At 39.0% G+C, this 107,972-nt stretch overlaps 2 protein-coding genes across 3 annotated transcripts; both read right to left on the bottom strand.

Annotated features, from left to right (window-relative positions):
- Nucleotides 1-1,899: 1,899 nt before the first annotated feature.
- PHKA2 (phosphorylase kinase regulatory subunit alpha 2) lies at nt 1,900-47,395 on the bottom strand. Of its 2 annotated transcripts, XM_053971533.1 has the most exons (32): nt 47,210-47,395; nt 41,912-42,070; nt 40,529-40,576; nt 39,882-40,050; nt 38,983-39,065; nt 38,290-38,370; nt 37,159-37,257; nt 36,631-36,777; nt 36,352-36,405; nt 35,667-35,789; nt 32,264-32,359; nt 30,788-30,895; nt 30,021-30,099; nt 28,466-28,600; nt 26,554-26,663; nt 23,968-24,112; nt 23,426-23,504; nt 21,809-21,972; nt 20,967-21,140; nt 19,739-19,827; nt 18,514-18,647; nt 16,872-17,028; nt 15,318-15,397; nt 15,008-15,086; nt 14,758-14,887; nt 14,073-14,174; nt 13,185-13,303; nt 10,844-10,891; nt 9,171-9,338; nt 7,606-7,659; nt 6,018-6,218; nt 1,900-5,491 (listed from the first exon to the last, which is right to left on the bottom strand). In XM_053971533.1, exons 1-32 carry the CDS (start codon nt 47,285-47,287, stop codon nt 5,318-5,320), a joined length of 3,666 nt encoding a protein of 1,221 aa, XP_053827508.1. In that variant the 5' UTR covers nt 47,288-47,395; the 3' UTR covers nt 1,900-5,317. The 2 variants fall into 2 exon arrangements, with proteins under 2 accessions (XP_053827508.1, XP_053827509.1); XM_053971534.1 differs by lacking the exon at nt 10,844-10,891.
- Nucleotides 47,396-50,157: 2,762 nt separating this feature from the next.
- ADGRG2 (adhesion G protein-coupled receptor G2) lies at nt 50,158-107,660 on the bottom strand. The gene is made up of 28 exons (XM_053971528.1): nt 107,573-107,660; nt 96,531-96,649; nt 89,448-90,065; nt 78,314-78,352; nt 76,922-76,951; nt 75,328-75,360; nt 74,366-74,407; nt 72,377-72,424; nt 71,737-71,804; nt 69,991-70,064; nt 69,127-69,166; nt 68,972-69,006; nt 67,564-67,646; nt 66,853-66,913; nt 65,772-66,460; nt 63,988-64,186; nt 63,514-63,670; nt 61,280-61,429; nt 60,936-61,058; nt 59,763-59,808; nt 59,554-59,657; nt 58,850-58,974; nt 57,822-58,090; nt 57,035-57,134; nt 56,445-56,719; nt 54,821-54,922; nt 53,893-54,045; nt 50,158-50,903 (listed from the first exon to the last, which is right to left on the bottom strand). The coding sequence occupies exons 2-28, from the start codon at nt 96,646-96,648 to the stop codon at nt 50,719-50,721; spliced, it is 3,966 nt and encodes a 1,321-aa protein (XP_053827503.1). The 5' UTR covers nt 96,649; nt 107,573-107,660; the 3' UTR covers nt 50,158-50,718.
- Nucleotides 107,661-107,972: the final 312 nt, after the last annotated feature.

Genomic DNA, 107,972 nt, shown 5'->3' with positions numbered 1-107,972 from the left:
GATGCACAGGAAGTTCCACCTGAACATGAGCAAGAGCTTCTTTCCTGTGCAGTGACTGAGCACTGGAACGGAATGCCCAGAGTGGGCGTGGAGTCTCCCTCACTGGAGATATTCAAGAACCATCTGGATGTAGTCCTGTGCTATATTGTTATATGTTATGGGATGACCCTGTCTGAGCAGGGAGGTTGGACCAGATGATTCATTGTGGTCTCTTCCAACATGACCCATTCTGGGATTTGGTGATTCCGAGATAACTCATGACCTTAATGAAGGCTAAATCCACAGCATGTTAATGCAACACGTGACAGATCACAGAATAAAGCTTTAGCTTTCTGAGCAATGCCTAAGGGGGATGTCTCTTTGCCTGTGTTTTGCACCCTGCCTCAATCACCACAGAACACTCTTCCTGAAGATGAACTGGGTTTCTTAAAAACAGAAATGAGTAAGTAAGAATACAAGAGTAAACATATTTTGATACTACAAAATCTAATAGTTAAATATAAATTCTTTACCAAGGAAAGGAAACAGAGAAATTCTGAAATTGAGTTTTTGGAAGGCAGCAAGGTTGAAGACTCTTGCACTCACATTCTTGTCTCCTTTCCCTGACTGGAAGTCAATATTCCCATTCCTGCCAGTACCACCTGTCAATTCCCAAGGGGGAGGAGTCAGGAGATCTGGACATAATGCTCTTGCATCTTACACTCTGAAAGCAACATCAGGTCAGGAGCTTTTTGGTAACTGTATTACCTCATTCAGCCTCAGTAAATCAAATGCACATAAAGTGCTTTTTGGGTAGGAAAAAGTTCCAACCTAGTCCCTCTTTAAATTTTAATAGCTAAAGATAAGCTAAGTAAAGCAGCTCGGTTTCATTTAACAGAAGTGCTGAAAGTACAAAAAAAGTATCCTTCCAAGTTTATCATCCCAGAATGTAAGAGCAGCCCAAGCTTAAGGCACTGCTGTCTCTCTTAAATCTTGTTTTCTACTATTAAATACAGAACACTTTTCCAGAAGTATTTTCTAATCTGACAGATGAATGAACAAACATGCACATGCTTATTTCTACTGCCTTGGGGGAGGGGAAAGAAAAATCTTTAACAGTACAAACAAAATTTACAGTGAAACTTTAATGGCATTGGTAATACATAATGTATATTTTTAGCATGCAGTTATTCTGATCTATGCACTGTGATGATCAGTCCCACCGTATTCCAGTGGATTTACAAAAAGGCTCCACTTACAATGACCAAACATCTCTGTGTGTGGTGGGATCTTGCTTCCCGCTGTTGGCTTCCATGTGGTGGGTGTGAAGTGCAAGGTGGAACTGGACACTGCAGCTCTGGAGTCCCCCTTTTGCACCTGCCCCAGTAAAGAGGACAAAGCTAGGCTGTACAATGAGACACAGGAGCTCTGAAGGATGGCTGGCAGCTTCCAGTGTAGATGTCCCCCACTAAGGACACACTCCTGAACCTGGCATGAAGGGGACTGGCCTCGAGAGATCACTTCCTGAGAGGGGATGCCAAGGTACAGTCATAGCACAGCTTCACTCAGCAGGCAGGGAGAGCCTTTTGGGGATGCAGGACTGAGGTATGAGAGGAGCTCAATCATTGAGCCAAAAAAGAAAGCCTGTCCTGTCAGCTGCTGATGGCACAAAGAGCCCTCTGGCCCCTGACAGAAGGGGGGTGGCAGGGGGAATAACTGTGAAACATCTAATGCTGGGAATAAATGCCACATGAGACTGAAACTGGGAGTGGGGAAAAGCCCTGCTGCTTGTACTTAAATCCAAACTGTTTGATTCTATAACCCACATCCTCAATCCCTTTTTTTTCAGTCATGATTCTATGCAGCAGCTACTTAATATTCCAGATGTGAGTGGTCCTTTAAGCAGCACTTGAATCAGCCTGCAGCTACAGCTGCCACCACTGGTAACCTCTCTCTCCTGCTTTCTGGGCAACTCTGCTCCTGCCTGCTGACCACTCCAAAAAGTGCCCAAGGTTGGACTTGGACTGACTCAAGCTCCCCTTCACTCAAGGCCTTGGCTACTGCCAGAGGGGTGACATATTCCTGCAGTGTCCCATGCCCACATGTGGCAGGCCAGCTGTTTCACTACCCCACAGAAAGTGGCTGCCCCTTTGCAGGGCAGCCAAGGACTGTGTGGCTCACCTGCACCTTCCAGGAACAAGCGGGACTCTTTCCCTGAGAAAGGAGACTACAATTAGCAGGAGAGAAGCCAGACAAACTTTGTACTCCACCCATTCAGTTTTCACAGTTACCTGTGGGACCAGCAGCTGAGGGAGATCAGTGGCACTTTTGATCTGTCTAGTCTGACAAACCCACGTCCCTGTCATAGCAGAGGGAAGGCAACAGTGTGAGCAGGGGGGACACTGGGCTGGGGAGCTGGGCTGGGGCCAGCATGTGGCATGAGCTCTTAGCTGGACACAGGTCCTTATCCTGCCAGCTCCTCCCCCCAGCCCCGTGCCTGTCTCCAGGCACACCCAGCTGCCCCCAGCACTGTGTGGGTGCTCCTGATGCCACAGCTGCAAACTGCTTGGGGCAGCAGGGCCCATCAGGCTGGCATGAGCAGCTCTCAGGTGAATCTGTTTTAATTCACTAATGCCCTTTTTTTCTGAGGCACAGGACAGGTCTGTTCACCTCTGCCTTCTTTCCATAAATGAGTTTCCAGGGATTGGGAGCTGGCAGTGCCATCCTCTGCTGGCTCCCGAGGGAAGCTGCACAACCAAGGAGAGTCTCTGGCAATTAGCTCAGCCCTGCACAAACTGCAAAGTCTTCCTGCATTTTATGTGGGAGCACACCCTGGCCACTGCCAGTGCCAGCTCTGCTTTGCAGCAGCCTCACACACACAGGGGCTCCTCAGCAAAGCGGGGGGTCTGTGTAAAACCTTATTTACATAAATGGGTTTGCACTGCAAGGCACTCTCCAGTTGCAATGGTTCTTTGCTCTGAGCAGTAACACAGCAGCAAGGTGCAGCTGTGCCTGACCCTGCAAGTAACACAAGTTTGCTTTCCACTGGCCTTGTCTTTGAGTACCACCCTTCACCACCAGATAGATACCTAAACTCTTCAAATTACCATATAAACACTTTCCAATTGCCTGCATTCCACATGGTAATTCATCGTGATCGTCATGAATATACCATAACCTAGGTCATACTGTGAATTTGATAGTAAAGACACCAATGACACTCCCATTTAAAAACAAAGAAGTCTTAAAGGGTGTCCAGGTATGTTAGGCCATACATTTCATTGCTTTAGACTTCAATGCAGCTGCATGGAAAACCAACGTCAGCCTTCTTGTTTCTGAAAAGAAACTCACACAGTAGGTAAAAAAAAAAAAAAAAAATTAGAAGTCTAAGCAAAAAGTCATCTTGCATCTCTCTCAATCTAGGATTCAAGAAGAAAAGCAAAAATAACTGCTACTACTTTTTGTATGATACTGAGTAGAATAAAAAAACCATCACCATGCTCTTGTTGTGCTTATGCTCTGCACTGTCACATCTGCTTAAACTAGACAAAGGATTTTACTTCCTTTCACTGGGAAACAAGCCAAGTGAGCTCTCATAATACACATGAAAAGTTTAAAAAACCCACACCAAACAATAACAAAGGCAAACCCTTACAAAACAGGCACCACGCCAATAAAATAACTTCCACACCCAAGTGCTAATTGTACCTGAACTGTCACTTTATACTGGCCCCTGCACAGGCCCATGGTTCCCATGGTGGGTAACAGGGCTCCTGGTCCTCTGGACTACCAAACTCCTCTGGTCTCTGAAAAAAAACATTAAATCACCTCACACTAAGGCCTCCTACACGTACACTCTCTTGAGTCAGATCCCAGATACTGCTATAGAGCAGTGACTGTGTAGAGGGACAGCAGGCAGGCTGTCAGGCTTATATAGCTCAGGAAGTACTTATTTTTACAGGCCTATCTGCTCTTTTCACCTCTACCTGGCAAGACAGAATTACTCTGATCCTTTCTGCTCACATAGCAGCAGTGCTACTGAGGGAGCCTGTTTGTGGCCATGGGATGCTGAAGTTACTACCACTTTCCTAAGCTGTTAGTCAGATGCTGACATGTGGCTGGTGGCAAAGCCAGCAGCACAGGCACAAGGAAAACCACAGCCAGTGCCTGGGGTAAGACATAGTTTTCCTCTCCAGAGGCTGCCAAACTGTTTTCAGTTTAAATGGCCATGGAGTCATTTCCATGCAGGATGCATCTACTCCCTGCAGCACATCAGAGCCTCCAACTGACAGCATTAACCTGGGAACTGTCTGCAGGAAGACTTCCAGGCAGCCCAACCCCTAATTACATGAGACCAGTGTGACTTCAAACTAAAAAGAAGAAAAAGAAAAAATTGAAAAGGAAATAAAAAGAAAAAAAAAAAAAAAAAAAAAAAAAAACAAAAAACTAAAGAGAAACATCAAAGCCTTCCATAAACTCATGCTACACTGGAAAAGGCACAATTATGCCATTCTTAACTCTGAGGCTGTTTGCAAGGGAAATGATCAGGAGACTTGGAAATGGTGCTCAAGTGGATGAGGTTTATCTTGCTCCATTCAGAGGAAAGGATTACAGGCATAAAACTGTCTGTCACACTGGAGAAGCTGGAGTCTTGAGATTTTGCCTCCAAAGTCTTGGGGATGCAGGGAAGGAAGCTATTCAGATTAAAGACAGATGCAGCTTCCTGACAGAGGCCATCCTCACAAATTAGTGGATACTGTAAGATGTTTGTCCCTACTGGCATTAGCCCTGCACTGACTAGGTGCAAATGAGTAGAGAATCAGGATAAAAGTGTATTAGAAATATCACCACATCATTTCAAGTAATTCTTACACCTCTAATTTCAATTTCCCTGGATGTTTCATACTGTGCATTAGTGATTCACAACGATGTACATTTACACACAACAGGAGAAAAATTAATGAATTCCATCACTTCCCTTATTTGTGAGTCTCTGTGCCCAAGATGCAGCTCCCTTGTTTTATTATGCCTTTTGATCTCCACAGAGTAATCTGTTTCCCCCTTGGCAGAACTGTATAATTCTTGCTAATTTAATATGAATTACATTTATGCACTTTGGGCAGAATAACCCTCATTATTTGTTATTTCTCACACACTCTTCTAAAACCAGGCCAAATTCCGGCTCCCTGTCCCCAGCAGTAGATGTGCACAGAGCATCTCCAGCAGTGCCAAATGCTGAGTGAGTGCATGGCACACACAGAGGCAGCAACCAAGGTGTTCATGACAGGGAACTGGGGAGGAAGAGCCTCGGAGCCTTTCCTACCATGTGAGGCATCACTTACTGCATTGCACAGCCTGTGCTGGGCAGGAAATCATGTAAATAAATAATTATGGCTTTTGTTAGGTAAGTCATGGTGCCATAGGCTCCGCTGGGAGCACTATCATAAAAAAAGTGGCAAATTCCTGTGGCTGTGTCTTTCTCCAAGATACTACCAGTAGCTCCAAATGATTTCTGTAAAGACACAATCAAAGAAGTAGAGCAAGTTAGGCATGAATGCTTATACATTGGGAAAAAACCCCACCACATTATGATTTTTTATTTGTGCTGATTACTGAAAGCAATTCTCTTTCCCCTCATGAAAACCTTAATCAGGATTACAATAGGGCCCACATGACTTAGTTGGATCAGTGCAAGTAAATGAAGAACACATAACTTCATGGATTTTTGTCCTTTGGGGGGAATGGGTGGGATTAGTCAAATATTTGTAATAGTAATGCCTTGATAAAGCAGAACTTCACTTCAATCTACCCTTGTACTTCAGAGCTTGTTAGCCACTACAGTTTTATTCCCTTATTAAATCTCCCACGATTCTTACATTAGTTTTCCCAAATATATTTCCAGAAGATACTTAAGTGATTTGGTCTGCCTTTATAAGAGAAAAAGCCAGAACAAAATCAAGTTCATCGCACACATTAAAAAAAGAGCAGGAGATAATTTTGAAAGGAGGAGGCTTCCCCCCACTGCCCTTTGAGCTCACCAGCTCCTGCAGAAACAGGTCATTGGCCATGTGCACGATTCTGTCCACGTGGATGATGCCCCCGATGCTGTTCACCTCGATGTCAGAGAGGAACGTCAGGACGAGAATAGCTTCCACCAGGAGCTGCCTGTACTCGGGCTGGGGGACGTGGTTCAGCACTGACTCCACGTGCACTGCAAACTTGATTTCGCACGGGGTCATCTGGCAAGTTTGAGTGGAAATGGAAAGACAAACTGACAAATCCAAAAGACTAGCTCCTCACATCCTGCAAGCACTGAAACATATGCTCCTCTCCGCACATGGGGGCAGACTGACTGAAGCGAACAAAATGTTTGTGCAGCTTTAGCACTTACAGAAAGTTTTCGTGTTGCTAGACCTGATTCTGCAAACAGTTACACAACGTCCAGAAGCCTGCTCCAGCCCTGCAACCCATCACACACACATCTCACTTACATTCAGTGCTGCTGATGCTTAGCTGGCACATTAACTCTTTGCTTCTCAGGCTGTGGTCTCGCACATTCTGCCTTGTACATATCTTTCTAGCATTGCAGGTGAGTTGCAAAGCCAAACTTAGTGCTGAGTTTTAAAAACAACTACCTGCTTAGAGGGGTGATTTTTAAATAACCTCTGAGCTTTGCTATGCAGGAATACCACTATTCTGTTTGCAGTGCGGTTTAATTTGCACTGGCATAGCTCTGTGGATGTTATGCTACCTTAGGAAATTTGTTATTTTATTTTATTCAATTGCTTTAAACAGCAAAATTAGATACTATCCAGATACTATTAGATACTGACAGGTTAAAAATAGAAGTCTCTTTATCTACACAATAGGGATAAACAAAGCTCTCCTTACTGAGAAAAAAAAAGCCACAAACCCCACCACCATTTAAATTTGGCAGAAAATTCCAGCTGCTCTCTTCAGCTGTTACCACAGTTCCTCAGAAAAGAAGGAAGCCAGAGACAAATCTGAGAGAAACATTCAGGAAAAAAGTCTTGGGCATACAAGCACCACTCTTGCACTGATGGATTTCTATTCACAAGAGTTTGTTTTATAGATGTGAATTCAAAATTTGCCAGTGCACCTGAAGACAGAATCAGCTAAGAAAAAGTGCAAGAAAATATTATGGATTTAAAGAGCCAAAGCTTTGGTTAGAAACAATCATCCTTAACTGGTATTTACTTCTGACACTGTGAAGCCCAAATACACTGCCTGCTGTTGCAGCATATAAAAAAACAAGTGGCAAGTAATGTGTCCTCTTTATTCCAGCAAGTCTGTGCTGCCTCACCTTCCCCCCAAAAGGCTGCTGTCAGCCACCATCTCTGCAGCCTCCCAGTGGGCACAGGGGGACAGTGAGGGTGTGCAGAAGGCAGGCTCAGCAAAGGGAAAACCTGTCACAAGCCTCCTCCCAGGGCTGCCTGGCAGGAATTCACCTGCACAGATCCAGGGAAGCTGTCAAAGGTGCTGGGGGAAGGTCCAGATGTTCTAAAAGTAAAACCAAGGATCTGTAACAGAGGCCCTGCTGCATCTTACACTGTCAAACCCTGTATCCAGACATGTGGCTAGAAAATCATGGGCATTTTACTGTACCTCTCTGGTGGTTGAAGAAGGAAGGACATACCCATCAATGGACAGACCATGGCACTGAAACATTTCAAGAGTGAACAGAAATTAAAGTTCTTGCAAATCAATTTGAGGGTTCTCTGTTCTAAGCCAATATGTAACAACTTTCAGTTAGGAAAAAAGAAAGCAAAGCAAAAACCCCCAAATGACATAAAAAGCCCTGTTCAAAAATATTATTTTATCCTTCCTGAAGAAGTTATTATGTAACTGGCAAAGATTAGAAATTGCTTGACATGACACACCAGAGCATGCTGTGCTCCAGCCCAGCTAACGAAGCAGAGCACTTCAGGAGCCACTACAGCAAAGGCACACAAAGGAGGGAACAAATCGATGGGAGCATTCTGCTGGAAGAGATTTGGAAATAAAAGGTAACACAAAAGCAAGACAACAGACCACAAAAGCAAGAATCTTTTTTTCATTTTCGCTAGAACAACATTTAGTTATGCGTTTCAGATCCAGGACACCACACCTCAGGATGTCAACCACTGGGGGAGAGAAATAACAAGTGGTATAAAGAAAACAATGACAAAACCTTAATGGTGAAAAGGCAGGTTAAGGAGGGACACATCTGGGTACATGAGGTGTAGAATAGAAACATACCAAGAAGAGGAGGCAGATTTTATGAATAATCCAAAAAGATTTTACGAATGAAATATTGAAGACAAATACAATTCATTTTAACAGCCAGAAAAAACATACAATTACTCCCAGCTATTACATTAGGTCAGAAGTGATGCTTACTCTACTGGAATATCCTATTAGTAAATAGCCAAGAGGTCATATATGATTTGTCTTGGCTGACATAAACACTAACAGCTTCAGTGTAAGGGATTTTAGAAGGACAAACCAGCCTAAACTGGTGATGCACTCTTTTCTCAACTAAGCAAGCATGAACAGCTCAGTGCTGCAAGTTGCCAAATGCTGGTCTGTATTCAGCAAAGCAGAAAAACAGGTGCATAATCACTTTGAAATAAGTTAAAATTTGTAATTCCCCTCTCCTTCTTCCTGGAGAGTTGCATTTTGTTTTTTTTACATTTCTGTACCCCTGATATCCAAGGTGCTAGCAAGGACTTACTTTTCACTTAAAACCAAACTAACAAACAAAAAAGGTTAAGAATGCCATACAGCTCAGAAGAGCCAGCAAGAGGTCTCAATGCATTCTGGAAGAGTTAGAGCAGTTTCCTACTTCATTTCTCATAGCCTTTCTGAACTGGAGCACAGAACTGCATTGCACTGCAGTGCCCTTTAGGTGCACTGACAATGTGCATTAGGCCAGGGGATGCACAACAGGCAGCGGTGGAACAGAATCATTCAGCCAAAATTCAGCATTGGTGGTTTCAGAGAAAAACACACTTTCAAAGAAAGACATGAACTTTTGCTAATGGAGCCCTTTCATGTTCAAGAGACACCCTTCCACCAGTCACTCTGGTTTCCACCTGTTGACCAACTTCCACTCCTGGCAAGATGCCACCCCTGGACCACCACCTCCCCAGGTTGCAGCTTGCTTGCTTCCTCCACAGCATTCAGCTTACCTTCTGAAGGATTTTCCACACTTTCTCATAAAAGCCAACAGGAACTCTGTTAATAGCACCATCAAGCCTCCTTCTGCGCAGCCATTGCCCTTTTCTGTCGCCCCAGCTCATGTCTGCACTGGAGCCAGTCGGAGAAGTACTGGTGGGAGAGGATGGAGTACTGCCCCTCTGTAAGGACATTAAAGCTTTGGTTAGTTGCTTTCTACCATCCCAAGTGCCATTCCTGGCCAGTACATTTCTGTTATAATGCTACCTTGGAACCAGGGAAAAAATACAGGCCTTGGTGTCATACAGGATGATGGGGTGGGACTGATCCTTCATCCTCATCTCTCCCCTTTGCAACAAGCTTCATTTCTCAAGTACTTCCATCATTTCTCAACAAAACAGGCAAGCACTTCAACATGGCATAACCCAGTCATCTTCACTGCTTGGTTTAATGCAACATCTGACTATTTTACCAGGCACGAGCTGCTTCCAGGGCAGTATCACTGGTGTGCAAGGTGGGGGGATCTGCACGTAGGTCCAAATCATTGGACATGGGGCTCGGTGTTGTAAAAGTATCAAAGGGTTCATTAGTCCAGCAAGAGAGGCCCTCATGCAAAAGCTCCATTAAAGTAAGTAGATTAAAAATTGACTTAATGAGGCCACAAAATCATCATGCCTGCCTCTCTGTAAGTATCAGTCTTGTTTCCTTTAGTACCCTTGTTGCTCTATTATTTTACTTTACCAGGTCTAAACACTAAATTAGGCAGCAGATCATTTTCAAAGTTGGGGCAATACCACCAAATTGCTGTTGTGATTTTCACACATACATTCTGCCCATTCCTTGCACTCCCAGAGACTGTACTCTTCTGTGTTCTCCTTCCTTTTTGATACCTGTTACTTTCAGCCCAGAAAGGACTTCAAAGTGCCATCTTAAATCTCCTTATCTCCAAATAAGAAGCTACTTGAGCAATGTAATGGGGAAGGAGGAAAATGACTGCAAACTGCATGTTTGGAAAGCCCAGGCTCGTAGACTCTAGATAGCCCTGCAAAATGTCCCCAGCAAACAGTCCATTTCCACTGCTACTAGTGTCCATGAGGCACACGTGGTGTTCCTTTGATGTTCCAATGTTTGCTGTTCCTTTCCCCTGCAAACTGACCATGACAGACAGAACATCCTGCCCTGTAGCTGTGTTTCTAGGGCATTTGGGAGGTGTGCCACTGACATCTGAAGATGCAGACAGTGAGAGCTTAAGAAGAGCTACAGTTCTCTGCCTTGAAAGAAGATGACTTCTTGAAGATATACTCATGCAACCCCTATCTCAGCAACTCGAAGCTATTCTGAGTCCCTCACTGTCCAGAGGCTGTCAGCATTTATCAACACTACATTACTTTTATATGCTGAAGATACCTGTAACAAGCCACTACCAAGTAGCTATATCTACTATACTACTTTATCTGCTACAACTGCTTAAGCTTCAGAAGAACTAAGTGGATCTAAATGTGAGACTCAACTTCTACTAGAACATTACTATAAGAATTGGTTCCCAGTGGAGACAAGACAAAAAGGTAGGGCTTGAAAACAAGGTTTTAGGCAGGAGAAGACAGAGGAGGTGTCTAGAACCAAGACCCTTACACACAAACACACACAGAGTGAATAGCAGGTGCAAGAGCTACAGACAGTGTTTTACCGTAGAAGCAAACATGCTGCTGGACATGGAGTGACCCTCATGAAAGAACTACAAAACAAAACCAGACACCAGCGTCAGACAGCCAGGAGAACAGAACACAGACAAGGTTAGGTAACACACAGGTGCAAAAACAATAAATATGGAATAACCTCAGGTACTCAGGGAAAAACTGCAGCAACCCCTGGCCTCTTGCAGTGTTGCACTTCAGCTGATACCAGGGCAGCTGCTGCTGATTCCCAGGGTCACCATGAGGCAGAGCCCACCATGCCAGGAGCCTGTTTGGCAGCCCACGCCATCCATGGAGCTCCCAGCGTGGCCAGCACAAACCACCAGTTTAAGATGCAAGCAAAACCTTCCCTGTGACTCGAGGCCAAGGTAAAAACTGAGCTCCCTACTTCCACTCCCCATTTGCTGTCATGCCACCAGCTTCTCTTTGCATGAGAAGGTCATCTTGCTGGAGAAACAGCAGGCTGCCAACTGGATGGGCAGCAGTAAACAAAAAGCTGCAAGGCAAATTTTTTGCTGAAATGTGGATGCAGCACCTCAGACTTGAAGCACTTTTCTCTAACTGCCCACCCCAAGCCATGCCTTCACATTCAGTGGTAATGGTTCTGACTGAAGAAAGAACAGCCACAAAAGAGGGAGCTGCAGTTGCTCAACACATCCAGAGATGTTAGTACAAGTACTTGAAATATTCCTTGTAACAACGAAGTGTATTCTGCCCCACCCCACCCAACCCCCTGCCAGAGTGACACTACATTAGCTGCTAGTCAGTTATTCAGAGAATGCAGTGAGATGTGGCAGGAAGCAGCAGGAAAGGCCAAGTGGGGAGGGGCGGGGGGGTACAAAAATAAACCCAGCCAAGTCCTCTTCTGTGCAAAATACCAAGTTTCTGTGGAATGTGAAAGCAACAAAGGAACTATGTTTCTAATGTCAGGAGAGGTCCAAGTATTCCAGCTCAGGCCCACCTCTGTATTTCAAACAAAATAATGCTGCCATCTAGTGCCTTGTCCCTCCTCCTTCCTGGAAAAGCCCTGAATCCAGACACCCCGGTTTGACTGGGAGGCCTGCTCGGACTGATCTCCAAGGCCACCTCAGGGCCAGAGCAGCACACTCGGCAGCACCTTCACAGCCTCCCCCACACCCACGATGATGCTCCGGCAGTGGCACAGCTCAAACACAGCAACCAGGTCTGGGGTCTCTGCTTCCCTGCCTGACCATGTCCCATGAAGAATCATTAACTGATCTTTACTGCCACCAGCAAATGCTTCATGTTAAGACCATGTAAAAATGCCACTCCTTTCTGATGGCTTATTCAATCTGTTTCATCAATCAAAGGAAAACATCAAATATTTCCTTCGATGAGGCTGCTCAAAGCCCCATCCAATCTGACCATACACATTTCTAGGGACAGGGCATCCACAACTTCATTAGGCAACCTGTTCCACTGCCTCTACCCCTTCATCATAAAAAAGTGTCCTTGCATCTAATCTAAACCCACCCTTTCAGTTTAAAACTGTTGCCCCTTATCCTGTCACTACAGGCCTTGGCAAAAAGCATCTCTTCATCTTTCCTTTAAGCCTCCTTTATATATTGCAAGGCTGCAATAAGGTCTTTTGGAGCCTTCTCTCTGTAGTTTGAATAACCCATGAGGAAAAATAGACTCTTTCTTACAAATATATTTTATTTGACCACTACCTTTCTATTTATTTAAAGCAAAATAAAAATTACTAATAGAGACACAAAATAGAGAAACCAAATCACTCCTAATAAAACCATTAGTCACATTCATTCAGAGTATTTTGGTTGTGTTTTCTGTGATCTCTCCATATACTCATATAAAGTATAATTTAAAGTACTGAACTTGAATATATATGTATAAATTCTAGCAGTAATCATCCTCCATTCCTGAAGAAACAGAACTGGAAGAAAACAAAAAACAAAACAAGATTCCTTTTCCACCTGTATCTTTTCCAAAAGGCATGTGGTCCAGTTTTGCAACTTGGGCCAAGTACAAGATCGAACACTGCATAAAAGCTTCTCTTTGAAGAGAAGCATCTGACATTTCCTTAGCTAAACATGATAGAAGAGCTGTTTTTACACTGGACACCACAAATGCATTACAGTTTGTTCAAGTTATTCTACATTCAGCATGTGAAACAAGAACAAAAGAGGAAGAATATTTTTGGAGGAAACATTCCTTAACTGCCTTGTATTTAGTGATCAGTTTTAAAATCAAAGCAACTTTGGAAATTTCTGTTATTTAGCAAGAATAAAACCTAACATAACACAGTTCCAGAAAAGCTGTACTTTCTGATGAGCATTGACAGAAAAACCTCACCTGCTTCATCTCACTCTTCAATTTAGTAATACCACTTCTTTCTGTTTTGGTTGCTCCAGAATGCCCCATCTCATGAATAGAAATTGCAGGGCTGGATGAAGAAGAATCTACAGGTCGCACTAAAGAAGCAAATGGACATTTTTAACATTCTAGGGGTAGAAAAATAGATTAAATTCTATCTAAAGTTGAACACAAATAATTTCAGAAATGTGCAATGCTTTTGGTGACAGCATCCTTTCACAGAACCACATCAAGATTTCACATCTGATTGTATCAAGTAAGGGGCCTAAATCCATTCTTGGATATCAGAAACTGATTTTCCAAGACAGTGAGCAATTGTAAATTTAGTCAGAATTGCAACGAGTCTCTAAGGTTCTACAGAGGAGCCCAGGAGACAGCTGATGTGCCAGTCAGGAATATGTGGGCATCAAAGACATGCTTCTTGAAGCCAGGTTAGATATGACTTTTTAATGGCTTCTGTTCTGGTTCAGTAAAATGTCTTCATTTTAAAAGTTTGCCTTCATATTACTGGAAACTTGATACAATCTTATTTCAGTGCAGGATAGCTTCCACCATATGTTTTGTTAATTTCACAGCAGACCTACACATGTACTGGTCACCCATGACTAATATATTACCTATACCTTTATTTTACATGCAGAAAGAATAGAAATTAATTTTTTAAATGTAAATCTATTTTTTAAAATCTAAAAAATTTTTTAAAATCTAAAAAAAATCTAAAAAATTTAGATTTTAGATTTTTAAAATCTAAATTTATTTATTTATTATATTTTTTAGATTTTTAAAATCTAAAAAATAGATTTTGTATGTTAAGTTAGATTGTCTTGTAAGACAATCTAACTTAACATATAAAAGTGAACAACTTACAGCTTCTTTCCACTCCAAACTCTTTCCCACTGAGAATATGATGCAGGAGACTTTTCATATCAAAGGGGCTTAGATTCATCAAGCTCTCTGAAGCTTCTTCACCTAGTTAAACAAAATAAAACAAAACAGAATGACAAATGTCACTGGGAAGACAACGAGCTATAAAGCCAGGAAACTGTGAATGAAGTCCAATCACATTTAACTCTTTTGCTAGCCCTTCCTTTAAAAAAATGAATAGGCAGTCACATTTCATGGAAAATATATTTCAGGACTAAACAACAAACACTCCATGGAAATAACACTTCTTGCCTTAATCTTTATTATGTCCTAGCTTCTGCAAAACTTCACTGAAGCTCATGATGAGAAAGCAGTAGCTCCCTCATAGAACAAGATCACTTGGAAAGGTATGACAGCCATCTCCCAACAGCAGATGACATGTGGATCTAAATTCCAGAGACAGAGTTATTCCATAAATAATATTCTCTGATATTCTTTGAATAACTGGGTGCTGAGGGGAAAGAAACCTTTCATTAAATAAAAAAAAAGTGATCTTCAACGTTTGTAACTGCACATATGAACTAAGAGGTTAATAAAAGGATTTAACACACATCAATGAAAAGATCAACCATGAAGGGTGAAGCAAAAATGATACTGTAAGTACCCTTACAATGAAACTGCTTCCTACCTGAGCATTTCAGACTTCGTGCCAGCTCAGTGGCCATCACCTGGATTATCAGACCAATGCGGAGCCTGAGCATCTCCACAAAAAGACTGGGCTGTGACCGGACGTACATCGCCAAGTACATAATTATCTCCTGTAAAGAAACCCGTAAAGGTACCTGTCAGAGTGGGTCTTCATGGCTTTCCCTGTCTCAGAGCAAACATTGGCACAACACTGGGCACAGTCCAAGAAACTTTTTGCACAGGCTGCATACCTGTGTCAGGACTGCAATACTGATGTCTTGGCCACTGGCTTCGTAAATGAGATCTGTGAGCTCCTCAGGGGGCAGTGGGCTGCAAGAAGTCAAACCACAGATAGCAGTGACTCAGCACAACCAGCGATTAAATTCTTGAACAAGCACTGGGATCAAATCACCCGGAACAAAGGCGCCTACAATTCTACCCTGGGTGGCTGCAAATCCCTCTGAGGGCAAGGAGTAAGGTTTAAAAGAAGATAAAAGCAGCAGACTGGTACCAGCAGGAAGATGAAGGGCAGCCTGTGCCCGAGGCAGAGCTCCAACTTACGTGGTAATGATTTTCTCACGGGGTTCTGGTGGTAGGCCCACTGTAAGTTGCTTGTGGTGTGACAGAAGGTCTGTGCATGCCTATCATTAGGGGACAAAAAGCAAGAGACCTTTCTCTGTGTCATGTGGAAGTGATATGGCTTTTAATTCACCAAATTAAATTCATTCTGTTTCTTTAGCAATTTTTAAATGCATTTCTATTAATTACCAGACATTACGCAAATCCAGCAGAATACTGTTAAATAGTTTCCAAAGATCTCCTGAGGTCAACAGGGCTATGAGAGTTTGAAAGTAGCCTGTTTCCCTGCTCAGTGAAATCAGCAGCATAATGATTAGATTAGGAACTCTACTGGGGCTGGCAGATCAATAAAGGCTTTCATCCTTTATCATATGATAAAGTTTTGTTCTTTATTTAAGACAATCATATTTTTAATCAATGAAAAGTTTGGCAGCATTAGTTAAAAAATCCTGTGTACTAACATATCTCCTAAAATAAACACTCAGCATACTGCATCACATTCCTGATACAGTCTGAAATAGGTACTTTCCCCAGTACCAGAGTGTTTACTCTTTTATATTGACCTCCTTTAAAAGTAGGTGTTCAGTTTACCTGTTTTAGTATCCTAAATCAAAAAACATCACAGAGCAGTGTTCCTCTGATTTTGAAGAGTCTATTTTCACTCCCTTAACATGGAAGAAAACAGATCATCTCTATTCTACTCCCCAGTTCTTTGTCAATACCTTCTCAACTTAACATATATGGCTTTTTGTGAGCATGTCTGTACTGCTCGTCCATTGTGTCTTGAAAAGGCAAAAAGTTCTGTGCTTAATGAAGTACCATGCACAGTGATTATCACATCCTGCTCTCCACTGATAGGACTGTCACTAAAATAAGGCATCCCAGATGTGACAGAGAGCCTAGAAAATAGCCATGAATTACAGAAAGAGCTCCTCAGAAATATGCAGGGGATTACTAGAAAATTAAATACTCTTAGAATACTTGAGAGGAAACCTTTTTGTAATGATCAAAATCATGTCTGTACTCTTAACAGTGGATTTTTCTTGTTATCACTTAATAGTCATGGATATTTAAATGGTTCCAAACATCCATTCACAAGGCAGCCTGTCGACCCAAGGGGATGTAAATGGGCAGGATATGTTTTTGTGTCATCACTAGCACCCTGACATAGCAGTGCTCCAAAAGTGTTCATACCATCACAACAGCAAATGACAATTACCAGTGACAACTGCAGCTTTCAAAGCACACAATTAAGCTTGTCCAATTAACAGAGATGAAATGAAGCCTTCACAACTATTTACAGTGTAACATTCTCAGTCCATGCCAACATTAGCAGAGTTTGCAGTACAGATGAAAGATAAAGATGTAGTAAGACTCTAGATCAGAAAAACAACCGATATTTAATTAAAAATGCTGCACTATGTATGTTGTAAAGTAAAACTAGAAGAAGGGCAAGCACAAACTCCAACAGCAAACTGGTAGTTTTATCTATGTTCCCAGTCAGGAAGCTGAACCAGGATTATTTGTATTTCATACCTCAGCCAGGACTTCAAGTCTCTTTTTGAGTATGCCAGAAATGTAACGGATTAAGCCCCATTCCTGATTGAGGCCTGCCTTTCTGTAGAGCTCATTGAGGAGGCAGTGAACAGTGACACCATACTGTCCATCCAGCTCTGTGTCCCAGTCAGCACCTCTGCCACAAAACAAACAGGAGGTAATTGTCATCAGGCACAATGCTAAACTTTACCACACAGCTGGATTTTGACTGCCTTGCTCACATTGGTGACAGAATTAAATACCAAATGGGACATCTGTGCCTTCACCACAGATTGACTATATGTGGACAAAATCCTCTTGATACCAGGAACTTTCACACTAGAGCACTCACTCAGCTGAGAGCCAGCAACTTGAAAAGGAACCACCTGAAGGATTTCCTGCTAGACTTTGAATTGAGCATTCACATGGACAGTTTGCTGGAGGAACACTCCATGTAATGCTTTTTCAGAGCAGAATTCAACTATATCTCAGTGCTGCTGAAGACTACACCTATTTTGCAGATCCTTCAGGGGGATTTTTTAACTATTTCTCTTTCTTAGCTATTAACTAAACTTCTGTGTTGCTTATGTCATTACTGAAAAAAACAAAGGAGATTTCTGTTCCTCTCCTGCTTTTGAAATTCATTGCACTATGGCTTCTCTTTGGCAATGTTTTGAACTGTCACAGAATGACTTTTCAACTCCTGCTGACAGAATCCACCAGAGGTCCATCTGCCTGCCCAACAGATTCTCCCTTGGTGAAATTACTGGTGTTACATGCAGTTAAACAACAAAACATATTTTTTACAGGATTTCCTTTACTCTTTAAGAGAGGATGCTAAACATTTTGCTTGGGAAATCAAGAAGATCAAAGAAGATGTCCACACAGGAGACAGACTAAAATAAACAAAAATGCAGTCCTTGTAGCAGTAGGGAAGACCATCTGTGATTAACACATACTTGTCTTTGCACCAAAAGCTAACTACCTGACAGGTTCCAGCAGTATTCTCCTTCCTGCACAGGAAAAAAAAAACAAGCTCAATAAACACACTTCAGAAGATGATTCTGTTGTTTCTATTTGCATTTTGTTCCCATCAAATCAATTTAAATAACAGGTGTTTACTAACTCCAGCAGATGGGTCCAGACTGCTTCCAAGAATTAAAAACTACCAAATTTTAGCCAGTTGTATACTTAAAGATGCAAAGGGATTAGAGGAAAAATAGTGAACACTCATCAAAATTGCATTTTGCCTTTGGTTAGAAAATGACAAGATGAATTTTCCCTCCACTTTCATTCTTGTGTATGAAAATCACACCAAATCTTTGTGAACTTCAAATGGAGTGTCACAAATATAGTAGGGTGTGCTCTCATTCATTGAAAGGATTTGTGCATCTAATTTGTGAGCCCTGGAGACTTTATGTATTTGTAACTGTGTGCCAATCAACTACAGAATTTGCACAAGTCTTCTTTTGTATCCAAATAATTCCTGTAATCAAACTAACTGAAAATATGATTGTTAAAGCACAAAGTATTTCCACTGTCCCCTCAAAACACAACCTGAACAGTGGACCTTTTGCACAAGAATAATCAGATAGCTGTGACCAAACTTAAAGATGCTGAAGTTCATACTAAGGCAACTTACTTGAGTATATGCAAGATATACAAGATATCTGCTTGATCATGGAGTGTTGGACATTCCTTCAGCTGGTCAACAAGCTTCCTGCAATCCAAATCACCATGAGCATCTTTAGGTAAGTGCAAAACATTTTCATGGTCCTGATAACAAAGATGGATGAAAAATCACAAGACATGACCTTGAAAAAAGTAGATCTGCAACTTCCTGCAACTTCAAACTCTCCATTAAAAAAAAAATCACAACAGACTTGCAACAAAGCTCTGCACTTGAAATACAGACACATCACTTGTTCTTGCCAGGGTACTGCAGGCACAGAAAGGAGACTAACCCCAAGAAGCACAACCCCTAGAATGGAACCTCGTATCTATTTTTTTTTTTTTTTTTTGACAAAAGAAAGAAATCTGGATACTGCATAATTTTATCCGCATACTTTTCCTGTCATCTTATGTTAGTTGTAAAGAGAAAAGCAGAGAGATACTATCCTTTTTTTATTGAAATAATTTAGAGCTTTTTGAGTTCCATCTCTTAACCTGTATATAAGTGGCACTTTGTGAATGCAAATATTGCCATTATAAGTTTTGCAAGTAAAATGATAACTAATCAGATGATGCAATCTTATGGTGAATTCTTGGACGAAAAGTTGTTTTGTTTAACAAGCTATTCAGCAGTTTATATAATCCTAAAATACCATTTCCACAAACAGAGCCTTGTGCAGAGCAGAATCCTTCAGGAGGCTGGTACAAACTCTTTTAGCCATTCTCAGCAGCTGGTCACATATACCAAGACAAAACAAGTGCCCAGCACAACCCCATCTTCATGCCTTGAGGTGGGATTTGGCTGGTGCCTTAAGGACATTCACACATTCCCTCTTGCCCAGATGTTACTATAAGTAGCATTTCTTGGAAAACATCTCTAAAGCCTGTGAACATCCTGTCCTTCCCCTTGTGTTCAGCTAGAATAAAGACAATGACAACTTTTGGCTTTTAAAAATAAAGCAATCATTATGTTCTTTTCTGTTTTGCACATTCAGTTAAAACCTTTCCACTTGATAGTGTCTATTTGACTAAAAAATTACATCCAGCCAAAAAAAAAAATTCCAAAACAAGGGAGTGCCTTGGACAGAATGGCTTGTCAGTGAAGAAAAATGAGATGTGGCAGAGGGTTTGGAAGGAAAACACACGGAAAGGCTACAGCATTGCATCCCAAAACCACAAAAATTCCCACACCGTACCTTTGTCCCAAAGAAATGAGGATTATCAACAAGATTCAGAGACTTTCGGTGTGTGTTCAGAACTTTAGTGGGAAGAGACATAGACATGGCTGAAAAGCAAAGTCACCAGAACAGAAAGAAAAAAAAAGGCTTTTTCAGTAACATGAAAATCAAAAACACCCACATGAAGCAGCTTGACTAGGTAAAAATAACAGAAATACCTCCAAGAATCAAAATACAGAGGCAGTGCTTCTGACATGCTGTGCATGTACATGAGACAAGCTCATGTTCTGAACCTTATCTCCTTGCAGGTTTGCTCTGAGAGTTTCTGAGATCAGTATGTCAGAGGCTCAGGGGCTTACATGCTCAACTGAGACCTCTTATTTGACCCGTGACTCTGAAATCCTGCAGCCCAATGACTTGACCCTGTCAAGTGTTTTAAACATTTCAACCAGAAATGAGTGGAGAAAATGGCCTAACTGGTAAGATTTCATAATTAAAATTATAATGCTAAACACAGGTTAATGCTTTGTTAACTTCATATGCTGAATTCAATGAAAGAACAGATGATGTGGCACATGAAAGATGTTAGAAAAAACTAACAGAAAAGCTTGGATGTTATTAATTTACACTGAAGTTAAGAGAAGTCTTCCATTGACCAGGACGTTGAATACTACATATCTACATATAAAACAATGCATATGGTTGGAATCTATTTACAAATTCAGCCAAAGTCTTATTTTGGTCTATATATCCTCTAAACAGGCTATCAGAAATGTAGCATAATTAGAAAGACTGCTCTCCCTCTCTATTCCATTTGTTCTTACAAATTTAGAAAGTACATGTGAATATTTATGTTTTTCTTGTATTGAAACATTTCATTTCACAGCAACTTTATTAAAATTAAAAAGTACATTTTGTTTGCCTTCATACAAGCAAAGACAAAAAAATTAATTAACTGATTTGGGTTCTAAGAAGCTGTAGCAGCTTCCATAAAATTAACTTTGATTAAATGTTACATTTCATTGCAGGTGTACACCATGACACGGGATACTGTGGGAACATAACAGCAACAGCTTTTAGTCATTCTTACTTGTTAAGGAATTTCTTATTTCTTCTCTATACAGAAAGAACTAGTGGCACAAGTATGTCAAAAGGTGTCATTTTTAAATACTTGAACTTACCCCTTGTAGCAGCCAAACCAGGTTTTTTTAATTATTATCACTAAATAAACAATAGGGAGAAATACCTGGAACTTCCAAGCCCTTTGTCTTGGCCATTATTGACAGTATCTCTTCTGTGGAATTGTTTGCACTGAACACAGGTGGTTCACTCGTTGTCTTTGAAGTTGGAGGCAGGTATGACTTCAGGGCTGTGCTCTGCAGGACATCATTTATATACTGATCCAGCTCATCCTGGCTATCTAGTGTAACATACATTAAAAAAAAATGGTTTCTTAAAGGTAAAAATCACTATTTATCATCATCACTTTCTTATTCAAATACACCACTATATTATTGCTTATTTATAAGGGCACTCAAATATGCAAAAATAGTGTAAGGAAGAGATTTTTTTAAGCCAAAAAATGGAAACAAAAGAAAAAAAACATTTTTGACACAGTTTTGAAAACAGATTTAGAAGCTAGAAGCTAGCTTTGCCTTTGAAAGGAATCAAAAGGGGTTTTATTTTGCTGGTAGATCATAGAACACAGCTGGACTTGATGATTGCAAAAATCTCTTCCAATTTGTATGATTCTAAGATTCTATCATCTCTTCCACACAAGCTCTTGTCCACGACTCTTCACAGTCCTTTTCCCTCTAACCTCTTCCACACCTCCTCCCCACCTGCTGACTTTCCAGACTCAGCTTTGCTGTAGCAGTTGCCAGTCAATGCCATACTACAAATGCAAGAAGAACACAAATTAATTAATTCTCCAAACTAAGTCATGCAGGTCGTGCCCTCAGGTGGTTGCACAAGAAAACCAAATGACCATCAGCTGTGCACAGAACAGACTCTGCACTGTGGGCAAACCCAGGCTCTGCTGATAGAACTTGACAGAGAAAAAAATACCAGGTGAAAAAACACTACTACCTTTTTCACAGAAATCTGCTGGGTAGTCTCCATATTCACTGTCAGGGCTATTACAGTTGTCATTACGGTCATCAAACAGTTTTAGGTCACAATCTGGATCCAGGAAGCTCAGATAGGTATGAAAAGAAGTAGTAAGAAATTCTGATAGCTTGCCTATCTTCACCCTAAAAAAGGGGACATATGCCAAAGAGCATTTACATTCACCATTCTGATACTGATTAATGCTCACTTAGCTTTCAATAACTCCTCCAAAATTTCTGAAACCTACTGTTCAATCCACCTTTGGCAACTTTAAAGCCACAGAAACTGACACTGAAAAATAAAGAAGGAAAAAAACAGTTGCAGATCCAGCTGGGTACTTACTGCTCTAGGTACTAATTGATTTTAACTGCACTATGGTAACAGGCCTAACTCAAAGCCTAATTATGCAGGGTGTTGTGTGTTCATATGAAGAGAGACCCTGAACAAAAACCTGAGCTCCAAAGATAATGCATAAGAAACTGGGGCTGAAAAGGCCCCATGAATGTGTCTTTTCACAGAACTGGAGGGTGCTAAACCATCTGTGCTGATTTTAGGATAAGAGTTAATGATGGGGCTATGCTTTGGATTTGTGCTGGAAACAGTGCTGATAACACAGGGATGTATTAGTTACTGCTAAGCAGGGATTACACAGCATCCCAGCCTTTTCTGCGTCTCACCTCACCCCACCAGCACAGGCTGGGGGTGCACAAGGAGCTGGGAAGGGACACAGCTGGACAGCTGACCCCTGCTGACCACAGGGACATTCCATATCACAGGGTGTCATGCTCAGCATATAAAGCTGGGGGAAGAAGGATGAAGGGGAGGATCCTCAGGGATACAGAAATCTGTCTTCCCAAGCCACAGCAACATTGATGGAGTACAGCTTTCCTGAAGATGGCTGAACAAATGCCTGCCCATGGAAAGTGGTGAATGAATTTCACATTTTGCTTTGCCTGCATATGTGTTTTTTGCTCCATTTACTAAACTGTCCTTATTACAACTCACAAGTTTTCTCACTTGTATTCTTCCAATTCTCTCCCTAGTCCCACTAAGGGGAGCGAGGGTGAGTGGCCATGTGGGGCTGAGTTGTTAACTGGAGTTAAGCCATGACAATGTTTGATTGTCAAAGGAAGATACTGATTGAGAGGGAAAGTAGAAAAAGAATAGGGAGGTACTGTGGATATTTTACACATAGATGAAAGGAACACTCCAGCTTACGAGTACTACATGCAATCAATTTTTAAAACATATCCAGTAACTGTGAAATTAATTTACTTTTTAATAACAGAAGCCCAGCCAGATTCATATTTCAAAGATTTCATATTTCAAGATTTTATATTTCCAAAGAATTGATGTTTGTTTTCTTTATCCATTAATGACAGTCAGAGATGGTGCACTTTTTGGGAGACAGATCTTCTCCATTGCACCTGAGGCCCAGCTACCATTTGATTGCCACACACTAATTAAAGCTGAAACTTCCTTCTCTGCAGAATTTTAGTACAAAGTGTGTGCACTATCACAAGTTCAAAACTGAGACTTTTAAAGGATTTCATTTTAAAAACCATGGAGAAAATAATTTGGCAATTCTGACATTACCTTGCACCTCCAAAATAACCATCTTCTAATTTTCTTATTGTGGCAAGAACTGCTGGATGAATGTCAGTACCATCATCAACTAAAAAAAATAATGGAAGAATTGAAGCTTATCAACACATTCTCAAATTATCACATCCAAATACAGTGAATTACTGGGTGTTGTCTACTATGTAAATTAGGGAAATTTAAAGTAGAACCCACAACTGCTATCAATACTAGCTTATTCAAAAATCCCAGACAAACAAGCAAACAAAACACAACGCACAAGACAAAGACCAACCCACTCAAGACAAGTTCCAAAGGGATTTCTATGAAATTTCTTTAGACAGAAATAGCATGGAGATGGTCAATGATGGAAGCATATGAAGAGGGAGTAAAACCAAAATTAAATATTACCATATAATCCAAATTCAGCATACACATGAGAAAATTAAACTGCACTTCTGATGTTAGAAGTCCTGCTACCTGTCTCCTCTCAAACCAACCTCCATCCTATTCTCCTGCAATAATCTACTCTGCTTGAAACAGAAAATTAAGTTTACCAAGCATTGTGTGGGTGATGGGAAATGTCAAGGTTGGTCTCCCTGTCATCCTCCAGCAAGAAGTGAGGTAAGCCAGCTCTGTCTTGAGCATCTCTACAATCATCTGATTGTCTAGAGCCAGGTAGAAGTGATGCTGGTCAGTAAACTAGAGAAGAGAAAAAACATAACATAGGGGTAGTTGTTAGTGCCTTTTTTTTTTTTTTTTTTTGTTTCTTCCCTTAAATCATTCACAAAAGCCATATGAGCTGCTCCTGACCACAGCACAAATGACCTGAATTAACCTAACAAGGCCTCAGACTGTGACAAAGAAATCCATGCTTCTGCAAGAGTCCATTTCCATATGCCTGTAGACTGACCATCAAAGTAAGCTGTACAAACAAAACCTAGGCAATCATAGCCATGAAGCAGAAGGTTCCCAATGACCAATTACACTGACCTATGGTCTAGAAGATGGAAGTACTCTAAATGTGGAAAAAAGTTAAGAATAGTAACAAAACCAATAAACAGGCTTAAGTGCACACTGGGGACTGGGAGCCAGTAACTGTATGTCTCTTGGGAGCCATCCAGAAGTCAGGCAGAATATGGAAAAGCTGGCAGTTACTGAGGAAAAAAGGTACATGAAATGTGCAATGGTGAAGTGCTGCTCCCACCGCAGCAGGAAGCCAAGAACCACAGTAAGAGACTATTGTGGCTTCTTCAAGAGCTGGAACCAAAGAAGCTGGACAAATAATGGAAAGTATGTCAAAGCAGCCACAGCGAAAGTTAAGGAAGCCCATAAGCCCTGTGGAGGGGTAAGTGCATAAAGAACATGGAAGTTCAAGCTGACAAAGTCCAGAGAAATTTTTTCACAGAAAGAATCAGGAACTAGCCAAAACAATCCTTGAGCCACTCACAGTTAGCTTTGGTAATTCAGGAAGAACAAGCCCCAGCAATCCAGAGACAAGGAAACACACTGCCCATCTTTAAAAAGGTACGGCCATTTGAAAAGTCAGGCCAATTCCAGTGCGTGGAAGCAAAAGAAAACAAAGCCAATTTGAGATAGACAAGATAATTACAAAATGATAAAGTAAGATGGTCAAAAACCAATCTCAACAGATTAGTCCAGTTTCCTTCTTTGGAGCAATCAGATGGTAAGTATAAGAAAATGGCTGACACCTGCCAGCTTCTGCAAATTTTCACACTAGTAAGCTGATCTGACTTCCTTTTAAAATTGTTCTCAAAAGGTAGTTATTAACCATTTTTCCAGAATTACTATATCTGAATGAAGTTAGCCTTTGCCCCACACCTAATCAATGTTTTCACTAGAAAAGAGAATGAAATACAAATGACAAAATGACAAAATTTGTGGACACTAGTCAAGATCAACAAGATTATTTAATTGCTAACCTTAGGAAGGTGACATTAAATATTAACTCCATCCACCTCAAAAAAAAAAAAAAGTCAGGAAAGTGTCTGGCTTCAAAGTACAATGGAAAATGTTATGGAGGTTTCAGTAAAACATGGAATAAGCAGGAACTGTCACTGTGTTGATAATGTAAAGATAAATGCCGTTTTGGAATGTGCTTATTTGATACATGACAAGATTTTAGCAGGAATATTGGGACCTACTTACATAGTAAGATGTGAACTAAGAAGTATTTTGGAAAAAAATCACATCTCTGAGGAATTTTCCCCTTATTTGCAAAAGTGAAAAGTGGTACAGGGAAGTAACACAACAACTAACATTTTATAAAGCTGCTTGTGATCAATTGACATTGGAAAGAATGAGAAAGGATCTGTATTTTTTGCAGTAAATCTCATTTGTTTGGACAATATGAAGCAGTACAGAAATCTTCTACAGAGTCCATTGAATGCCTTCATCTGGAGTTTAAAGACTTCATTAGTCAAACATCTGTTTAGAAAGGTGGATGCATTTTTTATCTTGCATCAGTTGTACATGCTTGGAGCAGGGGACTCCCTGGCCATCTTGTACCAACTGCTGGAATAATTCTCTTGAAATAAGAGTGTTGCATTTCATTAAATGCATTAAATGTTGCATTTCATTCAGTAGGAGCCATTAATTCTATGAGGATCCAAACTTTCAGCAACATTGAAAAAACACACTAAAGAGAAAAAAAAAGACAGAACATCCATTTCTCAGCATTACTACCCTTTCAACAACCTAATGAAAAGATCACACCTTCACCTCCTAGGGGTTACAGTATTTGGCACACTTATGTGGTACTACATTTTTCATCAAAGCAATTGATAAAAAGATCTATTAAGTGATCTATTTCTGAAGAAACTATTTCATTGATTAGAATGTTGATGTGGGCAGAGATCAGTAACAACTTTGTACTATTGATTCGCTGTGTTCTCCTAAGCCAGAAGCCAAAGAAACCAGACTCTGTATGATGGAAAAGAGATTTATCAGCAGTTCTACCATGCTGATCATCCCATACTCTTAAAAATCTTACAAAATAAAGCACGACTGCCGTTTCAGCTCCGTTCTACCTAAGGTACAATGACACCAGGGAAAAGCAAAGTGCTTCACTAATGATTCACCATTAAAAAGGAGTGATTTTCCTGCCAGCTTTACATGCTTACCTGAGGGGTAAAAGCAAATATTTGATTTCTTATCACATAGAGCTTGGAGGTGCCCAACACTCCTATGTGTCGGTGTGGTCGGCCACTTAATTTCATGTTCTTGTTCCGGCCTGGAAAGGAAAGAGAAAGAAAAGAATCTCAGCTAATATTTTCTGTGTTGTTTTCCAAAATAACTACTTTAGACAGGAAAATTTACTCCACTAATACCAGTAAGGCAGAAAACCAGTAATAGAGTGTAAGGCTACAAACTGGTTTCGTAGCAAGCAGCAATATGATAATCAGTCCTTCAAAGGCCTGATTAAAAATTAAAATTTTGGCTTCACTAGCCATGGATTTGGTCTTATAATTACAGTAATTGCTCAGCACCCAAAGCTTCCCCACCAAGAAAGGCATGAGATGTGATATTACAGAAAACAAGGCCATCAACATAACCCAGAAATTCCAGTGTTTTCAAATACAGGACCTTAAAAACTCATGGCTGCAGGCTAAATCAAAGTACATCAAATACAAACAAAAGATTTTCATCAGGCTTTAATAAGCTTCACTTTTCTCAGTAGAGCTTATTAGCAAATGATCCACACTACAACCTTTGCACCAGCAGCTGACTTGAATCTTTCTGACAAGGCATAAAAACCAAACAATCACCTGCCGGAAAAAATACTACTTTGAACATTCCCAAAGAAGTCACTGTTAAAAACTATGTATCAAATCATCCTACTTACACTCCCCCACTAGTGAAAGAAAGCTATTATGAATTATAATAAAATAAATGTAAGCCTCAGCAAAGCCCTGCAAATAGTTCATTTTTTTTAAAGAACTTTGAGATGAAGAGCCAGATTCTTTTGCAGAAGCAACATATACACTTTCTCTGTGTAAAGGGCATAGTTCCTAAAATTTATCTGGAGGCCCCATTACTTTGAATTATTCAAAAAAAAGCTTCCTGTTAAACTGTTAAAACAAAAAAACTTAGGAAAAAAAAAAAAAACGCCACAACAAAAAAATGTTCACCCCATGAGAAGCCTCAGCATTATCTGTAACCCAATTGCCATGGGAATGTGCTCCAGACTGACAGAGAAGCAGGATACAGCTCCCCTTGTCCAGACAGCAGAGGAATCTACCGATGCTGAGTCACCCTACCTCAATTTTATTTTATAGCAGTATCCACAATTTTGAGTCATGAGTTGTTGGCATGCCTGAAGAAGTAAAACTAAATTAAATTGGGAATACATGTAACAAACTTTCCACCAAGACCCAAATAATTCCAGCAAGGATTATCAAGAACCAGTTATAAAAAACTTAACAACTAGAACCAGTCAGAGCTTTGGAGCATTTATTTAAGTCAATTCAGGCTCTGAAGAAAACAGGACTTGAGAGCCACTGCTGAGGAACTGGAATGTATTTAAAGTCCTGTGTTTAGAAAAGCCCTAAAGGCTTCTGGGTTTGCAACAGAGACAGAGAGCCTCTGTTGCAGCTTATCTCAGCTCTGGGTTGGAAGGAACTTTAGCAAGAACCTGACAGCCCAAAGATGCCCTGATAGCAGCAAAGCTTCCCTGATTTGGAGCAGAAAACTTCCCAGACTGCCTGCTCAGAAGATAAAAATCATACTGCCCAGTTTCCAGGCTCAAATGACTTCTTGAAGGAAAAATACTTGATTTTTTTCTTCTGTGTTTTACCAGGCATTTTTTCAAAAACCAGTTTCTCTGTGGAAGTAGTATCTGGAGGACAAATGAAGACTCAGTTTTTGTCTAACTCCAATGGCACAAGGAAACTTGTATTTTCTCCACCATTTCTAACGAGGTAATTTTTCCACCTCTTTGAGTTCCTTATTAAAGACAGAAGTTCTAAGTTGGTTAAGCTTCTTAAAAAAATACCTTGCCTGGCAGTAGAGAGGCTTCCATGTTGAAATACTTACCCAGCATGGTGTAGAGGTTGCTGAGGATGCGAGCTGGCTGCACCCTGAGTGGATGGATATCAGCGATGCTCTGAACATTGATTCCACGGTCTTGCAACAGATTCTTAATTTGATTAGATTCTGCCAAAACAGTCACTGTGTAACAGAAAACAAAAACACAAGTAAAAACCAATGCTCTACACTTTTTAACTGTCTCTACTGTCACCTCTCAACAAATGCGTTTAGCTAACTGAAAAGGCACGAAGACGTCACTTTTTTCTTAATTTATGGATTCATCAAATCAAAAGGGATTGCAATAGGGCACCTGACAGATTTTAATTTTATGTTTCTCAGTATTTCTTGCCATTCCTGTCCGCTTTGGATGACAGTGGTGGTCAGAAGAGTCCTCTGAGGTCTCTACTCAAACCTCCTACTCAAAGCAGGGTCAGAACTGCTGAGGTTAAAGCAGGTTCCTGGGGATTTAATCAGTTACTTCTGATTTATTTGAGTACCACTAGTTTGGATCACACAGTCTTTTTTAGAAAAGAGTCTCTTTTAGGGCTTTCCCCCATAGAACAAAAGGAAACATGACTTGAAAATCTTTGTTCTTTTAACACAGCACACTACAACAATGCAGCCAAGTCACTGGGGAGCAGGTGCTGTATAGCAATACATATTTCGGAGGACACAAAATGGCAGAGGTCAGGAGAAAAAAAAATTCCCTAATGAGAGGAATTTACAATCCAGGCCCAGAACCCATCTCTTGTCCCACTTGAGGTTTTGCCCATGGTAAGTGGCTGATTGATTTGGGACTAGTAATGCAGTATTCTTCATTGTATTGTGAATACTTGCCAAAGAATGCTAAAAATAAGCAAGCACTTCTATTTCTATTGGAAATTAAGCACTTCAGAATAATGAAATGCTACCCCCATGAGGCACCAACAGGGGGTAAACAAGCACCAGCCCAGGTCACAGGATCCTTGACAACGGCTGCTCCTGATAAAGAGCTGGTTGCTCTTTCAGTGTGGTCCAGGCACTGGAAAAGTCTTTAAGACCTGATCTGCTGGTGTTTGCTCTCTACTTAATTTCTGGTTTTGGCTGCTCTTGCACAAACTAAAGAGGCCACTCCCTGCAGCAGCCAAAAGCTGGTAACTCTGGCTGCCTCACCTCTGTGTACAGGGATCCTCCACACTCAGTGCTCTCTGGTTCCTCTGAAAAGGGGCTACATGAAACCTGATTACCCTGATCCATCTCCTGTCAGTCCTGCTTCTTCTTTCTAGAAGCTGCCAAGATTCTCATTTTCGCTATAAGATTAAGTTTGCTACTCTCCAATTCCAGACAAGTCTTAAAATGTTAACAATTTTTTTTAAAAGTGTCTTAAACCCAATCTTCCCTCCTGGAAAAAGGCAGCTAGGCAAACAAACTCTTTCTCCTTCTCACAGTGTCATCAAAGCATCTATGCCCCATGCAAAAAAATTCCACATTATTTTTAAACACAGCTTTCATCTCTCCTGTACACAGGGAATTTGCCACCACATGATTCAATTCTCACAGAATGTACACAGAATTCCCTCACCTTGTACCACAACATCAGGTTTAAATCCTGTGGAAAATCTCCTGTTTAATGGATCAATTTCACCTGCAGCAAGAAATCCCTAGAACAAATGGAAAAGAAAGAAAGAAGAAGGAAACCAACAGAATTTAAGCAAAAGGCTTCTGACACATAGAATAAATCCTAACTAATTTTTGTATTTTTTCAGGACAGCAGGACTTAAAGCGTGGTTTGTCTACCCTGTCCACTAAGTAGTACATTCAATAAAAACAATGGCTGCAATAATTTTTGGAACAAGAAAATGGTTCTGACTGATACAATCTGCATTCAGAATTCCTATTTCAGAGTTACAGCAACTGACATAATTTCACCAGGAAAGTGATTTTTTTTGTAGCTTCACTGAAATATTTGTGGTTCTTTTAACTAGGCTGACTTTAATGCATCTGACTAGTAAGTACCTCATGCCATAGAGCAAGAAATAGCCTAGTAAAGTTGAAATGGCCCAAAATCCTGGCTCTGGAACGGCCAAGTCAGCCTGGGCATACTCCTCTATTCTAACCATATTCCAGACCATGTGACAACTTACTCAGCTTGATTAGAAACAGACAATTGCTTAGCTATATATAAAAAAAAAAAGAGTCCTGAAAGCTTAGTCATCCTTTGATGGTTCATGTGCATGTTTCTACTGGAAAACACACTGTCCTCTACCTGTTAACCAAACTGTACTTAAAGCCCAAGCCATCTCAAGCAAAATGAAATACAAGTTTATCTACTATGCAAGGAGTAATTACCTCTGCTAACAGGCAGCTCAGGACATACAATGATTGGCCCCAAAGATGGGGCAACTTTCCCATTGGAACACGATCCACCGAGTGAGGATTTTCATACTCCTCGTCCACCTGAAAACAAATACATAAGCAAGAAAAATTACCCTAAAGTTGTGAAGAACAATCAATAACATGTAAGTATTTGCAGACATCATAGTCTAACATCAACCCTTTCAAGCCTGCCCTTACTACTGATAGAGAGATGTTGTGGATTCACTTCTAAGGCTACACATTTTCTGGGACAAGAACTATACTTCCTTTTTCTACTTCTTCCCACCCTTCAAAGCTGGAGCATGAATGGGGACTCTGCATGCAATTATAGCTTTGGTATTAGCTCTTCCACTTTCTTCTCACCATGCCTTTGCTGCCTTCCCTCTGGGTTGAGCATAGGTAACTGGGTGTCTGCTTTCCAACACCTTCCAAGATGATGCTTTAACTTCACTGATGTCTACCCAGCTTTCTGAGGCAAAGGTGCTTTCCAATATTAAGATTATTCTACCTTTCCTGTGTTAGCAAGGATGGTCAATAGAAAAATTAAGAGTAGACTTACTAATTTAGAAAAACTGCCTTAATTTTGCAGTATACAGATCTATTGAGGGCAGGGCAAAAACCCTCCCAGTTTACATCTTCAGGCAGCCATTTCATATTTCTTTTATAGACAGACAAAATCTACCCTGTTGATGCAGCATGTTTTTTGGATCATTATCATCATATCAAAATTCACAAGAAGGCTCTGGACTCTTACACGCTTGTTCCCACTAGGAAGGCAATTCAGTTTCCACCTCAGATCTGCGAGCAAGGCATCAGCTGTCGGCTGAGCAACTCAGACCAACCCAGGAGGCTCCACACCCTTAGTGAGTGAGGGCTGAGAAGTCTGGAGTGGGAGAAGAAGTTGGCAGGGAGGGATACAAAGGCAAATAGCATGGAAGAGCACATAAGCTCGTCTGAATTTCTCTGTCACAACGGGAGAATGAGATAAACAGTAACAACAAAGGTGGGGGAAAATACCCAACCCAAAATCCCAGCCCAAATCCTAATCCATTTGAAACCTGTCTCCCGTACATGGTCTGGAAAAGGGCAGCACAATCAATCAACAGACTAGACAGGCAGGACAGTCTATGCTTTATTTCTTCTTTGAGCTTCAGCTTCTAAGCCAGTATCAGCACTTCTTAAATATATGTCTTGCTCTAAGGATGTAAAATTTTAGACCTGCTGTGATATTTCCACAGACAATTTACAAGTGAAAAATGTGACCACTGGAAGCCTAAAGTTTACCATTTCTCAACAGGAGCTGTGAGAGCTCTCTTACTTTTTAAAATAATGTGCAATAGTCTTTTTTATTGCTGGTTTAGATTCATCAGACGCAGAAAAACTAAGACTGACATTCCTCTCACTCTCTCTACTTTGCATACTGAAGTGGACACTGCCTTTGCGCAATACCTTTTCTGGAGGGACTGCATATAGTTCAGGCATTAGCACTAATCCATTCTTCTCTCTTATAAGTATTCCTTCCAGAGCCTCTCTGTACTCTTGTACCTGGAATTATTTTTAAAAGAGAGTGAGAATTCACATTACAGTCAGCAAAACACAAATAATAAAGTACTTTTGAGCAGTACTTTTTTACTGAAAGTTAATATATTTAAAAAAGAAAAAAGAAGTGGAGGAATCATGACTTGCTGATGGAAGAACAGGGTTCAAATTATCAGAGACTGTTCCAGCATCTCAGTGTTATCAGAAACACGAACACTCGTCTTCAAACTGTAACACATTGCTACAAAACTTCCAATATATTCCTACTGAGAAGTGTGGTGGGTCTAGCACTGGCCAAGCACCAGTGTACCCATTAGAATATACTTAATCATTTCCTGCTGTAAGATAGGATTAGAAGGAAGGCAAAGCAGGCTCAAAACTTTAAAAAGGGTATAAAGAAAACTTTATTAACAGTAACTAAAATAAAGAATAATAAGGATCAGAATAAAACCTTTAGAACACTTCTCCCCCCTACATCGTTTCTTTTCCCCACTAACAATGTACAGAAACAATTCAATCAGTTTATCACTTCTAGAATAGTCTTTCTTCAGTTCACTTAGGGAGAGGAGTCCCTATTGTCAATTTATGGAGGCTTATCCACAAGAAAACAGTTCTCTTGTGGCTTTTAACTTCCACGAACAGCAGTTGCCTGGAAATCTGCAATTGTGAAGTCCCTCCCATTTTTTACAGCTTTTCCAACAGCTGTGTTTATGGGCCATGTCAACTTATGGTGTACTAGTATAAGGATGAGCTGTTCAAGAGCAAAGGTTCTCTTTATCTATCTCTGAGATCATCTTCATATCTGAGAAGTCCTCTTTGACCCCAGGGCAAAGGGTCTTCATCACTCTTCTCTCTCTCTGTTCAAACACCTCATGGGATCACAGCTACTTCAACATTTGCTTACTTTAGCATAGAGGCATTTGCTCATATCTACAGTTTGAACACTCAATCTCCCCATACTTTCAAGGAGTTACAGGGAAAAAGAGTCCGATGTATCAATTACATTCTTCTCCATAGCTTTACAAGAGGATTTCAGCCCCTGAAAGAGCGGAGATCAAGGCATCTCCTCATCCCTCCCATCTGGGACTTGGCTCTTTCTTCACTGACTTTGGTGTCTTCATGTTGTTCCTCTACATGTTCTCACTCTGTCCTTTTCTCTCACCCAAGCGAGGATTGAAGGTCTGCAAGTTGCATCTGTGCACTGAAAGAGTTAACATCTTGCCTGGGACCTGCAGATGGATAGCTTGCGACTGGAGTAGGGAGCAGCTAGGATCTCAGCAGCCAGGCCAGGGCTCAGCTGCAGCATGCTGAGGGCCAATGGCCTCCCCTCCCCCTTACAGGCAGCCGATGGGGCCCAGCCCTGTGGCAGAGCCCACCCAGCCCAGCCCGGCCCAGCTGAGATGGGGGGCCAGGCCAGCCTTGCTACCTGCTCTCAGGCCGGAAGGAAAAAGGGGCTTCCCGGGATTTTTTAGTCTTCACCATGTGTATTCACAGAGGTGTGTCCAGCTTTCTCAGTGGTTTAACAGACTGTCAATTCTCAAAGCTAAGGTTTTTTGTCAGACACAGAGGAAACTGCTAGCAGCTTTTCTTAGAAAGTCACTTCTGTGAATGGCTCCAATGCAAAACCAGCACAAGAAGTCACTGAAACAGATCCTACAAGTAATTTTCAATGGATGACAGTGCAGTGACACAGACATCAGACTGCCAGTATCTGTCAGAGTATAAGGTGTATGAACTGTTAGCTGTATGCCATAAACATTTGTCTGTGGCTTACTGAATTCCATTTAGCAGGACTGGGAAGTCAGTTTCTCTTAACTTATTTGATTAAAATTTTGTCACAAGGAAAGGTTAAACAGATTTAAATGTTTAAAAATATCTATAGCAAATCCTCTTGTTCTTGTGATATTAGACAACATATCAAGAATAGGAATAACAGACTGATAAAAATGTGCAATGAATTTTCTTTTTACCAGATTCCTTACTTTGTTCCCTTTATTAACTATCCAATCCAAGTTTTTACTTAGACGGAAATTTTTCAAGCACTACCAGCATCTGCCTCAGAAATCCTTTTTCTGCTATTCTTGAGTACAGTGGATTACTCAAAGTAAAGTACCCACAGGTTCACATACACTGATATTTTCCCACATCCTGTCCCACTCCACTTTTTTTGAATCCTCAGGGTGCTTATTTTTCTAGCAAAACCATTTGTTTGCAGTGGGGACTAGACACTCACCTGAGTGTGTCAGTGACTCATTCAACTATGTTTAAACAGTGGAAACTAGGAGCAATTGCCCTGACCATGCCCTAGAACAGTCCATCTGCACACCAAAAAAAAAAAAAACACAACCAGGTACATACTGTCCCAGATAATCCAACTAAGGTCTAGAGACTGCTTCAGGAAGTGGTATTTTATTGGCTGGACTGAAGTTTCAGTAAACTTTCTGACTTTTCCCCTCACAAAATAATGCCATTTCTCTCTTTGCCAGATTACTTTTACTGTGTTCAGGAAAACATTCTATGTGTCTAGCACCAGAAGAAATTTCACTTGATTTGCAACATCTGATACAGAAAGAGGGCTTTTTGGTCTGAAATTCTCTGAATTGTTTCTGATGACATTTCAATTTCTAAAGGAGCTCAGCAATCTCCTATCCCTCTGCAAACTAGGCAATTTTAAATCACATATATTTTAAATTTCTTTCAAGCTACCAAACTGCAAAAGTTCTGATATGAATGAATTTAGTCCTGGCTACTTGCTGCTGTTTAACTTACCAATACCCCCCAGGTGCCACCATAACCTTTGGAGGGCTACAGTCAATTTAGTTCCACTGACCACTGGATGTCTGGCACAGTAATAGCATGAAGTTACTTGGGAATCTACTGCAAATGAAATTGCCCCACATAAGCCAGTCTCAAATCTCTCTGGATGTACAAAAAGACTGAAAGTACTACAAATCTTGTTCTCAGCAGCTAAGCCAGAGAGGTTGGGGAAAAGGAAGCTTGTCTCATCCTGAAGTAATTGTGAAAGGGGCATCAAGGTTGGTGATAAGACAAAACCAGCAAAATAAACCCTGTTTAGCCCAGGTATACCACCCTAGCTAATAGAACCACTCAACCTGGTAGGGAGAGGGCAACCAGGCACAACCCTGCTGCCTCTACCATGTCATGAACTCCCCAGGAAGGTGAAATTGGCTGAAGACTATTCCACTCTGCTAATGGGGTATCTAAATAATACCCAAAACAAACATGGAACCAAGTTACAAAATACCGTGGGTAAATGGTTTTGCAATTTGAAAGCAATTTCTTCTTTCCTCACCTGGATCTTGTCCTCATTAAATATTCCATCAATTAGGAAGTATGTCCAGAATACTGGCCACTCACATTCAATATTCTCAAAGAGCTTGAGCTCAGCAGGATCATAGTGCAGCCTGCTTGGATCCTAAAAAATTCAACCACACTCATTTAGTCACAGTGCTAAATTAGTCACTTATATTCCAATCATAATGGTAGCCTATTTTATACAAATTATAACATAGAAACCAATAAACTCACCAGAAATAATTTCCATGCAGTCTCTTGACTTCTTTGTCACATTCACTCTCAAACTCATTTAACGGTTCTCTAGACAAATTGATCTTTCCTAGTCTTGGGATCTAAGTGTCTCCCAAACGATTGTGGCTCTGCCTCAGTTCAAAGATATTCTGGGATATTTCAGAGATACCACTTCATTTTAGACACCATAAGTATATCTAATGGTTAATTTCTTACAGAATTATGAATTAAGTTCTGTCCTTAATAACTGTTTTTTAAACCCTTAGCCTCCCTCAAATATGTGTCCTTTCCAGGGTGGATACCTGGATTACCCCCAAATCCACTAAGATGTCTTAGCAGTGATGGAGAATTTCACCCCTTCATGTAAATAAAACAAAATATGTTTTAAGAGAAAAAATATTCCCATATGCTTACTGAAAATATACATCATAAATATACATCAGAAGTACCTCTCTGGGAGTCTTGTAACCATCTCGGAGAAAGCGACAGCAGCCATAGCGGCCCTGTAAAAACAGACAACATTGTAGAAAATTTCCCATACACTTCTTCCTCATAGACTAATATCAGCATAAAGGTGTGTGCTGAGTTTTATGGGTCACTTAGGGATCTTCCTCCCTCTCTTCATGCACAGATGAACCAGCCTGGCAACCCTTGTTTAATTAGGATTTTTGGTTTAGAAAGAGGTTCTGCTTCTCTTTTTGGAAAAGAAAAATAAAGTAAATCCTTACCTGCAATTTGGATATGATTTCACTCTTGGTCACATTAACAAGGTTTACATCCTCCACTGCAAAAGCTGGGTAAGAAATAATAGACAGAAGGCCAGCATCTATCTCCTTCGACGTAGATGCCCTTGGCAACATGGAATACAGAATAGACTGAGCAAAACAAGAACAGGAGAGAGGGATGTAAAACAATTTGCCAACTTCAAAAGGTATGTCAAGTGCAAATGAGACTACACTATTTGCAAACTGACGGAGAAGTGTGTGCAGTTATTTTTAACTGAGTTAGAATGAGAATGCCTCACCCTATTCAGTTGCACATGATCTACTAGAAACAGGGTGAGCAGCATAGCCTGAAGCCATATAGAAGTATATCTTCCTTATTATCTTACATACATATAAGTATATAATCTTACATATATATATCTTCCTTATTATATTAAATTCTTGGCTTAATTAATCAACATTTCATTTAAAAAAAAGAGGAGAGGGTGCTAGGTTTTCCCCTAGTAAAGCAAAGAGCAGACTAATTTTTACCTGACAGTGTTCCACTTCATCAGGAAGAACATGAATCACTGATTTGTGTCCTCCATGAGCTCCAAAAAGATCTAGTTCATCAATTGCTTCCAAAGCAGCCTTCAAAGAAAACCAAACCACAACTCAAAATCAATAAATACCTTTTAAAACAAGTATACACCCTAGCACCTGTACTTAACCTCTGAAAAAAATTACATAAGACAGCAGTTTACCCCACTGACATTTTTTTCATCTTTAAAGGGAAGCTTGGCAATATTTTAGAAAAAGTAACTATTTCTGATTTTCAACTAGTAGGATAGAGGACTGATGTACTGGTGATCCTTCCCACAATTTAAAGGCAATGCAAAAAATTTGGGAGCTGAGTTTCCAGAGAGATATCATCTAAATATTGACATACTTGGTAAAAAATGCTTGTCCTGCCCTATATTCCAAAATAGCCTCCTTTATCAGTGTGGGGCCAAGACCAGCAGTGTCTCCCTCTTGCAGTGCACACAAGATCTAACAAATCTTGCTGAAAGGCAAATACACCTTTAACCTTAATGATTTTTGTCTTCTGTCTGTCCCTCAGACACCATGTAACAAGGTTGTTGTCAATGACACATTTACATTTATGGCCTTCTGAGCTTCATTTAGTACCTCTGTGACGTTGAGCAATGAGGGAACCAGAAATATCCACTTTCTTTTAGGTATATCTTCATTTATTTTTCTCTCTAAACTACTACTTGTAGAAAATTTCTTAAACTGATATTCTGCTGTTTTTTAGAATTTACATCTGACTTAATCTTACTGTGACAACACATATGACATTGAGGCTGAAGAATTAAGGAGGAGGGAAAGAAGACCAGAGGCCACTTTATAAGACTGCATCTCATGAATCTGTAAGATTCATGGTTCAATTAATCTGGTACCCTTCTTGCAATCCCTGGAACAACAGTGCTGAGGCCCTTTAATGACAGCCATTATCACAAAGATTTCACACTAAAAAATATTCACACCTAAACAGAAATTCTTATACAATCAGCTAACTATTGCAGTGGCCAAGAAGACCATACAAAGGAAGTGATCAGGTTTGTCAGAGCCCTTAAGCATAACACAGCAGCCATGAAGGAGGTGTCAAGAAGACATTCTCACTTTGGCCATCCCTACGGAGCTCGCGTTCAGTTCAGGAATTCCTTGGTTTGTCTTATCACCACGTTCCCAAATTCCATAATCCTGCAACAACATCATCAAGAAAAAAATGGTACAATTATATACAAAAGCAACATTTTGGCCCCTGTCCCACAACAAATCCCCGTCCCTACATGAAATTAGTTTATTATTTACCTTCAAAAAAAAAAAAAAAAAAAAAAGTAAAAAGGGGCTCCAAGTCTCAAAAGAGACCCTCCTCATGTTTGAAAAGAAGCACATAAAAGTACAACCCCAGCAGGATCACATGTACAGTCACAAATCACTGCCTTCACAGAACACACAAAGCCCTTTATCCCTCCTCCTGTGCATGTCCCTTCAACTTGGTTTGGTAACAACCTGCCCTTTCTAGAAAGGCCTACAAGGCTTATAATTAGACATCAGGAAATATTATTAATTATCAATAAAACCCCCTATTATTATGATAGAACAAGTATACCTCACCCACGCAGCAGTAAATCCTCCACAGCCCTCCCAACATCTCCAAAGATGCTGCTTGCACTGTAAATTACTGACAGGTTCTGATATCTTCTTGTGGAAAAAACAAGTCCCTATTTTACTTCTCCAGCAATAAGTAATTTTCCACCCACACCTGATCTGAGCAGTGTTTAGATCATTTACATATAAATAACTACTTACAGCAACTTTGTAGGCAGCTTCTATGTAAAAAACAAGATTCTGGATAAAGGTAACTTCATCAAGGGTGAAGATAATACGTAGCCCTGATCAAAAGATGGAAAGAGAATAATTACATTATATCAGAACCGCAATAGCTAATCTACAGTGAGTTTCATGCTTTTATTTGCTACCAACCCCTGCCCACTGAAATCAAAGAAAACTCATTTCCAAAGGTCAGGCAGGAAGCCTCAATACTTCCTACTGACAAAATATTCAAACCCCACCAACACAGACTGTTTCAAAGACCAACCAAAAACCACCTCACACTCAGACCACGGGTAAAAAGCAGAGGCACCTGAGCCAGCTCTGGCTCTCCAGAACAGTGAATACCAATTCCTGCAGCTCCCCAGCCCTCTGCCTGCTCAGTGCTCTACCTAGGAACCTTCAAGATGACCAGGTGCCTGCTCTGCAGGGATCAATTGCAAGGGGCTTCAAGGACAGAAAAACACGTAAGGAAACGAATCCTTATCCTCACAGGAGGAGTACGATTAAGAAGAACACAAGATAAAGCAGCACCAGTAAGAGAAGAAACACTGATGGCACCAGTGCACCTGACTCAATGTTGCCACTCTCTGAAGAAACATGGTTGTCCCCTATGAAGTCTTTAAACAAGAGACTTCTCTGACATGATTCTAAATATCTCATGTATTTGGTGCCTTGATTAAGGGCACAGACATTGCCAATTACTATAAACAAGAAATTCCAAGTAAGGCATATTTTTTTTCCCGAGGAACATGACTTGCTTCTGAGTAATAATTATGTAAAGATCTTTGAAGCTGGTTACTATTTTTATTTTCCTTTTAAAATAAGTGCTGGAATAGAAAAGGCTGCAACAAAAGGCAAAAATATCTTCTGCTTACCTGATGCAGTCATCTGTGCCAAGAAGAGCAGGTAGAGGGAAGTTGCATCCACTTGTAGATGCCCCCACTGGTCATCCCCAACCACCGTGGCACAAGTTGCAGAGTTATACTTGGCATGGAGGCAGTCTTTGGTACTCTGAGTGCGTTTGAACTTCTCTACCTTATCTACCTAAAAAACATCACAAATCTCAAATCTGAAATATTTTGGAAGAAATTCTCCAAATGATTTTGACGTTAATAACTTTCCTTAGGTGAGGAGAATCTTGAGGTCTTAACCCTGTTACCTCACTCAGTTTTGGTCGATCAGAGGGCTTAAACACAACTCTGACATTAGACTCCAGTTAAATCCACATCTCTACAGGAAAGAATATGATTAAATTACCTTGTTGAGTTCAGATGTAAACTAGGGGCATCCATCTTGGTGAAAATCAGTTTGCAAAGGCAAAACTCTGATTTGCTACCAGCACATTCTCAAAATGTTACTTGGACAAGAAGTGGAAGCAAGGTCTGTTTTGCTCAAGAGTTTTAAGAAGACTCCCCACACCATCATCTGCACATAATAAGTCACTCCACAGAAGACACAAGAACTACACGCTTCCATGAAACACTATGTAAATACATCTACTAACTCAATCCTATGGCATTACCTGTCTCATCATGCACTGCAAGAGTCCCCGCATCAGCTTCACAACGTTCTGCAGGAACAAAACATACCAGTGCCATTTTCAGCCTCATCAGCTCTTACAAACAACATTCAAAAGTGGCAAAGTTCACACCCTCTAGTAATGTTCTGCCAAAGGTAAAAAAGAATGTGTATTTGCCCAAAATGTTTTGCATGCTTTTTTTTTTTTTAATACACTGATCAGATTTTATTCCTTCATCCCTACCTAGGAGAAGTCTTTTCCTAAAGGTCCTCTCTAAACAGTGGAACAACTCTCCACGGTCCTTTTATCCAAGCTAAAGGAAGTAAGAAGAATGCTATGTCTTGTAAGAATATTAAGACTATATTTTTTGAATGACAGATCTAGGGAACATAGGTAGGTGACTTCAGGACATTGACATGACCGCGAAACTTGTAGAGCTTCTTCCACTCTTTATACAGTACAACAAAAATCAAGTGACTCGTAGAGAAAGGGCCGTAAGTGTGAATGCAGAGAAGTGCAAGATTGTGCACTAAATAATCAACCCCACCTTTTCACCCCAAAAATATAGCCTCAAAATATAAATATGATCATGAAAACTGAGTTAAGGTTATTCTGTCACCATGGACCTCCCTGGTTCGAGTAGGACACACCAGCAAAAAATTTACCCAGTGACTCCAAAACAACAGCAGGACACCAACAGTCCCTCACTTCACATTTAACCCACCTCTGTTGACATTCTCATTTCTGATACTCACATTCCCAGCTGCAGATTTTAGTATTTAACTGTGTGAGTTATGTCCCCTTCCAATTCTCCAGCACAGAACTTATCAATCTGGAGATCGTTACCTTCTCCACTGTGATGAAACACACCTACACCCCATGTACAACCTCCGTGCACATTTCAAGGACTTCTACTTTAAATGGCATGCTTCTCTTTATAGGGAAGAATGGTCTAGCAGATAAATTGCTGCAAGATCCAAGCAGCCTAAGCCTGATTTTCTGCACCACAACACACGTCATGCGGAACCTCAAGGTTTAATCAGAGAGAGTAATTGTAAATTGGGACACAAAACCTCTCAGAAGCCTAATTTTCAACAATCAGCCAACTGATAAAGTTTGATTTCTACATATTTTTGTTTCATTTGCAGTGAAATTCAGATGTTAGCCTCTCTGCCATCCAGTTCTTCAAATCCTCCTTGCCATAAAGTTGCCAGGGATACTGCACACCACACACTGCATGGATGTTGCTGTCTTTGGAACGTGTACTCCAAGCTGGGAAAACCCTGCCAAATTCCAGACACAGCAGCAGTGCAAATGCACTCTTCAAAAAGACTACAGTAAGAAATCCCAAACAGTGGAACTGGTTTATGCCGAGCCTTGACGCACCTGCTCGAGCTCGTAGGCTTTGGCTTTATCCTCATCCCGGTCTGCATTCTTCCGATACGCCATTCCCAGCCCCCACACGGCCAGGATGCTGTAGATGTTGTCCCGCACCCAGGCATCCTTATGGTCCGCCCCAGCTGAAAGCAGCCCCGTCACTGGGTTCTAACCATGGCAGAAAGAATAAAGAACAAACATTACCACCTCAAATCCCATCTGCTATGAAGCATCACTTCTTTCTGTATTAAAGGGTAACAAACTAAAGATGATTTCATGCTAAGTGCACACTGCGGCTGCTCATGATTTCACAACAGAAGTGAGATCCCATCCTTCCTTCCCAAACTCACACAAGTGAAATGCAAAATTTATTTGAACACTTCAGCTTGTAAAGCTTACAGCATCCAGCTGGACATCTTCATCCACTAAGGATTAGTAGCTGAGTCACTGAGTGAAATTCAGAATACATCAGGGAAATGGAAATTTAAATTTTACATATTTATGAGGATAAGAAGGTACTGATTTAACACTAGAAATTGAGTGTGGGATATATGCTCCTCTATATAACTGGTCTGTGGCACAATCTTTAAAAAGTAAAAAACCACTAGTGATCTTCTAGGAGATTAAAGAAGTATTTCTGTATATCTGCCCACTCTGTTTATGACAGCTAAATGAATGTAAAACCTTTTTTATATCCTCGTTTGGAAAACATACAGGAAAAAAAAAGTGAAGGTATTGAAAAGCAGCAATGTCTGAAAAGCAGAGCATCCCAAATACTCCATTAAATTTTTCATTGCATCATTAATTCCCATCACTTCACTATCCTTAATTTTTTTTAGACCATCTTTCTTGGCTGTACATTCTTGAGACAAAGAGGCAAAAGGTCAATAGAACTTTCGATCAAATCAAGCCTTTACAGAAAATTTCAGTGAATGAAGACCAGTTGGTGGGGCTGGTGTGACAAGGGGCAAAGACTACTAAAGACTACTTTTACAAAAGTAACATTTAAAAGGATACATCCATCAATTTTTCATTTCTCCCACACACTGATTCACTCAACTCATTATTTTTAAAAAAGCTGGTTTGAGGGAGAGGGGCATTAGTTACAATTTCCAGGTCTCTACATGTGAGCAGCACAGGGGTGACAGCCTGACAGACATGACCTGGCAGTCAGCCCTATTGTTATAGTTTAATACAGCAATGCTTAGTGGCTCACTCAGAGTAGAAAGGAAGTTCCACTGCAACAGCCCTGCCTCAGCAATTGTTGAAGGACCCCTACTCACCTCTTTGATGGGCAAAGTACCATATATGAATGCAAACAGCTTAAAAAACTTCTCTTTGGTCTTGAAAATTCAAACAAGGAGTAACAGAAGTCCCAGATCAGCACTGTGCCCACATGACAAAACTCAGGGTCTCAAAAGGCAGACCACATACATAGAGGACACTTTGTTTCTCTCCCTCCAATGCAGGACAACAGATGTCTACTAACCTGCAGCCCTGGCTTGACAGAGTTCACTCTGCTGTCTGAGAAATTATAATTTTGGTTTATTTTTCCCTACTCTCCATGCTGGCTAGCTGCCAGTTGAAAAATAAAAATGTCTCTGTGTATCAAAATGGAATCCCAGAGTAATGGCCCATCTGAGACTTTAAAAGACTACTCAGCTCCCAGGGAGGGACTTGTCTACGTCAAGAGGTTGTATTAAACATATCCATGCGGAGCTATCACCATTTCACTGCCTTTGATTCCTCTACAAGTTGGTCCCAGCTTTTGGGGTGCACTGGGGCTGGCTCTCATGAACTGACAACACATTAATATCTTTCCTTATGCACATTCAGAATGTTAGCAGAACAATGTAATATGCTGATTAATATTTTAAGTGTCTTTGTTTCAGCTTTTTTAGAAGTGTTTTCTCTTAAAAACTACAATTACTTTCTTCTGTTACCTGCTGGCACCATATGAAAACTACAATGTTTACAAGGTGCTAAAGAACCCACAGAAACACTGAGTGCACTTAATCCCCCTGATGTCAAAGGGATTTTAGCTTAGCTGGTACTTCAAGCATTCCATCTATGCAGTGATAGCTAATTAGACTAGCAGGTCTTATCCTGCAAATCACCCCGCTCATAAGATCCACAGAGCAAAGAATTTTATCAGCACCATGGGCTGCCAACTGAGAGCACCAAGAGCACTGGGGGTGGGACATGCTGGACTAAGACTTTAAACTGATGTATTGTGCCCAAACCTATTTTTAAATCTATCCATCAATCTGGAGACAAAAAGGCCCCCCAACAACTCAAATAAAAAAACACATCAGTTCCTACATGGCAGGAGGTGTCAATAAGAACTTCAGCAGGACAGGCACAAAACCAGTAGGGTTCTAACAAAAGCAGCAAAGCAAGTAATTTAGCATCTTGCTGAAAGGTCAAATTAAAGAGATTGTCTCATTGGTCTGTGAGGTGAAAACTGAGGTAGCTCTAGCAAAGCCTGTAGATTTGTTTGTGAAACCAGCTGTAACATGATGTGAGTGAGTCTTGGGGATGGTCCTGTGCAGGACCAGAAGCTGGATTTGATGATTCTTGTGAGTCCCTTCCAATATGATTCCATAATACAGCTGGGGTTACCCATAAAGGTATGAGCTTTCCTTATCAGGTCCATATGCTTTTCACTTACGGTACCATAGCAATACCTAAAATGTACATAGATGTTAAGTTTTACTATTTCCTAATATTAAGATTCACATTTTTTTCTTATGTCATTCAATTTAAAAGGTGTAATAACCTGCTGAGAAAATCCTTCTGGTGGTACTTTTCAATGTCTGCTCTGCTTCAGCACCAAAGCATCCCTCTGACCCCTGTCCCTTGGGGTACATGCAACAGATGGCAGGCCCCCCACAGACAACAGCCAGTAGTCTGGTCTCATCCTCCTTTTATAACCTTTAACAGGATGGTAACTATCACTGTGCACGCTACAGGGACTGACAAGGACAATGTAAGGTCTGCAAAACAGAAAAGGTTTGCTATTGACCTGATCCTGACAAGATCAGGTCAAGATGCCACACAGAGAAAACTGTCAGCCCTGGTGCAGTTGAACCTGTTATTTGAACACATCTACCTGGTAGCAGAGATATCCTGCATTAAAAATTGCCTCTAAAATCACATTGATCTAGAGCAATTCGAATGAGCACAAGATCAATTTCTGCTACTGAAAAACTTAGCTCCTGGTGTATTAAACACCTGATCAAAGCCCAATGCTCTGTGCACAGTCCGTGTTGCCCTTGCTGCACCTCACAGAGGTGAGCGTGACACTGCCCTCTGTCAGAGCACAGCAGCTGATGTGCCAAGGCTGCACTCCACAGCTTGGATGTGGAGGGCAGGGTCACAGTCACACATCACCCCCTGCTGAGCAGTGGCACCTCAGAAGCATTTTAAACACCTTCTGGTTCTTCTGCCATGCTGCTCCTGGGCAAACCCATGGCTAAAACTCACTTCCCTGAGAGGCACTAAGAAGGCACCAACAGCAGTGAAGCAGTAGCATCCAAGCCCATCTAGCCACAGACTTTCTGCTCCCAAGAAAGACACAGTTGCATGTGGCCCAAAGATGACCTCCAAAGATGACCTTCCTAACTTGCCCAAAACTGCATGTCTGCACCTGGCTGAACACAACATTTTCAAACTATTGCAGTGAAAAAAATAGGAAGACTATAAATAAATATATTTTTAAAATCTAGAAATGTGCCTTGAGCATTTCTCTGGGTCTTCTTGGGATACCACTGATCCTCTGCCTTGCTGCTAGCCTGTGAATTGGTTTCCACACAAAGAAGAAAACTTACCTCCTTTCCCCACCTCTGAATTCTCCCAGACATTGAGCCCTTAGTGGAAAAGGCAATACACAGTCACGAATATTCATCCTATTGCTTTAAATAGCAATCACAAAATTCTTGGTCAGCAGTATGAAGCCCTGTATTACCATTTACTTACCCTTTTTACTATTGTTAAATATTAATATCATCAAGGCTTTCATGGGGCATGTTTGAGCTCTGAATCTCAGAGGCTCCATGTTTCTCCTAATGGAAGCTGTTCTAAGCATCCTCATCTTATTATCAAGGAAATCAAGGCAGGCACTGGAAGCCAAAGTGACTTGCCCAAGGTCATCTTGCGGACAAAAGCCAGAGATGGGAACACAACTAAAAGCTTCTCCTGCACCCCAGCACAGGAAGAGCCAAAAATTATCTTTGTATGCCACATATACCGGTTCTTGCATTTGTTTCTACTGAGTCTACAATAATTAGTACACAAACACCAATTCACAGGTGTTTGGACCCTGTGCTCAAAACAATGGCCAGTGACAAAAATCTTACTGACCAAAGTGCATTTGGGGCCCAGCCTCTTCTTTCACTGCTTATCAGTTTCTTGCAACTTTCATCAACAAAGCATATTTGGTAACTGATCTGTGCAAAAAAAAACCTGCTGGTCATCTTTATATACTGGATTGTTTTAACCAAAGCATGACACTGCTGAACACCTTCTGAGTCCTCAGTGCCCACCTGGGTAAAGCAAGCACACTAAGAAGAGAGCACTGTACTGACCAAAAAACACAAGGTGCACAACAACCTCCCGGAACCACCCCGGCTATTTTTGTTCTTTCGCTGCTCGCCTGTGCAGCTCCAGAGCCTCAGCAGTGCGGACAGCAGGAGAAGAGACTGGAAGCTCTGGGATGTGCCACGCCTGTGTGCTGCGGGGAGCACGCAGGGATCCACACCGCGCTGTGCTGACAGGCACGGCACAAAGTCCTGCTCGGAGCTTATGTCACCGGGGCGGAATGCTGCTGTTACCGTGTGTGCATGTGTATAGATAGACAGATAGATAGATAGATAGATAGATAGATAGATAGATAGATAGATAGATATAGATATATATACACTACTACTTAGTATGTAGTGTGTATCTATAGATAGATGGATAGATAGATATAGTGTGCACAACGGGTGGGTGTGCATCATATGGCCATGAAGACATTGTATACACAATACTATTATTATTTATAAGCTCAGACTCGCTGTGTTTTCCACACGATTTCCAAGGTACACTTACACAAGCGCCCCCAGGATCCGCTCCGCCTCAGCATTCCCCGCGCTGCTCCGCAGGCGGGGACGGGACATGCGGACAGGAGGCCGTGCGCCTGCCGGAGGAGGGATGTTCGTGTCCCTCCTGCAGCCCCCGGCCCCGGCAGCCGCCCCACGCCCCCGCCACGGCCCCACCGCGCCCCCAGCCCCGAGCAGACGTCCCGGGGCGGCGGCTGCTCCTCACCTGGTGGCAGAGGATGGTCCGCTGGACCAGGCGGGCATAGCCATCCAGGCGCACCCCCGAGTTGCTGCGGCTCCTCATGGCCCCACGGCGTGCCCGGCTGCCCGGCCCAGCCGGCTGCCAGGGCGGCGGTACCCGGAGATGGCGGCGGCCTTTCCCCGCCCTCACGGCGGAGCGGGGCGGGGCGGGCAGCGGCCTCCGCCCTCAGGCGCCGCGGGGACGCGGGGACACCCCTACACAAGGACCGAGCCGAGGAGGGGCCTCCTGGCGCGACAAAAGCCCGGCTGCGTTTGTAAAAAATAGTGTCGATTTTACAGAACCTCTTCGTAAGTTTGTAAAATAAACCTGAGAATGCCAGAATACTTGTTGGAAGCTTTTCTTTCCCCCAGCCTTGAAAAAACCCCACGGTTTTGAGATCTGATCGAATGAAAACACGGAACAGATGTTGCAGAGTAGCTGAAGGTGTGGTATTCACTCAAAATTCGGAAAGAATTTTTTTCCCGTTGTCTTTTTTTTTTTTTTTAATGTGAAATTGTAGCATTAACAGAGTTACTATTGTAACTTTTCCTTGCTGTTCTTCCTTCGTTGACTATAGCTGACAGTCGTGGCTGCAAGCAGTGTTCACAGCCGTGTTCGCTCCTTCGGTGATGGTCGGACACCAGCTCTGTAGGTCCTGCACAGCAGAGCAGAGGACAGAGCTCGGAGGTTCATCATCTCCCTCTGCCAGAGCCGTGCAGTGAAACCTGCGCCGTGCCAAAACATGGACCAGCTCACTGCTCCCCCGAGCTCCGCACCAGCCTCCCCCTTCAGGGCACCGCTTTTTAGAGAGGCTGCACTTAGGGACCAAATTTGCTGAGCAGCTGTACACGGCAGGTGGCTATTTATCTTTGACTAAGTTTAAAACCTCCTTACAGATCCCCCGAGTTAGCCTTGCAACCACAAAGTAATGCATATAATTTTACTTGTTGCTCTGGGCGGATGTTGCAGCTTTCCCTGAGCTCTGTGTGTCCTGGCTAAACAAAGTCCGAGAGACTAAGAACCAAAAGGATACTGTAACACCCAATGCAAAAACATGTTTTCAGCTAGCTTGAGGATGACCTAAAATATTATGCTAAAATATTATGCTGGTTTAAGTGCAAACTTTTACTACAATATGAGCATGCTATTAAGTGGCAAAGTTGGAAAGGACTCCTCTCCCCTAGGAATATATAAAATAAAAATTATTTCAAGAATCCTAACATATTTTAGTGTGTAAAAAAAAAAAGACTCTGAACAGGTCAGTGGAATATGTGTATTCATAGGGAATTTAATTACTGAAGCTAAACTCAGCTATGTACTTTTGCTTACATCATTCCTTTGGGAGAGCTTCAGCAGACTTGAGGGCAGGCATTGACTGGACTAACTTACATCAGGGTTTTCTCTGCTAAAATCCAGATCTGTCAGAACCATGAAAGGTAAAATATGTAGGAGAGAATAAATGTAAAAGCTGGGTCCGCTTTTTCTCCAAGAGGTAACGTACTGTTGATCCTGTAATCTGAAGAATTGAAATGCAGCCCAGTATTAATGACACATTTATCTAAAAGACAAAGTTTATATATTTTGTGTTGTGGTTCTGCAAATTTATTACTTTTTTTACACTTGAAAATATAAATATAAGAACATTAAATAAATTTACAAGAAACACTACAAAGGCAATTAGCCAAATAGTTAAAGCATTCACAGAAATGTATTCCAGCTACTAGCATTCCACGATGGGCTTTTATCAACATGCAGCTAAAACCCTGTGGACAAACACAACAAGTACTTTAAATTCTCACCTTAAAAGCATAGTCAGAGTAATTTTGGATCTAAGTAACTGAAAGAACTGAAAGAACCAATGTGTTGCCCACAGAACCACAATGGGGTTTTAGCACTGAAGAGGTTCAATTGCTAACTCCAACAGAGCCCCAGATAAGAGGCATGTAACTCATGCTTTTTGTTGAGGAGAGTGTTTTCAGGGCACCCAACTGAGCCCTCCCCACCGGGAAAGCAAAGCCCTTGCTCCCCATCAGCATGCACCTGCTTCATGCAGCCCTCTTAACAGGGCCTAGTACTCTGTAGTCTGGCACCAGTTTGTCCTAGTTTGCTTTGGGAGCATCCAACTTTTGCCCAAGATTGCAAATTTAAAAAGCAGAGGCCATAGCTGCACATGTGTGTGAGGAAGAAGAGGTAAGACCAGGGCTTAGGACAATTTCTGTTCAAGAGGAATCTTCACAACGTTGTATGAACTTTCAGCTGTTTTACATGAAGAGCCAAAATCCATTTTTTTCCCAGTAAATATCACAAGAAGAATGAAATTTTGCTTCAGCAATTACAGAGCTAGTGCCTCAGTATTTGGTTTGCCAACCACGAGCCAAAGCACAAGCAGAAATACTCATTAGAATAGCTCAAGAGCTGCCCCTTAAAAAACAGCCATGCAATGAAACAAACTATTTCTCAGCTACTAAATATAGCAGCTATCATTTATTATTTCTATTTTTTCTTCAGCTTGCCTCTCCCCCTACTCCAAATTTCCCGACTTCCATCATTGCAAATGAAAAATGGCAGTGTCTCACCATGCAATATAATTACTGACCCTGGTGAAATCAATGGCAAAAACTGGTGACTTCACTCAAGCCACCAACACAACTTAGTTGTACTTAATAACCTACTGACTACTTTATTTAATACTCCATTCATGGTTATCTACTTGAATTATACCCAATTTCTATGCCTCTATGGTGTACTAAAAGGTAGCTAAAGGTTCAAGATGATTGTGTTTGTTATTTACAGTTCTGCATCTAGTGAATATATTCAAACCACTGTAAGTGATCCACTTACTGGACAAATTAAGTTTTGTAGCATTCCATGTTAAAGATAATTAACTAAAGAAAAATGCAAACTCACAATAAAAGTTACAAACAAAATACCAATTATTTTTCTATACATAGGTATATTTAAATTTATATTACAAGAAATAAATATAAAAGTATCATGGAGATGCTTAAACGTTGATATTTTCTGCTTATGTACATCACTGCAGTTTGCTACTAAAACATACAAAAAGTGGAAGACAGTGTAGCTAACATTTTTAAAGTTAACATCGTTTGTATGCACAACTTGTAACTTTCTACATTTATACAATACTACTAAGCATTATATCCAGATAAACTTAATTGTAATGAAAAAAGTCTAAATAAAACTTTTGTTTAAATGTTAGAAAACCCCTCAAAAAACCCCACTCTGATGAAGAAACAAAATGGAAGTGTGCCAGCTGTAATCTGACATCCAAGACCTTGTCAAAATAGTAGGTTCCTTTTCTTTTCTTTTTTTTTTTTTTAAATAATTGTCCTTGTCAATCCATTGCGTGGCTGCCTTGAAGTTCCAGTACCATATATTAAATAAAACCAGTTCTTGGTCTGCTCACATTATGTAAAACTGCTAAAGTAAAACTCTACTTCACACTGTAAAACAGTGTGCTGTTTAAAAGGAAATCACATTTTCTCCATAGAACTTAGGCTTCCTCTCTTTGAAGTCCTTCTGAGCGAGATTTGGCTTTTTTGGCTTCCAGTATCATCCTTGTCTTGGAATACAAGTTGTTTGCCTGAAAAGTCATGGAGACACACATCACCATTCTGTACACTGAAACAAACACCATTCTTCTCACTGGAAAGATGACCTGTTGAAACAAAAAAGTGAATTCCCTATCAGAAAGATTCAGAATCAAGCCTCCCATGCTTTTTTAGTCACTATAGGGAGTTCATATGCTCTCATTTTATCCCTGCAACAATTTTAAAATGTATATTTTTGGTACATGTTTTGTATACATTTCTTTTCCTGTGTGAAATACTGATATTTGAGAGATGTTAATATATTTATGCACAAGGATTCCATATTTTAAGCAATGAAGGTCACAATTCTCAAAATGTAGACTTGACTTGGAATAAGTATCACTAGATAAGATGCAAAATACTCCTAATTTTAATGATTTGCTTTATTGAATTAAGTTTTAAAGGTATCTCAGGTGTGCCATGCATCTGAAAGAAGTACAAGGAATTCAACTTACAGCATTACTTATGAAGGACAATCAGAACAAGGCCTAGGTCTGATCATGGGTCAAAACCATACTTAGAACTGCAGAGAATCTTACACATTTAGGTGAATCCACAATGAACATCTAATACCATTGCTGACTGAAGCCTTTTAATGAAATGCTCCACAAATGCTTAGTTCACTGGATAAATCTCCTGCCTCTATGTATCAAGTTCTAAATATTTTTAATAAGAATTTGGGTTTTTTTATTCTAAGTATTTGCGCAAACACTTCAGTTTGGACTTCTAAAGAAATTACTTATTCATTTAAGCAGCCATCAAGCACTTAAACAGGCACAAGTGCAGACAGGGTAAGACAAGCAGAAGAGCTTTGTTCATTAATTCAAGTAAGAAAGAGGTTGAAATTATAGAAAATAACCATACTTGCTAATACTGTCATTGTTGTTTAACCCCCTGCCTGCCTAACAGTGTTTTATCTTAGGATTGTTCATAATAGCTGTGCCCTAATGTTAGGGCAAAAGCTGAGAAGAAAATAAAGCTTTTCTGTGAACGAATTCAGAAAAGTGGTTTTTGTTCCTCAGTGAGGAAATCTGCAGGTTCAGCCATGTGATACCTAATTGTAGTTTCTGAAACATGCAAATCTGCAAGAGACAAACTGAAAATAAGGAAATATTAGAATGCCATGAAAAGATGAAGTCCAGTAGGAAAGCAAAGTTACAGGCTATACAGACATCTCAAACTTACCACAGTAAGTCATTCAGTCCTGAAACTGGAATAGCATTTCAGTAGAAGCAGGGAGGCTAAAACCATAAAGTGTTTACAGCTCAGTGTATTTATGACATAGGTCTTAATTTCTAGAGTGGTTTTGGTTTTGGAGGTAATTTTTTAAAATTAAGTGCTGCAATGTTATTTTCAAGTTCCAGCTTTGAGAGGAGAGCAATCAGGTGCAGCAAATTAGAAGGTCCCATGTTCCTGTCTAAAAGCAGTCTAATACCTTTTGGAGGCATTAGCCCAGCTCTTCTGAGTTACAATTGCCCCATGTTTGGAAGATTAGGTGTAAGGAATTGTCTCCAAGTTTTGCTGGGAGCTATCCAAGCATCGGTTCAGCCTCTTCTTACGGAAGTCCCACGGACCCAGAAGAATTATTTAGTCAAACTATGAGAGGTATCATACCACCCTCTTGATTTGAATTGAGGATGTGGTACGAGATTCACAGCATTCAAAATAGACAAGAAAATAGGTAATTAGGTGGGTCACCAGAGACATCCATGTTTGTAAGTGCACAGGAACAAGGTTTTATCAAAGTTCTTTCAGCTGTTTTTGTCTAAGAAGCTTTTGGCACAGGACACACAGACACACTGGAAAGGTCTGATTATATGAATATAGTAGGACAGAATTGGAGCACAGCCAACAGAATTGGCATCACTCAATGGCTTAGATCATCAGTTTAGCATCTCATTCCAAAATACCCAAAAGAACAAAACTTTTTCCAGAAAGCTGCAACAGGCTCATTCATTCAGTTGCTACAACAGACAAGTTCAATAGAACATTTCTGCTCTTTCTTTCTGTTGAGAAAAGCAGTCAAAATGCTTTTTGTAGCTTGGTATAAGCATGTCAGATGTTGCAGGGAGAGATGACTTCTTTCATCAGAGCAATTAACATAGCAGGGGAAAAAGAACCCTACAAGACATGCAGGCTTTTGCACCTGAAAATTTCTCTCTTTGAAAGGAAATACTTCTACCTAAAAATATTGCCTTACTTTGTGTTTAATGATAGTGAGTGTCACTGGATTCTGGTTCTCAACTGATCAGTTAGTTAAAAAGTATGTTAATTATTGCATTATGTGGTATCCAAACAGGGAGATTTTACAAAGGAATGTGGAAAAAAATAACCAACCTCAATTTGGAAAGCTGTACAGGGCATGTCCAAATGCCATCTCCTGAAGTGTTGTGATTTCTCTGCAATATGCAGTTAGTACACTTAAAGGAACAGTAACCTCTAACCCACAAATAAATTCCAAAGCTTTTACTCTGTACATCTGAGAGGTTATCTGCTGATATAATCCTGTTGATTATGTGCTGACTTCTGACAGCATAGGCCAAGAAATGAAAACAACACAGCCTCTCCAAGCAAGTTCAACAACTTCATAATAAATATTCTACTTGATGACATGACTTCTTAGCCTCAACTCTTGATCAATTGGGAAAAATACCTCAGGCACACAGGAGTAATGTCTTCTGGGTTTTGCTTGACTTAAGAGTTTTATACATTACAGATTTGTAAGTTATTTTTCTGATTGAAAAATTGATTGTCTTTATTGAGAGCTCAAATCAGCAGCATGACATGTGCCCTGCAGGAGTGTGAAGAACTAGATTATGTTCACTGAAAAAAGGTCAGTTTTCAGTAAGTACTTTCAATGGTGATTCATATCTAGCTTTCTCAATAGATAAATAAGCCACAGCAAACTGCAAGTGAAATTGAGCACAGTGCTACTTACACCTGCATTTCAACTCCTCAGGAAGAGCAGAGGGCAGCAGTGCAGAGGACAGTACTATGTTAGAACAGGAAGGATGGAGAATTTTTCTTCTGAAGATGTACTATTTTGCATTAACTTACCATTTCCATTTGCATGGACTGAATAATCATTATTCATTAGCAGTGTTGTAGAGTTAGTGGAGTTACTGTTTGATTGTAAGGAGTTGGAAGAACTGGATACTCCTTGATTTACAGTCTGCTTCTTTAAACCATTTGTAGCAGTTCTACTCCAGTCTAAAACAAAAAATAATACCACTAACACAAGCACTATATAAAAATACAGTTAATAATGCAACTGAAACGATATAAAACCAAGGCTTTTACACACTTCTTGCAGTATTCTAGACAGAATTATATTGTAAGAATTTAATGAGTCTTGATGTTTAAAATTATTTAAATCTAGTTCCTTTTCTCTTGTCCCTTTTTAAAATACAAACAGCCAACTGTTTGTATTTTACAACTGCAGGCCACATCAGAAAAATAACTGAAGTGCAGTTGATTCTCTAAGTTAAAGTGTATAAAAATACATGTCTTTACAAGAGGGCAAATACTTAAAATAGCATAAAGTAATTAATGTCTTTTTTGGTTTAAACCATGCTTCACTTCATTTTTGTGAAAATAACTGGTAAAACTACGGCTGACCCACAAGCTGGAACAAATCTTACCGTTTCTAACTGACCAAAAGTCTTCTGCAAAGACATGCCTTTACCCTGCAGTGGAAGAGGTCATCTCTTAGCAGTTAGCAGCTTAAGGCAACAGCATGTAAACATGCAAGCACTGCAACAGCTACCACCTTTAAAGAGTATAATTTTGGAGGTTTACTGTATCTTGGACAATAAATTAGAACTGCAACTGTAGCAACATGATCAATTGGTATTTTTTGTTGTTGTTGTTTTCTATGTTTTATTTTGGGTTTGTTTTTTTTTTTTTTGGTAATTATTAAAAAAACCCAGGAACTTAATACTAAATAGAAGTATTCAGAAGTTAAAAAAAAAAAATTAATATTTACCAGAGTTTTCAGCCAGCCTGAATTTCCCACAACAAAGATATCTTCTCCACTGTTTACGGACATTCTCCTTTGTTACACAATAGAAGATGAAAATGAAGAACCCTGCAAAGCAATAACATAAAAGAATGCTGCAAAATTCACTTTTACTACTTCCTAATGAATAATGTTTTGGTTTTCTTTAATTTCTTTTAAACTTCTAATAAAAAGTAATGACACCTTTCTTTGCTGAGTAAGTTTACAACTCTGAATGCTGCAGAGCACTTTTTCCTTACAGAGATTAGAGGAATCATATACACAAAAGAAAAAATAACAAATACAACTAAATACATGAAGTACATAAAGTTTCCTTTTATCAAATAAAAAGGGAAAAATTTTGTTGATCTTGAAATTTACTTAGTTTTTGGAAAAGAATTCAAAGCAATGTCAAAGAGAGGGTATGATACCACAGTATCAGACTATCAAGCTTTTTTAGCACATGGTGTGACACTTATATCTTTTATTAGCAGCTAACCTATTATCACCAATGCTACAAAATTTTGCGTACTCATCCAAAGAAAATAACTCATATCTAAAATAATAATAAACAGTACTCCCTTTACCACAACTTCAAATATTTACTGGAAGGGATGGTGCCCATCCCATCTCCTACCACTGCCACATTACAGTCTCTTTGTCTACTTCTCATTCGCTACTAACTGACACAGGGTGGCATCTAACTTTCCCTGCTTAAAAGTTCATCACAATTGTCCCCCTTTAAGGGAAAGTGGCACTCAATCTTTGCACAGTTTCCAATCTGCAATGGGAAACAGCTGTATTAGGTTTAAAATGAATAGTAAATAATAGTAAGTCAACACAGCAAATAGGGGAGAGGTATATACATTGAACTGCAATTTTCACTGCTTTAGTCTCCCTGGGAAACCATCCAGCCAGTCATCTAAGTGCCATTTAAGCAGAAGTTTGGATCCAAACTTCAGAAGGGCAATTCAGGTATATTTAGGACACTGGGGACAACTACAATACCTCCTGTTTATATAAAATTCTATGCAGCAACTCTGCTTTTGGGTATGTCCAATAGCACCCTGGCTTTTGCAAAACTTTATGTTTTCATATCTACTTCCCATATATTCTTTAGTACTATATAGGCCACACTTAAGAGTTGGGTCACTAACTTTTAGATGTTTCAGCCTTGCCTGTCTCAATGATCCTTTGCTGAATGTCAAATCTCCCCCAGAAGGCTTAGAGGAACTCAAGAAATTATGTTTTCACTACATTAATTGCATTATAACATGAACACTTAAAGTAACTGAGTATTCAAAATTCATCTGTTTGTTAGTGGAAACACAGTAACTTCCAGGGATATCTGGTTTGCATACACTTTTAAAATGACAATATTTATAAATATACCATACATATATAAATAGTACCTAGTTTTTCTGTACCTTATCATAACAAAACTGCAATTTAAGGTTACTGTAAAGCAGTATCATCTTGTCTCTAATATAATTAACATGCTACTGCACATATCAAATTTAAATTTTTACTGCTGAATCAAGAAAATTATGTTTCAAAATGTTTGGTTTGTTATATTATAGACAGGGAGATATTACATGGAGGATAAACTTACCTTGCAAAGTGTTGAAAATGGTAAAGAGGTAAGTAAATACCTCATTTACTGTGAAGAAAGCAAACCCCCAAGTAATTCCCAACAAGAATGTGAGGCCAGCAACACTCCGAAGGTCTTGGATACTGGTTTTCCTTTGAGCACCGAGTTGTTTCTTCTTTTTGATACGACAGAGCTGGATCAGCACAACAATGAACATGCTGATATTGATCAGGAATATCAGGCAGAAGTATCCCACAGCAGTAATATAGAAGACAATTCTATTTTTGATCCAGCAGCTAGAACAGAAGAACAGTCTGTCAACCATTATCAGAAACAAAAATTAAGTAAAATAAACATGAGACAAACTTGTCATTTGTTGCATGCAAACCATTCTTGCCTTTTACAAAAAAAGGGTTTTTTTTGGCCAAAGGATATGAGCCTTCATAAAGGTGATAAACCTAAAACACATGAGATACTGTAGAGTTATACTATTTCAATGCACTACTATTGGTTTCTTGCCTTCCCCCCCTTTACTTTAAAGAAAAGCAATTTGTAGGACCTCCCTCCACACCCCACTCTCACCTCCCACAAAGCACTTCCCTTTAACTCACAATTCATCAGGTCCATTTATAGAAACCTTTCCAGTGGTTATAAGTCCATAATTATCTGGTGATACTGCCAACACAATGGACACAACTACTGCTGGTAACCCTAAAAGATTATGAGAAAACACATACATAAAAATCCTAAGAGACAGTATTATGAGGACTTGAAATTATTATATTTTGCTACAAAATCTACATATTGTTTCTGAAATTTGGTTGTTGAATTCTGCTGACTACTAGCTGTCTAAAAACTTGCAGCATTCAAACTGCTCAGGAGCACAACTTCCAAAGAAACAAGTGTCCTTCACAGCTAGCTCCAAAACTTTCTGAATAAACCAGCAAATACCATCAGCCTTCAAACTGCTTCAAAATATCTCTCACAGGATAACTAATTTTCTTTCTTACATATGTTTTAAGAAATAAATAGGAGATAAAAATGAGGCCCAGAATCTCTTCATCCTCTATCCAGTTAGATCTGTTTTTGCTGCTTTTTGTTAGCAAGAGTGCTATTCCAGAAATGGAATATATACTCACTGGCATTTATTCTCAAAATAATGGAAGCACGCATATTCAAAATTGGTTCTATTGTACTAGCACAAGGAAAATTCATTATCACTTTGAATTGCAGAAACTTCAGTTCTGCAGCTGGGGGGACATCATGCCTCAGAAAGAAGCATGGAACTATAACATTTAATGACTGCCTAATTTTCATTTGTGACCTGTATCACATTCACTGAAATACTTGATAAGAGGAATTATCTATTTAGCATAAAAAAGGAAAAAAAATACATACCCCAACCAACAACACAAAATTTAAGAATGTATTTCCGTACATAGGTGTTAAAGACTTTCACAAGGGCCAGATACATGTGGAAAGCTTCCAGGCCCATCCAGGTAAACGAAACCAAGAGGAAATAGTGAAGAAATACTGCAACTGCAATGCATAGGCCTCGTGTATCATACAGTGCAATCCATGAGTCAAGGAGAAAAACTAAGTTGAGTAGAAGCAATGCAGCACACAGCTGAATCAGAATTTTGGAGGGGTAGTCTCTCCGGATTTTCCTAAAAAAAAAAGAAAATTCATGAGATGACATCTGCTGTCCATAGATCCCTGGCTTACTTCCTCTTTGCAGTCCTTGACATTCACAAAGGCCAAGAAAAAAAAAATTACACTTTCATTCATATACAATGCTGCATATGTGGCATTTATATACGGAGAGAATAATTTCAACATACTTACAAATTAATGATTTGTATATAAAATGTTTTTTAGAAAAGGTTACATAAATACAAACAATCTTGGAGTCTAACTGTTTAGTACCATGGTTATTTTTTTTTCCATTGTACGTTGGACTTCTTGTTACATTGCTACCCAAATCCAAAAGGTGTCTCTTCTTTATTGCTAAACTAGATCAAGCTTTTGACTAGGCATCTAAAGCCTTGATAGAGGCAAGTCCCAGTCTTAGAATAATGAGAGAATAAAGAAAGAATACAAATGCTTTTAAAAATGCTAAAATTCTGTACTGGTTTTTCTATGTTGTATCTTAAATACATTCCTTCACACTTCTATTATGATAATCCATTATAAAATATTTCAGAGTGCCACTTCTTCACTTCTTACTGCCTAGAACCTCATGATAATTCACTTGTTCATAAGGTGAACTTTTCTGAAGACCGAATAAACATCTTCCTGGTGAACTGGTCAAATCTGTGCATTATTTGTGGAGACAGAATCCGTAACTATTAACAAGGATTTCTCAGTGAAGACTACAATCAATCACAATTGAAGAATAATGGCAGCTCAACTGAATGGGTACTTACTCAAAGGCTATGTAGGTCACAAGAGTAACAGAAAGAAAAATTGCAGAGAGGCCACAGCCTATATATGATATAAAAGTCAGTACCAATTCTTGTCTGGGAGTCAAAGGAGTATTTCCATACAAGTCCTAAAACAGAAACAGAAGTTATTTTCAGCCAACAGGTTTATTTAATGGGAAAAAAAAATTAAAAAAAAAAATCAAACACACCTTTCCCTCTACACTTGTAAATAAAAAAAACCCCACTCCATTCTTTTCATCATGGTTTCTATAAAAGGTTAGATGAAAAAATACCAGTCCAGTCTTGTAAAGAGCAGGGAGCTGGGACTCCATGATCCTTATGGGTCCCTTCCAATTAGAGATATTATTTTATAATTCTATGACCCTAATTGTGAAACCCCATTTGATTAAAAACCTGTTTTAAATTTGATTTCCTAAATTTGATTTCGAGTATAAACAGCTGCCTAAATTAAAAATCTGCAGCACTTAAAGAATTTTTTTCCTCCAGTGGAACCCATGGACTCCAATTCAACAAGGAGTTTAAGCATGTGCCTAATTGTATGGCTATCCATACTAATACTAAAGTGAACAGAACCTGAGTATTATTTATTAGGTTGTATGGGCTTATTGGGTCTTCACTTGTTTAAGACAACTCAAGGTTAAATATGTTCTTGAAGGGTAAGATTGCATAATTTTAAAAACAATTACCATCAAAACTGCAAAACTTGTGAGATGGTTGCATGAACAGACTGTTTCATTTACTCTACTTTCTTTGACTATGCAACCTTCGTATGACCATCCTCCATGTCCACCTGTTAAAAAAAGCAGCTTTGTTATTCATAAAAGGCTTAATTTATATTAACATGAATTAACATAACTAAAACAGCATCGCATCTTGGGTGATCTCAAGTACTTACCATTTTTATTGAAGTCCCAAAAAACACATCTAACTGTTGAATTATCCTGTTCAGGAGGAAAAAAAAAAAACAAACAAAAAAACCTGAGTTACTAAACTGTGAGTTTAGGATCAAATGATTTATGAATGATTTACAAAATTCAGGGAAGAATAAACACTGTATATAGCAAATATGCCTGTTCTATGTGAACACAAAATAAATGTAGGTGCATAAAAGGATTAATATTGCAAACTACATGCAAAAATATGCTGAACAGATTTGAAGTCACCAGACAGGAGCTAGCTCTTGTGCTTACGCAAAGATTCTACTCCTGGTAGAACCTTTTGAATACTCTTTCAATGTCTTCCCACACCATATGAATTCTTGGGATTTCTCCTCCTTCAAGACTTTAATTTTTAAAGTCACGATCACACAGAAAAGGAAAAACTCTTTAATTTGCAAATATTTGATCACAACAACACTTAGACATAGATTTCCTCACACACATGCAAATTCTATAAATACCAGCAGCAATAAACTATATTGCTATAAATATTAATACTTCTACAGTTATATCTCAAACTTATTATTATGTCAAAACAAGTAAAGACACCACTAAGCCAGCTCCTGAAAAAAGCTCCAGTTGCATTAGTGGAATCCCCACATTGTTCAGTTTATAATAATTAAGTATTTTAAACTCTCTTAAGATATGAGATAGAAGACTAATCCCTGATGCTCCTTTCAGAAAGAGATGGTGTGTAAGAATCCTAATACTTCCAGCTGACACAATCCTGTGTTTCAGTTCCCTGAAGAAAACAGACTTACATTATCTTCTGGCTGTGCAACACCCACAAATGTCATGACTGCAGCATCTACCATAGCAACCCACACTTTCAGTCTTCCCTCTAAGAGCTTTTATTCTTTGTGGTATAAAACACAAGAGTAAGTAAGAAAGAGAAAAGCTGGGTGAATTTGTGATAGAGCAAAATTACCTTACACTACTTGAGAACCAAAATTTATACCAGTGGCAAATAAGCAAACAGGAGTGTATTTTAATGTCCAGGTGGAAATGAAACGTCCACACTAGTAAAGCAGAACAAGCTGACCTGTATTCTTAGTAAAATGTTTCCACTACAACAACTTCAGCAGAGACAACAAAACTGTAATTTAAGTCTGCCAAAATGTAAATTTTACCTGATTAGGCTTGATATTCTGCAAAATGACAGTAACATTTGCTGTTAAGTTACTAATTGTGAGGTTAGCAACACTTGATGATATAACACTGCTGATTAAAGATGCATTCTTCAAGGACAGATCCTGAAATGACAAAAAAAGCTCCAGATTTTAAAATCTTAAAGGAAACAATACTAGAGTACAGCACTCACAAGCTCATTTACTATGTGGAGCAAGCACTGGACAAAAGTAATTATTTTTTAAGTCAGAAGTTTTAAAATGTGTTTTGTGGGGAAAAAAAATCCATTCATATTTTGCTCTAAGCTTGAATTTAAAATCCTTATGAACAGTGGGCCAAACAATACCTGGAACACAGTAGTCTTTTTAAAGAAGTTGAATATAATTCTAGAAGCCAAGTCCAAGTCTTCAGTGCGTAAATTTTTCAGCAATGATGAAGGAAGTGTAATTGATCCAAGATTATTTAAATTCTGAATTGGCTGAACTCCTAGAGAGATCTGAAAAATAAACACCAGGATTATGCTTCGTTTCAGTCTCCAAATAAATAAATTGTGACTTATTTTCAGTTTAAAACTTCAAAATAAATACCTCTTTAATTACTGTCACAAACCCACTGCTGCTCTCATTCCTCCAATGCATAAATAGCACTTACAGGACTGGAAAGGATGCATCCCATTTCAGGTCTGCCTTCCACTGAAAATAATCTGGCTTTAACCATTTCCCTACAGGGACATAACACACCACTGCGTGTTTTGTATTGATTTGGAAAAGGTGAGGAGCAAAAACCCAGGTAGCTCTGTGTAGCTGTAACTGTGTAGGGAGATCAACATTTCACAGCATGAAAGCCTGCAAAGGCAAAGAATTTTTATACCCTGTAGGAAGTACGTCAGAATTCAGAAAAAGTGAAAATAGCCATTATTTGTCAATACATTTTTAAGTTCGGGAGGTTAAGTTTATGTTCTTAGATAAGAACACGAACCCTAACTTTTTGATCTTCTGGCAAAAATTACAAAACTAAACTAGATAAGCACAATTCAGGTACCTCAAGAGCTTAGTGACCTAATATTGTACAAAAAGAGATCTGAACTTTCACCCATTTTATGTGCTGCACATTTTATTTGCTGTGCTTACAGGCCAGGCAGCTTTGTTTAGTACAGAATCTCTCAACATTCCTGTCGTACATTAGTCCTTTACATACAAATATCATCACCTCAGAGTTCCTGGGAGATGTGAAACATTAGTAGTATGCAGAAAGAAACTACCTGAGTATTGAAAGAATGGCTGTAATAAGAGTAACAGTGTGAACTCCCCAAAGTGCCCTAACAATGTGATTTAACTCATCTGTTTAGACCACTGCACTCCAAATGTTTTTGATCATGCATCCCCTAAAAATTTTTGAGTATGGACCCCAGTATATACCTATCTATAAGTTATAAGTATTAATTAGTTTACTAATATATTATGCAAGTTATAAAATATTTTTTAAAAATTAAGGAGATTATAAGTTACTTTTAAAATATATATTTTTTATTTATTAATTATATAAATAACATTTTCCCTCACTGCAATGGACTGTTGTGTGCACACCCGGGGGTACTCAGACCCCACTTTGGAGACCACTGGTGTAGACAGCATCAAAGAAATCCTGAATCAATTCCACAAAAGCACTCCTGTTGTTCTGGTTTGAAGTAGATGATACTTACTGAAAATTTTCAGTGTTTCATTGCCAGTGCCATGAAAAAAAAAAATCATTCCTTAGCAAATATCTGTATGTCAGCACTAGCATCTCCTAGTCATCTCACACTCGTGCACTATATATTGCTAAGAAATAGAAAAGAACTCAAATGTTAAACATCTATATAATTTTCAGTAACACAGAAAAGTTCCAGTACTACATATGGCTTACGATACATTAAGCTATTTTCTTCTCTGAGGAGGCAGAATGTGTCAAAATTGGTCCAAAACTTTCCATCTCTCCTTGCTTAAGCCTCCAAGGCTGGTATTGTCCATTATTTTCTCTGTCAGGAGGGAGGTTTTGAATGAGATAAAGGGGATCCAACCAAACTTTCTAAGCACTTCTTTCTTGGTGAGATGGCATTAGTGACAAATGTTCTCAGCATCATTATCCAAGCAACATACATAATAGTTATTTTCTGGAACCCTCTACAATTATTTCCTTCTAACAGATGAAGCCATCTGGCAACACTCCTTGACAAATTTCAGCACTGTCATAGTGGTTGAATAAACGACTCATAATTCAGGGGGCTTGAGGCAAAGTTATTCTGCCAAGCACTTTGTCCATTCTGGTGTTCTAGCTGTACCCTCTCCAACAGCTTATTAGTTCTGCCAGTTTCTGCTAAGTCAGCTCTCTTCTACACCTATTTACACAGTTGAAAATTAAAGGAAAAACTGTGAAGTGCTTAAAAAAATTCTGAAACTAACATGAACTAAAGATCCTGACATAAACAAACTCATATTCCTATGAGTTTAAAATAAATGTGTTTATTTGTTTAAATGTGTTTATTTTAACACTTTAAAATAAATGTTTGACAATTCGTAGGTATTGTAAGTATTTTGTAACCTGGAGATCAGCTGAGTCCTGGACAGCAAAAGACATTTGGTTGGAGCGGATTCTGCTGGTTTTGACAACTGCCAGAGCCAAGGAAGGGGAGACAAATTCAGCAGATGATGTTGATAAGTTTAGTTTTAAGCCAATATAGTCCACCAGCTTTATAATTCTGTTAAGAAAAGGTATACTTAGTATTAACAAGCACATACATCCAAAATTCTCAAGCAAGTTATGGTTATGGAGCAATAATCCGAGTGTAATGCAAAACGATCACTTAGTATCAACAAAAATACCCCCACTGCTTTCCATGGCATTGTATTATAGTAGAGCTGGTAACATCAGAATGATAGGCCTTCCATTTTGAATAACTACATAAAAGAACAAGAAATATTCTTCTGGATTATGATTATGAATGAAACTTGCTGAAGCCAATTTGTCAAGACAGTAAATACAACAGTCCTGTAATATATTGCCAAAATGACCTACCTGTTAGAAATTCGTGGTGGTAATGGCTGAGAACCAGTGAGGATAGTGCTCACCTCACTAACCATCCTTTCTACATCTTTTGGCTCTATTTTTCCAGCTGCTAAATCATTTTCTATTTTGGACACAATTTGCTCAGCTGTGGCAATACTAATGGTGGTGTGTACAGAAGATATATTTGTGGTAGCTGAAAGGGTTTTTCCTGTGACAAATGAAAAGTTAAACATTGTGTTCAACAAATTATGTAAGCTTGGAGAAGCAGAAAAAATAAACAGTTCTGTTGATTAAAAAATTGTATCACTACTCGTAAAGTTTCTCAACAAGTTATGTAATTCCCCCCATTAACTACTTTGCAGAGAGTGGTAATTTAAATCTGATGAAAACATAAAGCAAGGTTTCAAACTGCCAACATTAATTTCAAGTTTCATTAATTTCAAAATTCCTCACATCAGATCATTAACATATTAAATATCCTATTATTTTCAATTTTTAGCCACTGAACACCTGAATGTAGCGTAAAATCAAGATAGTGTCAGAAATTTGAGAAGAAGCTTGTGTAGAATTTTCATAAGAAAATACATAGCCACTAAGAATATTCCCAGTCAGTAACAGTTTTTTAAGGATGATCCAACATTACTGTGCAGTATTTTAAATATTAGGTTAGTTTAAAAAAAAATTTACCTTGCTCTTTTACTTAATTTTTTCTGTCCAAAAGACATTTGTTCTAATGGGAATTGAGCACTGTACCTACCTATGACAGTTACATACAATGGTGTAGGGTGAGGTATCACTCACCATGTCCAAAGGCATCAGAATGTATTTTGAAATACATGCACATCAAGTGAAAGCTGTCTCTGTCTCAGGGTATTCACACAGAATAGAATCACAGAACCATTTAGGTTGGAAAAGTCCAGCCTTTGACTAAACATCACCTTGTAAACTAGACCACAGCACTGAGTGCCGTGTCCAGTTATTTCTTGAACATCTTCAGAGATGGTGACTACATCCCTGAGCAGCCCATTCCAATGCTTAACAACCCTTCCAGACAAGAAATTCTTCCTGATGTCCAACAACCTCCCTGGCACAGTTTGTGGTGATTTACTCCTATCCTGTCACTGGCTGCCTGGGAGAAGAGGCCGACCCCCAGCTATCTACATCTCCTTTCAGGGAGCTGTACACAGTGATATCGTCAACCTGAGACTCCTCCAGACCCTTCCCCAGCTCCACTGCCCTTCTCTGGATTCACTCCAGCACCTCAATGTCCTTCTTGTAGTGAGGGGCTCAGAAATGGACATGAGGTGTGAGGTGTGGCCTCACCAGTGCTGAGTACAGAGGACAAACACTGCCCTGGTCCTGCTGGCCACACTATTGCTGATACAGGCCAGGATGCCGCTGGTCTTCTCGGCCACCTGAGCACAGCTGGCTCATGTTCAGCTACTGTGCTGACCACTGTCAGCCAGCACTACCAGGTCCTTTTCCTTCGGGCAGCTTTCAGACACTGTTCCCCAAGCCTGGGCGGTTCCCTAGGGTTGCTGTGACCCAAGTGCAGGACCCAGCACTTGGCCTTGTTGAGCCTTTCATACAGTTGGCCTCAGCCCATTGATCCAGCCTGTCCAGATCCCTCTGCAGAGCCTTCCTACCCTCTAGCAGATCAACACTCCCATTCAAAGTAATTTACAAGAATTATAAGGTCACCTCTCATATATATAACATTGTTTAATGAAGTTTAAAAGCAAATCCAGTATATGGCATTCAAACAAAAATAATTATTTACTTTTCATATTTACCTGGGGTCCTATGGCCATCAGCAGTAGAATGAGGACGAGAAGCAGAAACAGAATGGTTGACAGGACTAACAGTAGGGGTCAAAGATATTGTGAAAGGAGTAAGGGGAACAATAGGTACTGTACTAACATTTTTGTGACCAGATATAGGTTGGCTTGAAGCAGGGGGAATTTGTGCAACAGATTTGGTGATAGCCTCAAAGTGCCGATTTATAATTGGAAGTTTGTGGGGCTCAGAAGAAGAAAGCGAAGAATGTTTAGTGTAACCTACAGAAGGAGAAAGTACTGTAGAAGTCTTGTTAAGGTGTGCAGCATCAGATTTAATTGAGAAAGCAGCATTAGTGACAGATTTTGTTGCAGGTATGGGAACAGTGATGGATTTATTGGAAGTTATGGAAGAAAAAGTTGGCATGGTAGGTTGAGCAAGAGACTCAGAAGAGGAACCTGTAGTGGCAACACTGGTGGAAGACATAGAATTTTCAGAGAGAGGGTTTGTAAGGGGAGATGTGGAAAGAGTTCCAGAAAAATAAATTTCTGTGAATGGTGGGATCAGTGGTCTAATTGTGGGGCTTTGTTTAGCAGAAAGTATAGTGGGGGGAATAAAAGAATTTGATTTGAGGAAAGTCTTTTTAAGGAGAGAAGGAGAATGAGAGGAAGGAACCCATATAAAATGAGGTGGCACTTGTATAGTACTGTAAAAGAAAAAAAAAGGTACAAAAATCCAGGTTAAGATTTTTTCTATTTAAAAAAAACCAAGTTATCATAGAGGAATATATATATAAATGATATGGACATATTAATAATAATGTATATTTTAAAATCAATCAGATTGGATGTCTCATGCTCTAATATTTAGAAGGTTCTTACATTCTCTTTTGCTGTAGTTGTTAATTAGCAAGTCTATAAACAAATACTACTACTGCCTTTGCTGCCTTCTCTGAAGGTGAGCTGTTGTTGGAAAATGCCTGTCAGCTTTTTCTTGTGTAGTCCTTTCTGGCTATTACACTGAAGTATGGAAGTTGACTCTAGTCATGTATTAGGAAATTTAGGAAATAAGCAAGTCAAATTTTGTATTTATACTTACTACATTCGTAATTCTTCAGCAGTCAAGGAACAATACTTCAGTGATGAACAGCAGCACTGATCTGAGATGACAAAGAAGCATTATCCTTAAGCATAACAACTGCTAATACCATTAAGTAGAATATTTAACCATGTGTATTATGTCTTTAAACAACAGTATATACTGCATAATTTATTTTGAAGTTTGTTCTCAAATTAGTTTTGTAAAACAAAAGAACTCTTGACCAATCAGAATATTGTCATACCCCCAGATTTTTGTTCAATGCCTGACAAGTTCAGATTTCTCTTTTTTTTTTTTTTTTTTATTTTAAACAAACCAAAATGCAACAGGATAGCTTTTGAAACAGAGGCAGTATTGTGACAGTACTCCATCCTATCACAATATCATTAAGAAAGGTTGGCTACTTAACAACCCTTTAAATTCAGATCATCATTTCAGCAAGATATTTATGTTCTCAGCTTATTTTACACCTAATCCTTTCAAAGTGTGCTCTAATAAAATAGCTGGCAATTTTATACCAAAATGTTTTAAAGAGTTATTTCTATCAGATACAGCCCCAAAAATCAGAAGGCTGCATTTTCATGTATTTATATTGCTCAAAACCAAAAATATTTTGATCTAAAAGTAAGTAACTATTTTGTCTTTTTAGCTACTTGAAGACCACATCTTTACATAAAATTGTGATGAGACTGTGTTTAAAGCACAACTTACCAAGTTGACTTATTTTTGCTTTTTGCGTTAAACTGCTTATATTCTCTCTCTCAGCCAGCTTCATTATGAAATTGCAGTGTATACTAAATAAGAAGAAAAAAGCTTAAGACTCAAGAAACAGAGCTGCCTCATCTTTATAACACATGGAACTAACACCAAATGCTAAATTGAAGCACATTAGTAGAAATGCTAAGTATGAAAGCACATTTTTCCTAGTCTCTGTCAGATTTGGGCATATTTTTAATGCACATAAACCACTACGCCAGGCTGATTAAAAGCACAATACATCAGTTTGTGGCACTTATTGTCCCTTCTCTCTACTATGTCAATTCTTAAATGGGGTTCTCCCTGATCAATGTTAGTTATTAAAGAGTTGATTATTTTCTAAGAATAATAATGTAATCTCTGCTGTCAGTGTTTATGAAACCTCCACCACCTGAGGAAGCCAGCATTCTCTCTTGACTTTAGAGAGAACTTCAGTGACCCATTCAAGCATGTAACTCTATCTTTACGACTGCAGTTAGAGGACTTGAAGCCCTGCCTAAACTAGGGAATCTCCAGTAAAAATTTTTCATATTCAGCAAATGCAAACATAGAGATGAATTAAAAGGTTTCTTTCCAGCTCATAAGAATTAAAAGATTACTCTAGCGACTGCCAGTATATGACATGAAGGGGTGATCTGACTACTTTCTATTTTATTTGAGTGTTTTGGTCTTTTCTTTCATCCTAATCCAGGAAGATAAAGTCCAGATTCAAGTATTTGGGGAAATGAAGTTTCATTTTGGTTTAGAATACAATGTTTCCAAGCTGATCATTTTAAAGGACAATTTAATGGTGAGTAGAATTTAAACTGAGACGTCATCTATGTTTCAGGGTTTCCAGATCACCTCTCTGGAGCAGCTTTGCCATTCTGATAACCCATGTTTTCCAGATCCTGAACTGTTTACTTCCTCAGGCTCCCCCTACCCCAAGGGTGGTTGGTTTCCCAAGCTGAAGAACAGCAACTTGGGATGTCTCAAGCAAATCCATCATAAAGATTTTGTTGCATTCACAAGTTCTGGAATTCTGGTGCTCCCAGTCACATGACTCAGGTAATACCAAGATGCAGAAGAAATATGGCAGGGAAGCCTGGGCTTCAGCAGAAGACTAATGAGAAGCAATATATTTGGGTTAAACCAAACCAACAAACTCTAAAATGTTTTTTCAAAATCACTAATGCCAGGACAATAATCAGAAATCAGAAATTCTTTGTTAGCCTATACATATTTCTCCAGCCTGTTTCTTGAACTTCTGAACTTCCTAGAGAGTTTGTCTTTTTCTTCTGTTAAAGAGCCATGCATATTTCACATATCACAAGACAATATATGTGCTTTAAAATATTTTTTCTTTAAAAATTTAAAAACAAACCTCTGGTTTTCTGCACTGCATTCCATAACAGAGGACTGTAATGACAAATGAAAACAGGAAAAAAAAGGTTTATAAGGAGAAATCAGGAGTGATGCTTTATCAGAAGTAAGGTGGAAAAAATTTTTCCAGAGAGTAACAACAATCAGTAATCTTACCTCACTTACTGCTTGCAAGGTTTTGTTGAACTCTGAAATGCTTTAAAATAAAATATTACTGTTATGGAGGATTTTTTGTTATGTTTCTAAAAACAATTACAACAATTTAATTTTAAAAAAAAAACAATTACAGAGAAAAAATATTTTTCCAGTTAATCAATGATTTTTTTTAAAGTCAGGACAGTTGTAATACTGTAAAACCACCAGCATTAAGCATTTGAAGAGCAGACTTTTATTAGTCACTACACAAACTAAATTTAAACCTCTGTCATTACATTTGAACATCAACCCATTGTAAATGTTATTTAAGAGAGCAGATGATAAATCTTAATGTTGCCTTTTGCCAAGCATTCCTTGGAATAAAATTCTAAATTTATACTCAAAGCCACAGAAATAGAACAAGTAAGAAATACGGATTTCTTCTACAAACAAGATTTGTTGGCCAACCACATCTTTTGGATTTTCAGGGTAAGTTTGGGAAATACTCACTTATTCAAACCTCTCCTTAAAAAGACTGGGATAGAAAAAACTAAACCAAAATAAAACCATAGATATGACTTCAAGAATATTTATTAAAGAACATGCAGCTAGGAAAGTTCTCTTCGTAATTTCCTACCAGATAAACTGAATCCTTAAATTATAACAAACATTTGGTGTACCATTTTTTAAAAGCAACTCCAGTGGTACATAAACTAATTAAGAGTATTCTAATCAGTATGAACTTTATGTTAAAGAGCAAGAACTTAGAACTTGTGAAATTTTTAATGTACAGGAATAATACAAAGTCCACTCAACACATAGAAGGTCTCACTTAATCTTTTTCAAATATTAAAAAGATTTCAATTCTTATTCAGAATTACTTACCTCAGTTCTTGTGGGGTATGTGCTGGAATTTCAATTAATTTTTTGACTTGATTGTGGGTGGTTATGTTATTAATCTGTTAGGAAAAAAGATCCCACAGCTAAGTACAACCAGCAATTTTTAGCCTTAAAAGAAAATTGCTCATTTCACACATTTTAATAGGCTGAAATTACAAAGATAAGAAGCACCTTTTCTCATGGATACACTGCAACAAGTATTTACCATGACATTGTTGTCACAATTTATAGAAGGAACCACTGATCTAGTATAGATCAACCTCAAAATCTTTGTGAAAGATAGGGGCAAAAGGACAGTAAACTCACCATATCTTATGCTGGAAAAAGAGGATTTTGGCTTAGTTTGCAACAAAGACAGCTCGCCCCAGACACTGAATGAATTTTTTAACTCTAGTGTAACAATGGGGCGAGCTTCATAAATGACATAAATAATAGATGACAGAATACTGGCAATGAGAAGTCAAGAGCTGTAGTGAAAGACATGATAGAACTGAGCTAAATAAGTATGATCTAGCATTAGGGTCTGGGGATACACTGAGGTTTATCTAAGAACCCTTTCTATACATGTATTCTTATGCTCTTCTGGTTACCAGCATTACTGGTTATTTTTACATTTTGTGCAAAGAGCAAGGGCCATGAGGAAAAACATCACCTAATATACATGGCATTGACTTTCCCTAAGAAATGTTCTTCTAAAAAGCAAAAGAGTTTCAAGAGATGGAAACCAGTTTTTCCAGAAGCTGTAGGTGTAATGTTACCATGCTAGGACAGTTCCGGTAGGCATTATCACCACTGAAACACAACAGAATGCAGAGGTGGCTTTTGCCAGGGGCATATCCCTGCCCAAACCTGATGCTCCATGTGCAGTAGCTCTTCTCTGTTGTTACACTGCTGACTAGTCATGCTTTCAAGGACTGGCATGTGAAATCTCGGGCTGAGGGCTGACAGGAATGTGTAGGATAAAGATATAAGGTTCTTCTTTTTTCCTCCCCTCAGTTTCCATCTGTAACAACTAAACATTCTCATCCTCATAGTATTACCTTGATATTAGGTCATCTATATGGTCCTTGCCATGCATGACACTGTCCTCTTAAACCTGTCTTGTGTTGTATAAATGGACACGCTCATGTCACATAAGCCTATTGCAAAATTAATAACTCAGTAACCACAAGCCAAAAAACATAGAATGATCATGCAAAAGCATAATCAAAAAATACACAAAAAGCCATAGAACTACTTATGAGAATCTCAACATGAATTATTCCAGGGTATAGTCGAACTTTAATTATGCACAAATAGTTGCCATCTAGTGATGCTCATCTTCCAAAGACAAGTGTCTAAATTAATCTCCAAAGGAAGATCCTGTGTGCCTAAATGAAAATTCCTGAGATTACCCAGGGCTTCCCCTTCTTTCAGTGGCTATGTAGAGAATACAGGTCCTTACTGTAGGAAGTTTATTTAGCTGGAATTTTAAAATTTAGCTGCAAAGCAGCTGTTTAAAACAGCTGTTTCATCCACTGCAAATAGTATCTTGTACTGTAAACACAGTAAGATTCATATTACTTATTTTAAGTATATTTAAGTATATTTAAGTATATTTTAAGTATATTTAAGTATATTCATATACTTATTTTAAGTATACAAAGTATACTTTGTATACTTATTTTAAGTAGACAAAGAAATTCACTTCAACCTTCCTTACAATAAAGTTTTAAAAGAAAGAATACTTACTATTTCTACATTTAGTGATGCATTACTTTCTTCAATTGCTCGAAGTTTTACCTTGCCCACAAAGAACACTAAAACCAAAAGTAAAAGTTAGGAAAATCAATGCTGAAACACAGAATGTAAAATTTTTTGAGAATTGCAAAAATTACTGTCTTGTGCTTTGATACAAGAGAAATAAGAACACTTGCACTATCTTATCCATTTTTGCAACTGTTCTTCCATCTTTTCACCTATTTTAACAAATGGACTAGTCCAATAGCTTAATTTTTTCCATATATTTAATTTTGATGGCTGTCCCTAAATTCCTTCCAGTTAATCTTTTCCCAAAACAGAAAACCTACACTTCACATTACTATAAATAGAACTCCTTAGCTTACTTGTTTCTTGGGGTTCTTTTGCAATTCTTATCTGCAATTGTGTGCCTTTGATGAGAAAACAAAGATCAAAAGTACAAGAGTCTAAACATTTCTTAATCTCCTCACCTTTAATATTTTTTGAATTAATGTAAAATCTCTCTAAATTTACACGGAAAGTTATTATAGAACTAGCTTTTACATGGCAACTAAACATTGCTTCATTACTCAGAGTATAAAATAGTTGGGTAAGATTTTTATGTAAAAAAAGGGAAAAGAAAGCCACTAACCTGAATAATTACAGGCACGTGTTACGTTGCATACAATGGTTTCTCCAGCTATAAGTTTTTTGGGGGGAAAAAACCAAACAACTACCGATTAAAAAATTCAAACTTAAATCCAATATCATCATACGTATTTACAATCATTCCAGTGTTTGAAATTTATCTTCTGGAAGTATTTGTCATATTGTCTAGGCTTCACCTCTCTACAGCACTTACCGTGACATTTTCCAAGACTTTGTATTCAGAAATATGCTGCCTTTGGTTAATTAATTTTGAATCATTTTCTGCAACAGTTCTGACAGAAGACATACGTGCAAGTGATCTCAATTTTATTTTATTTTAAAAAAAATTAAATAGAAACAGAAACCACCGTATAATTGACAAACTCCTTAATTATCACAGCATTCAATCACTAGGAAGCATACTATCTGCTTCTGAGAATCCTACTATGGATCCATACGATAGCATGAAGCTAAAACTGTTCTACCTGATGGAATTCAAGCTACGGTGACAGCAACCATGTACATACACTCTTATCTAGCAGAACATGCCCTCATTTAGTTACAGCAAGCTTTTGGCTGCTCCATATTTTCCATACTTTTAATACAACCTACACTGCTGAGAAATAACACTGATCCTAAATTAGGGTACTGTAAACAGACTGCTCTGTTGTATAATTTCAAAATAAAGCACTGGAAAGATATTTGCATCCAAGACAAAACTCCTACACTTGTTCATTGAAACAACTTCCTTACTTAAGCAGATGGATTGGCCTCCACTATCAGAAAAAAACCAAATTCTATTTTTTCTGCTCTTATCATTAGTTAGTACCAAATGAGAAGGGGAATTTTTTTTTCACTTTCTCTGTGGTGCAATCATTTGACTGTAAAAGTTTGCTGCTTTATTAATTTTATCACCATCAATGAATAAGCCACTAAAGGTTACAGACTGCAAACTGGTGGCAATATTCAAATTATTAGGAAAAAAAAATAATTCAGACAGCAGTTTAGAATCAAATAAATTTGATGGTTCGACTTGATTATCTTAGAGGTCTCCTCCAACCTTAACAATTCTATGACCCTAAATTTGCCTTCCCTTTCGTTGGCAGTGAAATAATTACAAACCTTGTATACAATTTTAAACAATCCTTAAAAAGATAAAAAGCTCATAAATAAGTGATAAACAATAATCAAATGTCAATATAACAATAATTTGTCAAAATTTTTTACTCTATAGAGAATACCTTATAAAAACCCAACACAAAATCCTAAAGTGCCACCAAAGATTAACATCACCTCCTTTTTCCTTACAGAGCACCCGTTTGTGTACCCCCTAGTCTTAAGATCTCTGCATGCCACCAAAATGCACAAAAATAGATTAGCAGTGGGAAGGATAAAAGACTGATCAAAGATCACTAAGGCTTCCAGTTCCATGAAAGAATCTGATAACACAGCCGCAATGTTTCTGCAGGTCATGTTCACACAGCCAAATTATCCTTGTCACTAAGGCTCCAAGCCAGTTCTTCTTCCACTTGCACTAATTCAGGACTAATCCATTGTAATGGGACTACTGAGCTTCTACACAGATAATTAAAAAATAAAATTCAGTCTATTCCTGGTCCTACTGGGCCTGCCCTGAGGTCAAATACAATGACTGTATTCAGTTTGCCAAAATCTGCTAAAAGGCATGAAGATTTCTTTTTAAGCAAACACGGTCCCTGAGATTGTGATTCTTACATTTTTGTGGTAACCTACTGCTCTGACTTACAAAATAACCAAACTCTTCTATATGCAGCCATCTAGACAAGGACTACAGAATTAGTCCTTCTACCAGACTGGACAGTAATGTGAGGTAAGGCAGACTGTTAACATGACAAACCACAATACCAAGTAAAAAGCATACTAAAAAACACTTGGGAGCAAACTTCTTGAATTCACACACACTTAAAATTTGAGATGCACAAAAATGTTATCAGTGGTGATAGATGAATCCTACCTGGTGTTATGGTGGAGTAATAGTCAGTTGTTGTAAGGGCTTCTGTTATTAAAATAAAAAAAAGAAAAAAAAAAAGAAAGACAAAAGTTTTCACATTTTAACTTAAAAAAACCCATGCAATACACGTCACAAAAATAAATTCTTATTTCTATTTCAGACTGTCATTCCAGGAAAAATGTAAACACCTGAAATATTTTAAGAAAATGAAGTTACTTTCAGTGTGGGAAGTGCAAAAGCAGCAAGTGGAGTAAGATTCATCCAATTACATGTTTGTATCCTCATCTGAGCCAGTGACTCCTGGCTCCCTACTGTTCAGAGAAGTAAGCGGTGCTTTTAAGGTGATTCCTATTTATCCAATTCTACATGGGCACTCCAGCATAGGACGAATCCTGTTCTAAAACTGTGTTTTTCAATCAACAATGAAGAACAGCAGGATGTCCAGGTCCTATAGAGGCATGGAGGAATCCATACTGATACGGAATGAGACTACTCCTTGTTTCAAATGGGAAAATCAGGAAAGGAAGGGGTAACAAGTTCTTCTGATTGAGTCGTCTTTTCTGATCCTATTTCACAACTCCTTGAAAGTACATATGTAAGTGTCTTCAAGGAATGGGGTGTACATTTTAGTTCTGTAAAATAGCTTAAATAGTATCAGAAAACATTCCATATACAAAAACCCCCTATATACTTGCTAAAAATATATCTGCCCTGTTTGGGTTTTGGTAAGCAATACAATATTTTGAATGAAAAAGACAGGTTTACAGCTCAGTTAAGTGCACCTCAGAGCCCTACTCCTGCAGACTTAAAATACAGATTGCAGATAAATACAAATTTTAAAAACATGAAAGAAAATTTGGAATAAACAAATCCCAGTTACTAAAAAAAAAACAATAAAAAAGCAACAAACATGAATGCAACGAACATCTGCCTGGAAACCTTACTCTCTTCATGCAAATTCTCACCTGTACTTTGTGTAGTCTCCTCTGAAGACATATCTGAAATAGAAAAATTCATAACAGTAAAATCTATAAAAATAAAATAAAACAAGAAAAGCCCGAAAGTCTAAAGCCAGCAAAGTCTACATAAGAGAAACATTTATAACATCTTGCCTGAAGAATTAATAGGATAGACGATAAAAGTAACAACAGAGAATTCTAGGGAAAAAATATAAAAGAAGTAAAAATTTTATTAAGAAACATTCTACTTCTATAAATTTTTGAGAAAAAAGATCAAGCCTGCAAGATTTTGAACAGAAACTGAATATTATTTATCTAAATTTCATTTTAAGAACAACTGCAAAGCTTGTTAGGAGTGTTCACATTATTTCAATACTAATAATTGAAATAATGTTCATGTTATTTCAAAAATCCAGGTATCTGAATACAACCAGCTGGGAATCAAATTTTCCTCAAGTAAGTTCCTTTTACTGGTTTCATTCTTTCAGAAGGTGAAGATGAATTTTTGAATATCCAACTGCAATAACTACTTAACCTCAAGTACCTTTTCCTTCATGAACTCACAACATTCATAAGCAGAGATGACTCACTGGGTGCAAACAGTCTCTCCAAAAAAGCTGGTTTTGTCAATAACCACAGATAAATAAAATAAAGTAATGATGCAAAGTTTTTTTTCAGCTACATCAAAAGGAAAAAGACAATTAAATTAAGACCATAGATGAAAATTTAAAGGGCTGTACTTAATAAGAATATTTTCGATGTCAGCACAGGAATGCAAAGTGATTAGAAGACCACTTTGTATCAATTCAATATAACAACTTAATGATTTTTTAAAAATGGATCAGAACCGATCCACAACAGAAGAAGAAATTTTCTGAGCCAATTAACAAGTAGTCAAAATATGAGCAGAGTGAAAACAAAGTGCTGGTTTCACCTGTGTTACTTGGCCTAGTATATACTACACAAATATTGAATGTGATGCAGTTTTTAAAGACAAACCATTCCCGAAGAGAGACTGTATCTGTAAAATAACAAGATCATGTGTGTTTGCATCTGTATTATTTCTTTTATCCAGAGCACTCTCTCTATGTCAGTATACATTAAGCAAGAAAGCAACTGGCTTTCACACAGGTTATTTCTGTGTGTCTCATTCTTAATTTTTTAAAAATGCTTTCATAGATGATGCTTATCACCTCTGGTTCCAGAAGTTGTTAGAGCTTCTTGGGTGTGTGCAGTGTAATACACTGCATGAAATGCCATCTGCTAGGTGAGAGGAGATGTAAAGGAGCTCTCACTACAGTCTTCCTCCTCTGACATCTCTGCAAACTCTTCACTGTTCAGATAACTGAGCAAAAGTCTCCTGATCAAGCAACTTGCACCTACTTCAACCCAAGCACCACTGTCAGAAGCCATGAGTGATTCTATAAAGTAAGCTATTTCACTACAATGTATAATAAAACAAGTAATTTGAAATGAAAATATTTTAATTCTGGAACTCTATTACATTACAACCTTTCTGCACTACCTCAGATAAAAGCAGATTTACCGAAGAGGAAATAATAAAAATTGGAAAAAATCAGTAAAGTCCTAATTTTCTTACCAAACGTTGTTGTAGCTGATTCTTCAGAATCTGTGAATTTTATTTCAGATTAAAAAGGAAAAAAAAGAAAAAAAAAAAAAAAGACCGTTATGAAGTTTCAGACACACACATTATCATCCTCAACATGCTTTTCTTCTATTATCAAAAATTTCCTGCATTCACCAGAAGAGGGCAACACCTGCTCTTTCAGAACAACACTTCCAGGATGTCAAAAAGGCAGATGTAACAATTTCTGGTTAAAAAAAAAAAAGTCACAATCTTTATGCACTCAAATAGAATTTGATGCAATACAATTTTTTTTTGAGAAATACCAGACAGTTTGAACTGCATAATGTTACAAAACCACAACTGTATAATGTTAAAGACCCAAGATACGTGCCACACTAGCCTGAAAGCTACATGCTTATCCTGAGTGTCTTGCTAATTCTAGGAACGGAATCAAGCATACACAGCAAGATGGCTCTAGCTGGGTATGAAGAACTATTCTCAGACTTTTTATAATAACAGTGAGACTTGCCACTTAAAATTTATCCCATTCATATGTATTCTATCCTGCAAAAAGCAGAGATAAAAAAAAAATAATTTCAAGTTTGAATCTCTGATTTTAACAGGAACCAGCCAACTATTTATATAGCAAACACTAGCTATCAGATTTTTATATAGTTATAGTCAGTATTTTGATCAAAAAGAAATTAGGAAATTTGATATCTTGTTCACATGGCAACTTTAAAGTTGGCCCTTTCAGTCACTGGGTGGTTTTTGATACAGTCAGAGACAAGTCAAATTACAGGTCACAGTTACCACAGAAATATAATTTAAAGACTAGCTGGATGCAAACATGAAGCACTATTTAAAATATATACTTAAGGTGTTTCAACATCTCTCAAAGGTCAAAAGTCATCCATAATGTTACTTACAATATACTAATTTTACTGTAAAGCCTTTCCTACTGCTGCAGAAGGCTTAAATCAGAGATACCAAAAGTCCCTGAAGAAAATCAGATTTTTTTGAACTAAAAATTGTAAACAAGGATTTTCTGAAATTATAAACACTCATGAATTCCTTACTCCAGTAAGACTATTTTGCTTGCCTTACTGAAAACTAGCAATAACTTCTTTCCAAAGGATAAATGTGAATACAATTTCTGTAATGAAGGGAGAATCCGAATCATCTCAGCGACTTTATTTTCATTTTCTCTAGAAAATTACTGATGCTGTTTGCACCACAAAATTAGCTAATAAGCCACAAGGATGATAGGAAAAATTAATTTGCTGATGTTTGCATATGCTTTACTATCTCCAAGAATTAAAAAGTATCAGCAGCAGCAATCTTACTACACACTTTCTAAAACAGAAGAACAGTGGGGCAAAATCCCATAGAACCCCAGCATACCTGTTATTTTTCTGCTAGGCAGCGTAGCAGTAGTTTCAACTGCAAAATAAGAAGATTTTTTTAGGAGCAAGCAGAAGATTTTATATACATTTGTACACATGCATATACATACACACACTTTTTTAAACACAACCATTTTAGATGTAGTACTCACCTCACTTCAAAATGGTTTGCAAAACTACTTTGCATCCATTGAGAAATATGTGTCAATATGCTTTTTTTGAAAGCTGGAAGTTGAATTCTTTTGAGTTCAGTTTTTTCCTCAGTTTAACTTTTTATACTGATGGAAGATAGAGATTAGGCCATGAGCTTTGCCTCTTCCATTGCTAGTGTCTTCAGAAACCTATTCAGCACATTTGCTTGAATGAAGATGAAGAGGACTAAAACAGCAGCGACTAAAAATGTAACATGTAACATCAAGATGTGCATGTACATCATATAAATACTCATGTGTCCAAGAGCTGCACCACCAAAGAACATCTAAACAATGAAAGATCAGGCTGCCAGAAAGGAAACAGCTCAGGTGGATGTGGGCTGGGATGAAAAGGTGAGCTATTTCCTGCTCAATGGGCCCACAGAACATGTCCCCAGGGACACCTAGGGAGAGATGGAACACACAGATGGGCTCTTGATCAAGGGGTGGATCTGACAGTTGAAGCCATCACACTCATGAGTGTGAAACATGATGTCATCAAGTGAGCCAAGTGACGAAAGCGTCTCTGGATTAAAGGTAGCGGTTGGGCTATAAATGAGGAGGCTCAGCATATCGATTAAATCACACCACTGCAGCAAACCTGCCACCAAGGCAAGTGCTATGTGCTTCCTGTGGTGGAGGAAAAGCGGCAGACAGCTCCAAATGTTCCCTGCAGCCTGCCACCACTCAAAACACCATCCTGGGCCTTGAAAAAGAAGTAGCAACACAGTATCACCTGTACTTAAAGCACTGTTACCTATTTCATCTCCTTTAATAGGTGAGACCCTGTCTGGGCAAGGAGGAAGAAAAACTCTTCCCAAGTCACTGAACCTGGTGGGACACTAAGCATTGTCAGGATTCAAGCCCAAGAGTAACAGAAGAAGAGAGAAATTCTCTCCAAATTGCAGGAGTAGGTGGGAGTAGGTAATGCCTTGATATCTGGCCAGTCCACCACTGCCATGTCACACTGGTGGGTACTAAACTGTCCCACAAAGCCCACATGCAATGGACATCACCCAGATCCTTGGAGTCGTCGCTGCTGTCCAGGTTGCTGTAGATTACCACCACCACTGCTAATGCCTTCAGATACTGACACCTTCCTTCTTCCATCAGTGGTGGTCCACCTGCACCTGCAGTCTACATGACCATCCTCAAACTCTGAATCCAGTCACCCAAACTCAAATCTCTGTGGGTAACCAAGTAACTAATCACTTGGAGATGACACACAGGAAAGTGCTCTGAAGGAACAAATTTCTAGGGAGCAAGGTATGCAGGAGAATTTGGGCAGGTGCCTAGAGCAGTATTTACCTCTGATGGCATAGGAATTTACACCCAAGCAGCCAAGGAATCCTGGAGAGAAGGCAGACCACTTGCAGGAAGGATGTCTTGCTTACACCAAAGACAGAGACTTTTGGTACTGTGTTGGGTCCTGGCATATGCCTACCAGGCCTGTGTCCTACACCCTGGAAGAAGCAGTAGGATCTCTGGATCTAAGGAAAAACAAATGTATGCTGCAGCCATACAGTCAAAGGAGAGCTATGGAAGTGTAGGTTGACCCAGTTAGGGAAGGAGGAAGAAGATCCTCTGGAGGTGATGCAGGAAGACAGCTCAGAAGAGTCAGCCTGTTCTGCAGCAGGACAGCCACAACAGCAGGAGAGGGAAGTGACAGAAATCATAAATGAGACAGAAATTAACCAGTCCCTATTCCTCAGCAAGGTGTGAGATGCACAAAGATGACAGCTGCCAGCCAGGTAAGCAGATTGCTGCCTGGCTACCACAATGCTGGGATACTGGGACCAATGATCCGAAGTCAGAGACAACATGAGAGCTTGACAAGATGAAAACAGTCAGTTCGTTTTTGTTGAATGTCATACATTGCATGAAGCTAAAAGCAGCAACTCTGAAATATGGCAGGATGAATACATGGAAATCAAATTAATTGCACTACAATTCTTTAGGAGTTTTCCATTAAACTGTTAGTTTTAGTTAATTTACATCCTGGGTAGAAACTTCCTTATGCAGAAGAGAGAACCAAAATTCTTAGCAAAATAATACATACCCATTAAGTTAAAGCATAAATAAAAACTCACACCTTTATACATATCAGCCTACTGAATTTAAACTCCTTCAGTAAAGATAAAACAAAGTTACATCAAACATCCCTTTTGAGACAACTAGGATTCTGCCTACAGAGAAGTAAAATTGCTCTTTTTGACAACTAGAACTGTATGAACTTGATAGATCATGAAAATCTGGATATAACCCTAATTTTTATGGTAATTTTTCAGGAAAATTAGGGCTTCTTACTATATGTTAAGTCCAGATAAAATACATATTTACATATTCCTGTAAGGTATGTGTTCTAGAGCTCTTATGTACAAGTGCTGTCACTTTAACATTGTAAAGTGATTACAAATTACAGATGATATAAAATTATTTTCTTAGCACCTAGTGTAGGCTTGGGGGAGACTTAATACAACACCAAGACAATACCAAGTTTAACATGCAGAACTGAAGCAGTAGTCAGATAAAACTATTCTGTATTGCTTAAACAGTAAATAATTTTTTAAGGTAAAATGGGGTGAATAAAGATAATTGACTGAACTTCTGGTTAGAGACAGAAGCATCCTTCCACACGTGGGCAATCTGACTTTCCTACCACAGAAAGTAAATTCTATCTCCAAAAGTTTACCTATTACTAGTCCTGTCTTAATCAGTGCAAAAGCCTTCATCTCCAAAAAAAGCTCTGGAAACAAATTAAATTCTCAAAAGGAACCCACCTAAATATGCAGCATCTCAGAGCAAACACCACTACATTGCTTCTTCTACCCATTTAAAAAATAAAATCTGTACAGGAAATCTAGCTTTAAGATCTTTCTCACAAACTCTTGTGGAGTCAGTGGAGACAGTCTTGCTGTACACAAGGTACTTTTGCATCCTCCATATCCCTTCAACCACGTTGTGAATTTTTGAGAATACAAGTACTACCCTGAGGTAGGTACAAAAATTGTTCATTAACATATTTGGTTTTGTAGGCTAGTAAAAAGACAGTGAACTGTAAAAATGCCAAGTGCTTTTAATAGCACATCTAGCAGCACAGGTAGTAAAACAAGCTAAACACAAGCCACAAATATGGAGCTGGCAAATACAGCAACTGATGATGGCATGCATTATCTGAGAGGCACTTTTTTTACGGACACCTATCTAACCATGACTTCTCTTACATCACAATAGTCATATGCCTACAGTTGCTAGAAATTATCCATGAGTATGAGACTTGTCAAGGCTTGAGTATGGACTTATCAAGGTCCAGCTTTAAGTACATTAACCGAGTCTTTAATCAGAATCACCTATGCATACAGAAAGGAGGAAGTAGGAAAGACATGAGTCTTTCCTATAATTTATTTGTTAACTCTCCTGCTTTGTTGTGTTTAAGAGCAAGAAAAGAAGGTGAATAGATATATTTGGAGAAGGATTAGAGTTCAATCTAAAATATCCCTAAAGTTGGCAAGTAAAAAGGAAAGGAAAGTAACTCAAGATGTGTTAGTTACAAGCTAACAGAAAATTTATTGCTCTTTTCTTGTTTACTATTGATAAGAGCATGAAAATCCTTACATGTATGAAACTTCCATTTATTTGCTCTATGGATTTTATTTGCAACACTGTTAGTTTAGGATCACCAAATCAATATAACTAACATATCCTGTTCCACATTATAAACAAAGGATTACACATTGTAATAATACTTTGCTACATTTTCTCTAATATAAAACATTCTTAAAGATTCAAACAGTAATTAAATAGGCAGTATTATTCCTTGCTTTTGTTGCAAGGGAGATAGAATTGGCCCCCACAAGAACTGTTTGATTTCTTTTCTGAGGGAAAAGGCAAATTGATTAAATGAGACAAGCACTGGTTTCTGTTCCTAACATGCATAATTAGAAACAAAAGCAGCAAGTCCCTTACTGTCTTCATATCACTTTGTACTGTTCCGACACAAACAGCTAGCTAAGCCACAACCTGGGAATCCCATCTGTGTTCCACAGGTATGAAACTGGTTTAGCAGCTCTCACCACAGCTGCAAAAATTGTGACAATCTTCATTTCCAAATGACTTTGTCTGACAATGGGAACCAGTGTAACTTCAGCAGCTCCAGACTGGCGGGAGACTAAACCTATTAACAGTACTTAAGGTTACGTGTGCAAGCTGATGTAGCTCTGAGAAAGACCAGTACCTGGCCCTGTCTAAAAAAATAGACTTGTGCTTACAGCATTCCTTAGCATGACAGCTTTTAATTCTCCGGCTACTGGATCTTTTAGGATGGGATGGTCTCCACATATCCTGCTGAAGCTGTTCCACCAAGCAAAGCAGAATTGAAAAATTAATTCAATGAAAGGGAAAGAAAGGCAGAAGGAGGTCTTGTAACACAGTGGTCAAGATGGAACAGATGGTTCTGGTGCGTACAGCAAAAGGACTGTCACTCAAAGTATATAATTTGTTCAGTAACTCAGGCACAGGACAGAGCCCTTAAAGCATGAAAGGTGTACAGTGTTCTATCTCCAAGTGTGATAATGAAAAAAGATCCTTTTCTTCTCCCTACCTTCAAAGTAACTTATGAGCAGTACACCCTTTCTTAAATTTTTCGGAAAGGCAACACCATTTCTGATTCACCTGTCTTCGTGCAACCCAGTCTGTGAGAAACAGTTCTGTTTTTCCAGGATGGAGAAGTGAGAAGCAGTTGGAACCTGGCTGCCGATAACAATTTGGTGCAAGAAGGACATTACTGGCAGTAGTTTCTTGTCCCCCTGTCTCAGGGGAACAGTGCTGCTGCTGACTAATGCTGTTTTACCTAACACTTCATGATCTCCTTTAAACTTTTGCAGAAAGCATCCTTTGAGCAAGCCCAAGATGGGAAAAGCAACTATTGGGCTTTCTTTGGAGGAGAAAGAGTCCAAAATTTAGTGGACTCGAGTCTCCCCATGGACACTCCCCCTGCCCAGCCTGTGTGATAGGTGAGGAGGGTCAGAGTGAAGGGCTGTGCCAGCTGGCCTCTGTCTCAGGAAACATGGGAGAGAATGCAAGGGCAGCTGCTTCCTAGTCAGCTCCAGACACCACATAGGCACTAAGGAGCAGCAACAGCCCTGCCAATCTGTAGAAGGACAACAGCATTCCTGGCAGAGAAACATACATTCCTGTACTTATATGTGTAGGGCCTAGAGGAGAGATTTATGGAATGAAGTGACTAAAATTCTACTTAGATTAATTGAAAAACATGCCAAAAATGAAAAGTGTATTAGCACCCAGGCCTCTTCATTCAAAGTACAGGTAGTCTCGACTATGTTCAGGTCTCACAAACAGATCAACAGCAAATGGAAGAATCCCAAGGGACACCTCGGTGGCTATGTAATTCGGTCTCCTGAAGCCACAGTACTTGGCTGTCACCATAGAATGACATGAGACAACCACAACTGTATACTGCTGCTAAGATCAGTTTTGACTAACACATAAAAATAAAAATACAAGGTCATTTATAAAAATTAGATTTTCCAAATAAGAAATTACAGCACACTTACAGCGCTGAAAGTTTTTTCACCAAAAATTCAACTGAGTCAGTCAGTGGAATTGATTTGCATGAAGAATTTCCACCAGAAAGGCCAAAGCCAATCTTTTAATTCCAAACAGGTATCTAGTACCACTTTCTGGATTATGTAATGACAAGCATTTAAGACTCAAAAAGTCAATTCCACATTGCAATTTTTAAGTCTATACAGATCCTCTGCTAAACATTTTTACAGGCAACAGTTAACCTGTTTGTTACAGCAGTTACCAGAACTGTGCAGCAACCACTGCATTCCATTTGCATTCAGAGAAATGAAGATGTCCAGCACTAATACATTTCACAAGACTTGCTCATGAACAAAACTGAGTAACTCAAACAGCAAAATTTCAAAATGGTACTGTTCTAAAACCCAATTATTTGCAGAAATAGGCGCTGAAAATATGACATTCAATTCTCCTATTCAAATTAAATCCATATTTTCCATGAAGAGATTGGGTCCCTTTAACATTTGATAAACCTTTCAGCTGAATAAATATTCTGCCAAATGAATATTCTGTCACACAAGGCATTAATAACAATAACACATAAAAATCCTCCACAAGTTAACAATTGTTAGTTAGCTGCACAGTGGAAATACTAGCATATCTTGACTTTCTGTGTAAGGTAGCTTTTGAGGCACATTGTATATAAGTTCATAGGATAAACCTTAGGTGCAATCTTTAGTTTTATGTTTTGGTGTCCCTCATGACACCTTGTATCTGCTCTGACCCCCTGTGGTGGCACCATGGAAGAAAGGATGAATTATCACTGCCCATTAGACAGAAACAAATGCCAGAACTTGTTCACATCAGGCTTGGTGACTTGGGCTGTTCATTTTAGTATCCTTAACAGAAAATTTAGGCTCAGTATTTTTAACTCAGCTTTGATGTTTCACTGCTTGTAAGAAATTACGTTATAAATAAAGTTTTTATCTTTTTGTGGAAAGCTGTACATTAGATACTGAGGTGAATCAAATTACCACTTCTCTAGAAGGCTGATTTCCAAAAAGCCACTTTGTTTGGTATCACAGGAGAGGGAGGGAATGAGAGCAAAGAAAGGGAAGGTCAAACATGTATTCTGTTAATAGGTACAAAGTAAAGTGGCACATGACTCATCAAAAAGGCACTCCAGAGTTAGGTATTTTTTCCCACCACATTTCCTTCAAGAACTTCTAGAGGTTTCTTTAGTATTCTGTCCTTACAGTTCTAGGGGAAAAAAATGGCATTGGGGCAAATAATTTGCTTTTTCATCTCCTGCTTTCATGATCCACTCAGAAAACATAATAATACAGCCCAAGGATTGGTACCCAACAGACTGGGATGGAGACTGGATGAGTGAATGAGGGACAGCTGTATTTCCACTTCTTCCCTGAGGATGTAAAATCTTGAGACTCCACCCTCCCTTACAGGAAAGGTGATCCTGTCATCAGATGGGCACACAGTTGGGAAATCTTTAAACAGGGTTACATGAGCCTAATACTTACCTTCTACTATCCACATCTGCAGACTAGAACAAAAGCCCAAACTGAAGTTTTTCTCTTCCTTGAGAATGCAGAGGCAAAATAATCAAATAGTCACACTGGGCAGGGCACTGGTCATTTCCTATTTCTCCCATCAGCATTAAATTGCTCTGTACCCAGAAGTGTGGAAACCCCCTCCAGCAACACCAGTAGCAGGCTCAGCAATATTGAAAATCAAAAGAGTACATGAAAAGGAGAAAGCAACATCTTAATCTTGAAGGTTGGACAGGACAATTTAGAGAAATCAAAAATTCCATAATAATGCATAATGCCACTGAATTTTAATTAGGATAAAAAGCAACCAAGAGCAACAGGCTGAAAGTTACAGCACCAATATCACAAATGAGACAGCAGTGATACTATTTACAGTTATGCCTCAAATAATCTATTTTATCTATTCATTGAAATTTGTTAAAGATATCCCATCATATCTGTGCTCCTTGCATAAATGCACAGCGTAACAGTTTGGGTATTTGTATTTGGATTAAGAAAGTTACTGTTTAATGTATAACTGAAATGATTAATGTTTAAACAGTGCATTTCACGGTGAAGTTATTCAAGGCAACTTAAAAATATCACATGTAAAAATGACAACAGAAGACCTGGTACTTACAGGTGATTAGAGTTTCTTTTCAAGGATTTAGCACTTTAAACTCATTTATTTTCTTGTGTGTTTGTTCTCTTAAATCACCCCAAACTTTAGATTACTTAGTAGATTTTTTTATTGGATTATATAGAGTGATATCATTCATATTGTCCACATTAAAGTATGTATCTACAGAGGAGTCAAACATCAAGGAACAAGATGAAGACATTTTCCAAGGTTAGAATATGGAACAGTTTCTTCACTTAGGCATTTTTAAATACCAGGAGGTGATTTGTAAAGTGAGAGACATTGATCCTGCACTCTTCTCTCTAGATCACAGCTGTTATGCTACTTCTCACGCTTAGCAAGAGGGGAATTATCAAAAGAACATGAAGAATGTACGTGGAAGGCCAGTGACGCACCAAAAGTGCATGACCTCCTTCCCTCTCCAGCCCTGCCTGCAGTATTTACACCTGCTCAGCGTGCAGTGGCCACACCGAGCAGGAGAACCAGAAGACTCTGACACTGGAAGGAGCAAGAGTCTCATCTTTAACTCAGACATAAAAGTTCACTATTGAGAACCATTAGTTCAAGAAACGTGATCAGCCTCATCACAAAGTGGGAAGCAGTCAGATATGTCCTGTCTTGCAAATCTTCAGATGCATAAAATATGTAGCTATTACAGAGGCAATCCCCAGCCACTTCTGGGGAGTAAGCTACTCAGTTAAAGTTAAGCACACCTTTAAATGCTAAGCATGTGTGTGAATCTTACCACAATCAGGATTTTGATCCTTATTAGACCTCAAATGGTTAAGAAAAAAAAATTTTCTTGGTAATTTGAAAAGTTTTCACAAAAATAAATTATAAAACCTAAAGTAAAAGAATCAGAAGAGTCAACAAAAACAAAGGCAGGAAAACTGATGCTAAGTAAATCTAGCCTTATTAATGGAATGGATCACTGCTGATGAGACACCAATTAGACAATGGCTTACACTGCACAAAGGCTTCGAGTGGTTAAGCAAAGAAGAAATCACAGAAATTACGGTAGCCTTTGATGGAACATTTTACAAATAATTGTTTTATGTAGGCACAAAATGCCAACCAGGTCACAAAAAAAATATTCTGAAACTTGTCCTCCGGCACAATTATGACTGTAATTAACCACTTCCTTTTGACTTTTGTGCCTACAGAGGATTTTCCTAAACTTTAGCCCCTTGCCAGTTACACTCATTGCAGATGTAAAATTAGATCCTTCTGCAGACTTACTACTTAAAGTCCTTCTGCTTTAACACGAAACAGAGAAATTTCTCAAATCAGGTAATTTTTACACAGGTGTTCAGAGGAACTTACTGAAAGAAATCAGATTGTAAGAGTAGTAGCAGCATCAATTAAAATCACCTGACAGGGACTATTAGCTATTTCTACCATAAAAGCTTTGTTATCTATTGGACTGGTATTTGCTAAATATATGCTTTTCACAGGATAACTTGGGGGTTAATCAGCTAAAACACATCTATTATTGAAGGGAGGAAAATAAACTGTAAAAAAAATCCAGCAAGTTCTCTTTGAAAAGCTGTTAATGTCCCAAGTTATCTAGAAGAGATAACTTATATCTGGCAGTAGAGATGGTCTCTATGCTGAAACAAACCCCTGTCAGAACAGTTATTCAGTCTGGCTTAGCAACAAAGCTTTGGAAACCATGCATCTTACACACTCACTAGGAGAGCTCTTGCAGGTAGACAAATCCACAAGCCACTAAATCATGAATTCTAAAATCATTAATCAGTTAGGGCTGGAGATGGACACTGCCTGATCAAGCTGCCCTGTGATGGTCAAGGATGCTCAATATTCAGGGCAGAAATTGCTGGAACAGAAAACAAGGAGTTTGTCCCTTCTGTGCATCACTAAAAGACAATCAGATGCTCCACTCTGACTGAGATTTCCCCCACTGTCCAGACATACCTCTCTCAGACTTCCTTTGTATGTCTGGTAGACAGACTGTTCCTCCTTGCAGCCTTAGGACTGTGTTCCTTCAAGCACAGCCAGACATAAGTAAAAGAAAGACAGCCTTCCTTCAGCTCCTTTCACAAGTCACACAACCCAACAAAGAAGATGTGCTCTCAACTACAGCATCAAGGCTACCAAAGGTATTTCATACATTACAAACCAGTGCTAGCAGCATTCTCCACGAATCCTGGTTTGTTGGACAGATTTCTTTCTCTTCCAGAAAAAGAAATCTGGTCACCTTATTTTACTGCCCTTACTAAGACACTGAATCTAGTCAGGCAGTGGTTATAAGATTACATAAATAAAACATATTTTTGAATCTGCATGAAATAGATAGGTACATTTTTTAAGGATAAAGGTGATGAAGATTAAGACTGGTGCCACATTTAAACTGAATCAATGATGCTATATAAAAATTCTAGGAAACAATAAATGAGCTAGTCACATTAAAATCTCTTGGGGGATAATATAATTTCCTATGATTTACAAATTGTATTCCATCAAAGCTTGATTCAAGTTCATAGTTTTTGCCAACAGATATGATAGTAAAAGCTAAAAATAGGATTCTCTTGCTTGAACTCAGTTTCTCTGAAAATAACATCTTCGATTGGTTTGATTCAAAGGTTTTTATGGTTCTTCTTCAAGGAAGAGGGAAAATTTGAGAAATGTGTGGGAAACCATTGGGTCATTTTAATAAAGGAGACATTACTGATACTGATAAAGAAATTGGATCCTCCTATAATTTTTTGCAGATGTAGACCCTACCAGCTGCAGATGGTGTAATGTGCCAATTGAAGCAGTGAAAAGTTGCACTTATTGAAGCTTTGACCCAGCAAATGTGCAGAATGAGAACCAGCAATGCTTTCCTCTGTATTTATTTCCTGAACAGAAAATGTGTAAATTAATTATTTTAAGATGACATTGCTACATGCCCCAGTACTCCACGGAGTTTTAGTTGCATGCATCCTGCTCTCATATTACACAAATGGTTGATAGACAGAAAAGTTGAAGCAAGTTGAAAGTCTTTAAAGGACTGATGCTATACTTTTTCATTTGGATAAAAACTAGCAAAAGCTGCAGGTCCTCACATGATCTCATCAAGAATTTGATTTTGATTTTAGAAATTATTAATAGACTGAGACTTTGTAAAAACTGGAAGAGAAATGCTAGACACACTCAGATCAACTTTTGACTGAATTACTATTTCGAAAGCAGTGCAGTGGTACTTACCACATTGTAAAGAGTTATCCTCTTCTACTGTTGTGTTATAGGTCCAATCCTCCCCTCTCCAGCGTATAACACCACTATCCTGGCAGTCCTTAGATTGTGTTATATTTGCCTTGTCCCACATTCTGAACAGGTACAGCTCCCCAGTCATACCCTGGCGAGGTGATGCAGCTGTACCTTGAAGCTTTGAACAGCCAAGTAAGAACTGGCCTTTTCCAGGCAAACAAACTTTCCCATCTAGTTTCTTGTGAAATTTTTCTGTTCCATTTATGTATACCTTCATCTCCTCATTGTCACTTTTCCACTGGATACATATTTGGTTCCACGTGTTTTTACGAAGTCTTACTGTTATGTTTATTTGTTTTCCAAACAACCATATCTTCAATTTCCCATGATCTCCTGTAAGTCCAAGATCATACTTATTTGCAGAGAGATTGGCATGAAGAGTTTTTTCAGCATATACATACGCTGTCCATGGACTATTTGAGGAATACAGCTTGAGGTGCACACAGACAAGGAATTCTTTCAAGGGATGCAGAGAAATTCTTGATGACATACTCCAAGGATCTTCACACGCAGTCTTAAAGACGGCTTTGTATCGCCCTAGGAAATCCTCCTGATCTAAATAAAGAAAAGGTGATTTGTAAAACCTTTAGGTCTTAAAAAAGATCCTTTATATAAAAGTTGTTCTTCCATATAGTACTGTTTCTCGGCATTTTCCTAGGAATTTTCAAAACAACACATTAAGAAACAATCTTGTAAGCTACTCCTTTAGATTTATTTTTGTGGTAGGGAAGTGAAAAATTTGGAGGCAGTCAATAAATCCTAGCTGCTCATGAAAACTTTGAAGTAAAACTTATGCCCAAGAACAAGGATGACTATGTAGAATCACAGAATCATTTAGGCTGGAAAAGACCTCCAAGATCATCAAGTCTAGCTGTCAACCATATCCCCAAGTGCCACATCTACACACCCTTTAAGCACCTCCAGGGATGCACCTTCCCTCTGCACCATGGTTCAATGCTTAGCAATCCTTTCCATGAAGAAATGTTTCCTAGTATCCAGTATAAACCTCCCCTGGTGCAACTTGAGGCCATTCACTCTTGTCCTATTGCTGGTTACTTTAGAGAAGAGACAGATCCCCATTTGGCTATAACCTCCTTTAAGGTAGGGAGCAATAGAGTTTCCCATGAGCCTTCTTTTCTCCGGGCTAAACAACCCAGGGTCCCTCTCAGTTGCTCCTCATTGTATTTGTACTCCAGACTCTTCACCAGCTCTCCACTACCCTTCTCTGGTCATACTCCAGCACCTCAATGCCTTTCTTGAAATGAGGGGCCCAAAACTGAACACAGGATTTGAGGTGTAGCCTCATCAGTGCCAAGTACAGGGGGACAATCACTGCCCTGGTCCTGCTGGCCACACTATTGCTGACCCAGGCCAGGATGCCATTGGCCTTCTTGGCCACCTGGGCACAGCTGGCTCATGTTCAGCAGCTGTCGATCAGCACCTCCAGATGCTTTTCTGTAATGCAGTTTCCATCCACTCTTCCCCAAGCTTGTAGTGCTGCATGGGGTTGTTATAACCCAAGCACAGGACCTGGCACTTGGTCTTGTCGAACCTCACACAACTGAGACTTTATTCTGCTCCTCATCCCTGTATTCCAGCTCAGGGGGCTGGGTACTCTGAGACTAAGATGAAGAAAGCATGAAGTACATCAGCCTTTTCCTCACCCTTTGTCACCACATTTCCCCCTTAATCCAATAAAGGCTGGATATTCTCCTTCACCCTTTTGTATTTATAGAAACATTTTTGGGTTTTATGGCAGTAGCCTGATTAAATTTTACTTGGGTTTTGGCCCTTCTGATTTTCTCCCTGCCTAATCTTAAGGCATCCTTGTAGTCCTCCTGAGTTTCCTGCCCCTTCTTCCAAAGGTTATAAACTCTTCTTTCCGGAGTTCCAGCCAAAGCTCTCTGTTCAGCCAGGCTAGTCATCTTCCCCACTGGCTCATCTTTCAGCAGGAGATGAGCCTCTTCTGCCCCTTTGAGAATTCCTTCTTGAAGAAGAATGTCCAGCCTTCCTGGACTCCTTTGCCCTTCAGGGCTGCTTCCCAAAGGACTCCATCAACCAATCCCCTAAACATGCCAAAGTCTCCCTTCCCGAAGTCCAAGGTGGCAGTTCTGCTGAGTCCCCTCCTTAAGTCTCCAAAAATCGAAAGCTAGTAATTTTGTAATTGCTGAGGCCTCCAACCATCACATCATCCACCAAACCTCTCTGTTCATAAACAACAGGTCCAGCAGGCACCTTCCCTATAAAACAAGTAGATGCCCCAAACACTGAAACTTGAGCATAACTGTTCAGTTCTTGTAGGTGCCTCATTTCTTCCATTGTCCCAGTACAGGAAAGGACAGACTTTTGTGGTTGTAGATGTGAAATCTTTGGAGCTGACTCTTATTTTGTGGAAATATGCACACTTGAATCGCATAATCCTTATCATGGCAGCAGCAACAAAATAAGAAAAAGTTCCTTTGGAACATGAAATGGAACAACAGAAAAATGAAACAGATGTTCAGCCAGTGCAAGAGAACACACTACTGACATCTTTAAGGAGGTAATTATTTATCAATATATGCAGAGGTTTTATGTACACTCCAGAGGATGTATAGGATTAATCATGATTGGTCAGGGTTGGAAAGCAGAAAAAGATCGTCCAGCATAGGAAAAAACCTTTTCCATTAGTTCCTCTGTAAGAAGAAAAACTTCCAGGCAACTTGGATCAGGGTTTTTTTCCAGGGTAGATTATGTTCATAGTTCTAGTTAGCTGTCAAGATCACAGCCAGTTCTTCTGTAATGTTCTCAGGCAACCAGAGCACCAGCTTTCATCAGGCCAGTTCTGACAACTTTTCTGTCTCTTGACCTGCAGGCTCTCAAATTTATTTTTCAACAGCAACAAGGGAAAACAAGGAGAAAGTTCCTAACTTCCAAGTGCAACTTGATAGGCAGAAGCTACCAGAAATGTTTGAAACAGAAAATGTATCAATCCAGTTTCAAGGAAAGTCATTGATACCTATTCTCGTTGCACCTTATAGATTTGAGAGTCTCTCCATGATGCTAACTAGCAGAAGCTTGCAGGCATTTTTCACAACCTGGAATCGTTCCTGAAGTTCAACATACGTGACAGAAGTGCCATGCAAGGCCATAGACCAAACAAAAATTCTCTGGGTACAGGCTAAAATTAGGTGAAAATCCTAACTAGCAGACAGTGGATTCTGAATGGTGAGTTAATACTTAGATTGGTTCCAAATGGCAAAGGAGAAGAAAGACATACTTTTACCCAACAGCAAGCCTCCCCTGCCTAACCCTGAAGCATTAATTCACTCATTCAATTTGGCCACTTGTCAGAGTCTGAAAGCAAAATCTGGGATACCCAGCTAAGAATACTTCAGTATGGAAAACTAATTTTTAAAATTACTTAAAAGCTGGATGAGGAAGACTGGATGGGAGGGGAAAGTATCACAGAATGTAAGATTTTTCAAAATGGGGGCTCAAATATACCTACCTTTTTAGGTAAAATTAAAACAGATGTCCATCTGACAGCATGGACAGGTCATAAGGAAACCAATTTTATAAAGGAAATAGCCAGCTAGTTACGTGCCAATACTGGTGACACAATCTTTCCAAATAAAAAAATTGCTCAAGTCTTTCATTATTAAGTAGAAATTGACTGGTAAAGGAAGTTTCCTGACACAGCTTCAAAACTTGAAGTTATTGTTAACTATCCAAATTGACAGACTGGAATTCCATTCCTGAGCAAAAATACTAATCAAAACTTGAAGTATCATCAGCAGACTTGGTTTTGGAAGTGAATGAATTCTGAGAGAGGCTTGATTTCAGGTTAGGCATTAAAGCAGTGTTGATATGCCAACAGTGGATTAAAGGGCCGCCACATTCTATTACATTCTTTAGGGGAATTGTGACTTCAAAGTTGTCAAGGGAGCCAGAGTGGACATAGACTTGTAGATTTAAACAGTTGTAAGACAGATAGCCAACAGAAATTATGCAAAATGAGATCAATCTGCTGATGATTCTTCTGGTCTGCTTTACATAATCCAAAAAGACTGTTGTTGATCAATATGCAAGGTCTAAAGAATTAATTCAAACTAAGAAAAGTGTTTATATAGAAAGGTCTACTCTTCTAGAAAGCTGGCCCATTTTGCTCTAAACAATCACAAAAAAAAGTGCCAAGAAGCAATGCCAAAATTAAGAGAATGGATACCAACGCTATCTGAATTGTTGCAAGATAGGCTGGAAATTTTAATATGCTTTATCTACCCAAAGAATGCTGAAAAGGAAATTGTAATCATAGTCAGAAAATGCACTTTGTTGTTCCAAGTGAGTGCAGTATAGCATTATGTTAGAAATTAATTATCAGTATTATCTTGACTAAGTCTCCTTGACATGTGGGTGGATGCATTGTAAGCAGGAGATGACATTACAGTAAAGCCTTTAGAAGATCCGTTAATCATCACTTACTTTCTCTAGCAACGGTGGTTGTAGGCTGTGACCCACCCTTGACCATGGAACCGAGGAGCTGGAACTGCCTGTGCTCTAACAGAGGCATTCCTGTAGTCTCCTTGCATTCAGACAATGCAATAAATTCAGAAAAGTAGCCATGAACACACCTTTATCACCATAGCACAGAAAAGGGAGCATAAGGGAAAGAATGCTTCAAACAGCTCCAGAGTAAGAAAAATCCAGAGTAAGGAAAATATAAATAACGATAATAATTAAAAAAAAAAACCCTAAAAACCAAACAAAAAAAAACCCACAATATGGAGTGAAGGAAACTCCATTCAGCAGCAATCATGGGCTGACTATTCAATGTCTTTTGCTGTATTTGGGCACATAAGCCTTTTCAGAAATGAAAATTTTTTCTTCTTACTATATTTATCTCTAAGAGATGCAAATCCTGGGGGTTTTGCCCTCACTTAAGCTAAAAGCATGTATTTAATAAGCATGTTCTCTTAAGCCCTAAAAGAAATCCTGAAAAGTATGCACATATTTCCAAATGTTTAAAATTAATTTTCTGAGAATGACAACATAAACCAAAACTGCATCTCTTTCTTTTTTCTAAACATTTTTAGACAGTGATAATTGGCATCGTTACAAGAGATAGCCAACTGTAGGTATTAAGAATTAGACCTACAGGAGCAGATTGTCTTAGTACATAAGCACCAGTGTTATTTTCCTTATATAACTAATAACCACTGGATCAGTACACAGCTGAGCATTAATACAGTCAGGTATTCTCTTAAATAAAAACAGTCACAAGTTTATATGTCTGCATAATCTGGCTTTTAACTAGTAACGATTAACTTCCTTGCAAGTGTTTGCCACCTGTGACACATTTGGCTCACTATAATCCATTAAAATAATGTCAAAAGACTCTTGTATACTCACATATTCCATCTGGAGCTCATAACTGTTTTATAAAAAGTCTAAAACTCTAAACTTTCTATGTGTGGGTCACTTGATTCTGTTGAATATTTTAAAATCTGAAGCTAAGAACTGTTTCCCCAAAATCAGTTTCATCCCTCTTTTTCATTCACAGCTTTATTTGTTTAGCTGAGGACAAACAATATGACATTATCCAGCATCCTGAGCATCAAAAAGAACACAGGAAGTTCTTCTCTCTTCATGTTTTTTGGAGAACACAAACATACTTTGACACGTCAGATGAGAGAGCTGAGTAGAGATGCTGCTGACAGTACTAACTGCTGACAGCCTAAAACCAAAACACTCCAATAAAATAGGGGGAAAACATAAACACGCTCTTGTGTCAGTTTAGCTTTCCTTGATGATTAATGACAGTTGTAAGTGATACAAAGGTGAAAAATGAAATCCCTCTTTGCTTGCTTCTTCAGAACTTTAGATACAGTTAAATTTTCCCTGGAAAAGCTCTTCTATGACATCTGTCCATCTGCTGAGCGGCTCTGTCCTTTTTGCTATTTAAAGTACAAGAGGTTAATACCTCTCCATCTTAGCATCAGGTTTATCACCTGAATGAGATTCTGTCTCAATAGAAACATTTTGTAAAAGTTACTGTATCTGGAGAATTAGAGTCAAAACTAATCTAGTCTGTAAACCATGAAACCTCATTGTTTGTACAATGTTGTTAAGCAGGCATACTTAAATTGAAAAAATCAGGCACTAAATCAGAACTGCAAGCTCTGACCTAGAGTAAAATAACATGCCATGACACACAGAAAGAAGGTTCTGAAACTAGCCATTAAGTATACAGCAAAAAACGCTCCAATTTTTTAATACACTAAGACATTATTAACATTATAAATGCACTACACACTATTGATATAAGGAAGCTTTATGAATGACAAGCACTATTATCTTTATCTGCTGAGTTCCAAAGCAGTAACAGACTAACAATCAGTTTATAGATCAGCTACGAAAAAACACAAATTATTTGACCTCAGTTTATTCTACTTAACCTTACACAAAAGCATCACCACGTCAGTTATCCACAAGAACCTTATGAATTTATTATTCATTTACTGTTACATAAAGAGCATAAACTGCCAAGTTCAAATACTTCATTTCTGTTACATGTTTTGGGCCTTACTACCTTTTCCTTAGCCATATTAAGATCCACAACCAAGATCAATGAAGATGTTCTACACTCACACACACCCTAAATACAGCAAAGCTCAAAGGATCTTGTGGTGTTTTTGTAAGAGCAGTGTAAAAGATTTAACAACATGTTCTGAAAATAGTAACACTTCCAGCTCAAAAAAACCCAGCAATAATTTGTCTTGTTATTACAAATTGTGTTTTGGTTCTCTCCTCATCCATAGCCTAGAAGAAGTTACTACAAACGATTTTTTATGAAAACATAAAAAACATCCAAACTGCTAAGCACCAACTATTTCATTTCTTGTTAGTGACAGTTCTTCCTCTTGATTTCAAGAGGCAAAAACTTGCCTGGTTGAATATATTCAAAAGTCCTATTCATCAAGACTAATGGTGTTTATTTAGAATACCAACACTAGACAAATCAGGAAAAAATTCTCTTACCTTTGCTTGCTGTAGCCAAGAACAACTGAAGTAAAAGAACTGCTTGAACAATCCTGAATCTCAAGAAAATCTCCTGTATTCTGCCAACACAGCAGTGCTGTTTTTCCCAGGCAACCATTCTAGAATAAACAGATAAATAAATAAACCACAATGACTAGAAAACATATAGGTGTATGGACATTATGACAAAATATGCTTCCAACATGAGCATAAATCTTCTCAACACTGTTATACTATTGGGCATATATTACACAGAAATGCATAGATACTCTGTATATTGCCAAGACACTAAGCGAGAAAGAGATATTTGCTGAAAGGAAAAAAAAAACTCAAAACCAAAGAAAACCCATCCAAGCTCTAATTCTCCAAAGACTACAAACACATCAGAGCATGGCCATGACTCCTTGCATAAATAAGACATTCAGCATTTGAAAAACAAACAAACAAACCCGTTCAAAAGATTCGCACACAACATAAAACCCAAACAAAAGCTGACAGAGCAATCCTGGAAAGGTTGTCCAAAAGCTTTAATAATCTCAGTAAGTATGTAAGAAAGCATTTCTTCAGTCCACTACCCTCACATTCTCTCATGTGACACTTTAACAGCCACAAATGACTGTGGGCAGCAAGTTCATGAACAATATCATGAAAACCTGGTTTGTCCACGTTTCTGTTTAATGTGAGCAACAGGACAAAAGAAAATGTGTAGGACAAAGAATATACCTCCTATTATAAGAGATGCTGTTGTATGATTTTTTTTTTAAGATCTTTTCAAAAAAAGGTGCATCTGAATATTTTGCATGCTGAAAGAAACATTCAGGTGCTTTTTTCTTATATAGAAAAGTTTAGATACATAATGGCAAGTGATTCTGTAGCTGATTATCGAAACATGCAAAGCAGTAAACCTTAAATATTGAGTATCTTCCATGCATCATCCTTAGGGCAGATCAGAGCATTCTGCCTGACACCAGAAGTTTAACTCGGCCATCACAAGTTGGGTGCATGTGCAAGTGCATTGGTTAGCACCCACACTGCTCACAAACTGCACTGTACTTCTGCTCGTGCTCTGTCAGGCTGCTGTAGCTTCCCTTCTTTTCAGGCATTGCTAAATGGTGAACTCTTTCAGGAGTTTTAAATTTTTTTTAAGGTTGGGGCTAAAATGTAATGTTTTTAGGAGATTCACACAAATGTAAACATTTATTAATTTACAATGGTTACTATGGGCTGAACTCTGTCAGAGAAGTGCCACAGGAATAAACTAAAAATCAGTGAAGTTGCTAAGTAATTGAAACCTTGAAAATTTATTAAACATACATGCAAATAAATTATAACAATATAGCAACATGGCATAGAAAGCATAAAGGAAAGACTTTAAAAAAAAAAGAGCATTGCAACATTGTTGCCAGTAGTTTCAAGAATTATGCAACATGCAATAACAAATACAAAAATAAATTCTTCTAACAAATAAAAAAAAAGCTGACAAAATAAATCATATTCTAAAACAATGGTCATACCTAATATACCCATTCCTATGCAGGAACAGATCAAAACCAAATAAAAACAAGTAAAAAAAAGGACAGAAATGTCAATGGTGGGCTAGCTTTCTAAAGATCCCCAGGAAACATGTTCAAACCGGTCCTCCACTTGCTTCTCTGAATGCCTAAAAATCATGTATTAATAAAGTCGTTCCATCAGCAACCTAAGTAGCAGAATTAAATGAATTAGCCTAAGAATCTGATAATGAAAATTGTTGCGCTTAAATATACCTGACAACTTCAATGACTGTGCATTTACAGTGAAATTTCCTAGGGTTAAAAGAGATGCTCATCCAAAAACTGTTTCCTTTCTTTGCTTATTTACATTTCCCAGTCTAGTCTCAAATTAGGTCATTTCCAAGCAAAACCAAGCTGCATATCTATTCTTTCATTTTATGGGGAAATCTTTTGTACACTAAACCATCCATCCATAGTATGGATGTATTTAGACAACAAAACAAACACAAGTTCCAGCATCCCTTTTCTCTACTACCTAGACACCAAGAGTTGAAATGTGAATGGGATGGAGCCCAAAAATGCTCAGTGGCATCCACCCAGTGTAGCCATTGATACTGGTAAGTAATGAGGCAAGCTGCTTGCTTTGTAACACATATGATACTCATTGAGAACATGCCTACATTCCCTGCTTTTTGTTTTCTCCTTAAGCCTCACTCCTGCAAATAGATAAGACGTGAAATGAGCTGACTAGGGCAGAGGTTTACTCCTGAACCACCAAGCGTGCCTTCTGTTTTGTTTGGCAGAGCCCATTAGACAATGATGTTAGTGTCCCACCCCCAGAAATAAAAACTGCATTACAAAAGCCTAAATTTGAGTACAGGAGCCAAGAAATTCCTGGTACTGACTCCAGCCCTGTCTAAGAACTCTGTAGCCCTAAGGAGTTTGAATGGACCTTCCTCTAACTCTGGCATTTCAGAGGGAGCTTTGCTAATATTTGACCAGTATTTAAACAAAAGGCTGTAATAAATATTTTCTGTACATTTAGGTTTTTGTCTCATCTGGGGTTTTTTGACATTGTACTCACTTCCAGAGTTGGGCCTGGCAAAGACAAGTAGGGACAGAGTCAGAGCTTCTTGCTGACTGAACACAGTCACATCAAGAACTCCAAAACTATTCAAAGCTATGAAGGAAAATTAATGATCCCAGGCAAAGCAATAAAATCCAGATAACAGGAAAATAAAGTGAAATACTAACATGGTCAGCTCAACTGACTTTTTGCAAGACTTTGAAGAGTTACACTAGTTCAAGACTTGTTCCAATGTTCATATAAAATATACAATTAAAAGAGTTGGGAAAATAATATTTGAGTTCCTTTATTTTTGCAACAATGTTGTTTAGACACTACCAAAGAAAAATCTTCGGTACTTTTTTTAAGAAAAAAGCAAGATATAAAATACAATTTCACCATATCTATTCAAATAAAGATCATATGATACATCCCAAAACATTTGGTCATTATGTTCTTCTAAAACTTATTTAAACACTTTTCTGTATTAGAATCCTAAATTTTTATTCTTAATGATCCTGAACAGTAATGTAATTGCAGATATATAGTTGTGAACATTACAGAAGCAGGCATAAGTGATTATTTTCATTTGTTATTAATTTGCTCATGTGTTCAAATGAACATTTGTATTCTTTTTCATAATAGATGAATACAGTGTGATTCAGGGAGCCCAGAATAATTATTCATAGTTTTTGCAGCAGGATGAAAAATTTTCACGTGTATATCAAGCAAATCTAATTAAGCACAACAGTTACTGAGCTACCCAAGTGTGGGAAAGAACTCTGTGTACAGACTTCAGGTAAAGATGTAACCAGCTGGCTTCGCTTTCTCAGTTACAACTAAGTGGTTACATTTCTTTATGGTCAGCAGAAAAAATGAAAATTCAGAAAATAGAAATCAAAGGCTCAGGCATAAATCTGTTATGTCCTGTTTGCTCTCCATGAAGAGTGTCTTATTTTGACCAACAACAACCTTGTACCCAGGTCTTACAACATTTCACACCATCTTACTAATTTGAAAGTCAAACTATAATTGAGAGTGCTTTTCTTAAAACAAATGAACAAACAAATTTTGAAAAATTGGACTTTTTTTTGTCTGTTGTGTTATACATGTCACAGTTCTGCATTAATATCACACTCTGCAAATTACAGAGGTTAGTGGAAACAAAGACAGGAAGATGGTATAAAAAAGAAGTCTGTATTCCTATAATTAACAATTAGCTCATGCCCTGCTATTTTACTTTACAACTTTCCAAGTGTGCACCCATAGGGGATATATCAAGACATTTAACACTTACCTTCAGCAACTGCTTGCCTTGTAGTACAGCAGATATATTTTCATGGGACTAAAGCCAAAGAAAGTGCAAAACATAAATACAGCCGTTGTGTTCTGTAACGTATTTTGTTACATCACTTTTGGAAAAATTTCACATCCAAATTTCACAATTCCTGTTGAAAATACATATTTACTGGCGGTCTTTGACATTTAATAAACTATTAGTTCTTTTATGCTAAGTTTTAGCCAGAGCAGGTTCTCACTGCCAATGCATAAACAGCTGGTTACAGAACCTTATGTTGGAAATCATGTCCCAAAGTAATCATTCATTTACTTCCAATCATGCTGTCTACTGCTGCACCTCAAACTGCTTTGCTTAAGCCACACTTATTTAATCCATGTTCTTTGGGTATCATTCAATCTTCTGTATTCATCCCCTACTAAGATTGTGGATTTCAATAAAAATATTTCCCAAATTTATAGAAGCTACTGCTTAGGAGGAGGATAATAAGGAATGGTAAGCTTCTGGCTGCTCTTCTGTGATATTCTGCCTTATTCAAGTCTATACCAGGTGACAACAGGCTAAAAGAAGGAAGAGAAACACATCAAACTGCGCAGGTATGAAAACTTCTTGATGTCTTTCCTTTGAGAATGCAAGACTGTAGACTTCTTCCATCAGCTCCTTAAATTTTCCAGACTGGAACCAAAATGCAGTGAAGTTTTCATTTTATTTTTACATTTTGGTTGAAGCAGCTTAGATGTAATAGGGAGGACGCTTATGTTGGAAACTATTGTGTCACAGTAAATCTTGGCACATACAGAATTTACTGACTTAACAGCAGAAGTAGCACCATTGAGTTCAAAATGTTGTTCCATGGGGGGGTTTCTTATGTGTTTTTCCAGAAGACAGTAATAGGATTATTACTGTCTGATAATAATTTGGATTTCATTAATTTTCTCCAGTGTTAATCATGTCTGTAAAAACTGTATTCTATATATTCACTTTATGTAAAACACCAGCTTTTTCTAAGACTGTAATGGTAATACGTGCAAGTTCAAGGACCTTCCTTCTGACATAAATCATTACTGTTTTCTAAGATATTAAATATTTTACTTTTTAATAAGTTGGTTTACAGACAGCAACAAGCCATTTAAGCACAGACATCAGTCATCTGCAAAACTCATAGCTGGTTGATTGAGTTCTTCAGAGAACTGGAGGATGAACTCTCTGAGAAATCCATTCTTTTGTTTAGCCTTTCAACTGTTGCAGGACACTTTTTAATATATTTTATTTTATAAATGCCTAGCTGTGCAAGCCAAGGTCTGCCTTCAGTTCAACTCACAGATCTCCCCTTAGAGAGCTCCCGTCATGTGAAAGAGCAAACTGAATCACTTAGGATTTGGGAGTGGAACATGTTATTGGATGGCTCTCCATTATGGACTTCAGGGCCAAAAAACCTGCACTTTTGGTACTTAATTCTCTTGTACAGCAACTTGTGCTCTATATAGTGCAAAAATAGGACAAGGAGCAATTACAGGCAAGTTTTGTTCCCTCTTACCCAGACTGGAAATGTTTCAGGTCCTCATATCCAATAGTCATCTGGGAGATGAGTAAGAGACCTTTCTCTAGCTCCTATAAAACTTTTACACTATCCAGGAAATCCTTGTCTGCATGGTGTATTCCCTCAACAGCACAGTTTTACCCACACCCTCTATTAATGCTAGAGCAAACTAAAAAACCTTTCACTGACAATGCCTGAGCAGGTTTCCTCTTAAAAGAGTTTACAAAGTACTCGTGAAGCACAACAAGCAAAGATGAAATAAAAGTAGTTATGTTTGCCACAAGTCTGATTATTTCAATTTCAGACAGGTTTGTTTACATTTTCACTAATACTTTGGGGTATGGAAGTATAAAGGTTTAATGGAGGGGGGAAGCAACAAGAAGTGTTCTGCAGAGTAGAAGACCACACAAAGGTTGGCACATCAGAAAAGATTAAAAGAACATTATGCATGCACCTTGAGCCATACAAAAGCATAAGAGAGGGTATACAGAGATATAAGCACAAAAAAGTACACAAAAAGTTTTCAAAACCTTTGTATTCAGCTACAGGACTTGATTTGATGCAGAGAGAAAGAGAGAAGGACAAAGACTTTTCTAAACCTCAAATATTCGTATCAGTGAACAAAGTAAGCAGTCTGTGAGGTGTCAGGTGAGCGCCAGGCATGCCAAAAAGTAGACTGTCCAGCTGATGCTTTCAATTTTCCTACTTTACAAAAAAAAAAAAAAAAAAAAAAAAAAAGAGTTCTGAAAGTTTCATCTTACTGTAAGTGAAGGAAAATAAAAAGTAAATAGTTGTTTCTGCTCAGTTTACATTTTTCTTCCCCACTCTCTTTTCCAAGCTCTCTTGACTTGAATAGCAACACCCTAAAAAATAAATTATACTGTGATTTCATCCTAAGCTTCACTTTATGGACTTAACAGGTCTCTTGGATCCTGCACTTGCAGCCATTAAAATTTCTCTGGAAGCTAAGAAGCAGAGAATTTGGTGGAGGTTTTTGGTTGAAAGAGTGGGGGTGGGGATGGTTTATAGCAGTCTCTCAGACTTTTTCAGTCAACAGCCCAATGACCAAAACTAATAATTTGTACCACAGAGATAAAACTCATCAGTTTGGAAGGATGGCTGCACTGAAGCAAGCATCTTCCAAAGTCCCACTAAAACTCTGATCTAAAATATGGCACCACTACCCTACACAGCCTAAGGAAATACAGTCACGTTGGCACTTCAGTCTCCACATGGGGTAAATATTTAGGGAACCTCTATTAAGACATTCTAAGAAACAGGGTTATGCCAGAACAGCATTCTGGGCCTCCTTTAGCACTTCTCCTCCTCAAGGTTCAATGTAAGTGTCTGCAGAGGAACAGGAGATGGTACTACTGCCCATGTTAGACTATTACAACTGAAACAAGTTTGTCAACAGCAAACATTCATAAACACTTGAAAGTCATCACATAGGTGAGTAGATGACTTGAAAGCAGCTCCAGAAAAGTTTATTTAAATCTGAACTCTTCCTGTGTGCACCCTCACAAATGTATCAGCTCAAAAAATTTACTTTTACAACTACACTCCACATGGTTTTTTTGACCATCATCATCTCTATAAAAAAGTCATTTACCTGCTCAGAAATAAACCACAATCATCACATTGCTGACTTGCCGAAACACAGACAAGGGTGAAAAAAGGAAAGCATTTTTAATCCAACTTATATGAACACACGGACTATGCTATGGATAAATAATGGAGGAACAAAGTCACTTCAAAACATGAAGCCCAAGAGAAACCCATTCAGTCAGCTTATGTCCATAATTAATTTGGTGCAAAAGAAACAGGTATTCAAAGTGTGGTTGGGAACTTTAGAACTTAAACAGGAAATTTAGCAGCATTCACAATCAGGCATGCTCAAATGTCTAATAAATCCTGGCAGAGAGGCACAGTCCTTTTTTCTCTAAAGAAAGGGACTTACTAAGAGAATATTTTGACCACTAAAAGTATCAGTAAAAGGTAAGTTTTGTTATGTGTGCACAATAACATTTCCACAATTATCAGAATCACACTGCTCTTTGTCTTTCTAATTCTACCATTTCTAAAAGTGTCACTACTTGTCAAACATGACAACTTCTGGTAAACCTTCTGATGGATCTCTTAGACCTTAACTCCTCAATGATTCCTTTAAGGAACACCACAAATGAGAAAACAGTACTTAATTTGTGAGGGGTTGTTCTTTTTTGGTAACTAAGGTATCACTTGACGTACTCATGTAAATTTCACTAAACAGAAATACTGTGATAAATTCTAGTAATTTTCTATAAATTCTACAGATTGAAAAAGTATTTTAAGTAGACTGAGGAACTTTATAAAGTATTTATTTTCTATCTACTGTCTCATCTATTGTAACTGACATTCTACAGTTTTTTTTTTTAAATAAACAAAAATAAGCTCATGATGTTACTAACTATACTTTTTCTCTGAGCTGTTAAGAACACCATATTTAAGCCAGCAGAAGAGGACCTAGAACAGAACAACAAAATCACATTTTTATATGGCACTAGCTGAAAAGCAGCTGTTGTGCCAAATAGTATTTATATTTCTGTGTTACAGAACTCATCAATAGAAGAAAGACAGAAAATGCTGTGTCGGGGACTTGAACTGCCTGACACACTATTAAAATCTTGTATCAGTTCTACTGCACGACACCTACAATAAAACTGTCCTGGATCTGATGTAGGTAGCACTCACAAGTTGAATACCTGTGGCATAAAAAATATTCAGCTCACAGCTGAAGACAAATCCATGTGACTCGTGCAGGGAAGAGTTTGAGATGGATTTTTTTCTTTGATTTAATGTCAGCTACAAAAGACCCTTTGTCCATCCTGAACAACAATAAATTTCAAAGGTATTTTGTCACAAAAGGAATGCAATGCTCCCAAGCAATTGAATCCTATTAATACCATATAGTTATACAAGCCTGTCTTTTTCATAGAGAAATTGTAGAGCCTTTCCAAACTGTAACTCCACCAGGAATTTATGACTGGAAAGAGTAAGCCCCTCATAATCATGAACATCTGTCTAACAAACAAAACTATCAACTCCATTCATGTTCACAAGCTGAGTAGCACCTACCAATGAATCAGTATCCTCTAAATCCTTGCATCTGGAAAAAATCAAAGCTTTTAACTGAACCTAGATATACAAAACCACTTACTATTTACCATAAAGCTAACATTTCAGGGCAAATAACATGACTTATTCATGCTAATTTTTACACTGGAGTCTATGAGATAACTTGCATGAACTACCCTTACTTTGGCCTTCAAATAATCTAATCTAATATTCCACTGAAAACATAAAACTCAAGTGTTTTAAAACTTTCAAGTTTTAAAGCTAAACTGCTTTTGCCAAGGCCAGTGATCATGTTACATATTAAGAACTAAAAATTATTCAAATTTAACAAAAGTTATTCTCCCATGAACTCTCAAACTTTCTCAATCTGCCAGCACTCTACAGTTATTAGTGGAAGACCTGACTAAGAGCACTCACAGCACAAAAACTGTAAATGGAGTAATTAACTTGAGAATTGGAATATAGTCCTTCATCTCTCTCCAACTGGCCCTAATCTGAGCCAATTTCTGTTGATGTATAAGAAACAGAAGTTTAACATTAAATTTGGAAGGCACTGAAGAAAAAAAGAATGTGCTAACAAACTCCATTTGATCTACAGAATTACCTTAAGACACTGAAGTAATATTAATAAAGATACCAATAACACTATTTCACTTGGTACCATAGTAAAAATGACATAACATTATCTTACAGTGTAAGTAGAAAATTTTGTGGCCCCTATTTGTATCTGAGCAAATTTTGTTTATGTGCAATTTCTTTCCTGCATCTTCTTTCACAGCATTCCACTTCAAAGATTTTTCTTCATCATTAAATTATAAGTGTGCTTCCTCAGTGAAGACAAGTACTTGGAGATCCTCCTAAGCAAAGACATGTTTTTCGTTCTTTAGTTTAATTCAATAAACACACTACTGGTCACCTAGCAGAGGAACAAATTTTGCTTGTTTCCCCCATGGAAACATTTACAGAAGTCTGCTTTCTACTTGGAATACCCTTATGGTCAAAAGCTTAAGAATAGGAGTATCAGCTTGTGCAGTTCTCTTCTCGTGATGATGTGCTCTGTCAGCCTATGTAAGCAACAGGGAGGAACATGTTCTGAGTAGACACACATAACACCAGATTTACTTTTTCAGTACAAGTGACAGAACTCAAGACACAACTAATTTGCTTTGGGATTGATATCTCTTAGATCTGGAGGTTGTAAACTCTGTTTTGGCTCATGTTGAAGCCCATTCCAACACACCTTCAGCATTACTCAAACTGAGTAGGGAGTTGGCACAGATGATCCATTGTGGTTCCTCCCAACCATACCAATTCTGTGATTTCATGGAAGTCCAAACCAGCCTAGCCTTGTACAATTACACATTTAATTTGCTGGATAAACACATCTTGAACTAGTTTACAAACATTTATTCCCTATTTCCACATAAATCAATATAAGAAAATAACACAGTAAAGCAACAGAGTTCAGTACTGTTAAAAATATTATCCATGAATGATGAAGCCTATGTATTTCCAAAGCAAAAATAAATTCAGTCAAGAAAGGATGCTTCTAGTACACTTAGCCAGTGAACATGAAAACAAAACAAAACAACAAACCAACCAACCAACCAACCAACCAACCAAAAAAAAAAAAAAAACAACCCAGACAACCCTCCCGCTCGAAATAATTATTGTGCACAAAAGGTGACTCTGAAGACATCACTTTCAGCGATACAGGTTCCTGGCAGAATGTATGCAAAAGAAGTAGGGAAAACTATTAAGCTGAATATATTCTCTGCACCTGTTCCCACAGAAAACGGGTTTGAGTGCAACCCCCGACCCGGTCTAGCCATACTGCCCCATCGGGACACTACCCTTTCTCTCCGTCTAAACCGCATTCAAACCCCACCAACGCCTCTACAAAAATCAGTCGCTTTTTAGGCCAATTTAAACCCGTTACTAAATGTTTCTCGCCGTTGACTGATTAAGCACTTAAGCTAACACTGGAGAGCTGAAGGAGAGCTTTCCACCAGCCCCGCCGAGAGCTGTACCTGCTGAGCAGCGCGGCGCCGCTCAGGACGAAGCCCGGCCGCGCTGCCCGCAGCCCCTCAGGGCGGCCTCGCCCCGCACCGGCCCGGCGCGAGTCCCAACGGGCCCGGCCCGCCCGCGGGACTCCCCTCAGCCCCCCGGGCCGCGCTCCCCCCGTCCGGGCGAGACCCGCAGTGCCACTCCAGGGGAGGATCCGTGACTAAGCGGGAGCCGCGGGACTCGCCCGCGGAGGTCGGAGCTCCCCGACCTGCGCTCCTCCGCCCACCACCAGCGCCCCTGCGGAACCTCCCCGCCCTAACCTCGCTCGTCTCTCCGGGAGAGTCGGCGGGAAAGCCCATCCCAAGGGAGCCGCGCACCTCTGCCGCCCGGCCCGGCAGAGTCGTTCACCACCCGGCTCAGGGCGACTCCCATTCCCGCAGCCGCCGCGCTGCCCGTCCCTCCCGCACTCGGGAGCCCGACGCCCCCGGCCGCCTCTGCTCCCGCGAGCCCGCAGCCGCTCACCTGGCGCCGGGCGGCCGCCCGTCCCGTCCGTGCTGTCCCGTCCCCGCCACGCCGCGCCACTCGCTCAGCACTGGGCACAGCAGGCGCGCCGGCGGCCCCGGCAGCTGGGACAGCCACTGGTCGGGGGGCGGAGGCAGGCGAGGGAGGTGCTGCGAAAAGCCGAGGGAAGCCGGCGCGGCGGCGGCCGGCGGAGCCGCCCGGGAGCGGCCCCCGCCGCCCCTCGGCAAGGCGGGCTCGGCGGTCCCGGCCCCTCCCGCCCGGCGGCCCCGCGGGTGCGGGCGCGGTCTCGGCGCTGCAGCAGCGCCTGGGGGCGAGGCCGGCCCAGCGAGCAGTGCCGGCTGCGCTGGGACAAGGCTTGGGGACGCTCGGTGGCTGCGCGCAACCAACTCGGGGCCAGGAG

This window comes from Vidua macroura, chromosome 2 (assembly GCF_024509145.1).
Source record: "Vidua macroura isolate BioBank_ID:100142 chromosome 2, ASM2450914v1, whole genome shotgun sequence".
Lineage (NCBI taxonomy): Eukaryota > Metazoa > Chordata > Aves > Passeriformes > Viduidae > Vidua > Vidua macroura.
Note: the sequence above shows the minus strand (reverse complement) of the source record. Positions and strands in the feature narration are given on the sequence as shown.

Excerpts from the sequence above, each read along its gene's own strand:
- PHKA2 (XM_053971533.1), bottom strand. The coding sequence starts at position 47,287 with ATGAGGAGCCGCAGCAACTCGGGGGTGCGCCTGGATGGCTATGCCCGC. Across the intron at positions 40,051-40,528 it reads TGCAGTGCATGATGAGACAG|GTAGATAAGGTAGAGAAGTT; the intron begins GTAATGCCATAG and ends GATGTTTTTTAG. Across the intron at positions 35,790-36,351 it reads GTTACAAGACTCCCAGAGAG|GATCCAAGCAGGCTGCACTA; the intron begins GTACTTCTGATG and ends TGAATTTTTTAG.
- ADGRG2 (XM_053971528.1), bottom strand. The coding sequence starts at position 96,648 with ATGGTTGCCTGGGAAAAACAGCACTGCTGTGTTGGCAGAATACAGGAG. Across the intron at positions 58,975-59,553 it reads CAAGTTTTGCAGTTTTGATG|GACTTGTATGGAAATACTCC; the intron begins GTAATTGTTTTT and ends TTTCTGTTTTAG. Across the intron at positions 56,720-57,034 it reads ATAAATGGACCTGATGAATT|CTGCTGGATCAAAAATAGAA; the intron begins GTGAGTTAAAGG and ends CTTCTGTTCTAG.